The 125,257-nt window shown below is 29.4% G+C and overlaps 1 protein-coding gene across 3 annotated transcripts; it reads left to right on the forward strand.

Annotated features, from left to right (window-relative positions):
* The first annotated feature begins 28,035 nt into the window (after positions 1-28,035).
* LOC129973012 (tropomyosin-like) lies at positions 28,036-118,258 on the forward strand. Of its 3 annotated transcripts, none has more exons than XM_056087358.1 (10): positions 28,036-28,504; positions 72,458-72,583; positions 105,483-105,616; positions 107,006-107,123; positions 108,856-108,926; positions 110,435-110,510; positions 111,123-111,185; positions 111,855-111,924; positions 113,761-113,867; positions 117,398-118,258. In XM_056087358.1, the coding sequence occupies exons 1-9, from the start codon at positions 28,391-28,393 to the stop codon at positions 113,841-113,843; spliced, it is 855 nt and encodes a 284-aa protein (XP_055943333.1). In that variant the 5' UTR covers positions 28,036-28,390; the 3' UTR covers positions 113,844-113,867; positions 117,398-118,258. The 3 variants fall into 3 exon arrangements, with proteins under 3 accessions (XP_055943333.1, XP_055943332.1, XP_055943334.1); XM_056087357.1 differs by having other exon boundaries at positions 28,045-28,504; positions 113,761-113,839; XM_056087359.1 differs by lacking the exons at positions 28,036-28,504; positions 72,458-72,583 and adding an exon at positions 82,511-82,772.
* The last annotated feature ends 6,999 nt before the right edge of the window (positions 118,259-125,257 follow it).

Below are 125,257 nucleotides of genomic sequence, written 5' to 3' on the forward strand. Positions count from 1 at the left end.
TTAAAAATCGCTCCAGGGTGCACATTTCCGAACTCCAAGGTATATATATGCCAAATTTGATAACTGTTTGTCAAACGGTTTGGACTGTAGAGCGCCAACACACACACACAAACACACACGCGCGCGCGCACACACACACAAACATACATTGATCTGTATTTATAAGTATAGATTATCACATCGGGCTTTGGCCAAGGATGCCTGGCCACTTCGCGAAATGGCCAGCCAAAGTAGAAAATACAACATTAATTGCAAGTATTTCGGACTTTGGCCAAACCTCTTGGCCAGTTCGCGAACTGGCCGTATTTCGGGCTTTGGCCGTAACATATACAAAAACAACTTGTTCTCGTCTAGGTTAATAATACTTACAAAATTCACACAACAGTTGAAAGTTAATCATGAAACAGTTCCTAGATCAATCCGTAAAATAAACAAACAAACAAAAAAAAAAAAAAAACGCTAACAGGTTGTTAGCTTTAACTTTCTGGAGCTACTCCAGGGGTAGCTCCAGAATTCTCTCTATCTTTATTGGGTGGATCTTAACACAGAAACCCGAATCACACGGAGCTTTTCACAAAATCAGAAATACCTTCGAACACCCACGTCTCTCCGATTTTTCCTTAAACGGTTCTCGCTGTTCTTTTTTTCTCCAAAAACAAAAATCCCGCAGTTTATTTCCGCCAGTTTTCCGCCCTGGTTTTCTCATGGGTGAACTTGAGTTCCTTATCACCCAACAGCTGCTCAGCAATGCTTCCTCCATGGTCTCCAGTGGATCGTGGGAATGTTGTTAATGATTCATCTTTGTAGCTGACCCTTTCCGAACATTATTATATACAATATTAACAATGATAATCTATATACTTATAATAAAGCTCAATGTGTGTGTGTTGGCACACGTTGGCGCTCTACAGGCCAGACCGTTTGACCTACAGCTACCAAATTTGGTACATGTATACCTTGGAGGTTGGGAATGTGCACCTGGGGTTCCTTTTTTTGAATTTTTAATTACAATTTTAATTATTAATCAAAAACTAACTTTCGCGCCAAAAAATCTTTTCATTTTCCCTACCGCCAAATGAGTAAGGCTTCAGTTTTTTTTAAAACAGTAATCAGGCTAGGCTTAACACTTTTCGGCCGATTATTTCAAACGATTCTGTTTATTTTCTTAATGTTTAATGCATTTAAAATTAAACATTGTAAATTAATCGATCTTTCAGATTCATTCTGAAGTACTTTTGAATTAAAATAAAACAGAATGAAGGAAATTAAAAATTTCTAATCCGCATCGCGTTACCCCAACTGGCGCAGAAAAAAATCACGTATTTGCGTTACCGTAACTGGAGTTGAAAATTCACGCATGCGCATTGTGTTCTGAATTCCGTATTGTGTTGACAATTATTATCAACGGATGCGGACTGGATTTAAATTATTTTTAGGTTTGTTGTATGCTTTTGTCATTAAAATGTATTTATGTTAGTTATATATATTTTTGTATATGCTTATAGTTTTAAGTACATCGTTTTTTAAGTAGTTTTTTTAAAACCTGTTTTCAACCGTTTATTTTAAACGATTCGTTTTATTTTCTTAGTGTTTGATGCATTTAAAATTAAACATTGTTAATTAACCGATCTGCTCATGATGAATCTAACAAAATTTTGTTGACAAATTCTTGAGATATTACATAAATTAAAAAAGACATTCTTTAGTGCCCATAAAGTTTAAATGGTGAGTGACTCTATTTTCAGTAATCAGATTATAAAAAAAATGCTTTGTTTCAGTAAAAAATATTATTATATTAATTGCAGATTCATCCTTTCCACTTTAATTTAAAGTATAAATTCTACGGGAGCTAACAGAAAATTAGAGAGATACATATTACGTTATGCCTGAAGGCGTTTATAATATTATGAATGAATTGTATGCCTATCAAAATTTGAAGTTTTAAAATATTTTGATGAAGAAGCTATTAAAGTAGGAATTGCATAAAATATTTAATTATTAAAATTTTAACGAACATTAAGATTGGCGAACCGGCTGGTCGCCAAAGGCGGCTAGTTATATATAATTCACAGCTAACACCGGCTAAAGTCCACCTGACTTCGACACTTAATGACAACGGTTGCCGGTGATTGATCGTTCGTCGAGATGTGAGCAGTCCCTTCATAATGGGAAAAAAAAGTTTAACATCATTATGTTCTTCTTCCTTGAAGATATGTTGGATCTCTTTGAAACGACGAAATGCATCTATGATCCTAGATTCAACAAATGTCCAGACACAATGGCTACTAGAGAAGAGGATTCCCCCATCTGGTAGCCCGGAGGCACTTAACGATGCGTGGGGATAAACAGGTGACGTTACATCTGGCCGGAATGCCACTTGTCAGGTGTGAAAAACGGGGAACGTTACAAATACACAGTGAAACCCCTTTAAGAGCATAATTCGTTACAGAATCTTACTCGTAAAGCGAATCACTCATTAAATGAAACAATCCCCCCTCCCCCATTGAAGTCCATGTAAAATAGACCAATATCGGAAAAAAAACATTCAAATAAATTTATAATAATGTAATTTAAAATTTATTATGCAAGTTTTTTACAAAAACTGTCAAAATGCAATTTTGGAAAAAAAAAAAAAAGATTACAATACATTTACCAACTATGCAAAAAAAAAAAAAAAAATAAAGAAAAGAAAAGAAAAAACGCTTACAAAATTGTCTAAAACGTTACCAAAGACAAATATCTTCGGCTACATTCCGAAAATAGTAAAAAATAAAAAGGAGTTCCGAGAAGACATGGTGTAATGCTAGGATATGTTAGAGAAAGAAGGGATTACAGAATTTATGATATTAAAAATTGAAAAATAATTGAGGAAGCATCATCTAAGTTGAAAGAATCTTTAAAAAGTTGTGACTTTGTAGCAAAATGTAAGTGGACACTTGAGGTATTGATTCACTGCTAGAAACCTCTTCAAAAAGAAACAAGATCAACCAGAAAAAAAAAAATGAAGTGTTTCACTTGAAAATTCTTGACGAACCTGCAGCGAGTGAGTAATATATCAATACAATACAAGTCCTTACTCCCTATCAGTCAGTATGGGAGATCAACCAACTGCTAGATATTGAGTTGAAGAGTAATGATGTAAATCTGGTCCCACTTAGGCGTTTGAAAAGGCTGAAATCTAAACAAATGTCAGCAAATATGGCTCATAATGTTCCGAATACTTATATAGAAGCAATAAATAATGCTTGTTGGAAGAAGTGGGAAATGGCAAAGAAAAATGAAACGAATTCCTTAAGGTATCCGATTAAATTTAAAACATGAATTTGGATGAAAATTCCCATTTTTATTTATTTATTTTGCAGTTTGAAAAAATAGGCACGTTTCTGTTTCCAGCGATATCTTTGTTTTCTATCTCTGTCAATTAGAAGTCAAGTTACAGCAAATTATTGACAAGTACTAAGTGATACTTATTTATAAGCATTTTCTGAAGAACGAGTATTTTCATAATTCCTCTGTACGAGTATCGTCGTATCTCAAAAAATAATTAAGCTTTATTAATGAAATTTATAATTAGTGCTCATTATGTTATGCAGAACGTAATGAACTATGGATTTGATGTTGAATGTTCTAGAAGTGGATTTATGATTGTTTAATGTAAAAGTTGAAAAAATACCCAAAATTTCATAGGTAATTTCATATATTGTACACAAAAATTTTATTTTTGAATATAATTCTTAGATAATAGTTACACTCTAAGTTACGTTACACATGTAATGTTACAAAGAAAAATGAAAAACTAAATTTTTTTTCCAGGACAATCCTAGTTTTTGCTAATAAATGCTAAAATTTACATCAAAATATACTTTTTCTTCAAAACCTACATATATATTTGAATAATTTCACTTTTATTCATCCTTTGATCCTTAATAAAAAACAAACATCATATAAACATAAAAATGTTTTTTTTAATCGCCTTCGAAACTAGTCGGATACCTTAAGGGAAACGGCAACGAAGTTTGCGAAATAGAAAGCCTGTAAAAACAAAATTAATAAAAAGCAAATTAGTATATTTTTTAAAGAAAAATAAATTTAATTAATAATAGATAAAATATAAAACAAAGTTTGTAGCGCCTGGTTTTAATTAGATAAAATATAAGGATTATACAAAGTCATATTCTTCTGTAATTAATTTAGAATCCTTCAGAATTAAATTTTAAAATCTTTCAAAATTAAATTTGTTAAGTTCTTTGATGTAAAATCTCCACATTTGCATAGTAGCCTAGAAAAAATCGTTTATATGTTACCTCCACCTGGCTATGAAAAATTAATTGAAAAAAAAAGTTTGTAAATTGAAAAAGGGTATTTATGGCTTTCTTCAGTCAGGAATAAATTTGTATACGACAGTAAAAAGTGAATTAGAAAAGTCTGGATTAAAGCAATTGGTTTCAGACAAACGCATTTTCGTTAAGAATGATGGTCAAAATTATTTTATGTATTAAGTAGATGATTTAACTTTTTTTTTGGTTATAATAATGAAATGTGTCATGAAATTATAACCACGATTAAAAATGTGCTTGAAATGCATGAAAATAAAACTGGTATAGTTTTAGGTATGGAAATTGTTAAAACATGAAAATGATATCGGTTTATTGCAATCAATATATTGATTCATTATTGATTAAACATGTTCTAGAAAAATGTACACGTGTCAAAACTCCTGCTGTAAAAGATAAGAGTTTTCCTTCTACAAATGAAAAATTGATATTATGTATCAGGAATTAATTAGTAAACCTTTATATTTTGCTAATACAACATGCCCTGAAATATCATTTTTAAAAATTTATCTTTCACAGTTTAACTATAGACAAGAAAAAGGGCATTATAATTTAGTTAAAAGAGATTAAAATATTTGATGGGTACAAATATCTGAAACTGTTTTATGATAATTTGGTTTTCTGAATGCTTCTTCTGAAACTGGTTGGGGAAATACGGAAAATGGTAAATCATTTATTTCCTGGTGGCGTAATTTTCTTAAGGAATTGATTAATTTCCTGAAAATAAACAAAAGGGTGTCAGTCTCTCGACCTGTGAATCAGAGCTACATGCAATCTATGAAATTTGCAACGACAATCTATGAAATTTGCAATTTATTTGGCTTGTAAAATTATTCTCTGAGCAGAAGTGTAAACAATATATAAATGATGATGTAACCTTAAATTCAGATAATGAAGCGGCAATTCAGTGGATTAGGTCTTCGAATAAATCAAAGTATATGAATTTACCTTTTCTTTTAGTGAAGGTTTAGTGAAGACAATGTAAATAAGATTAGAATATGTTCAAACTGAAATATTAATTTCAGATTTTTTTTAAAAAGGCTATTAGAGATGAAAAGTTAAAATATTCCATGGGAAATATTTTACTAATTTCATAATTTTATAGATTTATATGCATTTACATTTTATGTGTTTAGTATTGAATTATTCAAAAATTGTATCACTCGTAGGGGTTGAGCAAACTAGTTTTTCTACGATAATTTAGTGCAGATGAATGTATATAAGATTACGTTCCCCTCTTCCTTTGTTCCAGTCACTCTTTCTCACTCTCTCTCTCCCTGTGAGCACTTGAAAGTGCAAATGTATGCTTATGATACTCAACTGAAAATACAGGGTGGTGTTTTTTAGTAGTTTTTACTTTCTCGTATACGTAGTATACAGAGAGTACAATAATCGTAAAAAAAATTCGAACTCGAGATTTTGCCGAGCCTCCTCGTTTTAGACCTCTCTCAGTTCGATAAACATATTTTTGGAAAATGTCCGTCTGTCTGCGTCTGTGACAAAGATTTTAAAAACGCTAGATAGATTTCCATCAAATTTGTATATTTCTATCAAATGTCGTTCAGGGGAAGTCTGTCTGTCCGGCTGTTCGAATATAAGTTAACACGATAATTACAAAACCAAGAGAGCTAGATGGATAAAATTCGGTACATACATTTACAATCTGTACTATAAACATCTATCAAATTTTGAGTCAAATCCTAAGAGGGGGTTACTGTATGTCGGTCTGTACTTTCAGAAATATATAAATACGACACTCATAAAAACGAAATGAGTTAAATATTTTAAATTTGGTATGGTATTTTGAGACTACAAATGTAACTTTTCAACATTTTTTGTTTTTGTTTCAATCGATTGAGAAAACGTACCTAAAATACAGATTCGATTTTCGGATGCTATTAACCGCATGCCAAGGCTTCATAGCCAAGTAACTCGCCAAAATTAATACATAGATTCAGGAATAATACCAAATTCAAGCTAAAGTTATTATTTCGTATTATTGCACGCCAATGTCATGCAAAACATTCTCTATTATTCCTTCCTTTTGGTACACCTTTAATAAAGAGTGCGCGAGAAAATTTTGGATATACCACTGCTGCTAGTTTCCTATATATGTGTGTTTGTGCACGTGTAATAAATGTGCTGTCTAAAAGAACCATGACTACAATTTATTGAAAGACCACAACACATTCTCTTGATAAAAATTATATCTTATTATAGTTTTTTCGCAATCATTGGCAGTCTCAGTTATACAGAAAACTCAGATCATGAAAAATTATAATTAAAATTTACGATTCCAGCTGAGAAATTCTGATTTTTAGTTAATGAACACTTATGGTAGAAGTAAATGAAACGGCGTAGTTAAAAAAAAAAAGAGCTTAAAACTATTGTCTAAAATATGCTAGAACCATTATTAATTTTGGTACTTCATGACGTATAATCCGAATAGGATGTGCCATCTGATTAGGAAGTCTAATTTATAGATCAAAAAAGAGAAGTTGTGTACCAAACAAGTTTATCAAATTGCAAAACCAAAATATTTTGGATGTCATAACTAATCAACAACACTGAATATTCCCATTTGTTTATATCAGTTTTGCGTTATGATTCATAATTCCTAATTAACCTTTTAATAGTCGGGCCATGAAATTCACCCGTGCTAGGCTCTGAATTATCACTTCTTTCAAAAACACATTTTTGGAAAATGTCTGTCTGTATGTATGTCTGACAAAGATAGCTCAGGAACTCGTTGAGCTAGATTGATGAAATTTGTATAGTTGTACCAACAAACTCCTACATATTTATCAAATAATTTTGAGCAAAATCCATTCAGAGGAAGTCTGTATGACAAGGTGTGAATGTAACACGATACTACAAAATTATGAGAGCTAAATGAATAAAATTTGGTACACAGATTTAATAATTAAAGCGTACCATCTATCAAATTCAGCAAGGGGTTGACCGTCCGTCGGTCTGTCTTTTCAGAAACATGCTATAGCTCCAAAATCCAAGGACTTAAACACGTGAAATTTCTTATAGATTTTACAACTACAAGTATAATTCTATATTAGATTCTTGCTTTCATCGAATGTGAAAAACGAGTATAAAGCACAAATTCGATTTTCAGATACTATTAAACGCATGCAAGGAATTAATTGCCACGAAACTCGCCAAAGATCACATGATAGATTCAATAAAAATACTAAATTCACGACAATGATTAATATTTTGTGACTGTTAAAGGCCAGTGCCATACAAGGCGTTCTCTGGATGTTAGAGAATACACGAGAAAGTTTTTGGAAGACTGCTCCAGCTGGTTAACACGTAGGGAAGCAACTCAAGCGTGGCCTATCTAATCAAATAACTTTCTTTACTACAGATAAGACAGGAAGGCTAAGTAAATTAGAAAGTTTAAATAACAGGCGCCAGCAAACTGAATGGAAAATGCAAACTTCTTAAATGCACGCACCAATGAGATTGATTTGATATGTTTAATTAACATCTCGTTAAATAAACATATCAAAACATATCTCGTTTGTTAAGTTAAACGAGTGCATTTTTGATAAGGTATAAATCTTGAGATATTATCAGATGACAATGATAGTACATGAGCCAATACCTTGCTCCCGCAATTTCTAAGCCTCAACAACCATTTTACACACGACAGAATATTTAACATGCGTAAAATTTATTAAAATTTCTTGTCGTTTTTATATATTTAAATGAATACGAAGCTTTATTTAAAAAGTAGATCTGCTAGTATATTGTGCGACTGAAGTAAACTTATCGCATTTTAAACCATTATCTGATAACACGTTTTGAGTTGTCTCTTGGACGACGTTTAAAGAAGTTTTACTAAACTAAATGTGACATCTTTAAAATTATCAAATCCTGTAAACCGATTAAATTTGTATTCACAAATTGTCTATTAGAATTTTGGTGACGCATTTACAAAAATTCAGCAATGGCATTTACAGTCTTATACAAAACTGTTGAACGTATTTTAATGACTTTTCATTTGAAGTCACAATAAATCTACTGATCAAAAAAGGTTTGTGTTTTGCATTTCAATATCTTTCGTATCTTTAATTTTTCTACAGAAAAAAAACTTAAATGAATTCCTCTTGGATTCAAAATTATCTATAAAATATACAGTTTAAAACTTAAAATTCAATTTCATTCGCTGCAATAAGATTTCGTTCCCATAGCCAGATTTCAGATTCGACAAATTTTGCTGAATACATTAATAAAAATTCTTAATAAAACAATATTAAAACAAAAAATTTTATATGATAATCTCTACATTTACTTAAAAGGATGTTTAAAATTAATTTCCATTCGTTTATTAAAAGGAATTGTAAAATAAATTATTTTGGCCATAAAAGTAAATAATTTTGTACCCAAGATATCTCGAATTTAAAATGCTGTACTATAGAATTTTTTGATTTAAAGAAATTTATTGCTGGCATTTTAAGATACGTGACTACATTTGGACTTAATGTTAAATATAATTATTTTAAGCGTATTTCTAATTGATTTTAAGATTGAAAAAGCATCTTTAAAATGCTCTTACCAGTTAAATGACACTTTTTTTTTGAAAAATAGATGGAAATTTTATTTATTTATTTATTTTTTTTGACTAAAAAGAGTTATAAAGCATTTTTTTTATTTAAAAGTTTATCAAATGATTTGCTTAAAATTTTGTAAATAGCTTAAGAAATATATTACCAAGTATCTCAATTAAAAAAGATAAGATATATTTCTCTCTATTCTTTAAAAATTAGGGTTCGAATAATAAGTAACATGAAATTTTTCAATTTACTCACATTCTAAAACAATAAAACAACTTTAGAATATTTTTAAATGAATAGATTACTTATGCTATAGTTCAGAAACTGTATACCATATTGAGAAATTGTTATGCCAAATTTGAGCACAAAATATTGCTTTAGATTTTAATTTGAGGTTTTTCGCAAAAAACTCTACCAAAGATTAATATTTGAGAAATAACTTTTAAGTATGTAAAATAGCAATAAAAACGTGTCTAAATGCAAATATAAAAATCTAATTCCCAAAAAACATAGACTTGGAAAAAATGCAAATGTTTTTTTTTAAAGAACACTGTTCAAACATTAAGGATATTTTTTTAAATTATATTTATGCAAAAAAAAAAAAAAAAAAAAAAATTAAAAAATCGACTTTTTAACGCAGTTACCTCCCTAAAGGAAAAAATGACTGCCATATTCAATGCATGAAAGTAAATTCAATAATAAAGGATATATCAAAAGTGGATTAATGCCAACAAACAAAATGCCTTACTTCGTCACGATTCGAAATCAAAAAGCAAAGTAATTTGATGTGTGAGCTGTGCACATATAGAAAGTTTGGTATGGCAAGGCACACAAAAAATTATAACATCGAAAGTGGACAAAACATTGATCAGTCTCCTTAAAGGAATTAACAAATTTAAGACATATTCAAGTCATACAATGTGTCTAATATGCGCAACTTTTTTTAAATCACCCCTTTCATACTAAGTACTACGAAATTAAAACCAATTACTAGATTGCCAAAAACAATAACTAATCTCACATTTCTCTTGGCGCAACCCAGCCAAATGTGACTCTTCCAGGATTAAAAAATCTAATCTAATCCACCTTTCTCTTCTTCCAAAGATTTATAAAAGGTGGTTGATCATTAATTAGAAAAGATGCAGCAATTTTAGCAATATTATAAACAATTGAATCAAGGAAGTCTACAAAAAGATATTGAAATATCTGGGATGATTTAATCCTTGAATTTTCTCCTCCAAAGAGTTGTACGAGATAGTAAGTCGCTCACAACGTTTTATAAAAAAAAATATCCATAAGGCTAGATATTTGAACTCGAACTCAAAAGAAGCATATGTAAATATATTTAGCGAATGGGTATGCTCGAATTCATCGAGAAATTGTTTTCAAATACTAGTACAAATATAATGTGTCAGAAAGCATGGGAATTAGCAATTTATTTTGATGATTAGAGATTTGAACCAAGAAAAGCATATGACCGAATTAAGATAACCCAATCCATTGATATTTTTTTTCAAAAGCTCGAAGAAAGGAATGGCAAACGCTCGTTAATAAGGATGGGAGGATTCCTTCCGAGTATACTTATATAACTAGGAAAGAATCCTCCTTATTATACGTATAACATGCAATAAGTATAATTTCATGTATTCTTATTACGCGTTAAATCTTATACCGGTGAACAGATCTCCATTCTTGATGTTGCATAAAGCTTGGAAATGGAACCGCGAATGCTGTGGTCAGTGCTTAGTGAGGAAGCAATCTGCGCTTACCATCATGCTTGAAGAGAAGGGCACTTCAGCACGCTTACAACTATCGTTGCGTGACCACCAGGGTCGTCACGAGATCGTTTGCTGCGCCTCGAGGGTGTGGACATGCTTCGCCTAGAACGTCTTCGCTTTCACAGAATTTTCGTTCGATAGATGAAACATGAAACCAAGCATGTTTCACTCAAATCCCAACAAGAATTTAAAAAAAAAAAAAAAAAGCTTGAAAGAATTGTGTTGCTCAAATACTTTGAGAAGGAGGAGGGGACAATAATTTACATAGAATGGTAGGTTTATTTCAAAATCCATCTACAACCACCAGCTTTTCAATTTGCTCGTATGTATACACAATGAGCCAAGATTTGTGAAAAAGATTCGTAATGCGGTTAATTTCTATTTTGCTGATTCAGTCCAATATTCGATAAAATTGGTTTGATTTTCAGGTGCAAAGTCCTCGAATAGGATAGGCTTTGCGATGAGCCTTCTATGCTACAATAAAATTGTAATGCCAAGAGCAAATACTAAATTTCATTTTTGCTACTAGTTGCATTTTTACTTTCTCGTATACGAAGTATTGTGAAAATATTGTAATCGTCAAAAAATTCTAACTCGAGATTTTGACGAATCTCCACGTTTTAAACCATCCTGAATTCCAAAAATACATTTTCGGCATATGTCTGTCTGTGACAGAGATAACTCAAAAACGCCTTAAGCCAGATGGTTGAAATCAGTTATATGGTCTTTACATTCAATGTATAGATTTCTATTAAATTTTCAGCAAAATCAGTTTAGAGGAAATCTGAACCCAGCTGTTTGAACATAATACGATAACTACAAAACAAAAATAGTAATATCGATAAAATTGGCAATAACAAAAATAGCTATATCGATAAAATTGGCATATGATTTAACATCTGTAGTGTAATCACCTATCAAATTTTAAGCCATGTCCAATAGGTATTTGATTGTCGGTCTACATGCATGTAAATGTAAATGCGATATTCCAAAAACGCAATGACTTAAGTAATTCGGTATTTGATTTTCTGACTACAATTGCAGATCTGTGTCAGATTTTGGAGGCTTAGAAAAACCTCGTGTAATACACACGGGTTTTCGGACATAATTATGCGAAATTGATAATTATTATTATTATGGATGCGAGTAATAATATCCCGATTTTCGGATATTATTTCCCACATGCCAATGATTAATTGTCAAGAAACACTCGATGATTCAGTAAAAATGATAAATTCGAGACAAATGTTAATATTTCTTAATTACTATACACCATGGAAGAAGTTCCCTGGCTTGCCCAAATCCAAGGTGCATAGTTTTTTTTCAGGGAGTAGAGGATTTTTGTAAGAGAGTATGCGAGAAAGTTTTGTTGAAACCACTCCCGCTAGTTTATCATCTCATTCAAAACCCACGACTAAACAAATGGACAGACAGTTCGGCGGCTTTCATCCAAATATTGATATATGACTTCAACAGTGATGATAAAATTATATACTAAATTTCACTCATGCAGAATTGTTATGGTTTTGTGATTCAGTTGATTATAACCATGTGGACAGACCGACAAACTTCATGCAACCAGATGTCGAATAAAATTTGATAGAATACAATTTTGGGCCAAGGACAATAACAAAATTTCATCAGCCCATTTCATTAAGCTCTAAAGTTATTAAAGTCACTGACCGAAGACAGATATAATTCTTAATATACTTTTTTTTAAATGGATGTCATAAGTTTATAGATGTCATAAGTTTTTACACTTTCAGAACTTCTGAAAATGTGAAACCTTATTGCTTGACTTGATTACAATTATTTGTAATCAAAGTATTGTAATCAATTCAATATTTTTAACGATTACGATACTTTGTGCCTGCCGATATCTAAATATTATAATTAATTTATTTTTTCGTCATATAGATGATAAATAAATAAAGATCATAACTAATAACCAGCGAGAGTGATTCACCAAGACTTTCGCGTGCACTCTGTGATAAAGCGGTTATCCTAGAGAACGACTTGTAAGGCATTGGCGAAAGATAGTTACAAAATATTAACTTTAGGAGAGAATTTAGCATTTTTACTGAATCTATCGTGTGATCCTTGGCGACATTTTAGCATTTAATATCTGGCATGTGGTTAATATTATGCAAAAATAGAATTGTGTTTTAAACGAATTATTTTTTTTCAATCAACAGAAACCATAATTTGGCACATATTTGCAATTGTAGTCACAAAATCACACACCAATATTGATATATTTAAGATTAATTTATTTGATATACTTAAGGTACAGCGTTTTTGAGTTACCACGTTTACATATTTTTGAAAATATAGACCGACATACGGTCAAACCCTTATTGGATTTGGCTCAAAATTTGATAGGTATCTTCACTATGAAGGTTAAATCTGCTTACCGAATTTAATCCATCTAACTCTCTTCTTTGTGTAATTATCGTATTAACTTATATTCGAACAGCCCTACAGACAGACTTCCTCTGAATGTATTTTACTCAAATTTTGAGAGAAAGCAACAAATTTGGTATAAGGACTATATACCAAGTTTCTTCCGACAATCACAAAATGTTTTTGAGTTGTCTTTGTCACCTATAGGGGGGCGTTTATTTTATGGCTTTTTCTGATCCAGGGAGGTCTAAAACGTAGAGATTCGTAAAAATCTCGAGTTTGAATATTTTTGACGATTGTATTATTTTCTCTATACTTCGTATGCGAGAAATTAAAAATTTTACTTCGAAGTTTGGTTGATTCACCACGTTTCACATTTCCTCAGTTCAGAAAAATAATATTCGATGTTATATTGCTCTCCTGTCTATGAAATTTCTTTAACTCCAAAAAGAAAGTTCTAAATAATTAAATTTTTGCTTGTGATCTTTACTTCAAAACTGTCGATTTCTTTTTTGAATTATATTTATCATTCAGTTGTCAGTCTGTCCTTCTGCTTATACTAGGATTTATCAACAGGGTAACTCAAGAACCACAATAAACTAGATAACTGAAATTGTTTCCCTCCCTCTGAATTATTTTAATACTTAACAGAGTGTATGAAAAGGGGCAGTGTAAAAACAGTCGTTTGTTAACATTTCTTCTTATTTATGACATTAATTTTGATGATCACCACTTTATTAAAACAAGAAATATGTTTTTAATCCCGACAAATTATCAATAAATTTAAAAAGGCTAACATTGGGCAGCACAATCCAATGTTATTTCTTGCCAACATGTTCTAGTACACAAAATTTGGTTATGAAACTAGCAACATTCTCTCTTTGAAGATTTTTACGTTTGTCACATGGTTATGAGCAGATAACATGTGAACAATGCCCCGGTTTTTAAACTTCTATGTGCACCTTCTGTGCATCGAAAGACTTAAAGCACACCAAGCCTAGTTTGTTTAGCGGATTTGCAGTAGAATCATGCATCGAATCCATGATCCAACTTCCAAGAAAAGAAGAACGCCATTGTCTGATTGAACACCACTTTATGATGTTGCTTACTATATTGCTCATATCCATCTGATAACTGTATTGTATTTGTATCGAAATTTAGCAGTTTTACACACTTAAATGCTTTATAGTTTGTAAAGATAAAATGTTGCAACCGACTTTTTTCTTAATTCTTGATGTATTAGAATTTTTTAAAGTTTTATTCACTTTAGTGTTATCGATGTTAAAAATCTTATTTTAATATTTTCAGAATTTAATTATCAATTAACAATTGAATTTTAATTAAATTTGTTTCCATAACAGTGGTCCCACATAATTAGGGAGAAAATTGATTTTTAACATTCTGTAATATTTATATTATTAAATGCATTTAAAGTTACGAAGAAAAAAATTATTTAAGTACATTTTTTTTAATATATCATGTTTTTAAAACAGAATAAAAGGTATAAAATAATTTTTCCTAGTCCCCTAGAGATTTACAACCTCATACAGATTATCTTGAAAATGTGTGATGGTGAATTTCAAAAATTGCAAATTACAAATTTTCAAAACAATTCATATTTCACAAAGTGCTTATTCTGACCAGTCTGAACATGCAGAATATCTTATGATCATTACGAATGACAGAATGCTCCTACAAAAGTCAATAAGTTCATACAATATAAATAATTCTATACCATTTTCTTTTATACAAAAATATAAATTCAAAATTTAAAAAATACAAAATTTTATACAGAAACAATATAAAACATTTATAATGTAAGGAATTTTGACAAAATTTTAATGAAAAACTAATGTAAATAGAAAAAAAATAAGGAAATGGTAAGAAAAAAGAAAATGTAAGAGGAAGGTATAAAAAATGCTTTGGAAAATATATCAAGAATAAAAAGTAAAAATGTTAACAGTAAGCTGCCGGTATGATGATTGATTCGCGTCACTCTAGTAGATAAAAAATGTTGTGGGATCAGCTCCTCCTACAGATAATGGAAGGAGTGTACAGCAAATGTACCTACGGGAGGAGTTGTACCATAGCCGGTCATGGCCCTCAGGACTCAACCTTCGATCCAATCTATGCTGTTACTGCGTCCGGTTTAGTTTAGTTTAGTTGTATTAACGTCCCATTTTAAAGCATCACTAAGCTATTTTGGGACGGACCTCGTAATTTTGAACTGCGATCAGATGACAAGGACGACATTTGAGCTGGCATCCTCTGTCCACAAAATTTCACACCAGCGCGCTGCTGCATTAGGTCATTCAGTGCTTTCGGGTCAGAGTAGCCGTTTATGGTTATATTGGCAGTGAGTCATCAAACATGTTATGATAAAAATATCCATTCTTGTTTGATCACTGTATTACATTCATAATACTTTCCGATTTATAAAAATGATTGTAATTACATGTGTGAGTAATCATGCTCCATTACGTAACATTGAAGGTGCAAGAGTTTTCTCATCTCTTCATTTTTCTTTCAACCTAAATTGGTATACAGTAGACTCCCGATTATCCGCGCCTGCCACACGAAGTTTTTTTTTTTTTTTTTTTTTTTTGACTGATTTTTTCAAAAAGGTGCAGTTTTACAGTTATGCTTTTGTAATTACATAATACATTACAGTATTAAAACAGTACATATGTATTAATTTTTCTGTGTATCCTTGACGCCTCTCGTAAGTACAAAGCACTTTTCTGTTTTCATTAACAAAATGCATTTTAGGTTAGTTTTGAGTGATATACTAAAATATTAAGCGTTAGTTAAACATTTCCTGCTGTTTATTTTACATTTTATTGTACATAAAACGATTTTTCAAAGTTGGAATGACTGTTTTCTCTTTTGCTATACCCTTTTTTAGCTTTTTTCGGATTATCCGCGATTTTTGTTATCCGCGGCGGCCGCGCCACCCAATTCCGCGGATAATCGGGAGTGTACTGTATTTTGTTGCTTGTCAGTTTCTGGGTGTTTTCGATTAGCACCCTTTCAACATTCTCCGCAAGTCTGGACTAAATAAAGCGACTATTAATTAAAATCAGTTAAAGGTAAAACTGATAAAAGCAGTTTTCACAAAATGAATACCCTTTTTATAAGGGAAAATAAGATGAATAATTTTCTGCTGAAGCTGATACACCATCGGCTTCATCTCCCACACATCATTTTTACTTTCTGATATATGATGTATGGAGGAAGTATTATAATCATCAAAAATTCGAACTCGATATTTTGGTGAATGACCATGTTTTAGACCTTCCTGTGTCAGAAGAACACATTTTTAGAAAGTGTCTGTTTTGTCCATCTGTCTGCTTCTGACAAAGATAACTCAGAAATGCTTTTAGCCAGACAGATGATTTTGGTATACGGTCTCTACACCAAATAATAGATTTCTGTCAAATTTTGTGCAAAATCCGTTCAAAGGATGTCTGTCTGTCTAACTGTTCAAATTTAAATTAATACGATCACTATAAAATGAACAGAACTAGATATATAAAATTCAGTACATAGATTTAACACTTATAAAATTTTGAATAAAATCCAATTGGGGATTAACCGTCTGTCTTTCTGAACTTTCAAAAAAATAAACGCGATAACTTAAAAATGCAACGATGTAAATATATCAAATTTTATTTGGGATTTTTTTGACTACAAGTGTAGTTCTGCGTCAAATTTTTGTTTCAACCGGCTGTGAATAAATAAATAAATAAAAAAAAAATACAAATCTGATTTTCACTTGCCAAGGATTTCAATTTTTGCTAACCGCAAGCCAGGGATAAATCGCCAAAAAATTCGCCAAGTATCCCACGATAGATTCAGTAAAAATGTTAAATTGTTTCGTAAGGTTAATATTTCATAACTATGATACGCCAATGTCATGAAAGACGTTTTCTGGGATAACACCTTCATTAGAGAATATGCGAGAATGATTTAGAGATAACACTCCTGCTGGTTACAAAACATAAAAATAAGAATGTTAGCGGAAATTTTGTCCAGAAAATATTTATGTATCGTAAAATATTATGTATGTTATGTAATATTATGTATATACATACATAAATATTATGTATATTTATGTATTCATTATTCAATATATTGATCGTTGTTGAGCAAATTTGTTTTCGCTCCATTTCGATTTTATCTTACCATTTCCATCATTTTTGCCCATCTATTTGTAAGTCGCTTCCTTTTCTAAGCAAGTTGTATCAAAAATGTTTTCATCTCTATATAAAAAAAGCACGACTTTAAAAAGAAAGCTGCTGCGACACACGTCACTGGGTGTCAATGGAAAAATGACGTCACAACCGCAAGCGTAGAACAGCTGTGTATGTAAGCATGTTTGCGACGGACGTCCAAGCAGACGAAATGTTTCGTTTTTGTTCCTCCTTCACATAATAATCCCATCACAAAATAACAAGAGTGTTGAAGGAACAAAAATAGCAGGTGAAATAGAACGGTTAAAAAACAACAACATATATCCGATTAAAAAGAATATAAACAGCATATGAAATGCTGGCGATAGTATACTCTCCTCACATTTTGCCCAAATTAATACAGTATATAAAATTTTAATAATTAAAAAAAATCTTGATATTTTTATAAAGGTAGCTAGGCTTTTTGCTAACTATCGCTCGCCAAGTCCGATTTTATTCTCGAATTACGCATGTCAATATCTAAATGTTGATTCAGTTTTTCACGTTTCGCCGCCAATGTATCAACTTCACGAATAATTTTTTTTTCAAACTGTCAAATTCTCTCGGGTTTTTTTTTCCGCATTTTTCTTCGTATGATATCAGTGAATGCCTTATTACTATTTTAAAAGAATAATAAAGGGCTAGCACGCATATTGTTTAGGTATTCAGACAATTGCTAGCCAAGAGATGAAAAATTTCCGTTATTCGAAAAAGGTAAACAAACCGAAAAATTATTCATTAGTGTTGCTAAAAACGATCTGTCTAAGTGTAGAATTAACAAATAATTTTGCTTTAAACTCATTTGGTGTTGATAAAAGCTTTATTTTTCCTTTTTTGTCATTATTTCACCGTCAAGTGCATAAATACTTACTACGACATGATAATAATTTTCATTAAATATTTCAAACAATATTCCAGAGAACGCCTTGCATAGCATTGGCATGTAATAGCTACGAAATATTAGCCTTTGGCGTGAATATATCATTTTTACTGAGTCTATCGTGTGATCCTTGGTGAATTTTTTGACGATTAATCTCTGGCATGCTGTTAATAGAATCTGAAAATCGAATTTGGGCTTTAGACGTGCTTTCCCCAATCGATTGCAAAAGAAAAGAAAAAGTGCACAGAACTACAGATGCAATCAAAAATCACATACGAAATTCGGTATATTTAAGACACTGCGTTTACATGCTTCTGAAAGTACAGACCGACAAACATTGAACCCTTTATTAGATTTAGCTCAAAATTCGATAGGTGTTTACACTACAGCTGTTAAATCTGTGTACCAAATGTCACTCATCTAGTTCGCTTCATTTTGTAGTTATCGTGTCCGTATATTCAAACAACCGGACAATCAGTCAGCCTTTGAATGGATTTTAGTCAAAATTTGATGGCAATCTTTAAATTTGGAATATATATCAAATTTCATCTATCTTACTCGAAGCATTTCTGAATTAACTTTGTTACAGACAGACAAAAATAATGCTAAATATAGGTTTTTAGAACTCAGGAAGATTTGAAACGTGGAGATTCTTCAAAATCTCGAGCTTGAATTTTTTAACGATTATGCACATTCTCTATATTTCGTACACGAGAAAGTAGAAAGGGACTGTTAAAGGTGTCCTGAAATTTAAACGATATTTATTTTAATTTGCAGGAGTTCGAGTACAAGTTATAGTAAATAAAATGAAAGCACAAATTTAAATTATTCCATTAATACTGCAAAAGAAAAAAAAATCTGTGGAATGCCTTCTCTCCTCTTCTTAATAGCAAGACTCAATTACATACTCGACTTATTTGATAATAAGGCCGTGAAAACATGGGATAGTTAACTTTTAACGACATGCATTGCTGTGTTTCTCATATGATTGTGATGTCATGGACACTGACATCATTCGAAGAAATGCGGATCAACTGGAATACAGACAAAAATTTAATGAATACTGTGTTTTATTTTCTTTTTCTGTTTTAAAATGACTGTTCAAAGAATAATTAGCGACGGACGATTGCTTTGTAATATCATCATGGATCGTTTATTGATTGTAATGGGGACAGAAAAGTCATTGCTATTCGTGATTTGCACTATTCGACTATATTTGGCTGAGTTTTAAAGACAGAGGAAAAGAAACAAAAGAAAAAATGAAAAAAAGTTCCACCATTCCACTAGTTCCACTTCCTCGAGCAGAACGATTCTTCTCAGGATGAAGTACCTGTTCTTCCTTTTGCTTTTCTTTGAAGAGTGTGTGTCTCGTTTTTTTCATGAATTGTTTGTACAAAAACTTAAACTCAAAAACATAAAACTAGGGCCAGATAGGAGATAGTTAAACGGTTTTTTTTTTTAAATTCCATTTACGATTTGAAAAGGATTTTATGGTTGTCAGATTAACGTCAAATCACTTGAGGAAGGATTATAATGCACTTTAGAGAAAACTAGTAAAACAATTTTTTTGTTGTTTGGAATACAGACAAATCTTCTCTGCATATGTTTCAATATCAACAAGATGTTAATTGTAATTTTTCTAAAATATTTTAAGTTTAAGTTAATATTTGGAATGACACTATAATTTGCGAAAAATCTTTAACATTTACAGTACACTCCCGAGTATCCGGCCTAATGTGGCTGAAAGTCAGGCCGGATAACAAAAAAGCCGGATAGGCCGGAGCTCTGTCTTTGTTGTTCTTTGCCCCCATTACCAGAAGGCAATTTTTTATACCAAAACCGACTGTTATATTACGTATTTTCTTACTGAGTACTGAGACTTCTACTTATTCTAAGGCATGTAGAATGTGAACGCGATCGCGGCCTGGTCAATCATAGAAGCTGTTGCCGGTAAAGTTAAAATAGAAGGTTCTATTTTAACTTTACCGGTGTAGAAATAGAATATAGAAACATGTGTACTGGTAGTTTACACATGTTTATATACTGCACAGCATATTTCAAGAATTTATTAGAGAAAAAGGATATAAACTGTTCACATTTTAACATAAATTCTGTAATGCTTAACTTAAATGCAGAAAACATAAACAAAACATTAACGTAAATTGTAGGCCTTATTCTTAAAAAAATTGACTCAAACTGATTTTATATTTTACTGATAAATGATTACACAGATATGAAAAGTTAACCCTAAGATATGAGTCAAAACTAACAGTTTTTAGTTTTTGAAAAAGTCCTTAATAGATGACTGTTTCTGCATTTTAGCTTTCTGCAGTTTAACTCGTAGCAGAGGCCCTCTTCAATGTTGCCATTGCAATGCCTCGTCTTCCTCATTTAATTACAGTAAAAGAAAACAAGGCCGGATAGTGGCAAACCGGTGACTCGGGAGTGTACTATATTATATATAAGAACTGGTTAGTAAAATTATTTTATATAAAAAAACGTATTCCATTAAAAAAATTAGAACAAGCATTAACATCGATTCATAAAACATTTGTCAATACATGAATTAATTTGGAAATAAAAATCATCAGTTGTTCATATTCAAGCGAAATATAGCATAACAATTCAATTTTGGAGAAGTAAGTAATTAATTCTTCATATAATAGCTGCGCATTTTGGGGGGGGGGAGATCATTTTTCAGCATCCTCCCTCATTCATTGAAGGAAGACTTGAGTATAATGTGGTTAAAAATATGAACGTCGCACTTTTTTTTAATAAAACTTTTTCTTGAAAAATGAACATTTTTGCGCTGAGAATTTTATATGTAGAAGTTTCTTATAAATGTCAACAATATCTCTATCAAAATTTTTATTAATATTGATTGCAGAAAGATCTTGATTTTTGATAGATTTTAATAAATTTCCAGTTTTGTCTTTCAAAAAGTTAGTTTTGCAATTATTTCTATCTGGCTGTGAAAGTGATAATTCAAAAAATCAATGATCGTTGGGCAGGCAGTTTCGAATGTGGTCATCTTATAAAAATTGTGCATTCCTCTCATATTTGACAGACATCCATCTGTAAGGATCTCTCATCTTTCCATGTCCGTGTGAACATGATATTTCAACCAGCGGCAGTGGTCTTCCGAAAACGTTCACGCATACTCTTTAAGAAAGGTGCCATCCTAGAGAACATCTTGCATGACACTGGCGTGCAATGGTTACGGAATATTAGCTTTTGGCGTGAATTTAGCATTTTTACTGAATCTATCGTGTGATCCTTGGCGAGTGTTATGTCGGTTAATAGTATTCGAAAATTAAATTTGTGCTTTAGACTCGTTTTTCTCAACCGATCAAAACGGAAATTAGACATAGAACTATACTTGTAAACGCAGAATCTCATATCAAATTTGATATATTTAAGTCATTGCGTTTGCACACTTCTGAAAATACAGGCTGGTAGATGACCGACTTTTTGTTGGATTTGACTCAAAGTTTGATAGGTGTCATCTATACTATGGATGTAAAACATATATGTCGAATTTTATCCATCTATCTCTCTTTGTTTTGTAGTTACTGTGTTAATTAACTTTGGAATAACTAGACAGACTTCCTCCGCACGGATTTTGCTAAAATTTGAGAAAAATCTACAGATTTTTTATAATACCAAATTTATATTTTTATATACCAAATTTTGGAAGTCTGGCTCAAAGCGATTTTGAATCATTTCTGCTATAGGGAGATAGACAAATGGAAAGACAGATATAATGCTAAAAATGTGTTTTTCGAATCATTATAATTGTAGTTATCTGTCAAATTTTGAATCCATCAAGAAGAACAAACCGATCATTATATTTTCGAGTATTTGAACACGATATTTCGAAAATGCCTTAATTTCGGCAAACCAAATTCCGTAGGTGGGTTTTCCATAAAGTTTTTCTTCTAACTTCGCTATGAAATATAAAACGGGCTTTATTGTATTATTATACGGGAAAATCGGGGAAAAAAGACTTTAGTTGGATTTTTAATTTCTCACACACGAAGTTCACAGAAAATATTGTAATAGTCAAAAAAAAAAAAAAATCGATCTCAAGATTTTGACTATACTCCACTATTTATACGTGTTCGGGAAAAAACAAACAAACAAACAAACAAACAAAAAACATTTTCGATATTACATCTGTGAGTCTGTGACAAAGATAACCCAAGAACACTTTTGAGGTAGACGGATAAAATTTGGTGTACGGTTCTTATACCAAATTTTAGTATATTTCTATCAAATTTTGCGCGAAATCTATTCAGAGAAAGTCTGCCTGACTGTTCGAATACAAATTAAGACGATAACTACAAAAGACGAAAACTAGATGGATGAAGTTCGATATACTGATTTAATATCTATATTCTAGATACTTGACAAATTTTGAGCCACACTCAAGAAGGGGTTGATCATCTCTCGGCCTGTACTTTCAAAAGCATGTATACAGGATAACTGAAAAATGCAATGACTTAAATATATCAAATTCGGTATATTTGTTTTTGTGTCTAAAATTGTAAATCCGTGTGAAATTTTTATCACCATCGATTGGAAGAAATTCATCTAAAGTGCGAATTCGATTTTTGAACACTATTAACTGTATGCCAGGGAATAATGGCAAAAACCCTCGTCAAGGATGATACCATAAATTCAGTAAAAATGCTAAATTCATGCCAAAGGTTAATATTCTGTAATTATGCCATGCAAGGCATTCTTTGAGATAACATCTTTACTACAGAGTTTGCGAGAAAATTTTTGGGGAACCATTCCCACTGGTTTAAAACTTGAACCACATCCCGCCCCTTAATAATTAGATATTTCGGTTCCTCCTGTCCATAAAAGGCATCCTTCCGACTCCGGACGCCCGTTCCGACGTTGCCCCATCTTTCTGCGGAAATACGCCCGATCATCGCCGAAAAGAGCCCGGCTGCAAATCACCCTCTGCACGTGGCCCCAATTAAGATGACCTTGTCGGAGAGAACGAGTGAAGGCGATCGCGTATCAATTCACGCTTGCCCTCAATGGACCTCTCCAGCAGCCGTTTCTTGACCTTAACACTCTCTCCCTTTGTCCATTTACAGGGATTCGATCGGTCATTGCAATGCTTACAAAGAAAACAATGGTAGTCCTATTATTTTAAAAGGCTTCTTCTGTAATTTTCCAATCACAAACCCTTTACAGAACGGACAAAAAAAAAAAAAAAAATAGACGGATATTATAAAAGACGATAAGTAGTGAAATAACGGTAATTAATGCAGAGTCAAGTTAATAAAATTAATCAATAAATTTTACAATAATTTTAAAATAGACTTATTATTTTACTTTTGAAATTATCTGATGTACTCGGCATTGTTTGTAACAAAAATAATTCCTTTTTTTTTTTTTTTATTGAATTAACAAAAAATATCGAGTTTTCATTGAAACTTTCCTTATACTTAAGCATTCTTTACTCTGGGGAGGGCTATCCACGAGTATGTGGAGGAAAAGTTGTTGCTTAAGGGGACAGTGGATTCTATTAGACACTTTGAGGAATTGTTCAGTCAGGATTATGAAATTTTTTATGCTTATGTATTAAAATAAAAATACGTCAAATTTCTTTAAAAAACATTTTTAAAACGAAATATATTATTTTTAAAAAATTTAAAAAATATATAATTTTTAAAAATTTCAAAAACATTCCAGGCATCTTAATTTTTAATTTAAATTTTTATTTTTTTCTTATTACCTAGTGTAAATTTATTTAGAACAAAACTACGTACGATTTTGTAATTGCAATTAAATGCGAATTTTTTAGAAATATTTTTATGCACACTTGCTGAATTTTCATACGGATTTTATGTTTTTCAGAACTAATATTGACTTTTAACTTTCTAAAAAAAACTCAGAAATATAAAATGCATACCCCATTTTCTTTTAATATTTGACCAAAATCTTTATTATCAATCTCATTTAATTTCTTGAAAAATTAAGACATGGAACAGTTTAAAGATATTTAAATCTAATTACAATATCATTTTGAGTAAAGTCATTAAGGTGAAATTTTTTTTCTCTTAACCTTTCAAATATTTATTTTATTGAACAATACATTTTGTAACACTATTTTAGTTAAATACAAACATACATTTTGGTGATGAAATGATAAAAATTAAATTGCACGTTTTCTTCTATTTTTGCTTATTTCAAATTCCACAGTCCATTGTAACTCCACAGTGAACAGGTATTCGCTTCTCTAAGGAGCTTAGTAATGGCGACTGAATTGTTTAGACCATATTTCCCATGATACTGTATAGCTCCTACAAGAAGTATAGGAGCCTGGGATGGCTATTGCATGTCGAAGCCCAGCCTTCATGTTACTCTCTCTTGATGACTCTGGAACAGTTGCAATAAAATGGGAGGGGGGGGAAGTAATTAACGATTATGTTTAAGCTTCAGTATGTGTGTGAAAAGTTTGTAATGTTTTTATTATGTAACAAAACTTGGTATTATATGATTATTACATAGCATATATAGACAAATATGGTTATCACATATCAAAATGGCAGTTGAGGACAAAGCGGTGATAAAAGAAAAAGTAAAAGATTGTTGAAAATTATCGAAGCGCACACGAATAAACACATTTAAAAGTAAATTTATAAATAATACCTTAAAAAAATACCTTTTTTTATAAAATATTCTAATACTCAAAATTATTTTGCTATCTACAACTATATTTTTAATTCTACTGAAAATATTATTTGCATTAAACGATTTTTTTTAAATTTTAACCTTGAAGAAAGTGCGGTAACGTTTTTTAAGAAGCGCGAAAAACTAATTTATACATGCTATTAAAAAATAATAATAATAATAAAAAAGAATAAAAATTTGAACTACGCGTTGGAGATCCTCGCAAGCATATAAAAGAGCTAAGTCTGTAATGTTTGTAACATTATAATGTTTACGATTATCACAAATCAAAACGGTTGTAAATGATAAAGCTGTTATATGCGAAAAAGTAAAAGTATGTGTAAAATTAGCACTCGACGGTATATCAAAATTCACACGAAAAACACATTTTAAAAATATATATATATTATCTAAATGTAAAATTATTTTTTAATAAAATATTCTAATTCTCAAAAGTATTTTTTCCTCTATAACTTTATTTATCATTCCAGCAAAAATATTATTTACACCAAATGATTTTTTTACTTTTAATTTTGTAGCTTCTCGAAAAAGTACGGATTGCACAAAATGAATTTTAACAAAAGCAGAAAGTTAATTTCTACATGGTATTAACAATTTTTAAAGATTAATAAAAGCTTGAAAACCTTGCATTGTAGATACTCTGAGGCAAGTGAATGGCCCTATATCCATTTTATTGTCTTTTCTTCCAATAAACGGTATGGTCCAATTAAAATACTTAAGATAAAATAATCCTTTCTATGCTTGGAAGCTTTTAATTGATGGAAAATAAACCTCTTGATTTGTTAAGAAACTTCCTTTTAGGATCTTTATGCTTTACAGTATTTGAAAGCAAAATTTAGAGGAAATTTAAATTTTTGGACTTTTATACTATGAGAAGGCATTTATGAATTTTGATTTTTATTGATATAGATTATTTTTATTAGAAAACATTAAAGAAACGTCACAGAGTTCAGGAGCAGATGAAAATGATTCATTTATATGACTTCAATTTTTTTCAATGAGATTCTAATTAAAAGACATAGCCTTCCAATAAAGCATCAATTGATTTATTTCACTAATTAGTCAGAAGTGTTGCCCTCTCATGTGTACTAGTTACTGGATTTTCCTGCGTTCTATTTATTGGCTGATTGTATAATTTTACACTGTAAAGAATACTCAATATACATTCAAATATAACTGGAGTGGTCTCTACAAAACTTTCTCGCATATTCTCTAATCAAAGTGTGTTTGTGCTTTAGATGCTTTTTTCCCACTATATTGAAACTGAAATTTGACGCAGAATTACAATTGTAATAAAAAAATCATATACCAAATTTGATACATTTAAGTCAATGTGTTTTTGAGTTATCATGATTTCATGTTTCTGAAATATAGACAGACAGAATGTCCAAATCTTTGTTAGAATTGGCTCAAAATTTGACAAGTGTTAAAAGTTAGTTATATATATATAAATAACTAAAAATAGCTATTAAATCTATGTACCGAATTTTATCCATCTAGTTCTCTTTGTTTTGTATCTATCGAGCTATATTCGAATAGCTGGACTGGAACAGAATAGATTTTGCTCACAATTTGATAAAAATCTACAAAATTGGTGTAAAAGACCGTATACCAAATTTCATGTGTGTAGCTCAAAGCATTTTTGAGTTATCTTTATCACAGAGAGATATGATGTCAAAAAATGCGTTTTTCGAACTCAAGGGGGTTTAAAACATTTAGATTCATCAAAATTTTGAGTTCGAATTTTTTGACGATTACAATAATATCACCATACTTCATATACAAGAAAGCAAAAATCAAAAGAACTTAAAATAAAATAATTTAATTTTCAGTGTCAATGATGTTAAGTCAATTCGTGAAATGATTATATAAAAACTTCAATAATATTTTTTATTAAAATTAATTAGTTTAATATATAATCTTAAATTATTTAGGAGTATTATTAGAATTAATTAAAATTACTCACATATTTCGTATAAGTAAATGTGAGAAAGTTGATAACGTTGATGTGCTGCATTAATCTTTATATCACCAAGAGCTGACTTTCTTAATACTTTCTGCGTCGGTGATACCGTTTCGTGCTTCCATAATTTGCTTTTAATAATTAACAGATGTCATCATTTTTTAATTATATTGAGTTTTCATACTCCTAGACGGCAATATGATTTGAATAAGAGTGAACAAAATATTTTATGCTTTTATATTTATTATTTATTTAAATTTACAGTAATTATTATTTATCAATTATTTGCTAAATTTTTTAACGCTAATGTAATTTAACTGTCAGAATTGAATATTAGATTGACTTCAGGTATAGCCTGTAGGATATATATATATAGCTGAAATTTAAATTTTCAAAGTACATTTTACATTAAAATTTTTCTTTATGTATATTTATTAGTAAAGTTAAATAAAGACATTTAAACTTGAAACTGGTCGAAAAAAATATTGGAAAAACTATATAAATGTAATATTTTTTTTTTCAATAAAAAGGGTTAATGACAGCTAATTTTCTGTTCCGCGTCATCAATGCCTAGGAAGAGCCTAAGATAAATCGGTATAAAAATGTTAATTTGCATGAATATATCGATACTACAATTAAAAAAAGATACAAAAGAAAATATATCTCTATTCCAAATACGTTAAGTAATTAGGCATAAAAAGCACTTTGGAAGAAACTAATAAATAAATAAATGAAAATAAGGCTTGTTTATCGATCTATTAAACTTATTAATGGCTTTTAATGATGTCCATGTCCGTAATTGTTTTCAATTATAACTAAGCAAATTCGCCTAACAGTAGCTGCTACCCAGAATTTATTTACTTTCGTTCAGAAGTTAGCAATGCGTCAAGTTCAACAGTCCTGAAAAGGCGAACAGCACTGCTTTGTTCCATTCCCCTTCTGCCCCCCACATGGGAAAACATTCCCCCTCACCTTTTTTCATCAGTTCACTGGACCACGGAAAAAAAAAGAAAAAAAAAAGAATACCAACGCATTCGTAGGAAAAACCTCAACAAATCAAATCTCTCTCTCTGCATTTGGCTAACCCACTTCTAAGAGTAGACAGTCCGGCTTTTTAGAAGAGTCCGGCGAGCGCGTTTTTATAAGGAATGCGACGCGGAGAGTTGAAATTTGACCCTGGCTTTTGAGTGTTTTCATTTTGCACATGTATGTGTGTGGAAGTATTCTGCCCAACCAATAGCAAACGCGAGTGCGGTTTTAAATGTTTCTCCCTTGTTTCTCAGCTGTTCTATCATTCCCACTGACATACATAACGTGGCTCTCGGCTTGAAGAGGCAGACGATATTTTTCGCCCTGTTTGAATATTTTGAATTGAGTTGATATCGAATAACTGGGACCGTGTCTAGCAGTGATTCTTGTTTCGAATTAAATTCTGCGTTTCGTTTTCGGATTTTGTTTCGATTTTTTTTCCGGTTTTGATTATTTTTGTATCGTAGTTGAATTTGTTTTACAAAAATGGAGGCAATTAAAAAGAAAATGCAAGCTATGAAGTTAGAGAAAGAAAATGCCGTGGATAGAGCTGAAGAAGCTGAACAAGCAGCTAGGGAAGCAAATCTCCGAGCAGAAAAGGTAAGAATATTGGATTTATTCTTTTAAAATATTACAGTATTCTTGACAAATTCTCTATTGGTTTGAAGTATTCGTATTCTGCGCAGAAATATTTTTTCTGTTTCCCGAATAAAATCTAGAAGTTCTTTTGATTTCAAATAATAGTTTATTTTGATTTTTTTTTTGTTCGTATCTAAAACTTACAAGTAGTATTTGAAGAAAGTGAAGAAGTTATATTACTGCAATATGAGTATCAGATTTATTCGTTTGAATATTTGTAATTTTCTTGTTCGTTTGTTTAAGTTTATATTTATCTGAGAAAATATTTTCCTATTCTAATTGAATTCAAAAATCCTTTTTAATATGAAGGAACAGATTAGTTTGATGTATCGAAAACCAAACTTCAGAAATAGCGTTTGAAAGAAATAAAGTAATATTATTGAAGTACAGTTGCTAATTATGTGTTGGGATTTTTTTTAAGCTTGTTTCATGAATATTGATTTGATTCTCATGTTCAAAATTGTCATACAAAAATCTAGGAATACATAGAGATTTCGTTAATGTTTTGTCTTTCACAGTTTTAAAAGCCGTTTTTGACGCAGAATTCTCAGAATTGTTGCTGTATGAAAATTCGGAATGGTTCTAGAATTTTCTTTCCTCTCTCTTAAAGATGCTAATTATCTTTCTAATATTTACATTTTTAAAAATTAGTTTTTTATCAAACAAAATTCAATTTAAACAATTTTATCTTATTGAGCTATAAGTGATTAAAATGATTTTTGACTTTAGGAACTATGATAATTCGTGTTGTTTGCTTCCAACCTTTATTTATTCAATAAGTTATACATTTTCCCCTCATTAGTACTTTTTATATTTTAGATTCTTTTTTGAATTAATCTTCTTAAAAATTTTATGGTGGTAGGAAAAAATCTTAATTGTGTTTCCGTGTGACGGCAAGAATATAATATCCTAGTTTAGTTTGGTACTGTATTGGCGCCGAGTATATTTATACAGTAAAAATGGAAGAGTTCAATTGAAAGTTGTATTTTTATATTTGCGACATAAATGAAAGGAAATTTTGCTCGTAATTTCTTATTTTTCGCATTTTTGCTTGTAATTTCTTAATTAAATATATTGTTTTTCAGTTTAAACAAAATTGGACGTTTGTAGTTTGAACTTTGGTAACTGAAAATTCTTTTAAATGAAAATACTTTTATTAATAAATTTAGTTCATGTTTTCTATATTGTTTGAGATAAATTTATTAGAAAGACATTTGTTATAAATTTAGTGTTGGCTGTGAGTTGCTACGAAAACAAATATATATATTTTTTTAGTTTACGAATTAGAATCAGTCTTTTGCTAAACATAACTGTTATCAAAATTTCTTTCTATAAGAAAGGTTTAAAAAATAGTGAATTTAATTAGTTATTTTAAATTTCTGTGTTTTTTTTAATTATTGATTTATTATGAAATTAGAGCAACCTAATTCACCTAATTTAGTCATTTTAAATCCATTGTCATATTTCAATAAAAATGATAATATTTCTTTCAATAATTCACTTTTACAAACATTAGCAATATTCTGTCAGTTTGAAATATATTTTTGAAATTTCATGTTACAAAAATGTTATTAATAATACGTAGAAGTATATTCTGATTTTTTTTTATCTGATCTATTTAAAAAAATATAAATATAATGACTTTTTGCTAATATATAATGATAATATAATGTTGCTAATTGTGATATATAGTTTCTTTATAGTTAATAATTTTATATCATTTTAATAATGAAAAATTATTATATAATTTTATTATTGCAATATTTGTCATTTTAATTTGAATAGTATTTAAAAAAAACAGTAAACATATTTTAAAAACACTTTTTTTTAGTGCGCTAAAACGTAGAAATTTTTTATTTAAATTTTTTTTACTTTTTAATTTTTAATTTACACTTCATTAATATAAGTGTTTAGAAGTTTTGAAATATTTTTATCCTCACTGTTTTGTTTCCTCAGTGTTGGAAATTTTGAAATATTTTTTTCCTCACTGTTTCCATACAAAGGGCACCTGATTGTGCCCTTTGTATGGAAACGAAATTTAATTATTAATTAAACTAAAAATTTTGTTTTCTAAAAATAGTAAAATAATGTATTGCCATTCAGATTAAGGTTTATTTTGATTTGGATGCACATGTATATTACGAATTATATAAAATTATCGAATCTGATGTTTAAAAATTAAATTAGCAATTTCTCTTGAAATTCTAACATTCCTCTTATTGTCTTTATAAAATTTAGAATTAATTAAAAATTTCAAATTTCTAGCGCATCAAAAAAAAATGAAATATCGATTCTAAATATTTTCTTTACAATCATAGAATAAGTCGAGCTAAGGGAAAGTTACAAAAAAGGAAATTAAAAAGATGGCTTGAAATCTTAAAATTTAAATTTGAGAATAGATCATTGACATTTATAGACAGAAGAATCTAAGATTTTCTTTCTTTCTTAATTTTTTTTTGTTTTTGTTTTGTTTTGCGGCCAGACTATGCGGAATTTGTTGTAAGGCAATCGTACCTGATAAAAGTTTTCGGTCTCAATTAGTTGCAATAAAAAAAAGGAAATTATTTTTCTCCTACTTTTTCATTCAAGATGTTAATAGAAATTGCTAATAATTATTCTCTCTCTCTTTTTTTTAAATATTGTATCGATGATTAAAAATTTCTATGCATTTCACAGCCACCGAATAATGAAATTAAATTTTAGTTCCTCAGGCTTTTTTTTTCAACGCAATTATTATTCGACACACTTTTATACTTTTAATTTATGCATTAACTTACAAGTTCTGAATAGCAGATATTTTTAAATTTCAATATCTCAATCATTTTTCTTTCTGTAAGCCATTAGTTCCTTTCATATTATAGATTTTGGAGGCTATTTCATTTTGTCCTTGCTTCCATTCGATGACTTTTCGGGGCGTCCGTCCAGTTTAGGAAGTGCCCCCCAAATGCACCTGCACCGGCCTTGCCCGCATCGACCTTGATCCCTTTTATAGGATGCGTGACTCAACGCCTCAGTCTCCGATAGCACTCCCTGAGTTATCTCTGCTCGGTCGTCTGCATGACAGTTTTATTCCTGCCTTGAGAGAGATTTATTTCAAATGGACCCAAAGTCATGACTGAACTCAGTCGTGAAAGATGGAGGGAGGGAAAAAGTTATGAATTTATGTTTAGTGTTGTGTGAAGTATGATTGAAACCATCTTGAAGCATCACTGATGCGGCAGCTTATGCTGCCGTATGTACTATCAGTACGTCACTCATATTTTCCGTCAGAGTAAGGCCGGTTTATACCATTAGATGGTCTTCAATTGGCGTCACTACTAGAAGCAGGAATCCACGTTTTCCAGCTTTTTTATCAAAACTAAACCATAAAAAAATCTGCAATGTATCACACGGTAAAAATTTTTTACCGCAGGGAGAAGGTAGAAGTTCTTTCTTGCTTGCTATACGCCTCTCCACACCCTGTCTTGCAAAGCTGTCAAGTTGTAGATAAATATTCATCAGATAAAATGAGGTCCCTGGTGTCAAAAATTTCTTCCCTCATTTGAATCCTGTTTACAAAATAAAATTGCTTGTAGTAAGTACCAATGTGACTAATGCTCAAAAGCAAACTATGAAACGTCAGCTGATTTATGCCAATGATAGATCTGTGAAATACGAAAACAAAAAAAAGCCAGTAATGTGTCCGAGATATGCCACAATGTCGTTTGATCTCTAAATTTAGTTTTAAAAAAACCAGCGAGTTAATAATATGTTAAAATATACTTGTGAGTATATTTACAATAAAATATTGAATTTCATGTCATATTTTTTCTCCGATATACATACATTTAAATTTTTCCTGACAGTATACTTCTTAAAATATCTTTGAGAAAATCATGTGCTGTTGATTTCTTACTTTTATAAATATTTTTTCTGTACAATGATTGTACAGAAAAAATATATATATGATTCTGTACAATAAATTTATTGTACAGAATCATATATAAATATATATATGATTCTGTACAATAAATTTTTTTTCTGTACAATGATTGTTTAATTCATATTTTTTTTTAAATATTTTCCTTCCTGTTTTGTATCGCGTCTTATTTATGGATTTCCTCGTTTTTGCTTTTCCTTCAATCACATCTCTATAAGAGAGACACTCACCAAAACTTAACAAAAATGATTGGAGTTTTTTTTTTTTGCCATATTTAAATGTTTCAGCTATTAAAAAAATGATTCTAAATATATTTACATTCGGCTTTGGTTTTGGCTATTTTTGTATATATGTAGATACGTGTTTGTAAAGGACGCCAAGTATTCTTACAGCAGCTTTCTGTCATAGATGCTCTTAATTCTTTTGTTAATAAATAGATTTGTTTTGCGAGAATGACACAGGGATCCCCCCCCCATAATTGCTTTCATAAGTATAATAATTCCAATGAGTTGCTGCTGAGAAATTCAAAATCAAACAAAGTAATTCCTCGAATAATTGTTTTATTTATTTATTTATACTTCATCTGTTAATGCATATTTTCTAATAGAGCGGTATTACCTGATGCTTATACTTTATTTTTACTTCGATTAATTTATGTATATCTATGCACTCTGTACGCAATAAATGTTACATGTACCTTGTAAATTGATTTCGGAATTCAATGCAAATTCTAATAGTAAAGAAAAAGAAGAAGACGAGAGAGAAAAAAAAGATGCGACGTCTAAGTTAAAGACCGCCTAAAGTTGAATGTTAGAAAGCACCCATAGTAATCCCTACCACATAACTGTAATCTGATTTTCAGTTAATATCCGATCAGTTAAAACCATTATTTACCGCTACCCGCCTTTTTAAAAATAATTTAAATGATGAATATGTTCATAATGCTTATGAGTAATTATTAAATATGCATTTATTCCCTTTTAATCTACCTACGTTAATTATAAAAAAGAAAGACAGTTGTAGTTTTATCATGAATAATTTAAAATAAAATTTGAAAAAATATATTGGGAAAAATTTGAGTTAAACCGCATCTTATAGTAAAATCTCTGGCCCGTAAATCTTCATTGTGGTTACTTTTCTCTGATGTGTCATTCGGTGCAATGACACATCAGACACATTCCTTTTCTGGTTATGATATTGAGCAGCAGCTATGCAATGCAAATTTGCATCGGATCTGAAATTTAGAGCAACTAACTTATTAAGATAGGCCTTCCTCTGTTTACCAGATAAAATTTTAAATTGTATTTTAATTCTCTTAACATACGTTGGAAGGACGGTTCTTGCTAATCACAGGTATAGATATATGTCATAGGTACAGACATATTGGTGCCCAGGATAAACATCAAAATTAGGCCCCGCCTTTTCTAACTTTCTTTTTGAGAGGTGTATATATGTAAACGTATTTTAGCAGTTGCGTGGCCGAATAGAAGAAACTTTTGAAATTTTATAACTTCGATTTATTTCACCACGGGAGGCATAATTTACGTTCAAAGAATAAGTGGTAAGAAATTCATCAGTCAGCATCGCGACACAAGAGCAGAAGAGACCAAAATTTTTCCCTTCAGTGGTTTTACTATGAAATTTCGACAGGGGTTTCTTTGATATGTTTAGACTTGGAAAGAACATTAAGGAAGGAAGTGGTAAAAGCATTGGAAATTTCTATTCCTTTTCTCTGAGTATAGGAACCTGTTGAATTCAGCAGTTTTATAGAATTAATTAAATTGTAAAAAATGGGAATTGGATCAGAAAATAAGAAACCATTTTAGAATGAAGTTAATATGGGCGAAATTGAGATAAAAACGCTCGAAATGGGTTTAAAAAGATTTGCTAAACGCATGATTCTTAAAAAAAAAAAAAAAAAAACAGATAGATAGATTTTTGTTTGGAAATTACTTTTTTTCCCTTTTTTTCTTGTTTGGTTATCAACTGTAAAACAAGATTACGTAATTTCAAAGAAAGTTCTCATTAAATGATGTTTTCGTTTTATTGATTAAATTTTGGATCGCATGATCTGATGTATATTTTTTGTGGGAAATAAACTACATAGGATTTCTTTTAAATTCAGTGGAATCATGAATTAAGTTTCTCTTACAGAAGAGGATTTTTAATTTTTCCAACTTCGCAATCTCATTTATATTCGCAAAGAAATTTGCCGCTAATTCAAAATTGTAATCTGATCTGGAAAATAATTTATTATTAAAAGGAAATGCAGTCTAACATAGATATTTGATTAAAAATTAATTTAAATTAGTATGCTTTATATCTATTAACATATTTGTATTAATTTAAGTTGGTCACTGTAAGTTAAGTTACTGTAATTATTCTTTGTATTTATTTATAAATATTGATGAATCAATCTTAGAAGAATGAAACTCTGAAATTTTGTGCAATTCAAGTTTTATTCCACGTGACTTCAGACCGGGGCTCACAATTCATTGAGCCTTTTTTTTAGATCAATTACTCTGCAACATACTGATCTTATCTCCGAAACAAATTGGAAATTGGATTTTTTTCTGTTATAGTCTTTTCGTTTTATTTTTATTGGAATGCCAGATTTCACTAATAGTATATGTTTGTATGAAAAGATTTAAAATTTACATAGATAATATATGATATATTCTTCGATGAAAATCTGTTTTACATCTTCAAATACATATATTCAAAAATTTTGAATTTACATACATAATAAAACATGAAATTTATTATATTTACTAACATTTCTGGAAAGTTGTCATAAATAAAAACGGGGGGCAAATTAGTGATATTTGGTTATCACTAATTAAATTGTAAATATTTCAAAATAAATAATTAAAGAGAAATTTGATTCATTGGAGAACTTTTTGTAGTAGTTGTTTATTCTTTAATTTAAATAAAAAGGCTTTTAGAAAAATTTTAAATGTTCTAAGATGTATATTCCCCACAAATTACTTTTGCTGTAACGATAAATGCATCTGTTTAATATAATTAGAATAGAGTATGATAATGAAACTACAAAGAGAAATTGTCGTTTGTTTATAGAAACCCATCTAATAAATTTTTTCTGTTAAGCAGAATTTTAGTGGAAGTCATTCAGAAAATATATATAGAAAATTTTTAAATATCTGTTGCTATTTCAGTCTGTATAGAAAATCCCAAATACTTAGGTACAAGATTTATTGTACTCAAGATTCTGGTTTAGAGTGCCTCAAATTACAATTTACAGGAAGTTTTTCGATGTTTTCTTTCTCACCAAAAGTACAAAAAAATAACTATGATTTTCAAAAACAAATGTCTGCTGATCTATATACTTGCATGCATGTCAGACAGACTTCTTTGCTTGTATAGGATTAATATGAGACGTTGTAGAATTTTGTTTTATTCATTCAGTATCCAGCTCAGTACTTTTGACCCACATCAAACTGAAGAACAGTCACTGATTCCAGTTTCTGTGATCCTTAGTCACTCCAGTCAAAAGATAAAAAACCAGTCCGTCATTGTTTCCAAGATCGTATTGGAAGATCTCTTCATCTCCTTGTTTGTGAGCAGGATCATTTCTGGTACATTCCATAGATAGGAGTTTCCCACACATCCACTGATAATAACCTTTGATAGCTAGTGAAGTGTCAATAAGTAATGTGCTCATTGACTGATTAGTTGATTAGCTGGATAATGAGTTGCTACATGTTGCTGCTGAATGAATGAATGTAGACATAGAGTATAGTAACGTGTTCATTGCTGATTGATAAAAGGATATCAGCCGAAAGGTCAGGAGGACATTTTTGATCCTCTGCGTTATCTGTGATTCCTCCATGAGTAAATCTTGACAGGTTCGACCTGATGACGTGTGAAGGTCTCCTTCGTATTATTTGTCTACAATGTAACGAAACTAGTTAAGAAAGTGATTGGCAAATCAGAGGATCTTTTCCTGATAAAATTAAATTGTTCTGGAACACGGTTCCTGTAACTTTTCTGCATATCGTGTTTATTTCAACTAACTCACTGTTGTTCTTTCCTTATTGTGCAAATAAAGATTTAGCTGTGCAAAAAAAAAAAAAAAAAAAATTATTATTATTTTATTTTTTTAATTCATCTCCAACATTTTTCGAACGTAAATACAAATGAATCATCTATAATTTTCGCCATTTTGTAACTTATTGATTCCATTTTTAGATTCATGAGCTTGTACTGAATAAATGAATGCACACCTCGCCTACAATGCCATAATTAGCTCACACGTAGCAAACAATTAGGCGATTATAAAGATCAAATTTTAATTATTAAAGAGTCTTTTTGAAATTTACAGAAACTAACAAATTTATTTTTAATTGCTTTATCTTTTTGTGTATTAATTTGATTCCCATATTCAGTTTAATGTTGTGTCTTGTAGACAAATCAGCGATTTTCTTTTCGTTGTATTAACTATTCACTGGCATTCTCAGCCTTAGAACCAGGGTTTCCAAATGGACCTTGCGGATTTTCAGTAGTTAACCTTTTATTTTATATCTTGCCATAAAGCAAAAACAATGGCAGAATGATCTGCTATGCTTCCTTCAATGCAGACATGTGCCAAGTAGCTGAGGTACACTCTGTTTTGATTGAATTCATTTGGATATTTTCCCATCAATAATAACGAAAATGTACATTAGGTGTATACAAAATTTTTGCGCAGTGTATGAAGAAGAACTAACTGAAGGGGATGAAATATGAGGTGTAGCTTCATTTAGTGAGGTAAACGTTACAGGATGTGCTCATTGTTCTGTTCGATTATTGCACCATTTCAAATTGCAATGTCCTATGGCTTATCTAGGAAGCTGCCTTCTTCTTTTATATGATCAGCATGATGTTATGTAATATCGAAATTAGGGAAATATCTTACAATGTAGTTCCTGGAGTGTCGGAATTACAATAATAATTATAACAACAAACAGACAAACAAACAAAAAAATGGACGTGAGTTTTTTTTAAAAACTTTTTTTATATTCTGACGTTATATGACGTGTTTGGTACTTTGCAATAGAGTGAAGAAAGGTGATTTTTCCCCCCTTTCTGATATGCATTTGGAGCTCTATCATTCGACCAACTCAAAGCTAGATTTGATTTTAAAAATTACCATTTTAACACTTATAAAATTTCCATTTTCTGTGAAACTGCATTTTTTATTTATCATGTTGATACACGCGAATATATAAACCAACAGACATTTGTATTTTGCAATGCACAGTGATTGATTTGTAATTTTGGATAGAAAGACAACAACATCGAAAAATGATCAAGATCGATTATTTTTTAATCGAAGAAATATCCCCTGAAAAGGGAAATATCATCAAATGCATAATAGCTTTCGTCAAACGGCATACATAGCGTTAGCCAACACCTATAATGTCAATTTTTTCCCCCCGTAAATCATGGAAATGAGGTTGAATGCAAAATCGTTGTTGAAAGTCAATGCAGGGGATGTGATGCAACGCGGTAGGATTGTCACGATCTTCCACTGCAAAGTAGAGTGGCTGCGCGTTTCCCAATTGGGCTTCTACATGTATGGGATAGGCGTAGGCGATTCGTAGGTGAAAAAGATACATTAATCGAATCAGAAATATATCTGAAGGCATTTCAACGTCCGTCCTATTCTATACTCGTCTGATTATATCTAAAAATTTCTAACTTCTAAGGTCTTTATGAAATATAGAAGGTCTTGTAAGGTCTCGTATGTGAAATATATAGAAAATGAATTGTAATTGTCAAAAATTCGAACTCGAGATTTTGACGGATCTCTACGTTTTAGACCTCCTGGAGTTCGAAAAACAGATTTTTAGAATTTTGTGTACCTGTAACAAAGCTTACTGAAAACTGCTTTGAGATAGACGAATGAAATTTAGTATATAATATCTACATCAAATTTATTGATCTCAATCAGATTTTGAGAAAAATCTATTTAGAGGAAGTCTGTCTGTCCGGCTGTTCGAATATAAGTTAACACGATGACTACAAAACAAAGAGAGTTAGATGAATAAAATTCCTATTATACTAATGTATCCTATTATATTTTGAGCCAAAACCAATAAGTGGTTGATTGTCTGTCGGTTTGTACTTTCGGAAGCATGTAAACGCAATAAATCAAAAATGTAGTGACTTAAATATATCATATTTCGTAATTGTAGTTTTGTGACTACAATTGTAATATCGTGTCAAATTTTGGATTCAATCAGTTGAAAAAAATGCGTTTAAAACAAAAATTCGATTTTAGGATACTGATAACTGCTTGCCAGAGATTAAATGCCCAAAAAACTCACCAAGTTCTCACACGATAGATTTAGTAACAATGCTGAATTCACACCAAAGGTTAATATTTCGTAACTATTGTACGCGAATGCCAAGACATTCTCCGGGATAACACTTTATTACAGAGTAGGTGAGAAAGTATTGGGGAGACAATTGTCACTGGTTCTGTCGAAAAAGAAGTGACAAAATATAATAAATTTTAAATAAGTGCTTTTTAGCACTGAAAGACCTTTGTTACTTACATCAACGCGTACAAAACGATCCTTGTTAACGTATTGAAGCTTTGGCCTGTTAGATTTGTTGAGAATGAATTCTATCCGGAAAAACCCCTTAGTTTTATTTTTTTTAAACTATTTTTAATTATGAGAAAAACAAATTTGTTCCTGTGTTTAAATTTTCTTTCGAGACAAAATTTAACAAAACGAGAAACGCCCAAACTAGTTATGAACAGGTTTCATTGTTGATGCATCTATCAAGAAATCTCTTCTTTTCATTCACAGACCAAAATAACTTTCGAAAAAAAAAAAAAGTTTTTACACAACCTAGATTCTGCAAACATGAAAATAAAATTTGGATTTAAGCGATATCTGATTTTCCAGGTACATGCTTCTCATATTATTTTGCTGAAAAAGTTTTTTAGAAAGGCATTCGGGATACAATAGGTCTATAAATATTGGGACTTTCGAAGCTCGTTCGGTTTGTCTCTTATGAAAGTGTGCGCAAAGCACTAGGAATGAGGTCAGTCTTTTTACTTTTTGTCCAACTTGATTGGCAAGCTGATAGAGGGAAATCGAAGTTGTGTAAATTTAGACTTTAGATAAGATTGACTCTTCAAATTCTTGGAATTGTTTAAAAAAGTCGACTCTCAAAGTAACAATGAAAATTTTCTGTGCGAATAATGTATATTTTGGAAAAGGCATAATTTACGCATGACTTGTTCATTGCAAAACCTCGTTCAGAATAATTAATAAATAATGAACAAAATAAAAACGATGTCACTAATTCATTAGGAAAAAAACATTTGTAAAAAACAAATAATGTTTTCTAGGACAAAAGATAGAGAATTGTGATTATCATTGTATAAAAAAATTGCGTGGCAAATATATAAAACTGTTTTTATAACTGTGCTTTTGCAGTGTAGCGTATTTATAAAGTATTAAAGTATTATATATATATATATTAGGGAAAACAAAACATATTAATATGTTGATAGGAGTTTTTTATTTTGATGTGTTGATTATTGATTAAAGTGCTCTTTCATTGAAAATTTAATCACATTTAATGTATGTTTTTAGTTTTTAACAATTGTTAAAAACTTATTTCTCTCATGATATTCCTTACTGTTTACTTTTCTGACAACATTAATATTTTGGCTTTCATATTTTTAATAAAATCGTCTTTCATTCCATTTTATTATGCATTAATAAAAATGTATGTCTATCAAAAATATTAAATTTTTTTTTTGTTTTCGAATTTTGTTTTTAAAATTTTTGTTACTATTTATAAGTGTTATAGAAACTTTTTATTGATTGATTTCTCAGTGTCCCTACCAAGTGACGTTCATCATATGGAATAAAAATTTAATTAAATTTTATGGATTTTCAGAGATATAAACTCTCGTAAAATACTTTGAAAAGAACTTACTTAAAATAGTGTTTTACTAACGAGAATTCTTTAGTGTGTAGAATTCTAGAACTTTAGTGCATCAAAAAAGTGTGAAAAATCGATTACAAAATTCTGTTTTTACAATTATAAAACAAATCGGAATAAAAAAAGTGTTAATAAAAAGCAAAGGCTTTATAATAACGAATACTCATTATATAAATGAAATATGTTGTAAACAAATTTTTATAAAAAGTAAAATATTATTGATTATTCATTATACTAATGTAAAAAAAGTGTAATAATTAGAAATGCACACAATTAGTCTACTATAATATTTATTAAAATTCATACATTGATATTTCAAGAATAAACTATAAAGTTTCTGATAACCCACCCAATGTTTGAATGAAAACTTTACAGGGCATATGGTTTTTATATAATTTTTTTTTACTATTATACTGTATTTTTGTGCTATGATGAAGCAAGTTACAAGCCTGCGGAGTTCATTTCTGAATCTCATATTCATAATTCTGAAAACCGAATCTTGAATTCTTGCCGTGACATTATTGATTTAGGAAAGATATTCAATTTCCTTCTTTTGTTCTTTTTAAATCTTAAAACTTATTCAGAAATAAAACCAGTCTAAATTCCTGTGGTTGGGGAAGAACGTCATCTTTCCATGGGAACAATGTCCTTATGGTCAGATGGAGGAACAAAAGCGGACCGTAACGGTCACTGAAATGAAATTCTTTAAAACTGTTTTCATTCAGACAAAAGAACGACTTTGGAACTTCGTGTTCTGAAACAATAACTCAGTCCGCCAGTCGTTGACCTGGGAGTTGGAATTATTTTAATGCAATGAATTTTTTCAATTAAAAATTTTTAAGCAATTTCTTTATTATGTATTATTATAATCAAATGAGGGAATAAATTTATAACAATTTTAAACAGTATTATTTGAAAGCGTTTCAGAGGTATTTCGCTATTGGAGTATTTCCGATAGAAAAAAAAAATACTGAAATAGGAACAACTTTTGAAATTTGTTTGGATTTGTGACGGATTATATGAAATTTGTTTGGATTTATTCACCCTGTTTATAATTTTGTGCATTATCGGATTCGGAAACCCTACGCGCTTTTGCACATGCGTCAGAACGCTTTTATTTCTTAAAAAAAGGGGGGGAGGAGAGGAAAAATGAAAAGGATATTTAGATTTAGTAATAGGTCTGAATTCAGATTATTCGCATAATCAGGACGTAATAACCGCTCATCTTTCTGCATATCACCCCTTATCGTACTATCGTCGAAAAGTGCTAGTCTCGGGATCTTGAAACGAACAATATTTCCATTTAGTTGAATTGCTTTATGTTTGTGAAGATGTAAAGTTGCAATAGATTTTTGTGTGGGATAGATTCAGTTAAAATATTTTGTACATTTTTGTATCCTCGATGACAATACTCTCATAATACATAATATTTGCCGAGCTAAATACACAATATTTTCAGAACAATACACAATATTTGCAGAACTACATTACCAGCTAATCTGATGATTTAGTGAAATTTTGATTTGATGTGAATGGTGCGATTTTTTCTTACAATAAAGATATATGTGTGATGCGTGCGCGTACATTGGCTAAACCATGTGAGCAAGAGCTACTAAACTTGTCTCATGCATTCTTTGGAGCGTGTGGATGAACACCTCAGAACGTGTTTGAATTTTTAGTTAGTTAAAAGTTAAGCGACATTTTGTTGTTTTCCTTCGAAAGCATCCAAAAATGTTGCATTACAAAAGTAATTTTTATATATGGTCGCCAAAGGCTGCTAGTTAAGTGAGATATTCTTGAGATATTAGCATTTTAAATAAAAAAATGTGCACGGATTTGAGACAAAAACTAAACAAATTATACACGATTTTAGACCACTCCATTAACCATTTTGAAGAAGCTATGTCAGTCAGCGAACGGAAATTCCCTAAGGCTGGTTGGCATCATTAGGACAATAAATAATTAAATTGTTTATGGTTCTAAACTAGTGGTATTCAAAGTTTCATAACACTGTCAGATTTGACCTCAGAAGATTGAAAAGTTTTTTTTTAATTAATTTATTTAAAACGTTTAGAATATCAAGAATATTTTGAATATATTTTTGAATCTGAATATAATTTTCTAGAAGGAAATGTTTATATAAAATTAAGACATCGTAATTTTTTTTTTAAATTTATTGACTGAAACAAAACAAAATATTCTTATTTACATTATTTAAATTCTTTTGAAAATCAAACTGAATTTTATTATGAATGAAAGCATTTTTTATTGAATAATTCTCTTAAGATATTTCATAAATTATAAAAAAATATTCTGTACTACACGTAAGATTTAAGTGCTGAATGATTCAATTTTCTTTTCCCAGTTTTTTTTTAAAAACATGTTTGTTTTCAACATTAAGAACAGTTTTGGTATTATATGAAGTTTCATTATTACCACCTCATATTAAAGTTCAAATTTTAGGGGAGTTGTACTTAGGGAAGATATTTTAGGGTGTGACACCTTTTTTTTAATACACTTAGGTATTTTTTGAAAATAGAGTTTAAAAAAAACAGATTTTGGTATTTTCTTGTATTTTATAAAGCATGAAATTTTAACATTTGTGTGATTCTTTAGATTCTCGAATGTAGGATTTTTGTTCTGCCGACCTCATTGCTGTATCTAAGGGATATCTTAGAAAGCTCGTATTACGCACTATTTATGGGAATCTTGAACCAATCCAGCAAATAGCAATGAACGGTTCTTAGAATATCTTTATTTTTTAATCGCACTAAAACGCCTTCATATCATCTGGTGGATTTCGTTCAGGCCCAGCTGTTTCTGCCTGCGGTAGATCGGAATGGATGCCTCATACTTCAAATTTTCACTGCCTTCCGTCTTTTATTATTTTATTTTTTTACGCGTGATTTATAGACTTTTGCAGATGGCTGTGCGAAAGAAATGATCCCAGAAGAAGAAAACGAGTGCACATAACTGAATGCTCGAAACTGAACTCACCAGATGGTTTTCTTTTAATGGCAATGTTCTGTGAAAAGTTGCTTACTCAGATTCAATCCCGAACTTTTTATTTTCTGGTATAGGAAGTTATAGAGAAAGCATTGTTATCATTAAAAATATCGAATTTGAGATTTGACGAATCCCCATGAATGAGACCTCCCTGTAACAAAAACACATTTTTGGCATTATGTCTCTATGTCTACGCTGAAAATAATTCGAAAACGCTTTCATTAGACGAATGAAATGTGGTAGACGGTCTTTACACCAAATTCGTTATCAACTTTTGAGCAAAATACATTTAGAGGCTGTCGTCCCGTCTTTTCGAGTGTAAACTAATACGGTAATTACAAAATGGAGAGGTCTATATGAATAAAATTTTCATGCAGATTTAACATTTATAGCGTTGACACCTATCAAATTTTGAGCCAAATCCAACAAAGAGTTGACCGTCCATCGATGTGTACTTTCAGAAGCATATAAACGCGATAATTCAAAAATGCAATTTCTTAAATATGTAAAATTTGCTATATTATTTTTTGACAACGGTAGCTCAGGGTCAAATTTTTGTTTCAGTCGGTTTGTGAAAACGGGCATAAAACGCAAATTCAATTTTAGAATACTATTAAACGAGGATAGTAACATAGTAGCATGCTAGGGATTAATAACCTAAAAACTGGCCCATTAAAATAACAATACAGTTAAGTAATTCAATAAAAATGCCGAATTAATACGAACTATTTATATTTCGTGACTATTGTACGCCAGTGCCATGTAAGGCTTTGTCTGCCTTACCCAGTATCTACAGTTTTTTGCGGAGGGGTGGAGGTTAATATCTTCATTAGAGAAAATGCAAGAAAATTTCGAGAAGACCACATCCATCTCTCCCCCCCCTTATAGATGAAATAGAGTCTCGATAATCTAAATGAGACTATAATGATCTGGAATTTGACCCCCCCCCCCATCGGCAAGGCTTTCTTAAATTATTCTTTTGAAATTATGAAAAGAAACCTTTAAATATTTTCAAACATTAGCTATTCTTTCTTAGAATAATGAGAAGAGAAGAAAACACTCAAAGTTCTTTATTTCTCTTTGTCGTTTTCGTAAGATTCTATGTCCCTGTCTGCATCATTTTCGATAATTGTAGTAAAACATATTGCTTGATTTAATGACCGTTAAAAAATCTACATATATTACTCATTTTTATTGGTTAATTTCGTAAAAAAAGAAAAAAATACGGGAGTTACTGTCAACTGTGGTAAGCTCAATCGTGAAAGCAAAATCATCAAAGCATAATCGTAAGTATGAGGTTCTGGGTGAAAAATTTCCAGCTAAGTGGTATAATAATCAAATGAATGAATAGCTGAATTAATTAAGATTGAAGATTTTTTTCTCGTGGTGTTCGGCGCCTAATTTTTTATAGCATTCTTTTCAGCATCTCTTAATTTTACGATTTTGTTTGGCCATCCATATTTTCATAAAAAATTTGTTCTAAAAATAACTATCATTTAACAAATTTAAGAAAATATTTGCAACTGTTTTTATTTTTGTAATATTATACTTCTTTTGTATCGTTAAAAAGTTTCTCAATCCATTATTCTGAACTTTTTTTATTTAATATTACTATTAATTTTCTTTACATTTACAATAATATGGTATACGTTATTTATAGGGAATCAAACTTTATTTTGAAAATATAGAAACGTGTTTTCATCCGTAACACACAAAGAATCCTGCCTTTACTTATTCGAAGCAAATCAAGTAAAATAAAAGCGTCTAAATTTTTAACTTTTCCATGGTTGGATATCTTTAATTGGAGAGTCTATTTCAGATGTTATTCGATAGACGGAAACGAATCGTTATTTGAAATTCTTGACTGTTTTTATTACTTTTGAATTACGAGATGGGCCTTTACTTAACAATAATTGATTCAAAAACAATTTTTTGTTTTTTAAAACATACTTTATAATGATGCTCATTTGTGCTATTATTGGTATAATTTTTTTCTTTTTATAATTTTAGGAATTTTTACTTTTTTTTATGGAAAGAATAATGAATAATTTAAAAGTTTTAGTCATCTTGAATAATCAGCCTTTTCCTTTTACATTCAATCACTGTAAATTTTTTCATTATAAATCTTAGAAGAGCAGTTTTGAACTAAAACTGGATTGACATAAAAGAGGTAAAAATGTTATATTATGTGTACTCCTAGGTTTTTCTTTTTTTTCTTTTCTCCCGCACAAAAAAAAAAAAAAAAAAAAAATAATCAAACCAATATAACTTGAGAAATTTAATGCTATTATTATATATATATATTAACAAAAATTGTTTTTTTTATCACTTCATAGAATTGATGAATATGTTTTGGAAATGTTTTTTACTTTCTCTGATCGGAAATATGCTAAGAGAAAGTATTTTTATAATCAGAAATTTGGATTTCGAAGTTTTGATAACCCGTCACGTTTCAGAACTTACTGAGTTAATTGAAAAAATTGTTAGCAATATGTATGTGTGTTGATCTACGAACAAGATAACTTAAAGCGCGGCTAGCTAGACGGATGAAATTTGGTAAGTGGTCTTTGGAAATTTCCTTTAAATATTAGGCGGAATCTATTTATTAGAAGTCTAAAAAATTGAAAGAAAAAAAAGGAAGAAAGTAGAAAGCTAAATGATTGAAATTTTACATACAGTTTTATCACAAGAATTATAGATTTGCATTAAAAATTAGATTCGTATCCTCAAATGGTTGATCGCCTATTCTCTTGTCTTTACTTGTGAGTATAAGCGCAGTAATGTCATAACTCAGCTGTGCAAAGGAATAAAAACCATGGCATGATCTTGTCACCCAAATGATAGATATGTATCAAAGTTATATCCCAATAGGTCAAAATTAAAGTCATGCCATATTGAGTAAGTTTAAGACAAAGATTCGAAAAAAAAAAAAAAAAAAATTCTTTGTAATTTTTCATAGAGGAAAGGGGGGGGGCTATAATTCTTTCGGAACTCAGCGGGAGTGGTTTCCCAAAACTTTCTCGCATACATTCTAATAAAGGTGTCATACAAGAGAACACCTTATGTGGTTTTGGCGTACAATAGTCACGAAATATTAACCTTTGACTTGAATTTAACATTTTTACTGAATCTATCATGTGATCCTTGGCGAATTTTTCGATGATTAATTCCTGGCATGCGATTATTAGTATCCGAAAATCGAATTTTGGTTTTTGATAGGTTTTACCCAAAAAATTGAAACCAGAATTTGACACAGAATTATAGTTGCAGTTAGGAAATAACATACCAAATTTGATTAATTTAAGTCATTGTGATTTTGAGTTACAGACTGACAGACATTCAACCCGTTGTTGGATTTGACTCAAAATTTGTAGGTGTCTACACTACAGATATTAAATTTATTTACCAAACTTTATACGCTTAATTCTCTTCGTTTTGTAGTTAATGCGTTAATTTTTATTCGAACAGACACACTTTATTTGAATGGATTTCGCTTAAGATTTGATAGAATTCTACAAATTTTGTGTATAGACCGTAGACTAAATTTCATCTGTCTAGCTCCAAAGATTGTTGACTCATCTTTGTCACAAATAGCCAAACAGACAAACATAATTCCAAAAATGTATTTTTCGAACTCTATCTGAAATATGGAGATTCGTCAAAATCTCGAGTTCTCTGTGCTACACATACTAGAAAATAAGAAATAATAAGTAATATAAAAAACATTTTTTTAAAGTCAATTCCTACTTAGGTTAACAAAGAAAAATTTTATTTCAGTTACTTTTTATTAAATAATTACAATTAATATAAATATGTATATACAATATATACAATATATATATGTATATAACACAATATTAAGTGGCAAAAGAGAAAGCGAATTTCCTTGCATTTGTCCATTTTCCTTTCTACATATGGTGTTGACTATTATTTTTGTTTGTCACACCTAATAATAAATACACATCTAATAATAAGAAATAAATGTTTAGGTTTATTACGTATTTATTCCTAAATTTATATCCTGCTAAATATCATAAGAGAAGTTTTTTTTCTCCCATATAAAACTAAAATTAATTAATTAAATTTAGCTAGTGAATTAATATTTAAAAAAACAGTATTAACATCAAGTGTCACCCACTACAAGTTTAAAAAAATGTATTTGAACTTGAGTGGATGAATAAAAAGTATTTTATTAACGATTGAAAATTTGAACAAAATATATAAATATATACAGGGAGAATGTGAACTAATAGTAGGAATTGAAAAAACGGTTGTTAGCAATGGCAGATATATTAATTTTCATTATTAGATTACTGGATTAGCAATTTCATTTTATTTTCCTCCATTATATGATTGCTTTTTCTATAATATTGATATTTCTTACATTTTGTAACAAAACTCTAATTTAAGAGCAGTTCTAGTTAATCAGTGCAAGTATTCTGAATCTGTGTAATGTATTGGCAAAAAGACTTACGGTATTTTAATAAAACAGTGAAGATTTCCAGTAGATTGTAGATAAAATTTCTGTTATTACTGTCACTAAAAAAATAAGTGCGATAGTAATTTCTAAATCTGACCCAGATGCACATGCAATCGTGATAAAGTTAACTGAGGAAATTCCGTGTAAGACTCGGAATTAAACCGTATCGTAATCGCTTGCCAACTAATCAAACATTGTTAGCAACTCTTGGAAAGGTGCAGCTACGAGGAGAGGCCTATGAGTCATCGTCCTCAAGACCTCGTGAAAAAGCTCGTTGCAGAATAATAAACTCTTGGCTGTACATTCTAATGTCGTAATAAAGAGTTTGGTGTTATGAACTTTAAGGAATCAAAATTGAATCTTCATTTTTAATGTCTTATCTGTCGATCGATTATATTCAAAATCTCAATATGCATGTAAATTGTTGAGGTACGTGGCACTGAATGGGTCTTATTACTTATTGACGAATGACAACAGTGAAATGTAAGCGGATTATTGCACGAACGCTTCAGACTGTTTTATTGGACGCTTTTACAGATGCACTTAATTCAAAATTTAGCTTACCTGATTAATGGCGCTGTAAAATGTTATTAGAAATGTTGGGAAAACTTCTCACCGAAACATTCACTCAATAGGATGATATAAAAAAAATGAAGGTGATAGAAATAGATATTAAACAGAATATTTAATCGATTTCGAAAACAGGTTTAATCGTCTCCAGATAGGTAAGCGCTATGGCATGCGTATAGGATTTGATTAAATACACAATCTAGATTTTTTTTTTTTTTGCTTAAATGAATTTGAATTTTTTTGTTGTTGTACTTTGAGTTATTGCAATCATACACGCGAATAAACATGCCGATAGAACGGCCAACCTATTGACTGATTTATTATTAAATTTGATGTAAATGCTGTGTTTGGTGATAAAGCGACAGTAGTCTTTCTGTATCCTGCAATTATCTGAACAAAGGACTGTCGAGTTAATAAAGCTTCAAATAAAGGGCGGTTCATTTCAAAAGATCGCGTTTTATTTGTACCATTTAAGTTTATTGTACAGAACGAGAAAAAATGGTGCAAGAAAATTTTTATATGTTATAGCAGTCTATTGTTTACATTGCACGAAGGTCACTGACAAGCTGTGATTTATTTGCTATGCTTCCCGCTCAATTTTCTAACCGGCGAGAGTGTTTAGAAAAACGGAAAAGTTAGAGACAGATAGGCTTCTGAATAGATTTCGTACGAATTTCGATAGAAATCTAAACATTTGGTGTAAAGACTATATGCCTAATCCATGTAGCTGAAATATATATGGTTTTAGAGATATCTTTGTCTCAAATAGCGAGACATAATGCCAAAAATGTGCTTTATGAATTCAGGGAAATCTAAAGCAGGGAGATTCCTCAAAACCTGGATTTCGAAATTTTTGATTTCATACAATATTTTATTTATATTTCGTATACGAGAAATTAAAATTATCATTCATATAGATGAGCATATAGATAAAATTTATGATGAAGTGTTTTATTTAAGACTGCTGATATAACTTAAACTAAAGAAAAAAATAATGGATTAATTTAAGCATCGTTGTTAATAAAAGCATCCTGATCTCTGATGATTAAGTCATTTAAACACATTTTAAATCTATCACGTTCAGAAAGTTCTGGAGCTTTTTAAACATTTTTGAGATATAAACGAACTGTGCCATCGCCTGTAGAACAAACGGAGTGTATCGTGTGCCCGGCTTGTCAGTATCAGTTCCAAGTAAGCAATTCGGAATTGGTTGGTTACAAGCACTCAAAGCTTTCCGTCATGGTAGAGAATAAAATCATTGATACTCACTCCATCACTAAAATGTGCCGAATCGCTAATTCATTCTAAGTCAAATTATCAATCAAAACGTCACATGCCAGTACTTTCACAGCTATCTGAGTATCCTGATTTGATCCAATGTGACTTCCATCGTATGAAGAAGTTTCTTCCTGTCGTTGGTTATTCTCACTTTCTGAAGAAATTTCTGGAGGTGATGGGAAAATGTGGCTGATAATCTGTATTCACTCTTCCTAAATAAAACATTTTCAATAGCTTTTTGAACGTAAGAGCATAAACAGATAGAAAAATACCCAGTGCCTATCACTTTTAGTCTGAATAAATTTGTTAAAAACATTTTTTGAAAATACACTTTTAATGACTAAAAAGTAGTTTTGTTTAGTTTAACTCATTTCTATTTTTTATTCTATACTTTATTATTCATTATTATGAATATTTTGTAATACTCAAATTATTTTTTTAATTCACTAACGGGTAGCATTATATGAAGGGAATCAAAATTCAATTATATTAATTGATAATTAAAGTATGAAAAATTTAAATATTCTACTACTGTGGAGAGCACAATTATTGAAAATTCTCACGAGGAAGTAAACTACAAATGGACAGTCGAGTGACAAAATTCCATTTTTATACAAACATGACACAAGCCAAATTAAATAAAGGAGTCCGATTTTCATAAGGGAAGTCATACAACATTAAAAACAGAATAATTAATCATGCAAAAACGTAGTCATGAACAATCCAAGGTGAAGACATCGGCATTTTATTACAACACAACTCTGTTCAGTCGAAGTTCAACGGTCACAGTGAGAAAGGCAAGGTGTCTCTCCTCATTCGGAAACGGATCTGAACGGAAGAGGGGAGGGAGGAAGAGAGAGAAGGGTTGAAAATCGTCTGTTGCCTTTTAAGGGCGTCGACTTCGAGAGAGAAAACCGGAGAAAATGGCGAAATCGAACGCCGTGTCCGTCATACTATTTAGTAAACGCCGCTTCACCTTCACACAGTTTTCGGCGAAGTCAAAGTTGGTCAGCGGCTTCTTTCTTCTAGTCATTTTGTCGTCTGCGGTTTTTTCCATAATCGTCTGCGAGTTGAAAGCATGGCCATTTCTTTGAAAAAATTCCGCCTTTTCGGCGCTGATGAATATTAGTGGGACTACAATGAATCAAATCGAGATAAAGGAATACTTATTTGTATAAATACACACACACAGACACACACACACATAAGCTACCTCGCTTTTTTAAACAAAACAGTATTTTAAAAAAATTAAACTACAGAGAATATTATCAGGAAGGAAACTTCTAAATTAAAATTATATTATAAAAGAGATTAAAGTTCCAATGTGTTTGAAATATTTATTTACAGCATCAATTAGATTATGTTTTGACTACCATAATTTTTTAAGTAAAACGAATTTTCAAGAATTCAAATTTTTGATACACGGAATGAAAGGGTATTTTTAAAAATTTTGTATCCGCTTTCAAATATTAACGCGAATATACACTTTTTGTTCCTGTAAAATCACAAATTTGATCCGGAAAAGAATGCTGCTATTTTTTCTCTTAAATTTCAAAACCTTATATATGGAAATCGGCAGAATAAGGCGGCAGAATCAAAGAAATTGATAAATTTCTTTAGCAGGAATTTTTCAAACGTTGTAGAAAATATTTGTTCCTCACTCATATGCATTTTAACGAGCCACTTAAGACGCCAATTGGAGCTACTGAATATACCTAGGCGGAGGCTAATTCTTCGCCAGCGTCCTGCCAATCCTATCAGCATTTAAATCCTATCAGCATTGGCGGCGCCCACTCACGCATTCCTGCACATCAAGCGGTAGGGCGCCGGGGCGACGGCCTGTGCCCGTCCATCCGATATCGATTTCATGACCGAACTGAAATCAACTAGTTGCGCACACATTAAGAGAAAATTTATTTTCATGTTGGTAGCGGAATTTTAGATATAATCTGTTTCTACTTTCTGAAAAAAAAAAAAATGTTGAATTTTAATTAAATTGTTTTCAAGACAAAACGTGTATTACTAATTTCACGTTGATAAAAAGAAAGTATAGTAAAAACTACTAAATTGTAATTCAAAATTCCTCGTGTTTTATATCGTTCTGAAGTTAAAAAGAAAAATTATTTTTGGAATAACGGTTGTCTTTGAACAAGACAACAACGTGATAAAATAGACGGATGTTATTTAGTATTTTGTCTGCACATCCAAAGTAAAGATATCTGTCAGATTTTGGGTGATGCCTGCCATTGGATGTCTACTGTTTATCCATGCATTTGCTTTTAGGTACGATAGTTCAAAATTTTAACTATATGCTAAAATGTATGGTACTTCTGTATATACTAAAAGAATTTCAGCATATATAGAAATTTCTCTATAATTACATCGTCGTCTTTCTGGTCTCTCTAGCCGTGCGACATTTTTTTACTTTCCTGTATACGAATCATAAAGAAGATGTTGTAATCGTCAAAAAGTTTGAACTCAAGATTTTGACGAATCTACAGGTTTCAGAACACCCCGAGTTTGAAAAACACATTTAAAAAGAAAAGATTCACTGCGATAGAGATAACTCAAAAACGTTCTGAGCTAGTCTTTACACCAAATCTGTAGATTTCTATCGAATTTCGAATAAAATCTATTCAGAGGAAGTCTGTTTGTTCGGCTGTTCGAGTATCATTTAATACAATATTACAAAATGAAGAGAACTAAATGAATCAAGTTTTGTACCCAGATTTAACATTTGTATTGTTGACATCTATAAAATTTTGAACTAAATCCGTCAAATTATTGGCCGTTTGTCGGTCTGAATTTTCATATGCATGTAACTAAAAAGCGCAATGACTTAAATATATGAAATTTGAAATAGAATTTTGTGATTACAATTGTAGTTTTATGTCATATTTTGATTTCAGTTGGTTGACAAAATAACAATAATAATAATCAAACTATATACTCGTTTTTCTGATACTTATGCATTAACACAACTCAGCGATTAATCAACAACAACAACAAAAAAAAGCTAATAAGTTCTTTTGTAACAATTGTTATTCTTTGGCATGCGACTAATAATACAGAATTACATTTATCTGAGAATATGTAAGAAGGTAATGGGCGATCACTTGCCCTAGTTTGACATATCGGTCTCGCATATATTTCAATAGGCAGACTAGCAATGTACAACCCTTTGATAGACAAAATTTGATCCGGACCTACATTTTTGATCTTTAATTTCATGCATCTAACTCGTTTTTCTTTTGAGTTCATTAGATAGATTTCGATTTTGATAGAAATATGCAATTTTGGTGTGAATATGCTTATATTAAGGACAATATACTTAAATAAACCATCTATGCCATTGTGTTTTTGAACTGTCATGTGCAGCGACAGACTTAATTTCAAAGTTGTTTTTTTATCGGACTTAGCGGTGGCCTGAAACGTGCAGATTCAACATTTTAAAGTCGGAATTTTTTGGCAATTGCAATATTTTTTTTTTCTGTTTGAGTATTTCATATACGAGAAAGTAAACATCTGACAGCTAAGAGGCGTTTTCCACTTTTCGCATAACAGCTGCTAATACCTACACAAGTGTCTTGATCACGTCTGAGATCCATTTCATTTATAGTGGCTGTAGGGGAAAAAAATAGTTATTTTTACCACCACTAAAAACATGTTGAAATAGAAACTGAAGCCGTCGCAATCGAGAAGTAAAAGCAAATAAATCCCACTAGTTTTGAAAGCATCTGATATGTCGATATTTTTATTTCCAGTTTCGCATCATTCTGTTGTGGTGAAACCCAAATGATTTAAGATTCCGTGTTCCAGATATGACTTAATGATCTGTTTGAAGAGCTGTGACGTGGTCGGCGTCAATGCGATCAAAATTCTCCGCCCCCCCCCCATCTGCTGACCCATTAAAACAGAGTATTTATTGTTTCCATCCATAAACGAATCCTTTTACAGAACGTGTCCTCTCCCCTTCCCTATCCCGGCGGATGCTGGCACTTGGAAAGCTAGTGAGTGTCGTCTCAAAGAAAACAGAATAAAATAGACTGTAAAACAAAAATCGCTTGGCATGAATCTTATGGGCAATATATTCAAACTGCCTTCTTCTTAACTTACGTTAATTTGCGAGTTTGGCGCAGGACATCTCGAAAGAGGTCAGTGGGACTAGTCGCTCTTGTTGCAGAGTTATGTCTTTGTTTTTTTTTCTTGTCGTAATTTAATTTAACGATGAAGTTTATGAATGGTGTTATCAATTCATTTAACTGTATAATTAATTCAGACGTGGTTTATTCTTTAACTCCTATTGATAATAAACGCAACGTCTCCAGTTTGTATTTTCATATGCAGAGATATTTGACATGATTTTGAACTTTTAACATAGATTGTGTTCTAATGATGGGTCATCTGGTTGAAGCATTATAGAAAAACCAGCACTTAGATGCTATCTCCACGTGTGAAGCGAATGAGATCTTGAATGTTTGTTGACACTCAACAGGAAAAACCGTTTAACTTGGACGACATTTTAGCATATTTTAGAATAATTTTCGAATATATAATATAAGGACTTTTTCACTATATCTATGTATTTATCTATACACAGATATATAACAATAACTAAATCACTCTTATGACTTAATTGTTGAATGGCAACAGTCAACCATCGCGCAAATTTCAAACTGCTTCATTGAACGTTTTTACAGCTGCATTAAAGTCAACACTTCGCTTGCGAAATGTTATTAGAAATGTTCTGAAGAGGTTCCGCCATGTAACTAAAAAGTCTATTCAATCAAAGGAAATCAAGAAATACATTTCAAAGTAAGCAATACCCTTCAAATTCGTTTAATCAAGCAAAAAAATAGACTTAACCATCGTCAGATCGATAATAGTTATGTAGCTGATTAATTATAGCACAGATAATTATGTTACAAAAAAGTCTTTGTATTACCTTAATACTCAAAAAAAGCATTTTTAATGACATTTTTCATTAATATCATTAAAAGCTTGTTCATTTTAATTTTATTAATATTTTTAATTCAATTTGATACACAGTATTTTTAAACGTTATGATGGAATTCATGGATGGAGCTCATCCATGTAATTTCGTTCTTTTGCCAACAGTATTTTCTCTTCACATTGTTTAATTTGTTGTAAACTAATTCAATTTATTTCATATTTTTCATTGATATAGAATATTAAGATGAATTTTAAAAAATGTATTTGTATTAACCATTCAGTATTAACTTAAAACGTCAGTAAACGCGAACAATCTGGTCGCCAAGGGCAGCTAGTCTAATTTCATTTTTCAGTGTGACGACTTCGACCTCATTCCCTAAATACTATCATGTTTGCACATGATGATCAATAAAACAAACATTTCGCCTCTTAGTAGGCTCAAGATACACCTAGTCTGTAATCCGCCTCAACTTCAAGATTTGATATAATTCCTTGAGGAATCGCTCTGCTTGAAATAAAAGAAATAGGAAGAAGGCGTGCGTGCCCAGCCTTTCTTTGTTTACTGTTCGCAGAATTCCTTCCTTCCATCTGCCAGTGCAACACACGCAGACCTGATAAGTGTGCTGTGAATCATGGAATCAGAATGCGACAAATGAGAGAGCTTTCAAGAGGCGAATTTTTCCTCTTCCCGCTTATGATAACACATCGCTTTTTTTTTTTTCCTGTTTGTATTTAAAACGATTTTATTTAACTATTATTCTTTTCCGATTTTTTTTCTTTCTCGTTTATGCAGTATATAGTATAGTAAAATTGTAATAGTAAAAAAAAAAAAAAAAAAAAAAAAAAATAGAACTCTAGATTTTAGGAATCTCCACTTTTTAAGACCTTCCTGAGTTAGAAAAAACACATTTTCAGCATTATATCCATCAATGACAAAGATAACTCCAATTCATATTGTAGACGAATGAAATTTGGTATACAGTTTATATATTTAATTTCGAACGATTTGATTTGAGAGTTTTATCAAGTTTTGAGTGTAATCCGTTTAGGAGAAATATATCTGTCCTATTGTTCGAATATAACATGATAACTATGAAACAAAGAGAGTCATATCAATAAATTTTGGTATACAGATTTAACATCTATCATATAGACACCTATCAAATTTCCGTTCAGATAGAATGAGGGGTTGACCTTCAATCGGTCAGTTTCTGAAAGGCCAAAAGCATGTAAAAGCTGTAATTCTAAAATGCAATAATTTAAATTTATGAAATTTTCTATGGGATTTGATAGCTACAAGTGTCGTTTTTTGCCAAATTTTTTGTTTCAGTCGGTTGGATAAAAGGTGCCTGAAACATAAATTTGACTTTTGAATACTATTAACTGCATGTTTGGGATTGATTGCCTAAAAACTCGCCATAAATCACACGATAGATTTAGTAGAAATGGTAAATTCACGTCAAAGGCTAATATTTTGTATCTATTGTAAGTCAATTACATGACTTACAATAGATACAAAATACTGTTATCTGCTTTCCCAAGGTTCACATTCTTTTGCGGAGAATAACACTTTTATCAGAGAGTATGTGAGAAAGTTTTTGGGAAACTGCTCCGTCTAATTATTAACTGCATATTATATTTCTTTGTTCAGGCTGACAATATTGTGAACAAACCGACGAGAGAGGAAGAAATAAATAAATTAGAAAAGAAATAATAATAAAAAAAAAATTCGTAAATATCTCCATTTCAATTGCGCAATGTATATGTTATCATCAAGTTGGCCTGCGACATCTTGAAATTAAGTAACAAAATACCAAATAACCATTATTTATCACCATATTTGTTTATGTAATCGTCCAGTCTTAGAATTATCTGCCACGGCAGAAAAAAAAAAAAAATCTGTTTGTGTGTCGTTGAAAAGAAGGAACAACCTTGAAATACAGTTTCACTTTTCACCATTTTTGATTTCGCCAGTATGTATGAGATAGTTTATGATCTGCGCTTCATTCTAGACTAATTCTTGCTCTAAATTCGTCGCGGAATAAGAGTTAATTAGGTCTTCTGAATCCAGACTCGTCTGGCTTTCTACGTTTCATTGTTTATTTTCTGCATTTTCGCAAAAGTTTGCGCAAAATTCTAAAAAAGAAAATAGAATGTTTTACATGATGCGAAATAAGGTCAAGGTGCCACTATTCTTTTTTGAATTCTGGAAGCTAACCATTGTATTGAAGAACTGCTTTTGCGTTTCTCGAAATGTTTATTCAACTTATTTTCGTTTGTGTTTTTAATATTAAATCATAACATGTTTGTTTATACGGCAGATTTAATTGAAGATAACGTCAATTAATTTACTGATTGTGAATGATGCTTTCATAAAAAGTTTAAAAACATATTTAGATTTTTCGGATCGAACAAAAGCTGTTATCAGTTCAGTTATTTTTTAAAGAATTTTGGTATTCGTTGTTGACATATTCTTTCAGAGTGGTGTTATTTTTTTTATATTATAAGTAACATCTGTGTTAACTTTCATTTATCTCTTTATTATTTTTTTAAACTGACGTAGAATTAAAAAAAGAAACAAAAAAAAAAAACCTCCCTGTATTTTTATGTTTCATTTTAAATCCTTCCATGAAAAGGATTATAAAATGAAATATGGAAATTTTCTTGATTGTCCCCTGCATTTTTACTTTCTCGTATATGAAATACATTGAAAATATTTTATTCGTCAAATAATCGGAATTCGTAATTCTGACGAATCTCCACGTCTCGGACCTCCATGAGTTCGAAGAGATAGACGGAAGAAATGTGGTATATGAAGTTTAACACCACATTTGTAGATATTCTATCAAATTTTGAGCCAAATATTTTCAGTCTGTCTACCTGGATGTTCTAAAATAAGTTAATAGGATAGTTACAAAATGAAGAGAGATAAATCGATTAACTTCGGTATACAGATTTAACATTTATAGTGTAGACACCTGTCAAATTTTGAGCCAAGTCAAAGGAACGCTCACAAAAACAAAGATTTTGATTCACTCGATTGAGAAAAAAACGTGTAAAACACAAATTCACCTTTATTAGAGTGAACGCTAGAAAATTTTGGAAAGACTACTCCCCCATTGATTTATTTTAATCATTCTTTCATGAGATGAGCAGGTAGGAGTCTTGGAGCACAAAAATCAACAACCAAAATGTGCACCGTTTCTTTTTTCTTGTTTTTCGTAAATATAGTGTTCTAATCATCAAAAAATTCGACATATTTTAGACGTCCTTAAGCACATTTTTGGAATTGTGCTACTTAATAATGCTAATCTTGACTGTCGAAATTTAGAATGCGGTCTTTGACGCCAAATTTGTAAATTACTATAAGATTTTGAGCGAAATACTTCTTAAGAAAATCTCTGTGTCCGTTTGCTTGCTTGTGAACATGATAATAAAACGGAGAGAGTTAGTTGGACATAATTTGGTATACAATTTTATCATTGTATTGCATATTATTATTAGATTTGTTAACGTCTTGATTATCTGTTGGTTGACCTGTCTGACTATAATTGAACTATACCGTGATTGCGAAAATTCTATAACAAATGTAATAAAGCTTATAAGAAAAATGGTTTTATCAGTATATTATTTTTTTTTAATAAAAAAGATTTGGAGTTCGAAACAAGGATCCTAAAAGGTTTAGGTGCATATAGAAATACTCTCAGTAAATTAAAAATGTAATCAGATTTATTTTATCTGTTTTTAATGACGAAAATTCAGTTATTTTGTTACTTATAATATATATTTTGGCTTTATATCTTTCTTCCATTATTAAAATCATTATTTATTTATGATTTTATTCGTTTTTAGTCGCCCTTTCTAATTATATTCATTGTGATTTCAAAAAAGATGAAAAAAACTTAAGCCGCAAACCATAATATCAAATTTGTCCGTTTTGTTTAAGGTTACATAACAGCTATATAAAATTTCATTTCGTGAATAAAATTGCCATTTATTAATATTTTAAATTGATAAAAAATAAATATTCCGGTTTGCTCATAATCTATATATTAAATATTTCAAAAAACAGTACATATTCTAATTCTCGATAAGAATATTATTATTTGAAGAATGATTTTTTAATAGTTATATATTTGTATTATTTTTAATTTCTTATTGTAATTAATTTTGTTTTCAAAAAATATAAATGTCAGAACGAAACCGTAACAGAACGCGATTCTGACAGAAGTTTTTAAAATAAATTGGTATTTTAATCGCATTGATAATACAGTTAGTTGACTTTCTTGAATTGCAACTTTCAATGAATATCCAACATTTTCTGTCGCAGAATTACATTCTATCTTAACTTCTTTATAATATTGCTTGATTTTCTATTATTTTATTTGTAATATAAGTGAAATGGCTTTTGAAGGTTTCATTATTTTCTGTCTTTAATCTTTAACTTACTATCTATTTTCAGACATTGAAACACTTGCTTTGCACATGCTTTGCACGTGCTTTTGCACATGGACAAAAATTCTTTGATTTCATTAAAATAGATACAGTAAACCTCGTTTATCAACGGAATTATGTATCGTACTAAACCCGGATTAGCCTGAAAGAACAGCTAATCGTACGAGAAATAAATACGCAAGTGTTTGATTATTATAAAATAATCCGATTCAGTATGATAAACGGGAAAAAGAGCAAGAAAACGCGTATAATTTTAATAACTATCACTATTATACTAAACATAGTCCTTTTTTTCTATTTTCCTTTTTCTAATATGTCAATATATATTTCCAAAACGACACATTAATCAGAATGGAATTCAATGTCATCATTTTGATTTTTCCTCTTTTCTTTATTTTAGGGAAGTTTAAATATTTTAGAGATATTAATTTTAATACCAATCTAAGATCTCTGGAAATGCACCCATTTCAGTCACTGCGTATCGTCACTTTTGGAGGAAATTTATTCAAAGAACTGTTCAGAAGAAAAATTACTCAAAATTGATAGCCTCCAGTTCCTGAGACGAACAGTATATCATAATTCAAATTATTAAAGATTACAATGTGTTTACAAATATGTGAATTCTAAAAACTAATATTTCTCAAATTAATTTCTTGATGGTGCTACATCTCCGAAATTAATTTTTTTATTAATATTACATTATTTAAGGGTTCTAAAATCATTCAAATATTCTCTTCCATCAGGATCAATAATAATATAACGTTTCAGAATACGGTGCGTGAGAGAGTAAGTGCAAAATCGATTACAAAATTTCATCCACACAAATATGAGATAAAGCATTTTTAAAGAACGACTTAAAAGATAAGGTTTAGAGAAATTAAATACGTATTCTTATCATCAAAATCGTAGTTGCGTAAGGTTTTAATCGGCCGAGTAGAAGGCGCCCAAAATGTCTATTAGTTTCCTTCTGTATTTTACGAATTACAAAGCACACCACATTTTTTCATTAATCACGAAATTAGGAGGCGGGGGAGGGGGGAAGGCACAATTCCGCTGAGTGAGACCGCACTTCCGCCTTAGCCTGGTCTCTGATTCCATGGTCTTCAAAAATCTGAACACTCGTATCTTGCACAAATGTGCAAGCTTCGATGATATCTTTATTAGGCAATATATGAAAAAGTCTAGAGGAGACATTTCCGCTGGTTATTAGACACGGTTTCCGCAATGAATACAGTGAGTCCGTTTTTCAACGTTAATAAGTTGACTGCCGTGCCACCCATATATGGGTGACAGCAAAAGTTTTCATTCACCGTGAAATTTGATACAAGTAAAGAACGACTATGCTTAGTTTATAACTCCCTGTTTTAATTCGTAGTCATTTGTGTGAATCACCTGTGATTCATGCCTACTGTCTAATTACATATTCTCTTCTTTACTATAATTAAAGTTTAGATTGGTTTAATTCAGTTATATTAACGCCCCGTTTTAAAGAAACGCTCGGGCTAGTTTGGGGCTGACCTCGAAGCTTTGAATTGCTGTCAGATGATGCCCACACCACACCAACGGGAGGACGTTTGGCCTTGACAGATTTAACATGTATCAGGTCCGATTATACGACGGTTCTTCAGTCTAATCGGGTCTCGAACTTGAAACCCTCCAGTTCTTAAGCCGGGACCTTACCACCAGGCCACTTCGGCCCTTCAACTTTACTGCAAAGATAGCAACGAAGTAAGCATCTTATTAAATAGTGCTTTGAATCACAAGCATGAATCATGTCGGGAACTTGTTAAAGAAAAAGAAAAAAAAAGAGGCAAAAATAAAAACAAAATTTTTTTTGTGGAAGTTTTCTGATGTTGAGATGATTTCAAGATAGACATGGAAGGGGGGAGAGGGAATTGAATTAAAAAAAAAACTTTAAAAGAATGTCATTTTGAAACAGACTTTTGTTTTGAACAAACATTCAACATTTATTTAGTATTTCGTTGTTCAAGTAGAATTCCATTAATACTTAGTTGAAAATGACACCACTTCTTAGTCGGAGGTAGTTTAAATGGGCTTTTAAAGGCGCCTGGTCAAGGTTTGGTTTGAATGTGACCTTGATGATAAATTTAATATTTTTCATCCTAGATTGTGTTGTTGTTTTTAATTATTTTACAGCTCGGCGAGTCAATTCTCTTTATTTAAACCTCAAGTTTATTTAACTAAAACACTTCTATTCTACTTTACATCTTAGCCTAACCAATAATTGTGAATTTTTGAGTGTTATAATTCGTTTTGTGAAAACGATAATCAATTAAAATGTTAATTTCTTCATATTTTCTATTTGATTGTGTAATAGGTCTATGTTATTAATAAATAGAAATACTGCCATTTATGAATATAATAAAATGTGGGTCTTGACGGATAACATTACATTTAAGAATTTTTTCCCGGTACCTTGGATGCATTTCACAATTACTTTTTTTTTTCTCTGTTTGTTTGATATATGTATGATAACATATTTATCTTGCACGAGTGATATTATGTCTTTTGCAAAAAAGATGTTTCATATAAAGGTGAAATTTGCGAAAGCGGCACTCACGAATTCATTTATTGACGGCTCATCAGTTCAGAAACAAGCAGAGCTGAAACAGACATTAACAAAAATAGAAAATATTCACCAGGGGTGATCTCAGAACTTTTTCGCATTCATTTGCACAAGTGGTTGAATGAATGAAGTGTTTTGGGAAATGAATGCTGTCAGACTCCTTATGACATTAAATTCTGATGTTAAATTAGGCTCTACAGTTTTAAAGATAAATTTTTATTTAAATGAGATTTTAGCAATAAAAAAAGTTTTTAACAATTTTTTTTAATAATTTTTTTCCTATGCGAAGTACAGGAAAAATAGTGTAACTGGGGGGGGGGACTCGCGATTTTGACGAAGCTCGACGTTTTTGACCTTCGGAAAACGCATTTTTGGTATTATGTTTGTGTGCCTGTCTGTGACAACGATAATTTTAAAACGCTCTGAGTTCAACGGATGAAATTTGGTATTAGTTCTTCACAACAAATTTGTAAATTTCTATTAAATTTTTAGCGAAATCCGCTCAGAGGAAATCTCTATCTGGCTGGCTGTTCGAATAGAAATGAATACTATAATCATAAAATGAAGAGAGCTGAATGAAATAGAATTTGGTTTACAGACTTATAACAATTTGTCTGGTTCAATTAATCTCTCACTTTAATTAAAAGCATGCAATATAAAACAATAAAAATTTTATATGCTAAAAATATTTTGTATATTATAATATTTATACAAAACTAGTTTCATTTTTCTTTAAAAATATTTCTTAGTGAAAGATTTTAATTTCAATGAATGCTGTGTATATCAAGGAGTTAAAAATAAATAAATATTATTGTGCCGGATATGCGCTTGAAATTAATTAATATAAAACCTCACATAATCGAAATTGATTACAGTAAAATAAGAACAGTCTTCTAATTTATTTTCACCAAAAATAATAAATCATAATATTTGCTATTATGTATTATTACCAAATATTATGTTTATATTTTTAATGTCTTTGTCAAGTTCCGTTTGTCATGTACATAAATTTTTCTAATGTTCAGTCCCAATGCGCTATTTAAAACATAATTTTCTAATTAATAGGTTTTCTAAATTTCGCGACATTGTAACTTCACTTTTTTTTATATTTGTCTTGTAAACTACACAGGTATTAAATAAAATCTTTTTTTTTTTTTTTTTTTTTTTTTTTTTTTTTTTTAAGCTTTTAACAGTGGAAGAAAATTACCCGAATAAATATTTAATGAAATAATGGATACGATTTAAACTTCAACAATGTAATTTATTGTTACAAATTAAGCAAAAAAAAACAAAAAAACCCAGATTGTCAAAATAAAAAAAATCGCCAAATTCAGCAAAAATTTTCACGATTGTTAAATTGGTATAATTTTTAACTTTTGAAACAGCGTAAAATTTGTTTTACTGGGATAATAAGTTCGAGTTATCGGGAAAAAACACCAAAATTCAATTTAATTTTTAATTAATTAAAATTTAAACAAAAATCTTTTAAAAAAATCGCCCTGAGGTACACATTTTTCGACTCTTCGAGGTATATATGTCCCATGATTGGTAGCTGTAGGTCAAACAGTCTGACCTATAGAATGCCAACGTACACATTCATCTTTATTATCAGTATAGATTATGAGAAAAGGTTTCTTTTTATGAATTATAATATTATGAATTATTAAATTAAATGCTATATTTTATGATTCTGAACACTCCATTTGGCGTGCACTGCTCTTTGTTTGGATATTGTTCTGTGATAATACGTGTGATCTTTTTTACGCGATATAAAATTTTTAAAATGTTGGGAAATATGCTCTAAATTTTGCTATTGTAAACGCTCATAAATACTTGAAGCACTTAGAGAGAACTACTTTAAAAAAATGCATGGCTACTTTCATCTTAAACAGGAGGTACAATTAAAAAAATTATTGATTGAAAAAATATATAGAAGAAAAGCCTCCGTTCATAAAAAAGATAATCAAAACTTCATGGGTTCGACCGTGATGAAATAAAATCGGCTCGATTTTTCGGATATCAAAAATCAATAACAAAAATGAAAATTTGAAGTGGCATATTTCAGTTTCTTTAACATTGTTTTCAATGTAATCTTCGAATTTGTGAACTTTACAAGTTTAATTCGCGATCTGTGAACGCATGGGTGAAATTCCGGTTCCGGTCTGTCTGTCTGGTTTTTCGATAAGAGTCGTCTCTTCTTCCCGTTTGCCTGGGAAGCGGACGGATTACTCGGAAGATTTCTTTTGCTGGATGTTCTGACCTTATTTAGAGCGACGAGACAGAATTCTCTCTCTCTGATGCGGCATACACTCACTTAATTTCGAGTGGAATTTCCGGAAATACGCGTTTTTTCTTATAGTGTTAGTTTTGGTTTCTTAACCTAATGTTTATAGAAAAAATTTTGCTTCAAAGATTAAAAAACTAACTTTTAAAATTTTTTTGGAGTTGATTAGTTAATTGTGAAAAAAAAAAATTCGTTATGTTAAGCCATAATTTTCTAAAAGTTAAGCTACGTGGTATTTTTTATCTATTACAAATGCTGAAAAATTATAGAGTATTTAAAAAATATCGAAATTGCGTTTCATGCTATTAACTTTCACAAAATATTTCTTAGGACCAGTAAAATCCATTGATGAAAATGAGATGCGTTTTCCCCCAAGAGACTGAAATTAAACTTTGACACAGAGCTATACTTGTAGTCAGAAAACTTCCATACCCAATTTGATGCACTTAAATCATTGCATTTTTGAGTTATCATGTTTATAAGTATCTGAAAATACAGACTGACAATCGTTCAATCCCACGATGGATTTGGTCCAAAATTTGGAATGTGTTTACATTGTAGATTGTGCAATCTGTGTGCCGAATTTTATTACTCTTGCTCTTTTCGTTTTGTAAGTATTGTGTTAACTAATATTCGAACAGCCTGACAGACAGACTTTTTCTTTGAGTGAATTTCCCTCAGAATTTGATAGAAAGCTAGAAATATGGTGTAAAGATTGTACACCAAATTTCATCCCTCTAGCTCAAAGAGTTTTTGAACGTTCTTTCTCACGGACACAAATGAGCTGACAGTCAGATATTTTTTTAAAAATGTGTTTTCGAATTCTGGGAAGTCTGAAACGTGGAAATACGTCAAAATCTCGAGTTCGAATCTTGTTACATTTACAATATTATTATTTTTTTTTATCTTTCGTATTTAAGAAAGTAAAAAGGAATCTCACCAATTATATGTGAAAAATTGTTAATATTATATTATTAATTTTTAGTTTAGAGAATTTGTATTTGTTTAAATTTATTTATTTAGAAATTATGCTAACAATATTTTTACAAGATCATCTGCCTGCAAGTTTTTTTTGTCTTAATGCCTGCTTATTCAAAAATCCGCCACTGAAATATTTTTTCAAAACATAGAAAGAAACTATCAACTTCACATTAATTCTATTACGCAAATTACACGCACACACGCGCGTGCACACACACACACACACACACACGCGCGCGCACACACACACACATACATATGTGTGTGTGTGTGTATGCGTGTATGTGCACGCGTGCGTATGTGTGTATGTGAGAGAAAGATGGAAATGTAAAGGATTTTTTCCAAAATTTCAACTCGTGTCCCCCTCCCCCAAAATCCATTACTTACAAGGAAGGATGTGATTTTCAGAATGTGAATCACAGAAAAGAACGTAAAAATACTCGTTCTCATCTACTCTACTGTACTTTTTCAAAATCTGAAAAAGTAGAATATTGTAATCATATCTCCAGTTCCTTATCTTCATATCTTCCAGTTCTTTCAGTAAAATATCTCCAGTTCCTTATCTTCATATCTTCCAGTTCTTTCAGTAAAATATCTCCAGTTCCTTATCTTCATATCTTCCAGTTCTTTCAGTAAAATATCTCCAGTTTTTGATAAATATCCATGTTTTGCAACTTCGTCAGTCCAGAATTTTTTTTTAAAGAATTATATCTATCTGTTAGTGAACATCGCTGACCAATAAAAATAATGATTAAAGTGTGAAATTTGGTATTTAGCGTTTTTTACCGAATTTATAGATATTTCCAACAATTTTAGATGAGTTTTATCCCTTAAAAATGGACCTGTCTGTGGGCTCATGCACATATAAATACGAAGTTCAAAACCATTACGAATTAAATTCATTAAATTTGATACTATGTTTTTTTATCACCAGAATTTTATTTTTATTTAGTATGCAATAAAAATGAAACTTAAATATCGGTGTTAATTGTTTGTTCAAGTTTATAATAACCGTCATGTTTGACTTATTTTTTTAATTAGTTTTATTATCAAAGCTATTATCAATTTTATCATGTTGATAACGAGGCAGATGTGGGGAGTAATTAAGTAGAATTAGTAGAATGTGAGGAGTAGTAAGTAAGATCATTTGCCATTAGTGGTTAATAGGAATTAACAAAATTAAAAAAATTTTTTCTTTGCACTTCCTTTTAGAGTCTGAAGTATTAATGTTGAGAATGTTTGTAGCGACTTACAATATTATTGGAATATACGATGAGAGAGAAACTTTCTCTTCCCTTGAAAGATTACTTTTTGAGGTTGTCGAACCTTTTCAATTTATAATAAAAATGTCAAATTGCAATTTTATTTTATGGCTCTTCTCTTTGTTTTATGTGGGAAGATATCTTTGAATTGAAATTAAATGTATCTCTGCAGAAGGATTTTTTTCCCTCTGTTGAAGTAATATAAAAATATTTACTAACCATTACTTGCATGTCTTTGTTTGCATTTTGTTTCACAGTTATATGCATTGAAAAAACTTTAAATATTTTCCATCTTCTATAACTGATTCTTAGTACAAACGTTTTTTAAAAACATTTTTTGCATACAAGAATATCTAGGAAATTAATTTTAAGAATAAAAGATTTCTAAAAAAAAAATGCGATTTCGATATTTTGATGAATTTTTACATTTTAGAAATAAATTAAGAGTGAAAAAACGCGTTGTTTGCAATTATCTCTGTGTAGACTCGATAAATCTAAAATCCAGCAAGCCAAGTGAATGAAACTTGATATGTAGCCTTTCACCGAAATTTTAGATTTCCGTCAATTTTCAGACGGAATTCTTAGAGGAAATCTATCCATATGTATTCGTATAAACATGATAAATCAGATAACGTATTGAACGTTTGTGCTGTGTGCCTGCTTTGTTATTGAGCCTTATCATTCATAAACGGTACGATTTAGATAAATAAAATTTGATATTTGTTCTTTCCTCTAAATTTGCATATGTACATTAAATTTTGGATGCATTTGGTCAAAAGAAAGTCGAAAACAAAACGAGATAATCGAGAAAGAACACTACCTTCAGTTTTACCGTTGCTGCATAAGTGAAATTAGTAAATAAGTACAATATTTAGTCAAGGTTTTAGTAAATAAATAGAAAAATTAGCAAGTTGAACTTCATTCCTTAATTATATTTCCATATTTTGGAGTGTACAACCCAAGTGCAACTGAAGTAAAGCAGCATAATACACAATATTATGCGATATTATATTATTCAGTATTCAACAGTATTATACAATATTCTGAATATTGTTTAGTATCATACAATATTATACAATATATGTGTGCTACTGGAGATTTTAAATGGATGGAACAAGAAATTGCGCTGGACAGAAAATCGCCTACTGTTCTTTCAGATGGTAAGGTAATGTCATTAGAGATAAGCGAGACAGTTACCGTGTTTTCTTGGTATTATTCTCAATGAATGGAAACATTGATGCTAATATAAAAACCAGAACTAAAAAGCACTAAAAAAAAAAAAGGAGGAATCGGTTGAAGACCCAATAATAGTATTTTGCTTTTAGTAAAATCTAAAGAATTTTAATTCTTGAATATTTTTTAATCGAACCAGATTTGCTGTCACTTAGCTTATTTTTTCTATCGAATTGTAAGTTTTTCCTGTACATTTTTAACATTTATTTTACTGTCTGAGTGTTTCATATTGTAATAATCTTGACAATATAGTTCAAAGTTTAACTCGAAGTATCTCTAGTTCACTTGACGTAAAAAGCTATTGGTGATTTATGTAATGAATGATTGCGCGCATCTAAAGGATATTGAAAGATCTACATAATTGTTTTAAAAAACTCATTTAAATATTATAAATTTTAAAGATTTATAAAATTTTTAAACGCACGTACACAAGCATACAAGGTTTCCGTTTGATCAACAAGATTGTTAAGCAGAGATTGCGCATATACTTTACATTTTTGAGGATAGGAGAAGTATTTGATTTTTTAATGCAGGGATGGAAACGTTTATTCATGATGATTCTGTTCCCCACTTCAAACTCGTCACTGCAGCGAAAAGGGGGGAAAAACGACTCGTACTAACTATGCAATTTGGACTTAGCGCAATCGGTATACAATTCAGCATATTATTTTTTGTTCATTACGAGTTAAGTTGAACCAAAGAGAGAGATTCTGCTCTTCAAGAATTGTCGCTAAACTTTTTATTAACAAATTAAATGCTAAACGGAGAAATTAAATGGAAATGGGACATTTCACTGTTTGCTTAGTTTTTAAACACATAAAATACTGCATTATTTTCAAATTGACAAACTGTTGCCACATTTCCACTGATGGATGATCATCCAAGGTTAAGGCTTTCTATCCTGGATTAAAGTTTTCTTTTTGTTCCTTTCTAAAGAAAGGAATTAAAAATCTTAATAAGCTTTTGTGTTTTTAAAGTTAACAACGAAACATCTAATCCTTTGCAGAGTGGCTTTTATAAATACTTTGAATATTAACATCTACCAAATGATAACAATACTGAATAACTGTTTATCATTAATTCGTTTTCTCTGTTCTCAAAAAGCAGAAATAATTCTCTTAGTGCATTAAGTTAACGAAACACTTAAAATGGAAGAGTTCTGGATTAGCACTGAAAGCAGATTGAGTTAATTGAGTAGAATTGAAAATTATAGCTGGCTAAATTGTATGATTTATTTACCTTTATGCATTAATATGAATGGTGCTAGTGGTTTGTTCATCAGCACATTTAAAGCCTCGTATTTTAGTAATTTGCGAAATAGTAATGTCATTTAAAAAATAAATAAAGTGAGGTTATAGAAAATATTATAGAGTGAATTGAAGAGAAAAAACAATTTTGTAAGAATATTAAGTAATTTATATAGCAATAAATAAAAAATAAATTGAAATTAATTAAATTAATAAAAATTATTAAAATTAATAAAAATTTTGAAATCTATATAAATAAAACCGATGTGTGTCTGTTTGAATTCTATGCAATTACATGTTCAATGACGAATTCGATAGAAATCTGAAGAAGATATTCCGTTGTACCTGAAAAGATTAACTGTGCTATTAAGAAGTTATTACATCCTCGTTAAAGGGTTAAAATAGGGATTAAGTAATTTTATGTTTTTCTGCTGTAACTTCGAAGCATATTATTTACAAAAACTATTTTTATACCATTTTAGCATTAAAATAATTAGATTTCCAGCGATAGTTTTCATTTCCGAATGACTGTTTCTTCGATTTTAATGTATTTTTCAAAATTAATTTAAACGCAATTTTTTTTCGCACTTTTCAATTTTTTGAGTGCATTATCCTGCATGGTCATTATTGTTATAGCATCAGAAAATCAGAATTATGTCATTCTCCTGGCCTAGGCTAGCGCGTCTTCCCCGTGATCTTGGCGTTCCGGGTTCGAATCCTGGTTCGGGCACGGTTGTACTGTACCCGATGTTTTATCTGTGAGGTGTGTGAAAGAGTCCCTCCCCCCTGTAAAAAGGGGTTTTGCAAGCGACTGTGAGAGTATCATCTTCATATGAGTAAAGTCAGATTTCTGACATCGGTGCTCAGGGGTCCTTACTCTTAGAAGCTATTGTGCCCTTCTTTCCCCGATCTTTCTTGATTTGAATTGGTTGCCTTTCCAAGTGGAATATGCAACGGTAACGAATCTAAATACTATATTTTCAATATTTGATTAAAGATAAAAGAAAATTTAAATATCTTAGGTCTTAAAATAGTATGACCTTGAATAAATACTGACTACAAAATCAGCACAGAACCAAAAATATTATTAAAAATTATGGTAATTTTCATTGGTTTTGACATTCCGTTGATTGCACATTACATGTTGCTGGTTGGAAATTTCTTTGAGCTTTATGTGAATTTTGTAATCATTTGAATTCTGTTTTTAGTAGTAAATAATATTAAGACGTTTATAAATGTTATTACGTCAATTATTAATTTTAGGAAATATTAAGTATTATGAGCAAAAACTATTTTAGATTTCTGCAACATTTTAAATAAAAATAAATTGCCAGTATCAATCTATAAATTTCATATTTTGCTCATGGTCAAATATATGTTGTCAAATTCTAGAGTGAATATTGCACGCAATTTTTATATTTATATGTATATTCAAATTGTGAAGCTAATAACGTCGTTTATCCGAAAGTTTTGTAACATTAATTGATTAATTATTATTAATTAAGAGTTCAAGATCCGGAAATCTTGTAACGGTTTGAATACAAGAATCGAAAAAATGTACAACTTAATAGTATACGTTTTTTGTTTATTTTTATTTACAGAGCAGATATATTCAGGTGCAGTAGTTAGTTGAAAAAATATATTATAAATACGATTAAGATTCCAATTTTACTTAAAATATTTCTATTAGTGTCTTGTACTTTACAATTTTTTTAACCTTTATAATTTCGATATTAAAAAAGTCTTTCCACTTTTCAGCACATTAATAAAAAAACTTTTTATTACTTTCTCGTTTACGAAGTATAGAGAAACTATTGTAATGGTCAAAAAATTCAGGCGCGAGATATTGATGCATCTTCCACATTTCAAACCTCCTTGAATTGGAAAAACTCGTTTTTAGAATATATTTGTCCGCCTGTCTTTCGCTCTGTGACAAAGATAACTCAAAAGTTCATTGAACTAGACGAACGGAATTTGGTATACGGTCTTTAAACCAAATTTGTACATTTCTATCTAATTTTGAGCAAAATCTATTCAGAGGAAGTCTGTCTGTCTCGCTGTTCGAATATAAGTTAACACGATAGTTACAAAACAAAGTGAACTAGATGGATAAAATTCGTTTCACATCTGTAGTGTTATATATTATCTTGAAAGACCGAAATCTGGAAAATATGGACACTCACTGGTGAATGTCAACATTATATCAAATACCTCGGTGAAAGACGGAATATTTTATATACCAAATATTTCGGTGAAAGACCGAATATTTTATTATATTCTTATATATTCGGACTATCACCGGGGTCTGTCGACAATCACCATATACTAATAGCGAATGTCGAAAAAATTATTTTTTTTTTTACGTTTTTAAATCGTACTTTATTATTAAAACATATTATGAATGATATATGTCAAAATAAGAGAAAGCTATAGTAATTAACTTAAAAAACTATAGCAATTAAACTATTAAACTTAAAGCTATAGTATTAAATTTAATTATGTGATTGACGTTATACTGTCTTATTTGTTACAACAATTTAAACTGTTAGGGCACTTTAAATTGCACAAGAGTCCCTTTCTTTTACGATTGCATCTAGTAGTGAAACATCTCTTTTTGCAATGGCAGCGTATATAGCCTTGCCCTCCAATTCTCGAATTAGCTGCAATGGCTTCTCTCAGCGATATTTCTTGAGAAGAAATCTCATCTATGGAAAGTAACTTTTCTTTACAAATTACAGACTGATTACGGGTATAAAGCTGCTTGAGGGTACCATTTTTGTTCCTAATTTATAAAAGTCGGAGTCTTCTATTCCAACAATAACCATCAACAAACACATTTCATGCATCTGTGCGACCACGGTCAACATCAGGGACTTGTATTCGCACACTGGTGTCGTCTCTCCATGGACATCGGCGTCTCGTTTCGACCTCCACCAGAGCATGTTGGTGATTGTCTACAGATACCGGTGATAGTCCGAATATATAAGAATATAGTAAAATATTCGGTCTTTCATTGAGGTATTTAGTATATATTGACATTCACCGGTGAGTGTCGACATTCTCCAATTTCGGACATTCACGATAATATCTACATTTATCAAATTTTAAACCAAATCCAATAAAGGGTAACGTCTGTCAGTCTATAATTTCAGAAGTATGTAAAAGCAAGAACTGAAAAAAACCCAGTGATTTAAATTTATCAAAAGGTATTTAGTATGTGATTTTGTGATTAAAATTGTAATGTCAAATTTTCATGTCAATCTGTTGGGAAGAAGCACATCTAAAACACAAATTCGATTTTCGAATATTATTAACGACATGCCTGGGATTCATCGCCAAAAAACTCGCCAAGGATCACACAATAGCTTCAGTAAAAATGTTAAATTCACTAAAGTTTAGTATTTCGTAATTAATGGCATCAGCGCCTTGCAAAGTGTGCTTTGACTTCCTCAAGATCCAAAATTTTTTTGCGGGGATTGGAGGAATAACACTTTTATTAGAAAGTATGCTAGAAGGTTTAAGGGAGACCACTCCTACTGGTTTCCCATGTATAGAAATTTTATTTTAAATCATCAATAAGAGTGTTAACGATGCTTTTGATTTTTACTTTCTACAATATATTTCTTTCTTTCTTAATCCATAAATAGTTGCTGAAACAGGCCAATTATATTTGTGTTTTTCTTGCTTACAGGCAGAGGATGAGATTCGACAGTTGCAGAAGATGATACAGAGCCTCGAAAATGACCTGGACCGAGTACAAGCTGATCTGACGCAGTCCAACGTAATTCTGGAGGAAAAGGACAAAATGTTACATGCTGTAAGTGATTTTCTTTAATTTTTCTAGGGTGCACATCCCAGTACGAAAACAGTTTTATTTTATTTTTCTAAAATTAGATGTAATTGTTAGTATTTTTAAAAAATGCCATTGTAAGTGTTCACTAAACTAATTCTTCAAAGAAAATGCAAGCTAATAAAATAATTTAATCTCTGTTTTGTGAAATAGTGAACTTTTACATGTAAAAAAGTATGTTTTATGTGAACAAGTAAAGTATGAGCAAAGATGCCAAAATTGTATGCATCTCATTTTTTTTATTGTCTTTACTTCGATCCATTTGAGTTCAGTTAAACCAAAGCAATTTCTTTTAATACCAAAATGTCTCTGAATTTTGTGGGAGAGGACTTACAAAAATTGGAGGGAAAAAAATTTCTTTAAAAAAATAGCCTCACAAATGCTATTGGGAGAAATATGGACTATTGACACATAACGTTTTTGAAACTTGACAATGCAAGTTCATGATTACATAATTATATAATCGATAGCAGCTCTAATAATTCAGACCATATAAAAAAGGAAAAAATTACTGGAATTTTTCGTACCTTCCTGGAATGAAGATATTCCAAGTTTTTGTTAAGATCAACATGCGTCTAATTTAAACCTCAACGCTTGTTTTTCCTGGATATAAGATCTTTCTCCTTAGGGATTATTTAACCCTTTGCACTTGAATGTCTGTTTTCAAGCACCATTCAAGAAGAGGCATAATTTTGACGTTTTATCTATTTATTTGTTTAATTTTGATTATTAAAAATACCTACAGAGTGGTAAGATGATGCACTGTTCATTCTCGGATTGTGGAACCGTCAGCACTTTTGAACATGCGTCTGGGGACAATTTTTTCTTCAAAAAAAAAAAAAAAAAGGAGTTGAAGGGAAATTGAAAGGAGTATAAAATAAAAGGATAGGATAGTAATAGGATAAAAGATTTGTCGTGAAATTAAAAGGGATAATTACCACTCATCTGTTTGTGTACTACCCCTTAGCGCAGTGCAAGCATCGAAAGTATCGAAAAGTATATATATATATATATATATATATATATATATATATATATATATATATTGGAGCAATAAACAAGTCCTTGCATTAGGTAATAATTATACATCAAATTACTTTTTCGAGTTCAAAGGGTTAAAGTCCATCTTGTTGATATCCCTATCTAGCAGATTTTAACGAACAATAGATCGAGAATGATGAAGACTTTTAGTGGTATGCTACATATGGCAAAGGAGAATGTTATGATTATGATCTGTTAACCACGAGAACGGTGGTTATAATGAAAGAAATAGATTTAATCGTTAACAAAGTGAATTCCTTGGGAAGAACCCTTTGAGAAAGAAATTTTATGCAAAAAGCTGTATTATATTGAATTTCATTTTATGATTTATCTATTTACTCATTGACATTTATGATGCGCCCATGAATTTACGTTTTTGAATATTACTTTAAATGCCACTTTCAAATCCTATCTATGACTTTTGGAACTTTTTAAAAAAGAATTTGGTGGTGGTGGTGGGGGAAGAGGATCTATTATTTTGTTTACAAAATTTCGAAACTTTTCAGTCGGTAGATCGAATTGTAGATAAATCTGAGCAGTGGCGAATTTAAATATTTTGCAGCCCTAAACAGTGCTCTGTATTGGATCCTTTTTAAAGTAATTTATGTTTAATTTCCCATTTCAGTGTATTTTATTATGTTTTAGATTAATCAATTTTTATTTTAATTAACTTGGTGAAAATTCATTTGTTTTAATTTTTCCATAATGATTCCAGACCATAATGATTCCATAATGATTGTATACTATGGTATTGAAACAGACTTTCAGTGTTCATTCGATTATTGAAATTTATAATAACTGAATGAGCGGAAGAGCATTAATGAAATATTTCATGATGAAATGTTGCAATTATCATAATATTTAGTAATTCACAAAATTTGTACTTTAAACTAATATATTTATTTGGCAATTTGGGAACTACATGTTGCGGCTCATACTCAACTTAGTTTCTCTATGTTGCAACTTTGTCGGAAATTCACCTTTAATTCTGAGTACCGATTTTTTAAAAAACTTTTTTGCATGTAAGTTTGGAGAACAGTATTGTAATTGTCCAAATCTGAGATTTTGACAATTTTTCTGAGTTCGGCATAAATTTTTAGCATTATGTCTGCCCATCGTTCGTATGTGGCAAGGATAACTTAAACACGCTTTGAACAAGAATGAAATTTGGTATGCGACTTTATACAAATATGTCGATTTCAATTTTTCAAGTTCTTTTTTCAAATTTTGCGCAAAATTCATTCAGAAGAAGTCTGTCTGTACGACTGTTCAGAAAAAAAAAGTTAAAGCAATAACTACAAAACGATAAGATCAAGATATATAAAATTTGGTACTCATATTTAATATCTATAGTGTAGAAACCTTCCAATTCATAGAAGGGTTGAATGTTTGTCGGTCTGTACTTTCAGAAACATGTAAATGCAATAGCTAAAAAACGCATTGACTTAATTATATCAAATTTAGTATGTGATTTGACCGCTTCAATTGTTGTACTATATCAAATGTTGGTTTCAAACGATCTGGAAAAACAGACATCAGATTTTTCGCCTACTTTTAATTTTAAGCCGGGAATTAATAGTATGTTAGAAGGGGAAAAAAAAACCCCACCTCGCCAAAGATTACATGATTGACTTAGTAAAAATTTTAAATTCACGCCAAAGGTTAATATTTCGTAACTCTTGTACACCAATGCCATCAGGACGTTCTTTGGGATATCACCTTAATTAGGAAGTATGCGAGAAAAGTTTGGGGAGACCACTCACGCTGATTTTTGAGACTGTCATGTGTGAGGTTTCGTTTTCAGCGGTGCCCGTAAAATCTAGAATAACAATAAATTATTTACACCTAGACTTTATATAACTTAAAAAAATAATTTAATTTTTAATTGCCATTAATTAGAAATTGCTTGTTTTGAATGGAAAATTTGATACTTATCTCCAAATTTGTTATAAAGACCAAATACTAAATTCCATCCGTCCAGCTCAAACCATTTTTAAGTTATCTTTGTCACAGCCATAATGCAAAAATATATTTTTCGAACTCAAGTAGATCTTGAATGGAGATTTGTCAAAATTTCAAGTTCGAATATTTTAACGATTACAATATTTTCACTATATTTTGTATACTAGAAAGTAAAAAGTTTTCCACTCACGTGTACACACACACACTTACTAGTATATCTGTATTTAGCAATGTTGATATACATAGTACATAGAGTCTTTTTTTACGGCTGTTGTGTCTTTTTGTGTAAACTCCATAAATAACTAAAAGTAATTAATTGCTACTGACCGCTTGTGATAAGGTAAATAATAATAAATGAATGTAAATAAAAGCTTGCAGTCCATTGAAAGTTCTTTTATTAGAAACTGCCTTGAAAAGTTAAAGAGAAGAATACTTTTTCGTTGTCTCTGATAACCATCAAGACACTTTCCTTTTCCAAATCGTCTGTCTTTTACTCAGATTGCGATGAACATTTATTGCAGTTACTAGACCAAGAAATCTCGCAAGGGCACTGTCGCGTGTCTTCTTAATCTCGACCATCTGCAATTATGTGAACATTTCAAGGTCAAAAGTGGCGTGTTTTTTTTAGTTTTAATTAATTTCATCTGTTAGTATCAAATATGCCGCTGGTTCAACTTATCAGCAGCAGTCTGATTTTCTTAAAACAATGTTTAAATCTTTGTCAACTTAAGTATTGAATCAATGTATATTAAATGAAGTAGAAGTTATGTATAATAATATATATCCAAAACTGCATCAACAATTTTACTTTTATCTTATGCGGATTTTAAAATTTCGTAACTAAGCTGAGAAATCTTTTCTAACCTCCAATTAAAACGACACATTTTATATATAAAATAATCATGAAAACTTTTTTTTATGTTTATGTCCCCTTTGTTTTTCTGCTTATTTAGTTTCCTGATTTACGAAATAATATGCAAAGAGGAAGTATGTCTTTGTATCAAAAATATAAGTATCTTAAATATCAGAAAAATTCAACTTCACACTTTAATGTATCTCCACATCTTAGAGATTCCTGGAACCAAAAAACTATTTTTTGAAATACGTATGTCTTTGAATGTTATAGTTAAAAAAAGCAACTACCTAGACGAATGAAATTTGATAGATTTTTATGTTAAAATTGTAAATAAATTGTAGTATCTAAACTTTGGATGATTATCATCGAATGGAAGTCTATGTATATGTTAATGTAGTAACTCAAGAACACAGCTAGCTAAATGAATGAAATTTGGAAAATTTGTTTCATATCATATATACGTATGACTGGAACTTTTCACCAAGTCCATGGAAAGGTTGATTGCTTGCCTGTTTATGGTTTTATGGGCGAGTTAACCAAGAAATAAATCAAGGCAGATAATTAAAGTTTCGTATGTGGTCATGCAATCAAAATTGCAGTGTGGGTGTGAAAGGATTTGTGGTTATATTGCATTCTAGATATATCCAGACAAAGAGTAAGATTTTTTAGGGTCAATTGAACAACCCATTTGTCAATAACATGTTTATAATATGTTATTTCATACATTGTAGTTGAATAGATTGTATTATATTTTTCTACAAAATTGAAAGTAGCTCTGTAGAACTCATAATTATAATTTTAACAACAAATTTTGCCGCTTTCCAAAGAAGAGAACTATCTTTCAGATGGAATCAAATTTTCTTTTTAACATCATTCAAATCTAAAAGTTGGAAAGATTTTTGCATTTAGAATAAAATGAGACGATAGATTTGAAAGAATTTAAGTGATCTCTCCACATTTTCATCTTGCCAGGGAGAGGGGATGGTCCGTTTTCTAATAATGAACTGACATTTCTTGCTAAAATTATTTTCTTATGAGCCGTGCAATAGTGATTTTGGCCATTACCATTTAATTTTAAAAAAAGTAATATGTTTGCTTAACTTCAGTGTAATGAAACAGTTATCAGCGTGTTCAATCATTCGCTTGTGTGTTTACTACTCAGTTAACCGCAAAAGGAATTTTCAATTTCAAAATGTATGCTCATTTAATACCGATTAATTTAACTGTCTCATATATATCTGCAATTTGTCACTATTTTACGTAGCTGTGGCCAGTATCGCCTTTGAACGACTCTTGGAAATATTGCAGCTCATATTTTATTCGGGTTCGATTAAATTTCCGTAGTATATAAAGAAACTTTATTCTAAAACAATTTTTACATTCAGTTTTAAGGATGTTACAATCACTTTATTTATGAGTGTTCTACATTATATTGGTCCGATTTAAAATTTCATCATAAAAAATTTCGCCAATTCCGAAAAACCGTGTTATAGGTTAAGTGTAGGAATTACATATAAAGCTGTTACTGACTATTATTGCTAGTGAAGCCTACATCTCTTATTAATGATACAAAAATCTTGAAAAAAATTACTTTTTAACACGCGCAACGTCTGTTAGCATATGCCCGAATATATTTGATGCAGTTTTTGCTTGTATTATAGATATACTTCTTAATTTCTTGCATTGCGTATCATGTTCTTATATTATAGGTATGCGTGTTAATTTTTTGCATCGCATATTGCCAGACTTCTTGAAAATCAAAATTTCTAACACATCAAATCATTAGCAAAGTTAAAAAAAAAAAAAAATCTAGAAAAAAGTTCAGTGGAATATTGATATTGAGAGGCAATTTTTGCGCACTGAATGATGTGTTTCTTCTTCCCATTCTAATATATAAGCTATTTTAATTTATATTTTATACTATTTTTTTCAGAATAAGTGGTCGTTTCTATTCTTTTTTTAATGCATGATCCAGAACTTTAAACTAATCGTTATCCATCTCCTTTTATTTCTCGCATATCCCATACAGAATATTCCATTTTCTAGTATATTCCCTTTTTGCTTTCAAAAGACTGTGTTTACCTTTTGTTACCTTAAGGATAATGTTTGTTCACCATTTGCAACAAATAAACCAGTGGTCTCTCTTAAACTTTTTTTCATAGTCTCTACTAAAGCCTTCGAAAAAAATTGTGGACCTTAGGTCAGGCAGAGAATGCTTTACATGTCATTGGCGTACAATGATTACGAAGGATTAACTTCCTACATGATTATAACATTTTTAGCGAATTTTACTCACATATCCGCTTTACTCACATATTCGTCAGCCTTCTCTTCATACGATTTTTACGGAATTTTAGCGACCGTGTTCACAAATGGGCAGGGTTGTAGCCAGCATCTCTTGTGGAAAGGGTGTATCGAGTGAGACAGTAAAATAAATTACACTGCGCACAAAGTCTGTTGATGTAATCATAGGAATGACAGACCCAGTGGTGTAGGTCTACAATATTTATTACAACTTAATAATAAATACGAAATATATACTTGCCTACGTAACAACGAATATAATAATAATTTTATAAAACAACAATATCAAATGATGCATTTAATATCAAAAAATTCAAACTACATTAAAAAATAAATAATTTTCATTTAAAGTTTGTTCTCATAGATATAATTAGTAGAAAACTTCGGCTACATACTGTCCGTCAATATCTCGGTATATAATTACTAACTGCTAATCTTGCACTAGATTCTAAGTGGTCGTCTGTGAAATAGGTACGATATGTTGTCTTAAATATATTCATCGTTTAAAATGCAGATTCACACAGGTAGGTAGAACCAAAGAGCGATGTTAAATGATATATTTTTAAAAAAATTAGGATACGTCCATTAGATTCCAAAAGTTATTCTTAGGTTCTGAACAACGTGCTTTTAAAATCAATTCAGTTTGAAAGAGAAAAACTTCGTTTTCCTCATGGAATAAAGAGAATACATTGTTCCATAAATACGTTACTTTAGTATGTGGATCTTAAGTCTTAGCAAAGGCGGTCACTCCAAGATGTCTTGGTGGTCCACCAATCGATTGCGATCGATTTAATGCCTACCCCTGATGTATCATATGCATAAAAGAGCTTGTAATGTGTTGAGACAACAGAGGAGGAAATATCTTGAAAGATATTAAAAAAATTTAATAATATGAAAAAAAAATCAAGATTAGTATTAGACACAAAACATTCTGTCAGCTTATTTGTATGAATAACTAATTATTATATCCGCGGTTGTTCCACGATTATTCTATTCTGTATCAGTGGAAAAAATGGAAAAAATACAAATATTTTTTTCGCCGTATATTTAACTCCTTCAGATGTTTCATGACTTTAAATTTTTATTAATGATTCCTAATTGATTATTAATATAAACTTTTCGTAGAAACAGTTTTGAAAAATCTATTATTATTATATATATATATATATAAAACACCTGTGTAGAAATGACATTGATGTTGCTGAAAAGCTTTTTCTAAAAAAGATGTGGTAAAAAAAATAAATGATGCTACGTTTCGAAGTTATGGCGAAAAAAACTAAAATCCTTTAATCCCGGTTTCATTCTTTTTCGAGAAATGTAAAAGCTTTGTAATAGCAAAGATTATCTTTCCAGATGCTAAGAAACGTGTGTGTCTAATTTCATTCGAATCCGCAAAAGGACTTGAAATTATCTAAGGTTCAAGTGAACATTCAATTTAATATATATAGTTATAGATCTTATGAATTTCTTTAAAACAAATTTTGGTCTGTAACTTTATAGAACTATTTGTTTATAACATTATCTTTGCACAAAATTATCTTTGGCAAGATTCTAAAGATAAAGTTGTTATTAGAATGATAAATCAATTTTGAAAGTTAAAGGTGGAACATTTTGTAATTTAAATGCTATTTTAAAAATATTTACAAATTGTAAAAATTTTTTTAAAACTGAATTTAGAAGCATTTGTGTGAATTTGTCATTTTAAATCTTAATAAGACTGCGAGACGACATTTTAGTTGGTATATTCCTTCTCCAATCTTCCAAACTGTACCAGCAGCTGAAAAAATCCTTGACAAATTTGAGACAGACAGGTTCGTAGACACGTTTTGTGGAATTCTGTCCCAATCCTAACTCTTTTTTTTTGGCGGGGGGTAGGGGAGGGGGAAGAAGAAGGAAAAGCCCTTTAGGTTTGAAAAAAATAGTCTCTTATCACACACACACACACACAAAGTAAGAAAAGGAGCTTTCGACTATTGTAATTCATAACAACGAATTTCTTAGATTTTAGGCAATTATTTCAAAAGTAATGTAGAAAGTTGGCATACATACTGTTTAGATCTTATTAAGGTATGGCACATAAGTTATTGATTTATGGGAGCTGTATTCATTGCCAATTACTAAACTTATTATTTATATATGTTTTATTCCAAAATTGAGATTTGTGCTATTTTCTTCGATTTTGTTGGGAATACAAATTGTATTAGAATACTTCGATCGTTATTCTTGATGCAGGTTCTATAAGCTATATTATTGTATAATTATTTTCTTCAAAGTACAATTTAAAAAGAAATAGTAACTATCATTGCTTATAAAAACTAGCAATTAATCAATTTTATTTTACATTTTTAAATTTAATGTTTTTACAAAATTTATAATAATGATAAAAGAATTAATTCTCTCGTCATTTGATTCAAAAATGCTATGCACTTTCAGCTTTTTATTTTTCACTAAAAAGCATAGATATGTTTCAGTAATTATTCATTCGATCAGTTTTTTATAATTATCCTGACTTCCGACAGCATAAGATTTTCTAATAAATTATTAAACCTCATTAATTTTCTAAATAAAGAATTATTTTTTAAAATAAATTCTAATATTTTAAGTATAATCATAAATATATTTTGAAATTTTTTCTTCTTAATGTATTTGAAAATATTCTTTTGAAAATTTATATTAAAAAAGATGCTTGTAGATATTTTTTATTCTTTGAAAATGTTTATTGGCAGCATTTTTTTTTTTACATGCTATTTTTATGCAGCTTTATTTATTGGTATTCATTATAGTATATATAATCTTCACTAGATGGCGCCTTCGTTTTTGAGAAATTTCTCTTGAATATGATATTGAAATCTTTTATCAATTTCTTCAAAAACATGAATGATTACAAAAAGTAATAGAAGATAATTGTTTAAAAAGAAACAAAAAAAATTATATAACAGAATTTTTTGTATGCCGTATTAGATGGATATTTCTGAAACGAAGCTTATAAGTTATCTTATTAACAAGAAACATATCGATCCTGTTTTAAAAAATAAAATAAAGAAAGAAACAAAAACGAATGGGAATTTATGATGTTGAATTAAACTCTTTTTTTATTATGAATTAAAAAGTGTCACTGCGGCAGACCTTGTTTGTGCTTAAATTTTGCTTTTGAGTTTTAAAATCATAGTTTTAGTTTATTGTGCAACGATGTGACCTCTTCTTCATCTTTAATATTTTTTAGAAATTTTTTCAATTATTTTTGTGCTGAAATTTTATTATCATTTGTGAAATGATAATTGATCCGAAATTCTTTGATGTTCCAAAAATTGAATTAATTAATTAATTTTGTAAGATAATCAGAAAAAGTTTCGCTTAATATATTCAATTTTAGTCAGATAGATATACTTAAACGTATTATTTTGAAGAGACAAAATTATTTTATGAGAAAAAATTTATATATTCATAGATAAAAAAAAAACCTCCCCACTAAACATGAACATGCACTTTCATCTTTTAACGATATGTGTTTTATATTGATAACAGAAACTTCAATATCGAACGAATATTTATTTTCTTTAAAGAATGCATTCGTCTTTTTCTTTTGGACATTTCAACGCACAACATTTCAGATCTGCACAAACATTTTAAATATGATATCGTGAGGCTTCATCATTCGTTTGGATTTTACACGTAACCGCGAGCCGGCGTCAACACCGCGATTCCAGAAATTACGCTTCCTCAATTGGCAACAGCGAAACACGCCCATTTTAGCTTTTGCTTATCGTGTCAGTCGCGTTCACTGTCATCTTGCAGCTCTCTGTTTGAAAAAAATTCCTCGATTCTTCGCAAAGTGCACGAACTTTTTCCAAAATGACCACCCTACAACAAAGCACCCTCTTGGAGGTACTTAAGAAAAAAATGCGAAGTATGAAAGAGGAATTAGAGGTGGCTAAAGAAGCAGCCGAGGACGCGCAGGCACGCCTTCAGGAGGAAATCAGACGTAGGGAGGAGGTCAGTAAATAAATTTATATACTCTCTAGATAGCTCAATTATACCATGTCCCTCAATTAAATCGTCCATGAATGTATGGAGATATTTCGAATTTACAAAAGTCACCCTGGTTGACCCTTGGTTCTTCTATTGATGTTTTAACTGCCGTGGTTGAATTGATAGTTTCGGTGTCGGTTGCCGATTTTCTCTAATTATTTTGCTAAATATATTTATTTATTTATTTGCCCCATGATTGTGTTTCTCTAAATGTACAATAAGCTGATGATATGTTTTAATTTTTTCTCATTATGTGGCGTATTTTTATTATAAAATATATATTTTTTATTTCAATGTTAAAAGTTTTCTTATATTGCTTTTGATGTTATTGTTTGTTTTTGTCTATTAATTACTGAATCGGATCCAACTGAACACATAAAAGCTATATGTTTATTATTTGAATTTTTTAATAGTTTTCAACTTTGCAAATATCCATTCTTCCAATTATTTCCTCTGAGATACTGATTTGCTTACACTTGATAGGTTTTATTACATTCATCAAATTACATTAATTTTTATTTTATATCATGAAACACATGATCGCTTTATTTATTTATGAAAAAAAGAGGAAACTTGATTGATAGCAATCACACTTTATTGAACTTAAATTATTAGCCCTGAGTTATGTTTAAATAAATTTTGATAATCAAAGAAATTATGGTCATTCATTTGATCATAATATTTTCTTCTTTGATTTTTATTTTCTGGAAAAGAGCTAAAATGCCAAACGTTTTGATAATTCTTATGCGCTATTTAAAAATTCTCTTTACCTATATGCATAAATTTTTTGTTACAAGTTTGCAAGTATTCCAGAAAATTTATGGTAATTATTGATTCTTGACAAATTTTTGTAGTTTTACAGAAATTCGCAGAATAAATTACTTATGTGGTGCAAATTAGTTTTTTAAACTCGCATAGTACATTCTTTAAAAAAAGTATGCATTGAAAGCTAAATAATATTGTACTTAAAGGACTGTGAGGGCATAAAAAAAATGAATCTGCTTACTTTACCAACAATTGAATAATTATTTCTTCTTAAGTAACTGGCTTATTATGTAAGCGTGGTTTTTTCATACATGCTTCATTTTGCGCAGTTTACAAGCTGCAGATTTTTAACATTCATATTAGTATTATGTGATTTTGGTCTTACCTTAACTTTCTTACTTAATAATTTATATATGACTAATACTGAATGTATTAAAATAATTATCTGATATAACTCGTGTTATTTTTGAAGCCTTACATTGTTTTTTTTGTAGTATTATGTATTTTCCTAATTTTCTGTGTATACTTTTATGAATCGAATCGTGGTTAAAGAGCAGTAGTGTTTAGCTTAGTCACTTTAAAAAAAAAAAAAAAAAAAAAAAAAAATTCACCATTGCTCGAATCTGAAGTTAAACATTAATTGTATCTATAGCAAAATTTCAATTCTATTAAAAGTATGCTGTATACTGACACCTATTCAGCATGGAAAAGATAACCAAAATTATCATATCTTAATTGCCAGTAATAGGGGGAAATATTAGTTGTAATAATGAAAACAATTTTAGTTTCACTTCAACAATGAAGTATATAGTTGTGAAATATGCTTAAGATATTTTAAAATTATCTAAAAATAGAAAAACAAAATGTATGTTAAAAAATTATTGTTGAAAAAGTAATTTTATAAAAAACTTAAGCTGATGTAAAAGTCATTTTACTCTTTGAACTCGGTGTTTGTAAAGTTTAGTAGCTCTTGGTTGAATGGTTTGGCCTTTAAAGCACCAATAACATTGAACTTTATTATTTGTTGAAATAAACTGTGGTTGGCATGAATTTGGTCTTTAAAGCACCAACAACATTCAACTTTATTATTTGTTAAAATAAACTGCGGTTGGCATGAAATATAAAGTTTGATGACTTTAAAAATATGTAATGGATTTGAGCTGTAAAATTATTTGCAAGCCTTAATTTAATATTGGTACACAGACTAAATGTGCATGTTACATTTATTAAGGTAAATTTAATTTTAGCATAACATATTGATTATTTAAGTTATTTTCTGTTTGATTTGCTTATTATTGTTTTATATTTTTTATAATTAGTGGAACAAAAAAACATACAGCACCATCATCTAATTTGAATTTCTTCATATAGAAGTTAAGATTTCTTATCAGATTTAAGGTAATTGTAATGGTGACTATCTTAAGTTAACTGATATCTATCATCATAACGAAAGAGTTGCCTATTTTCTGATGATGCAGTGCAAGTTTTTCGAGTTGTATCTTTGTTACTGTTATGTATAAAATGTAGGGCTTCCTTTGCTTATGAATATAAGTTTTTTTTTGTTTCTTCTTTAATCTCTTTAATATATTGCATTATTATAGTGTATTTCACTGCAGACTCGTGTACAGCAGGCATTATTATATACTTTTACATGACCTTTATTACCATGCTTTAGCGACATATTGAGAGAACCATAAAAGTCAGCTTCCCACATTCAGTGTGTTAAAGATTGGATCTTAAATTGTTAATTTTTTCACTGTTTACCAATTTCAGTTATATTCTTGAATTATAAGACTTTTTTAGAATTTGTGTGGTTAAATCGTTTGTCTTTTTTATAATCTCATTCATTGAAATTGTTGATGAATTTCAATGTTTGCATTAAATATCATTATTCTGTAAGCACAACTTTACTAAAATATTGTATTTTTTGTCAGCTTATTTATTTAGTGGTCATTTTGATGATTGTGAAGCTATACAGAAAATGGTCAGCTTTATAGAACATTTTTTCCGATAGATCCTGCCCCCCTTCTATAATTAGAATTGCGATTTCAGTTTTGTATTGGAGAATCATATTCACATGTATTAATAATCTTTTTTTATTTTAAAGTATAATCTCAAAGGATATCAAAGAGTCTCTAAAAGGTAATTGAATGTAATGTCTATCCATCTGCTTGAATTGTGATTATAATTTATGGAATACTGCTGCGTTTTGTATCATATTATATAATTTTTCAACTTCACTGAAGAATGTTGTACAATGTACTCTTATGCATTTTTTGGAGATTGCCTTTCTTTTGAAATACTTGTATTTCATGTTAACGTTTATGTTAGGTGACAAATGACCCCTTAACATTTCCATAAGAATGTCGCATGATGATACTGAAGCAGGCATATTAATGCCATTTGACATTGTTTTTATTTACAATTTGATACACTTTGTATAAAACTTCAAATTACCTCTTACTAGGACTTTAAATTAATAATTCTCTTGTTTGTATTATCATTTGTATCCAGTATTAAGAGTTACGGTCAATTTTATGTCTTGGAGAATATTCTCTTATTTGAATCTGATGTTAAAGCATATGATTTCATATTGAAATCATATGCTTTATAATTCATCTTTCTACTACAAGGAGTTATTATATTGGCATGTATTTTCTTTAACTGTGTTCTAAGAGTTTGAATGGACTTGTACAAAAAATATTGGCTGTTAATACTTGTAATGGTTCTAATATTTATTTTGCCTTTTGGTCTGATACAATTCAGTATTTTTTGAATTTTAGGTTTTCTTGCTCTAACCTTTTGCCATGCAATATTTTAGAAGAAAAGAAAATTAATGGTTGGTTAAGTTAATCAAGTTAATTTGCTAAAGAATTGGTTTTATGAGAATTCCTTTTTAATCACGATTTTAGAAAAAAAAATTACTAGCATTTTTCAAAATTGGACAAATAGGACAAAAGTCTTCTTTGAAAATGTTACTAATAGAAAAAATTATGAATCTCTGTTAAATCATCGTTTTTATAATTATAAAATGAAATTTTTTTTTTACTTCCTAACTTCTAATATATAAAATGTGTAGTTAAAAATTTGAATTAAATATTTTTAATTTTTAAAGATGTAGAAAAGAAGGTTTGACCTATTTAATAATCGTAGCTGTTGTATCTTCAAAATTTATTCACTTTTATTATGTGGCTTATTTTCTGTAGGTATGAGATGTTCCAAAGCTCTATCATTTTAAAAGCAAAAAGTTATCAGTATTGTAGTCTTAAGATAAAAAGAAACATAATTTACTTAATGATTGAAATATTTTTTGTGTTTGTGGGAAAACAAAAAATGTGTATGAAATTTGTAATTTCATTTTTTAGTCGAGAGATATTGTGCATTAGTTAGCCTCTACATATTGTAGAGAATGATTATGATAATAGTGGCTCATGTGATTTTGCTTGTTTTCATGTGAATAAATTGGATTAATAGAAGCTAATTACTGTTCCAGTTAATAAAATATTATAATGAATAGTCATAAGCAATCAAATGAATCATGAAATCGGAAGTCCATGAAATTTTTATTTTGCTATCCAATTTTGTTAGCTTTATTGTAAAATTATGATACAAATGTTGGTATTTATTTACAAATACCATCTTATTTTTTTCATACCATCACTTTTTTTTTTTCCCATACTGCTTTTTTATGCCATTACTGTTTCTTATTGTTTAAAAATACCATCGTCTAGTTTTATTGTGTAGTTCTTACAAAAATTTTGTAGTTTTTTTTCATAAGGATGAAATAAGCAAAGCTATCATGCAGTCTCAAAATACCCCTGTGAAGAAAAAACTGCTTTGAAGAGAAGATTTTGGCATTTTTGCAGAGTTCTCAGTTAACTTGCTATAAAGAAATTTTTAGTAAAACAGTAATAATAAATGATAAGTTTTATTTTAAAGTTCTATGAATGACTTTCAACAGAATAATGGAATATTATATATATGCTGTAGGGAATATTTCAAATTTTACCTGTGTAATGCCGCTATTTGAATTTAAAAAAAAAATTTTGGCGGCTAATTGTGACTTAAGAGAACTTTCTCATTTAATTCAATATATTAAAAAAAATCGTAATATTATGAAGAATACTTTTTTTTTGAAAAGTTTTATCGGAAATTGTTAATGGACAGTGCATAGTATCTTTTTATCCAGTTTAGCTACTTAATGGTCATAACAGTCCAAATGTTATTGATTTTAGAATTCTTTCCATTTGGGTGCTAACTCAATTTTTTTAAACTAATATTAAATTTCATAAATTAATTTCCTTAAATACCCATGCTGTACTTGAAAGCATATATATATAATTTAGCTAAAAGAAATTGTATCCCTTTCTTTTATCCATTATTGTTTTTAAATATAACATTTTCTACAATTGCTTTTAAAATTCCAGAGGCGTTTTTTTTTTAAATGTTGAAAGTAAAGCCTAATATAACCAGTTAATATCAAGAGTTGAGAAAAACCTGTTCTGTCATAAAATTCGAGACAACTTAAATTTCTTATACACATTTTTTTGATATTTTTATTTGCTAAGAAAACAATAATATCATAATTTATTGTTATTTAATTTAGACAAGGATATATTTTTTTGAAAAGCATATTTAAAAGTTTTTTAAAACTTTGTCTTTAATGGCACATTAAAAAACAAACTCGTCTCGCAGAGAGTTGCTTGGCCTAATTTAGAATCGTCTCGTTAAGATCGTTACAGGTCCGAATGGTTTATTTAAGGTGGTTAACCTTCATAAAGTTACTTTATCAACTATCATCTCCTCTTTCTACAAGTCCAAATTAATGGAGATCGTTTTATATGTTCTTCCTGTAACAACTGTGACAGTATAATTTTCTTGCTCCTTTCATATTTGATTTTTGTATTCATTTGCATTTTATAGGTTAAAATGCGAATTCTATTCTAGTCTGATTTGAGAATCATGTTAGTAAAATGTTTTTTAGTTGGCGGTAAACTTAAAGATAAAATTTTTCTAGATATTTGAAGCCTATTTCTCTCAACTTTCGAGTATACTTAAACAATATGACACTTTAAGCTTCGTAACATATTCTAGAAAATCGAGTACAACTTTTGTATCTTTTTTTTTCTGCGACTGATGGTGCCCAAAATTTGACACGGAAGTGCATTTGTGGTGTGTAAACCACTTAACAATTTTACTTATGTACCTTCAGGAACTTTTTATTGTTGTTCCATTTAGGCACAAATAGTTATACCAATTGATAGTCAACTCTTTAACCCATGAACTCGAGCATCCTGTGGTACGCGTAACGTTGATAATTACGTAACGAAATTGTTAAACAGAAAATAGAATGGTTTAAGATAAAATAAGAGCTACAGTTCTTAGCTTTCTCAAAATGTGAAAAGAATCAATTTTGATAGTCCGAAATCCTAATGAATAGCAATAGATGAAGGGTACCAAGAATTCAGTCAATGTTAGAGCAATAAGATACTTAATGCCTTTAATGAATTCAGAACTTATTGAAATATTCTATTCTTCATAAGTATAATAACAAATATCACTGTAAGCTTTGTACAATTCATAGCATAAGATGATATCATCTTCATTTGAACCTTTTTTTTAAAAATAAAATTCACTCGTTTATCTTGAAATTGCCCTTCATTTGATCACGAAAAATAGTTGGGAGACTTCATAATGTTAATATGAAATTAATTTAATTCTGTTCTGTTTTGTTGGAACTAACATCATTATTTAAAAAAATGGAATAATAAGGGGAAAAAAATTCAACAGACGTTGTTAAGTTCAAACAAATCCTTTCAGCCTTTTGATAGCTCGGAAGATTATTACCGAAAACTTCTCGAAGGAATGATTGAGAGTGGGTATGTCAATAGGCGATAGATACTTCCTGACCCTCTTGATTAATGTTTTATTTTAGAAATAAGAACATTCATCAAAGGGTACAGGAGGAAATTAAATTTAGAAGCCTCTCTCTTCTGTAATAGATTATTGCCGAAATTCCGGAGAAACAGCCTGTAACCTTCTTTCATCCTAAATTATAATTAATATTTAAAAAAAAAATAAAGCGACATTTTCGGCATACTCATCAAATTTTGCTTTTAAATGAATGCGTATTAAAAGCTTAACGACGTTGTTTTGTAAAGTTTTTTTAATAAAATGTCATGATAAAAATCACCTCAGTTAATTTAAATTTGAAATATTTTTTTTTTTACTTAATACCGATTCGGTCTAAACGGATCCCTCACAATCGACCGGTTCGGAAATCAAATGCAAAAATTGTATCACGCATGCGTCGCCCAGAATAGAGGTGGGAATTAATTACATCAAATTATAAAAAATTCAATAATATATCATTCAAAATGCAATTTTTCGATATAAATTTTTATTAATTTTTGAAAGTATGATACCACTTAAGAGTGATTAAATAGTTTTTTAACTTAAATATGGATTTACAATATGCAATATAGAAGCAGCCATTTTCAACATCAATAAAGTTTGAATCTCCATTGAGTGTGAAAGCTAAGTACTTAAATTTTGAATCATTTTTTTAAATTAAAGAAGCATTATTCATTAAAATAAAATAAATCTTTTTTCAATATTTCGCTTTCCAATGTTTTCGGCTGTTTAAAGTTGTTTACTAAACGAATCGCAGCACTGCCCTTGCGCGAAGAAAAAAAAAACTTTTTTTCAATAAATTTAAAATTAATAATTTAACTGTTGCGTCACTTTCATTAAAATCTGTCTTGTGTGCTATAGTATTTTTTAGCAAAATTTGAAGATCTATTAGTTGTTTATTTTGGAGGTGAGGTGGATAGCATTTGTTTTATTTAAATTGATAAAATAATACACAATCTTCATAGCGTTTCAATTGTGTTTTAAATTAAAATTTGAATATCAGTTGCAACAAATTTTTTTCTCAAAGCTAACTTTTAGAAAAGTTATAAATTTTAATTTATGAAAAATATAATATTGTCAAACATTGCAAATAAATCAGTAAAGATAAATAAGATTATCCTTAATATTTTACTCAATAAATGTAATAGATCTTATATTATTAATGAAAGATTAATTTTTTAAAGAATTGCTAGGAGATATTCAATGAAACATATGTTTTAAAGTATTTATCGTTAGGTACCTTTATATTTGGATTTTACAATTTGAGTGGAAACCCTAAGGCTGCGTACCTACCAATGTTTTTATTGCCAGATTAAGAATATCTTTTGGAGATCGTTGACCGTATTGCAAACGATCTTTTTTCAATATTGGAATTTATATAAATAATTTAAAATAAAAAGAAAACTCCTACTAAATATCGCCTGTCGCTCGATTCATGTTAGATATGAATTTCAAAGTAAAACCGAATTTCTAATAGTTGGTTCTCATAAAGCGATTTGTGAGGGGCAACCTGACTCGGAGAAGTTGCTTCCCGTTTCTGGTGGTCGGAAGAGAGGCCACAAACGATATTTTAACCTGCCTCCTCTTTCGGGCCGATGCACTGTCGGGGTGGAAAGCGGGGTGGGTGGGAAGACTCGGACCTTTCCACAAACAGGTTCTCGTGAATGCATTCCGAAATTTTTGAATCATCTCTAACCAGCTGGTGTTACCGGTGTTGCGCCTCTCTTCTTGTTTGATTCGAATAGTTTGTGGTCCGGAATCTGGCTGCTGAGGTCGTTGTGTGGACTAACGGTGCGACACGTGGTTGAATGGATTTGGGATACCCAATTGTACTGAAAGATCTCTGCGTTCGCCCGATTTCGAGTCTCTCGTATATATTTATAATTATATAAAATTGATAATTTCCAGTTCAGCTTTTGGCACTGTATTTATTGCCTTGTCATCTTTTTTATAAATTCAATCCATATTGCTGTAAAAAATAATAAACAGATAGGAAGATTTAAAATCAATCGGTTGTTAAAAAAATTGGTTGCTATATAAATTGGAATTCTTTGTTGATCTAGTTAAATTTTGAAATTTCGGAGTTCTTCACATTTGTAATACAGGATTTAATTTTTTTAAAATATAATTTTATATTTTCTGACTTTTTATATTCTCTTATCAGTTTTTCTGTATTTTCTACAGAAAAATAGCATTTCGTAAAGTTTCTTCTTGGTGTCGTTATGCTGCTTATTAGTGCATATATATAGTCGGGTACCATATATCTCGAATTTAAGGGACGTGCATCTTATTCGTGTTCCATTGCATTTTGAATGTTTTATTTTTTCCCTCGGCTGATCTACCATTTGATACAAACATACTATTTTAGAAAAAGGAGAAAGAAACTCCTTCTCCGCCGCACACCAAATTTCACCTATCTAGATTGTATTGCTAGAGTTTTAGCGTTTATAGGCATGGAAATATGCAGACCTATAGATGATTTAACTCCTTAAAAGATTGGATTCAAAATCTGATATATATCTACAACTCTGATATAATTATGCCACATTTTATTCTTCTTGCTATTTACGTTTTGAAGTTTGCCATGTGCAAAGGGACAGACAGTCTTTCCGTTTATTGCCTCCGTCCAGATTTGGCAGAAATCTACAATTATATCATCCGTCAGTCTCGATCTGTTTTCCGGTTATCCTAACACATAATTCCAAAAATGTGTTTTCATGTCTTGTTTAAGTCGAAGTTTTGACGATTTCTCTTAAAGAGAAAGTAATGTAATCTACAAAGAAGAAAGTAATCGTTAAAGAGAAAGTAAAAAGCGTTTTATTGTTGATATACGAGCAAATCGAGGGCAGGTTTATCCAAGAATTGATAATAAAGTGACTTATCGATTACTCCTTTTTTTTTTTTTTTTTGCTTATCCCAGGTTGATACTGTACTAGCTCTTACCTTGATCAGATCTTAACTTTTATATCCTGTGAAAAACGAAAGCTCTTCTTTCATTTTATTCCAGCCTGTGATGAACCGTCTGTGACGTCGAGAGGCTCTTGCCTCATTTGAATCGTCCGTTCCCGTCGAGAGCGGGAGATAGTGACTGAAGAGAGCCGATCCTTAAATGGTCCGATGCTCGAGATAAGTAAAAGGGCCCTTGCACAAAGATGTCTTTGATCCGACTGTCGATTCCTTTTGCGAGCAGGCGTTGGCGAAACCATCGTCTTTCTTGAGCTCGAGGGGGGAAATTTTACACGTGCAGATACGCAGTGAACATGCTGTCAGGTGGACAGATAGTATGTTTGTGTTGCGTGTGGATGCGAGAAGTGGAGATGAAGAGCGGTTACTGTGTCACGTTGAGTATGTAAACTGTTAGGATCGTTCCTATAATCATGTTTTCTTTTTAAAAGACATGCTGTTTGTTTTTTTGATGGCGTCGTCTTAAAAATGGTTGGTGAATGATTAGTGCTTCAGGTATTCATTTAAAAGATAAAAGTGTGTAACCGACTTGGGGGCTTAAATCACTTAAATCGGAAATTTTATTCCTGACTTTTGCGTATAGCTTGTTTTGTATTACATAGGGTATACATTTTGAACCTTATAATTTTATCCGATTTGAACCCAAAAAGTAGCAGAATTAGGCAACTTCGGCATAACGAACAAATTTATTTAAGCCATCACGGTTTTGAGTTATCGTGTTCATAACTCATAACTGTGCTGTGTGGGATGTATAAGCAGAATTCCCGTGGAAAAGAATTTATCCAAAATTTGATAATTTACAATTTTGGTGTGAAGACTACATGCCAAATTTCGTCTATCTAGCTTGTTGCATCCTTGAGTTTCTGTTTTAATGGATAAATTACCAAAAAGATTTTCTAAAATTTGATTCAAGGTCAAAAGGTCTAAAAATGGAATCATCGTAACCTCAGTACCATATTTTTTACGGTACTTGGCGTATGATTTGTATATAGGAAATTCAGAAAATATTTTCAAGGGGTCTTCACGCATTTCTTCACCTATTAAAAAATTGATATATTTGCTTAAAAAAGTAATTTTCAAAATGGTATGAATTTGAAATTATATATTTTAAATGTTTCCTGTCTGGAAATTCAGTGGTGAAAAGATGAATAATTCGTGTCATATAACGTCTGCTTTTGATGATTCATTACTTTCTTGTATAGGAAGTAAAGATAAAGTATTGTAATCGTTAAAAAATAAACTAAAAAAGAATCGAACTCGGAAATTTTGTTGAATTTCCACGTTTTAGATCTCCCTGATTTAGGAAAATCAACTTTTGACATTTGTCTGTGACAAAAATAACTTTTAAAAAAACCCGTTGAGCTAGACGGATGAAATTTGGTACCAATTTTTTAAAATTTCAATCAAATTTTGAGCAAAATTTGTTCAGAGAAAATCTATGTGTGCGACTGTTCGAATATAAGTTAATTGGATAACTATAAAGCGAAGAGAGCTAGATGTATAAGATTCGGTACTCAAATTTAATATCTATAGTCGATATACCTGTTAAATTTTGAGCCAAATCCTACAAGGGGTTGATTGCCTATCGGTCCGTACTTTCAGAAATATATAAACGCGGTGGCACTCCCTCAAAAAACAGACAAACGATGACTTAAATATATCAGATTTGGTGTACGATTTTGTAACTGCAGTTGTAGCTCCGTGTCTTATTTAGGTTTCAATCGGTTGCGAAAAATGCGTTTAAACACAATTCAACTTTATTCAAAGTATGCTTTGGAGAGACCATTCCCGCCGATTTCATTTTTCAGGAGCTTTGGTTTCTCTTCTTTCTCCAATAGCTTTGACTTCGATGACGTGATTCTGTTTCTTCACCATTTAACAACCTATATTGCATTTAGTATCTGTTTTTCGAAACAAACTGTTCATAAATATATTACCTTTGGCAGTATGATTTTCTTTCTAATCTTATTTTATTTATAGTGTTTTCTTTATGCGTAAAAATTAAATACTTGAGGAGTGATAACATATTAAAATATGACGGAAGTGGAATAAAAATAAGACCACCAGCATAGATTTTCTGCAGAAGAAAATGATTCGACAATTTCGTGTACTCTACTGGCCAATTTGTTACATTTACCTCGTTAAGAAACACACGAAGTGCTACAAGTTTACTCTGGGCACTGATCTGATAAAATTTTGTTTAATTTTCCCGTATCGAACCGAAATTGGTCTTTGTTAAGTTATTATTGCCGTGAAGACCGTTTTATGAATCTTCTCTGTCATTAAATTGAATTGCATTTGTTTGTTGTGAGCACACGTCTCACTGGAGCAGGCGAGCTTGTCAGTCACGGCGAGTGATTTTTGGCAGTCTGGAAAACCAATAAATGCACCACCTTCCCATTTGGAGCGGATGGGTGGTAATTATTTTGGCGTGCTCTTACGTGCGTTCTTAACTTTGTTATGAATCAGGGCAGGGCCTTTCCGATTCTCGAAGCATCCTGAATATTATTTTTGTCTGAGACGGTCCAGCTCGTTCCGATGTGCTCATGCTCTGTCAAGACTTTCCACCTTTTTATTATTTTGATTATTAATGATAATTTTTGTATACAAAGTATGTAAAAAAGTATTGTAATTTTCAAAAGAATTCGAACTCAAGATATTAACGAATCTTCGCGTTTTAGACCTCCATGAGTTCGAAAAACTTATTTTTGGTATTATGTCTGTCTGTCTATTTGTGATAAGTGTAACTTAAAAACGTTTTCAGCTAGACGAATGTAATTTGATATATGGTCTTTACACCAATTTGTAGATTTCTATCAAATTTTGAACAAAATCTATCTATCCGACTGTGTGAATGTACGTTAATTTGATAATTATAAAACGAAGAGAGCTAGATGGATGAAATTTGGATCCAATAAAGAGCCCGATCTTCACTTTCAGCTGCAATGTTAACGCGATAACTCAAAAATGCACTGACATAAATATATATCAAATTTGTTATGTAATTTTATAACTGCAATTATAGTTCTAGATGAGATTTTGGTTTAAATCGGTCGAGAAAAACGCGTCTAAAAAACATTCACTTTTATTTGAGATTATGCAAGGAAGTTTTGGAGAGCACCACTACCCTTTTTTTATGTACTCTTATCAGTGCATCAGTGGCTTATTTAATGGTGCCCAAATTATAATATGCATAGATTTGTTTGTTTTGTTAATATTCTTATTGTTCTCTCCTATCAAAGAGAATTCCATTTATCTCTGTCTATTAGGACTGGAATCACTTCGGATAAATTAGACTAAATGTTAAATCACGAGTTCTTTTGATAAATGTTTCTAAAATTATTTATTCGACGTCATATGTGTAAATACTTGCCGTCTTATAAACATTTTAACTTTTTTTTTTATTGATTATCAAATCTTTTTAAAAAGCTTTCATTAATGTTAGATCTCTGCAATTTCCTTTATATTTTCTCTGTAATTCTGTATAAATATTCTCAAAACAAACAAACAAAAAAGCTTCTTAAGAACGCGGAATTCCCTCCCCCCTTTACAGTATAGTGTCTTCCACCCCTTTTTTTTTCTGTTGTAATATATAGAATTCGTTCGCATCAGTATTGAAGTACTGTCACCTGTACGAACACCTGTCAGATTTGGAAAGGCTGAAGTGGAAGGTTGGATATCTTACTCGACCTAATTTCTATCGCACTATATGAAATCAGCGCTCAATAAACGGAGGGGTTGGAGGTGGACATATGCGGCATAGCGCTTAATAGTCCAGCGAAGAACAAATATTTTTTCCGTTTTCTTTTTCTGATGAAAATTAGCATATATATAGGATTTATATTCACATCGAATCTGTCAAAAGAGGAAGCATTGTTTTGCTAGTGTCGTATAAAAGAAAAGTTTGGAGAGGATATGTCGTCACAATTTTCAACCTCTTCATGTGATTCGCAATGGCTGTGCCCTAAAACGATAGCCCTCACATATCTTTAAAAATAAACACTAATCTTAACTATTTAAATTGTGAAATATGAGTCGCCAACTTTGAAAACAATATTGTTCGTTAATATTTAATAGCACATGTCTAAAAAATCAATAATTTGTATTTATTTCAAAAATGAAATCCGCCTCCTCCCTTCCACCTTCTATCGCATAATTCTTTTGTTAAAAAAAGTCATATTTTAAGGGGGAATGATTTTTTTAAAAAAAGGCAAGATATTTTGATATATTTTTATCTCCTTATAATTATTTTACTTTTATATCCTAGCTCTTTTGTGATTTAAATGTTAAATCGGTTTATGAATAAGATAATTCCTTATAGTTAACATTTTCTTTTTTTTAAAACTTTTTCACTTTCCTTCTGGCGAATTTACTTCGAACCTCTTATTAATATCCAGCAATAGTCGATATTCCACCTCCCTTTATATTTGAAAAAATTCTTCATTTTTTTCCCCCCTCTGATTTTTTAGAATAATACTCCATTGCATGTCCATCCTGTTTATTTGTGGAGGCCGCGATGGCCTGCTGGTAATGTCTCGGCTTCGGAACCGGAAGGTTTCAGATTCGAGGCTCGATTTTACCGAAGAATCGTCGTGTAAGGTACACGTTAAATCCGTTGGGGCAGATGTCCTCCCGATGGTTTGGTGTGGAAGTTTGGAGAGGGGAGAGGGTGACAGCTCAGGTATCGTCTTCATCATCTGGCCACGGTTCAAAAGTACGAGGTCCGTCCCGAAATAACCCTAGTGTTGCTTTAAAACGGGACGTTAATATAACAATATTAAACCTCCTTATTTCTTTTGGTTTAAACATTTTATTTTGTAAAAATTAATTTTGGATATTTAGAATGAGATATCACATGCCTGTAGCACATTTTGAGGATAATGTCTTTTGAAATAGACACAAAAAAGTAATAGTTTCTACTTGGAGATCGTATTAGTTAATTTTTATTTGCAATTTGTTATTTTGCATGATTGATTCAAATCTTAAACCGTGACATAGTTTTGAGACGGATTTAGTTGCAGTCAATCAGTAGAGATAAGGACCTTAAAGTGATTAAAAATAGCAATTGTTTTATTCTAATGTTATTAGTTTTTACAAGCAGCGTCGTTGTTTGCTTAGCATAAATTGTAGCTCCTGAGGAAGATTTAGGATTCTGAGAGGAGGAAGAAGGGGGTTGGGAATTCTTATGCTGGAGTGAAAATGTACGTCACATTCAAATGTTAAACAAATATAGATTGTTCAGTTTCTTCCACGAAACATTCCTACATTTAATAGAATTTTTTCCCGTTAATTATCAATTTTTCTTCTTTGATTTTTGGTTTAAAAATTTTGAGCCAAACCATAAACCATTGATTTACGATTTATAAGTTGGATGAATGACTTTTTTGAAAAGCAATTATATTCTAACCACAGAATAATTTCTGTGTGGATCTGTTGTATGTAAATGAATACAAAAGTTAAGCAATATGACAATTATTTGGGAGGGATATGTGTATGAAAGCCGCTCACGTATTCTGATGCTATTTTCGATTTAATAAGTAGTTTTATTATAATATTTTTAAAACCGTTTAAGCAGGTAATCTGTTAACTCAAATAATGTAATGTGATATAAATGTAATATTATCCCTAATATAAAAAAAATCAATTTATATAACGAGCAAATTTTTATTGTATTATAGCGTTTTTTCAAATTATTTTTCGCGTGTAGTTTTCAACAATACTTTTTATTGTTGTAGGGAAAATAAAAACCGTTTTCCTAGTTTTTACAATATTTGATCGCATGTTTTTCTTCCATTGTAGAAAGTTAAAAGATAGATTATTTTGTATGCAATTTGACAGTGTCGAATTCTTTCTTTTATCAAACTGTTTTGTATAATCTATTAGGAAAAACTCGACGCTTGTAAATTATATATCCGGTATGCAGAAAGATTATATTGTATTAAATTTTTTTATCAACATGTTTATATTCAGCTAGCATGCTGTTTGGCGAATAAATTTTGTTACAATCAACTGCGCATTTTACGTCAGAAGTGAGAAAGTGAAGCAACAGCAGATGACATGCGGTTAGATGATGCGAATTATGTTTATGTTGATGTGATATCACATGGCTTGACTAATAAGATTCTTGTACACAATAAATTAACTGGTTATAAGGCTTTTAATGTATTATGTCTTTCACATTTTGAAGTTTATTGAGGGAGCTGTGAATATCAAATTATGAATGCTGTAGAAATCTGAATAATATTCAACATAACCGTTTATTGAAAATTTGCTGGTCGAAAATGGTGGATAGTACGTAAATAAATTGGGGGGGGGGGATGGAAGACTGTGATAAATTTAGGGCATTAAAAAAAATCAGTGAAATATGTTTGTAAAAATTTAATGGAGTGTTTTTCAATGAAGATTATAATCTGGTGTATATCCGCGATTTCTAATTTTGAAATTGCGGATACATTTCAGAATAGGCTTCACGTTAAATTAACGTACGTGATCTGTTATTGGATCGTTACCATTTAAGAATCCGAACAACAGTTCATCGCAGGTCACTCGGGGAAAGATTTTGCTTTTTCTTTTTATTGCGAAATTTACTTCGCTGTCGATATGATATCCTGAAATTATTAAATGAATTCCATAAAAGCAGAACAATTGCATTATTTTTCCACAATTGTAAGAACTTATAATTAATTTAGAATTACTTTTTACTTCCTAGTATGCAAAGTATGAAATATTGTATTTGCCAAAAAGAATTCGAACTTCAGATTTTGTCGAATCTCCCAAAACAATTTTGTCGTTATGTACTTTGTCTCTCTATACGTAACAAAGGTAACTCAAAGCTTTAAGCTCGATGGTGAAATTTGTTATGGTGTTTTTATACTAAATTTGTAGATTTCTAATCAAATTTTGAGGAAGTCTAGGTTGTTCGATTCTGGGTTCGAAGTTACAACAGTAACTACAAAAATGAAGAGAGTTAGATGGATAAAATTCGGTACACAGATTCATCGGTTGTGTAGACTCCGATTAAGTTTTGAGCCGAATCCAACAAAAAGTTGATCATCTGTCGATCTATATTTGCAGAAACATATTAAACACAACACAAAAACGCAATGACGGAAGTATATGAGATTTGGTATGTGATTTTGGGACTTCAACTGTACTTCTGTGCTAAATTTTTCTTTCAATCGGTTGAGAAAAACGCGTCTAAAACACAAATTTGGTATTCGAATACTATTAACTTCAAACAGGGATTAATCGCCAAAATGATAATAATATAACTCACTAAGGTTTAGTTAGGATGCTAAATTCGCGCCAAAGGTTAAAATCTCGAAACTACTATATGCCACTGCCATATTAGGCGTTCCTCAGTATAACTTTTTATAGGGTGTGTGGGAAACTTTCGGGGAGAATACCCCACTGATTAATCTTTCTCTTAATATTATGAAAACATTTCTTAACGAAACGTTAACTTTTGTTTTTTCGACATAAATTCGAAAGACTTGAGGACGCTCTGCGTATGATTTTTATTTATCAGCTTACGTAATTTCCGCGTTTCATTTCGCAAACTTTTTTTAGACCTCGGAATCCTTCCGTTGCGTATTTGTAGGGTATCTGCTCGCTGTGTAAAGGATCGGCCGATAGTTCTCGCTGGATGACCTCTGCAGCTGCTTGCCTGCATGGAAGGGAAAAGTTATCTAATGGAATTTTGTATTCAGAACCGTGGGTGTGGGTTTTAAGTTACGCACGAGAGGACTCCTGGAAGCATTCGTTTTGTACGTGAACAAAATGAATCAAAAGTGATTTTTCATTTCTTCGGAAACCATTTGAAGAGTAAATTTCATCATTAACTAGTTTATTGTACTTTATAGTGCTGTAAATGGGCAAAATTCTTTTATTAGCGATTTGTGGACTTAGCTTATATACCCATTTCTACGGACACACGTCAAACTGACGGATAAAGGAAACCATACATTTTCTTTATATATTGTCAAACCTGTTTTTGTGCGGTACTTTTTTATGCGATTTTTTAATGCGTTATATGTATTCCAAGGGTGTCGTTGTAATGTATCAGTGTGTTTATGTACACTAATACAATGCGTAATCTTACGTACACTAATACGTATTCATGGTATATAATGAATTTACGTATCACAACTAATTTCAATATTCCAATATAAAATATATAATATATTCCAAAAATAAATCATATCTTCTAGTGATGAAAGTGATTTGATACGGGCATCATTACAAGAAGATGCGCGTATTGGATTGTAACGAGTAGTATAGAATCATGTTTTCACACACAATCATACGATTTATGATTTTTTTTTAAATTCTTCGACACTATTAAATTAAGACTTGAAATTTTTGTAGATATTTTATAATTGGCGCATTCTTTGTACAATATACATTTTTGAGTGCTAAATCTGAAATATTATGAAACAGTTAAAAAGAGAATACTTTAAATATCCTGTTTTCGTACAGTATTTGCTCGTTATTTGTTCGAATGTATATATTCCTAAGTTTGTCTTTCGTAAAATCAATGCCAGTTTTACTATTCTGTGATCACTTAGGGGTGTTAGAACAATGGTGTGCTTGTCCATTAAACGATGATCATCTTTGATCGGATTTCTGTCTACCATTATATTTATTGAATTGCAAAATGTATTTAAATGTATTATTATATTTAAATTAAAGGCTTGCCGAAAAATATATATATATTTCTTTTCGTACAGTTTAAATACTTCGTTAAATATGCAATTAAAATATATATATATATTTTATACTTTTAGCTGTGGGTATGTTTTGCTGTAAATATAAATATATATTGGCCAAGGGTGTATGAGATTTTGCTTTGCCAAGAGATGTCATGCAGTTAGCTGCCCATCGTAAAATCCCTTTACTTCTTCGTATATGAGAAGTATCAAAAAAGTAAAAAAAAAAAAAAAATTATGAATTTCCGAATTTTAAATATCTCTAAATTCGAAAAGCACGTTTTTGGAAAATGTATGTCTGTGACAATGATAACTCAAAAACGCTTTGAACTATAGATGGATTAAATTACCAAATTTGTAGATTTTTTATCAAATTTTGTCTCTCTCTCAGAAGAAGATTGTCTGTTCGAATGTAAGTTAAAAGATAACTACAAAACAGAGTGCTAGATGGATAAAATTCAATACACTGATTTAACATTTATTTTGTATAACACCTTTTAAATTTTGAGCCAAATCTAGTAAACTTGAATGTCTGTTGGTCTGTACTTTAAAAAAAAAAGGATATAAGTGTGATAATTCAAATTTAATGACTTAATTATATCAAAATTGGAATGTGATTTTGTGATTGCAATTCTGTGTTTAATTTTGGTATCAATCAGTTGGGAAAAATGCGTCTAAAATACAAATTTACCTTTATTAGGGAGGATACGAGAAATGTTTTGGGTGATAATTTCCTCAGGTTTAATTTTTTTTATTCGTGTTGTTATTCTAATGAGGTCAGTATAATTAATTCTTATCTAATTTCTGCTGTGTTATTTTGGAAATCATTTATTTATATTGAACATCTTGAGAGAGTAATTTATAAACTTAGCTGCCAAAGACTGCTACATTTTTATTACAGAAGTATTAAAGAAAATTGTGTTGTTTAGGTATTGGAGGAAAAAAAAAAAAAAAAGCATTTCTGTTCTCTTTTTAGCTGCTTGATTTAAATTATTTGCTTCCTGATGCGAGCTTTGAAGGTCGCTGTTAAACACTTGTGTTGCCAGGAAGTTCTTAACAGTTCCCGCTGTGTATTTTATTTCTGGCGCGCCATTTACCATAATAAGCTATATTGCGTTTAGTTGCTGTTGTTTTTCATATCGCCGTAGTAAAATTTTCAAGTGGCAGTGAAATGATTTAATTAATTTTTTTAAATGCATTTATATAATTTATTTTAAAAAAATGCTCTTCGTATGCATCTAATATTCAAAAAGGCAGTAGTTTGGGCGAGTAAACGGATCACCAAAGGCGGCTTATAATTGAAATTGTCTGCCGGCATGTGAATACGATGACTCACTCAACGAAATGAGTGGGTAATTATGAAAGCTTGTTTGTTTCTATTATATCAAAATTGCAGACTACAATAATATTTTGAAGAAATCCGTGTATGGTAAGTCTTGTCTGCTCGTCTTACTTGCCCTCTTCAGTGCATCATTTTATGCTAATATGATTTTTTTTCTTTCAAAAATTTGAAAAATTGGTTGCAAATTGCTACCATAGATAATGACTCATTGATTTTCAGTGTTGCGTTTTGATTATACAACTGTCTTCAAAAAATACCTTGATAGGATATATTGCGATATAGATAAAACACTTAATCAAGGTCACGTTGTACAAGAATCGAATTTGGCATCTCTCCCAAAGCAGTCACGCTGCTGTTTATATACACCCTACTCAGCCGTGATCACATTGTAAATAAATCAATGTTGCACTTTGGCCCGATGATTACGTTTCGGAACGAATGCGAAAGCAGATGTTCCTAGACTTTTTTCATTAAAAAGTAGCTGCTGTGTTTTGGATGATATTGCACGTTTCTCTTAGCAAATCTGGAATCACGAAGTAGCTGACCACGCAACAAAACTTTTGCACTTGATTACTCCCGCCTCTCCTTTACTTAGATGGTTATGCCCCAGCAGCATATGCCGACGGTGTTCTGAGCTAGCGAGAATGGTCTCCCCAAAACTTTCTCGCACACTCTCTGTGAGAGGTGTTAACCTCCAATCCCCGCTAGAAATTGCGGATCTTGGGTAGGGTAGATAACACTTTCCATGGTACTGATGTACAACAGTTACGAAATATTAATCTTCGGCTTGAATTTACCATATATACTGAATCTATCATGTGTTCGTTGGGAAATTCTTTTGCGATTAATCTCAAATATGCGGATAATAGTATCCGAAAATCGAATTTATGTTTTATACTTGTTTCTCTCAATCAATTGAAACGACGATTTGATACAAAACTGGACTTGTAGTTCCAAAATCCCATATCGAATTTGATATATTTAAATCATTGCCTCTTTGAATTAGCGCGTTTACATGGTTCTGAAAATACTGACCGATAGACTGTCAACCCGTTATTGGTTTTGGCTCAAAATTTGATAGGTGTCTACAATATAGATATTAAATATGTGTATTGAATTTTATCTATCTAGTTCTCTTCAGTTGTAATTATCATGTTAACTTATATTCGAATATCCAACTTATATTCGAATATCCAACTTATATTCGAATAGCCAACTTATATTCGAATAGCCAGACAGACCTTCTCTGAAAAGATTTTACTAAAATTTTGATAAAAATCTGCAAGTACACAAAATCCACAATTTTACACTTTTTACTTCTTTTATACTTCATGAGAAAATAAAAAGTGTAAATTTACTTTGCCATTTATGCATGTAATTTAATATTCGGAATCGGGAATTTTAATCATGTCTCCATGTTTGAAATTTTTTTCTAAAGATTATTTTTTATTTTAAGAATACATTGATTGTGTGTTTTTAATCAAAATAATTTTAAAATCTCAATATAAATGAAATACAAATTGCAGAAATGTTTCTATAAACTTATTGATTGATGATAATGTAATACAAATATCATTTATATTAATGTTTCTTGTGTATTCCATTCGTGTTGATGAAATTTATGAAATGTACCAGTTGCAAATATTTGTATGGATTAGACATTACTAATTTTATTCGTATTCATCCTTAGAAGTAAGGAGTGTGGGAAGGGCCTGTTCTATTAAAAATTTTGTTTCTTTCAGCCCAATAATTTTGAATGCATTAAAAAACTGTTCACTTCTGCATTAAGGTGAAAGAATATTGATTATTGTATATAATGTCTAAAAAGTCTGTCGTAAAAATTGGGACAATTATTTCAATAAAACATATTCATACTTACTAAGTTAATTTAACTAAATATGTAAATTTAATACATTATAAGTAATTCTTTTTAAATATTAAGATGATGGGAAGGGATCTATCGATTCAAAGGAGTTGTAGTGACACAGTGATAAAGATTCAGAATCAGAGGACTATAGACTCAAAACAAAATCCTCTTAAGAATAAGTATATAAGTGATGCCTGTCAAATATATTTCAAAGCTCGAAGTCATTTGACTACTACTGTAGCACAAAAAATTTGGTCATTAGGCTAAGGAACAACTTTTAAAAATTTTTGAAGGTAGAATAGAAAGACTTCAGCTTTCTTCCGTACTTTTACTATTTTTCTTCTTCTTTTTGTACATTTTTCATCCAATTAGAATACTAGCTGCATTCAAAACCCAGTTAGTTCATTTATACTTTAAAATTTTGTGAATATGTATTTAAATAAGATCCTTTTTGATGGAGTGTGTCCCATGACATTATAATACCATTAAAAACATGTGTTTCGATAATCTATTTCACATTTTTTTAAAAAAAAAATTCCCTTTCTTTCTTACTATTGTAATTTCGCTCTCTGATTCTGCACATAAACTACGCAGCTAGTTGGAGTCTTCCTTCCATATCTTCCAGCAATGAAGGAAAATCGTATAATTAAATATACAGTGAAATAGTTTGAATTCCACTGTGTAAATTTATGGAAAAAAAAATAATGAAAATTATTGAAATTCCGAGATTTTTTTTTGATTAAGTAGATATTAAAATCAGTTTTATTCTTTTTTTAAATTATGGTAGTAAAAACATAAATTTTGCTTGATTAAAAATTAAAATAAAATTGCTTTGATGTCTATATTACTAACCTCCAAAGTATTTAAGTGCAAAATTTAGTAACTGAAAGAAATTTTTTTCTATTTTACTGAGTGCAAATTCTCTCTCAAATGCAGTGTTTTTTAAAAATTTGATTATTCTGTTTAGTTGTTTTAAGGCATTTTAAGAACATAAATTTGAAAGAGTGCATTTTGTATTGCATATGAAAGCTTGATATTTTAAGTGTTAAAAATTTGATGGAATCCTTGTGGCAAATTTCTAGAATGTACTTAATTGGTAATTTGTTCTTTTGCAGTCTGAAAGTGAAGTAGCTGCTCTCAATAGGCGAATTCAATTGTTGGAAGAAGATTTAGAACGTTCTGAAGAAAGATTAAAAATTGCCACTCAGAAATTAGAAGAAGCTTCCCAAGCTGCCGATGAAAGTGAACGGTAAGAAACAACTTTGATTTTATATATTATATAATATTAACCACAAATCCTATATGATATTTAAAAAAGGAATATTTAAAGATTTAAAAGAGGGAGGAGGGTAACTTAAAATCATGCAAGCCACTAAATTTTAACTCATTTTCGCATCAGTAAAGATGCTATGCTGTTTCTAATAGCCATTCACTGAATTAGATTAAATCCTAAAAAACAGCATGCATATATATATATAATATAATATAATAATATAAGGTGGTTTCATTATTGAATCACTAATATATTTTCCACTGAATGTTATGAATTATTTTCAATTACTTTTTAATTTCTTTATTCATATATCTTGTTTGAGTATTATATTCATAATGTATTTACATTAATTTTGAATTAATAATTTAAAGTAACTGTCTGCTAAGCAGTATTGAATATGTTAAAGAATTTTCATTAGAATATAAAAAATTCCCATTTGTATTATTCTGTTATTAATTTGTCTTCCAAATTGCTTGGCTGAACAATTCTGGGTTTTGTTAACTTCTAAAGATAAACAGAAAACTTTATATTGTGAAAGAAAGGGGGGAAAAAAAAAGTTGTTTCTGTTTGTGAATTCAGTATAAATAAAATATCACTTTAAAAAGTTCAAAGTGCTTCTTTTATTGATATCTCTTATATTTAGAGATTGCTTGGAGTAATTAAAATTTGATTTGATGTATAGGAACTGATGAAAAAAAATTATATTTCCTTTTGTCATTGTTGAATTAGCTTTAATTACAAAATTAATGATATATATTTAACCTTCTAACTACAGATAAAACTATACATCTACAATGCCAAACATTAAAAAAAAAAAAAAAAAATCAATTTATACATTTGTATTTTTTTTTGTAGTGAATATTTGTACAATTATTGGCTACTACAATACAGAATAATTAAACATGAGTTGTCTTTGATGATTGCCAGAATGTAAGGCACGTTGACTTAATTGCACTTTGACAATCAGAATTAGATTAGATTATGATTCTCTTCAATGGCTCTAATCCTTTAGGTATTCATTTATTTGAAAAAAAAAAAAATGCATTTAAAGCACATTTATTTATTTTTGACATTTAAAAGCAGTTGAATCCATTTATTTAATATTATTCATGTTATATGCTTCTACATGATATTGAGTTAATTTAAGGCAATTTGTATTGCAGAAAAATTAAAATCAAACAATTGCATAACATTGTGATATGCAAATGCACCCAAATCATTAATCCTATTATATATATAAAAAGGATTTTATATTGTTGTATTCTTTTAAGTAATCAATGAGAATACATAGTATTATTTTATTCATTTGTTTAATAATTTGTTTGTGTTGTCACAAATCATTTATATACTCCTTTTCAATTTTAGTATTCGTAAAGCATTGGAAAATCGTACAAATATGGAAGACGATAGAATATCTCTCCTTGAAACTCAATTAGGTCAAGCCAGATTAATTGCCGAGGAATCTGACAAAAAATATGAGGAGGTAAGGTCTCCTATTTGACACATTAATATTGATATTATATTACTTAAGAATGCTCAATAATTATTTTATTTTGCTTTAAGAAAAATCTAGAATCTTTTTAATGTTGCTTTTATTAGTTTACTTCAGAATGATTAATTTGTTTAAAAATATTGAAAGTGATTGTTCTTTGACATGCATTCATTAAGTAATGCATTTATCATTCATTCATTTTTTGGTTAATATTTTTCTTTATGTATAAATTATTATTTATTTTATTTGCATTTTATGTTCATTGAATTTTTTTCTAATTTTTTTTTTTTTCATGCAGTTCATGTATTTGAAGTTATCTTAAATAAAGTAATCTTATTTCAGCCATTTCTGCTTCTCCAGTGTGTATAATTGGATTCAAGTGAGGTTAATGTGTTTGCTTTGTTATAAGCATCCATCATGACTAACACTAACACAAATTTTTTTTGCAGAAATAATTCTGCATGATATATTTATTTATGTTAGTAATTTGTTTGGATATTTTTTTATTGCTTTCATTTTTAAAACTATTTAAAAATTGACTTTTATGAATTTTTATTTCTCTTGAAGGCTCTTTTATACATAATAAAAAGTTGCTAATATTCTCTTTAAATTTCTAATGTCTGGAACCCAGAAAAACTTTCTCTTTAAAATCTGTTCTTTATTATCATTATATAAATTTTTGTGCAAGATTTAAATTTTTCATATTTTTAAAATGAAATTAAGATTAATTCTTAACTTATGTTTTAAAAAATAATTTCCAGAAGTATGTTTTAAAAAATAATTTCCAGAAGTACTAAAATACAATGAAGATAAAGCAAATATTATATAGAAAAACTGTTTAAAATTTCAATTATATAAACAAATATTAAAAAAATTTGATAGTTAACTGATAGTGCATGTTTTTTTTTTTTTTTACTTAAATTTTTCATTATGCATGCATTTAATTGAGGGAGCACTTGGAAATTTTGTATTTATCACTAATGTATAGTTTGCAAACATAAAGGGAGCTGACAATGTAGTTTTATTTCATTAGTTTGCATTGCTTTTGTTATCATTGTTTTTAAATGTATATATAAAAATTCTATTTGTTTCATTTTACTTAAGATGTGAAAACAAATTTTCAATTTAATCATTTTACAGTGTATTATCTATTTTATTACCACTACAACACCACTTTTCTTTTTATTTGGCTAATGATTATTTTATATTTTTTTATTCTGTTTATTAATGATAATTTTCCCATACAAAATTATAGGAAATATATTTTGAAAATTTGAAAAATAAATTAAGTCTTCAATATCAACAATTAATGCAATAACTCTTTATAAATTTAATTTTATAATGTATCAGATATAAATGATTATAAGAATCAAGATTTTCTTTTATAAACAATGACTTATTTTTACCTTTTATTATGACCCTAGTATTATCAACTCATGTATAAATTGCATCTGTTTGATTGCATGTTTTTTTATGAATGTTTCTTAGATGTCATTTTACTTGTAGTGTTTGAACAATCTTTCATTTAGATAGTTATGCTTTTAGTAGCAATTTACTTTGGCTTTATGATAATGATTTGAGAAATGTTACATATTCTAACTATACATTAGATTCTGTAGGAAATTAAATTGCAATCAGCATGATTTCTTTTGTATCTGAAATATTTATTGCATGTGCATGTTTATCTGTGTTGTGCATAATGAGTGCTGATTTTGTCTCTCAGATGGCTCGTCGAATTGCAATGCTAGAAGCAGATTTGGAACGTGCAGAAGAAAGGGCATCTTTAGGTGAAAGGTAACCTTTGGTTTTCTTTGTACTATCAGTGTTATAAATTAAATTCAATCTATGAGTAAATAGAAGTAGTACTTAGATTTCAAATCATTACAGATATTGTGTAATTGCTAGAATGTAAATTACCTTTCAGCCACAAGAAAATACTTCTTTACAGTGGCTAATTATCATTTTTATTGCATCATGTAGTAATTAGTTAATAAAAATATAAGTTTCTGAAAAAACATCCAAATTGACCGGATTCAGAGCGGAAGCTTACTTATGTTAGATCTAAGACTAGAATTTAGAATATTTAAATTGTCAGTCAAAAATATTTGTGTAGTAAGATAACATTAACAAATTTTGGTGACATTTCCATAAAATAAATAGTTGATCATCATTTATTAAAAATTTCTTTATATTCTTATTCTTTTTACAATAAAGCACAAAATTTGATAAATATATTACTCTACTTATGAAAGATTTTGTAGTTAAGAAGGCTGTCTTAGACATGCTGTTCTTGTTCTATAGCTAGGACTGATTGTGATTATATATATTCTTGGCTTGTGAAATATATTCATTATCTTTTTTAAAAATCTGTTGTTTAAATCATATATGTCATTTAAATAATAGAATGGATAATGATATGAGAGAACATAAAATATTAAATGATATTCGGGATATGAAATAATTATTAGGTAAAAATAACAATTCAAGTTTTTTTCAAAACATTATCCATAGATATTTAATTTATTGCAGACATTTATTATAATTCTCTGTATAGCTTGACCAAATTCTCTACAGTGTATGATCTAATATTCTTCTTTCTAGTATTTTTCTTTCATATATTGTTCAGTAGCACATCTGATTTTCAAAAACTGTCTGAATCAAAATGTTTTAATAATCATGCTAAATTTTCTAAAGTTAAAACCTTTTAAGAGAATGTATAGAAACCAAAAAGTTAAAACAATCGTTTGAGATGTAATAAAACAGAAATTAATTTTTAAAATCAACTATATGCTTCATTTAATTAAATTAGATTTTTTTTTGCATGTATGCATGCATGCATGTATATGTATCATGTTTTCGTCTTGAATTATTTGAAAGTATTTTGAATTTGTTGTAGTTTACTAGGTTTTTGAAATAGAGGCATAATAATCTTTTTATACTGTATTATATCATTCTGTTCAGATTTGTATTTTTTAAATTCTAATGAGAAGTTGGAAATTTAATGATTATTTTTATATAAAACTAAAGCACTATTTAAAAGAAAATGTATCACTTCAAGTATATAATTATGTACAATGGTGCTCTTTTCTCATTTTTCATTCTTTTTTTCATTGCCCTGTTCTTCATTATTTTCATTTTATATATAGAAATTCTTGTAAAATATGCTTTAAAATGTCAAGCAAATAAGATTGATTTTTAAGTGGATGTTTTTATTCCAATTAATAATAATTTCTTGAATTGAATGCTGTATGCTTAATATATCTTAAAATTTTTAATATTTTAATTTTTTCCCTTCACTGTAGCAAAATAGTGGACTTAGAAGAAGAATTGCGTGTTGTGGGCAATAATATGAAATCCCTTGAAGTATGCGAAGAGAAGGTAAGGATGCTGCCATGCAGGCTTCTATAATGTTCATTCAAAGTATAAAACACTGATGTATATTTCAGCTGCTTATTCATGCATCAAAATCGTAATTTATATGAAAAATCAGGAAGCTGGGAAAAATATAAAATTTACAATTATAAAAATGCAGTAATGAATTATGATAATGATAGGAGTCAGGGAATCCAGATTAGAGAGGAATTATTGAGCATGCTGATACAAAATAATTTTAAAAAAAATTCTTATTAATGTAAAAATTTTTTCATTATTCAGTATCTGTGGAAAAAATAGGTATGCTCATCTTTCTGTTTTTAATTGCATTCACTTAAAAAAAACTGTCATCTTAATAAATGTACAGATATTTTAAAAAGAGAATTATTCAAGAATGTATTCTTTAATAAGAATTCCATCTTAAAATCAGTGATTCCATATGCTACTGTCTATTCAAATAATTTTCATATCTAAAAGTTTTTACTGTAGTGAAGTTGCATGTTTTTTGGCATTATTATGCACAATCTTTGGTTCACTCGAAATTTATATATTATTTATTTTAAAGTTTTTTTTTCTCTCTAAATAATTTCTGTACTTAATAATAATTTATTTTACTAGGCTTTACAGAAAGAAGAAGCATATGATTCAACTATTCGTCAACTGACACAAAGGCTGCAAGAGGTAGGAAATAATTTGCTTTTGTTTTAGGTTTATTTCAATATTTTGATTATGAACCTATGGGTTTTTCCATATATCTATTGTAAGTTTAAAACACGGTTAAAAATTTTTTTGAGAATTCTATGAAAAATAATATCTTATATATGTCATTTAATTTAATTCTATAAAAACTGATTATTGTGAAGAAATTAAACAACTCAGTCATCATTTTTGAATTGCAGTCCGTTTTCTTGAAAGAAATTTGATTTCTGTGGATTGTTTAGTCACTAGAGTATGATTGTTCTTGATAAGATTAATCAAAACAGTCTTAAGATTTAAAAGAAATTTGTGAACATGCCGTGTTCCAATCCATAGTTTTAATCAAAAGTTATAGCATCTGACAACTATTCCATTTAATACTTCAGCATTCTTTATAAATATTTGTTTAATTATATTAAAATTGTTTTGTGTAATATCCCCCCTCTTTATATATCAGTAATTTGTCAAATTTTAACTTGCAATTTTCATTATGAGAGGTAGTTAAAATATTGGTATTAATAAAATAAATATTGGTAATATTAGTATGAATTTAATATTTTAAAATTATATTTTGAAAAAATCTTTGAATTATGATTTGTAGTATCTTCATGATTATATGACAAAGATTTTATGCACTTTTTTTATCTTTCAAAGGCTGAAGCTAGAGCTGAATATGCTGAAAGATCAGTACAAAAACTTCAAAAAGAAGTGGATAGACTTGAAGGTATGTTTCTTTTCTTAATTTTTCTATCCATCTGTACCTTTAAGCTTATCAGTAACTCATTTATATAGACGGTGGTATCTGTAAATAATATTGTTTATTTTTGAAAGTATTTATCAGAATCGGTTTTCTACGTTTTATTTTTAAATTTGTCATATATTTTATAAATTACAGCAAAATTTCCTAAATAAGTTGCTATTGACATTTTCAAGATAGTTTGTATCAGAAAATGGTGGCACTCAAGTTTAGATAATCAAATAAAATCAATTGTTCAAAACTGAATGCATTATCAGTATTCAAAATTAACTGCTGTCCTCCATTATTCAGTATTTATTTTTCTGTTTGTACTAAAAGTTGTAGTTACTGCATATTACGATTCTTTGTGTGTGTTTTTATCCTTGCTATTGAAAAAATATATTCTTGTTTAGAATCAATTAGAAACATTTAAAAAGTGCAAGATTTTTTTTTTTTTTTTTTTTTCTTTTTCATTGCTATAACTGGTTGGAAAGTAAGAGAGATTCTACATTTTTACCAGTTCTCTACTCATTTCTTGCAAAAATTTCTTTTAATATTGTCCTTTGCATAATAATGAAAAACATTGTTCAGAACAATTGGTTTACAGTGTTGGTAATTGAATATGAAGTATTTATAAATATTTTAAGATACTTTAGATGTACGTTCTAATCAACAGATTTTCAATATTTTCCTTACAAAATAGTAAGAAATAGTATAGATTTTAAAAAGGAAAAACAAAATAATAATAATAAAGCATAATTTTTTCTTAAAAAAAGTTTTATTTAAACTTTAAATGCCTTCAGTAATATCTTTATGAAATATAAAGCTGTCATCATACTCTTCTATGGAAGATTTATTAATTTTAATTTGAAATGATAACTTTGTATTATATATTTATTTGATAAAATGTTAATATTTTCTTTCTTAGATAAATCATTTGTTAGGAAATTTGAGTATGTTAAAGAAAAAGTGCTAAATAAAATTCATTTATGAATTTTGATGATTTTTTTTCATAATTTTTAAAAATTAATGGATAATTGCTGATCTTAAAACTAGAAATATTTCTGGTTATTTTGTATTGTGTAATGCAAACCAATCATCTCTATAATGTTAAATTTGCCAAAACATTTTATTGATGTAAAGCACTTGTATAAATAAGTTAGCAATCTTCATTCTCAAATTTTTGTGTATGATATGTGATTGCTATTCATTACCAAATAGTGTCTCATATCGTTAGTAATTCATGTTATATCAAAATTTCAAGCATTTTTCTGTGACTAATATTTTTTTTTTATAACAGTAACATAAGACATCATAAGCTTGGATACAATACAGTTTGTGCTTCCTCCATATTTTTACACACTTTTAATTAACTTGAATTGTTTCATGATTGTATCAGTGTTTTTATTGATTTCACTCACTTCCTGATTAGTAGTCTGCTGAATTTTGAAATTTTGAATACTTATTTGTCCTTTATAATATATTGCTCAATATTTTAGAGTATAATTATTAGTTAATCAAAACAGTTCTGTTTAAATTCTGACTCCTTTCATTTTTCTTATCAAATAATATAACTTAGAATGAATTTTTTTTTAAAAAAAAGTTAATTCTGTAATTCCATAATATTTATAACAATTTAGAATGTTTTGTTGATTAAAATCTGCATAATAATTAATCTAAAAATTTTAATGCATTAATAATCATTTGTAAAATTACCTTTCATATGAATTGAATGCAATAATAGAGTTTTTAGAAAAAGGTTATCTCTGCTTTGTTATTATGAGATAAATTTTAAATTGAACAAGATATATTGATTTATTTCAGATGAAATTTTGATGGAGCGTGAGAAGAATCATCTTTTGCAGGAAGAGGTTGAAAGTACACTCAAGGACATCCAATCGATGTGAGCTTTCATTTGTACATGGTGCTAGGTGCGTCTGATAGACTGAGGGAGACATTTATTGCACTTAAAACCACACTTTTCTTTAAGCCTAAAGAAATGATAACAGCTAGATTCCAAGAAAGTTTGTTTATCTCTTGGCAATAATTTAGCTTGACAGAAAATTGCCTACCTTTTTGAAGCAATGAAATTTTCATATTATACAATATTTGATGCAATTACTGGTGATGAAAAGCTCTTTTATGTTTTAAGTATCTAATTCGTTATTATCATTGTTGTACATTAAGAAAGTCAGTCTTGTGAGACAATTGGAACATGCAATTGTTTTTTCTTACTAAACACAGGATTAAAGTAGAACTAATTTGATTTTTTAAAATCATTCATAATTGTAAAGATAATTTTTATATGCCATTGAGAATATATTATTTAGTTTTTACTTACATTAAACAGGATTTTAAATAGTTCTGAAGATTTAATTTTTTTAAATTGAAATCTTTAAAATCTTCAGGTTTTTTTTATTGATTTTTTTTTTTTTTTTAAAGATTTAGAGCTATACATCAGAGTTTAATAATTTCGTATTGAAGTGTGGTTTTATAGTGCTAAGCATGTGAATGAATGGTTAGATTAAAGCCAATTTTACTGCAACTGCTTTTGGCCTGTCTTTCATTAATATTTATTTTTGTGTATAATTTGATTGCTATTTTTTTTCTTGCATACTGCATGATTTTGTTTCTGTAACAATAATTTGTTTTTATGCATCTTGTGTTTATTCTGCTGAATGAGATGTTTTTATGAATTTGTAATTTGTATTAAATACTGATTTTATTAAAAAAGAAAAAAAGCGATTTTCTGTTTCATTTCTGCCAATTTTTTTTGCTGATGCTGTAAGTTTGAAATAGTTTGCTCTTTGCTTAGAATGTCAGTGAGACAGTTTGAATAGTGTGTGAATGCTAGTTTGCATGTCATATTCTATTTATATTTTCAGTGATTAATCATATTAATTTATTTGAGTTATATTTAACTTCAGTAATTTTTAATTATATAAAATTTATGTAAAAAAAAATTCCCTATATGCTATATCTGATCTGAACTTACGTAAAAGATTATGGCATTGAAATGGTAGCGATATTAAAAAGAATTATAACTTACTGCTTTCTTTATTAAAGGGAATTTTATTTATAATATCTAAATATTTTTTGAAACGTCACTGATTTATTTAATAAATTTGGTAAATTTTCTTTTTGTGAAAATGATTGTAAAATTTCTGTTAAAATTACATATATAGTAATTAATGTTATATATATATTTTTTATTCTTGCCTTGTTTATTTTGATAGTCAATTTTTTATAACATTTGAAATCTTTACTATTTGGATAAAAAGAGCACTGAGCTTGCAACAGTATTCTCATGTACATAAATCATAATTCAACTTTATATTTTGAACACAGTTTTTAATTCATATATCTTAAGAAAAAGTGAATCTCCCCACTTTTAGTTCTTTTTTGTTCAACATGATGCAAATAAAAAGAAGCAAACTGGTATTTTTTAAAATTCCATATCTTAATGGAATTATATGCATCTTTTAATTGTAATAATTATGTTCAGATAATTATTTAGGTTAAGAGGCTAAATGTTGTGAAATGAATTTTCAATATTAATGCAAAACTTTTTTAAAAACCAAGTTCTAGTTTTATTTACCAAAAAAGCATACAAAATTATTTTTAAGGAAAATAATTTAAAAAAAATTAAATCATTCCTGTAGACTTGTTAATCTGATTATTACATACCATTATCGACAGTTTCAAGAAAGCTTTTTCTAGCTGCATCTAAAAATCATCGAAATAATTTAAATTTTAATGTCTTTTGAACTTGTCTCTAGAAAACATTATGGATATATGTGCATCTCTAATATTTTTCATTTTATATTTGAAGTCTTTTTTTTTTTTTTTGAATAAAAATTGAAAATGAACAAACAAGTTATTTATGAAATGCCATTTCCTTTTTGTTTAGACATCATAAGCTCAAATTATAAATCCCTCTCCTCCCTCTTATTTTTGTCTAGTAAAACTTCCCATGAATTTTTGGTGCATTGCTTAGTCTGAAAATGGATAAGTATGGGAAAATGGAACTGTTGAGTAGTTTATTTACAAATATCAACTTGGGCTTCATTTTAAGATAGAACAAATTGTTGACAATTTTGAACATATATGAAAAGTAAAGAATCTTGTTTTTCATCCCCCCCCCTTTAGGTAGCATTGATTTCACTTCATGCATAAAATTTGCTGTAACATATTTTTAAAACTTCTGTCATCTTTTAATATTTTACCAAGTGGGTGCAGATTGTCTTTTTAAATTAAAATCCTGCATTTTGATATTAGTTCAGTTTGTTTTGAATATAGTTCTGTAAACTTTGAATATTAAACTTACTAGCTTATTGTTGATAACATGGTGGGGGAGGGGGAGCATAAAAATGTACAGAAATAAAAATGCATTTGACAGATATAATCTGATTAGTTTGATACAATTACTTATTTTGGAAGAAAATTTCATAATTTGTTACTATGTTTACAAAGTTTTGGTGATTTACATTTTAATTAACTGTGTACCACACCCATTATTTTGTGTCATCTTTAGAAATCGTAAAGTATTAGGAAAGGAAGGTGGATCAATGCTTAAGATTGACTTTCTCTGAAAATATATTCCATATTTGAAGTTGGTACTTGTTAAATCTGACATTGAAGATTAAATGTATTTCCAACGTTTGATTATTGTCCTTCGTTCTATGATCTTGATTCAGTATTATGAGGTTTAGCTCTAAGATAGATATTTTAGTGTTTCAAAAAAGGTAATTAATTGAATGAAGTAGAATGGGGTGGGAAAGAGATTTGAGTAATCTTATAAAATTCTGAAACATACAATATGTTTGCCAGTAAGGAAAACATGCACACAAGCCCATTTTTATTCCTATCTTTGATAATTCACTTTTTATTGTTCTTTTGGGTGAATATGCCACATTCTAACTAAGTTTTAAAATTTAATGTGTAGTTGAATAAATTTCTATTATTTATTGATTATATATGCTTTAGAAAAGTTAAATAATTTATTACTGATTTTATTTCTTTTGTTTATAACTTGTATTTTAGGGTTAAAACTGTTTCAAGAGTAAGTATTGCACGAGCAGTAGAAATTATAGTTTGTTTACATTTATTTGCACCAGATCAAAATATTTTATTGATAGTTATTGATCTGATAAAGCCATTGAAATTTTGTTTAAAAGCTTCTTAATTTTTCTTCAAATAAACTTTTAAGGCAGAGGAATTCTTCTTAAGGATTTGGTGAATTTCATCAAGAATGATCTCTGTATAGAATAAGCTTCCTGCAATATTAAGAGGAATGAAAATGGGACATTTTCTTTTCACTAAATTTATATATTTCTTCGACAAAACTAAATTCAAGTAAAAACATTTTGTATCAAGATATTTATTTTAGAAGATTGAGTAAATTTCTTTATGAAGAAATTTGTAAATGTTTCATCCATGTTTTTTTTCTTACCCTTTCCAGATGATCCTGATTGTGCGTCAAATCTTGTAAGCTGCCTCCCTTCTCTGGTGACCAGTTTTGTGGAGCTTACTGGATGTTCAATTGCCAACAAATGTTTCTGCCTTTCTTTCTACAAAAAAAACAATAAAATGTTACTCCTCTTCCTTTTCCTTCTCTTCTTTTTCTTAAGATTTTAAAAATCCCCCCCACAGATTCATCGCTTAGTTTTTGTGATATTTTACTCTTTTCTCTCCTATGTATGTTTTGTAACCATCTTTTCAATTGCTATTAACCCTCATGTTTTGTATTGTGAAATGGATTGACAACCATTTTTTAATATTTTATATATATAGTTGCTTTTTTTATTATATCACTGATTGATTGAAGCGAAGTGGAGTTGCAGAGCCTTTTTTGTAATTTTGTTGCATTCTGTGGCCAGAGGTGGTCGATAAAAAAAAAACTTAATGTAAGTAAAAAAAAAAAAAGTTATCTGTGTTGGTGATGGAATTATGTTTTTGTTTTTCCTCTTTGCTGTGAGGGAAAAAAGAAGAGCCTTTCTTTTCTCCCTTTTATCACTTGTGTCTTGTATTTATGTGGTTCAGGCTTCTGCTTCATTTGAGAAGAACTGTGAAAAGCCGTTAGCTCTGTGCACATTTTTAAAGTTTAACTGTTAAAAATCTGAAAATGAACTCTTTGACATCACCTTTTGAAGGATGTTTCTATATTTGCATTATTAGGATTCTGTTTCAAATGCACAGAAGTTGTGCAGTGTTATACTTTTTTATTCAGCAACAATCACTGCTAATTCATGAAAAAGTGCTGAAAATGTTTTATTGTATTCAATTTTTGTCTGCCAATAAAATTCATGTAGATTATTAAAAATTGTGTAGAATTGAATTTCTTTGACTGTCCAGTGTAAATGTCTAGCATTTTCCAACAATTTGGATTTTGTTTTTGACAAACATAATAAACTACTGAATAAGAACAATTAAAAATATTTGAAAAATATCTACAATATTTGCACAGTCAATTGTTTTAGTCAATTGTTTAAAATGCAACTTCTTCAAGGAAATTAGATATAAAAAAAATAGATATGGGTAATATCAAAACAATTCGTAATGATCTGATGTATATTTGACAAAGATTTAAAAAAAATAAGTATAATAATAAAATATAGTAAATATAGTAATAATAATAATAAAAAATATAGTAATAATAATAATAAAAATAAAATAATTACATGTTTTGATTTATTTATCTGGATATAATCTACATTTGCATTTAAGCTTTAAAAAGAAAAATCATACTTTATTAAAAGCTACAATTGTGAATATCTTTAGGAAACAAAGCAGATTATGTTTATATAAAATATTTCTATTCTTTATTGCGAAAATAATTCTATTACTGGGATTTTTTTATATTTATATTATACTATTATTATTTTAATGTCAAAAATCGAATATAATTTATTTTTGATGTTGTAGAACTACGAGATAAACACTTTATCCCTTTGTAACTGTAAGTTTTAACCATCGTTACATTCCTTCTGAAAACATAGGGTTGGTTGTTTTGTTTGAAATGTTTTATTTTCAGAACTTAAAAGTAATACTGATTTAAAATTAAGGAAATGAATTGCATCACATAGAAGTTGAAAACAAACTTATTGATAAATAAATTTATTTTAGGGATCTAAATTTATAACATTATTGAAAAACTGAAGTTCTTAAATCTATACCTCGATATTAACATGTTGATAATATCCATTTTAAGTAGGGAGATTAAAGCTAGTAGTTAAATGTTTTGAAGATTTTTTTAAAAGAATATTATTATTACTTTTATGTAAATACTCACTAAAACTTCAAGTATTGAAAATCCTTAACATACTTTAAAAAAAAAAAATTCTTTCAATTTTTGTTTCACTGTTTCACTCATCTCCTGCAATACTTTGTTGGTTATAGGTGATCAGCCATGGCTGATGGCAAGAAGGCTTCATCACCAAAATTGTCCTATTTAAATTGTTAATATGCCAGTTGCGAGTAAATCTATAATAACTTTCTTCAGCATTACCAGATTTGGAAGTAGCAATTTCATTATAGAAGCATTGTCATATGTTGCCATAGCCTTTCAAGGGCTGTTCCTCATTCATGGGTGTATGGTATTAGTGAATTTTTTGAAAGGTCTAAACACAAACCAGTTTAATGGTTGAAATTTATTGTGTGGAGTAGAAAAGACAAAAGAATTATTTTGCGTTTTTCAACATTGGTAAATCTAGATGACATAGATGGTTGTTCAGAAAAAGTAAGAATGTGTGTTTTTAATGCCTCATGATGCTTTAAATATCTTGCCCTTCTTCTATACAAATTTATCCCACGAGATGTCTGCACTTCTTTCGGGTGCTTTTGAAAGGAAGTAATATTTAAAAATTTTCCTAGTGTGTGTGTGGGGGGGGGGCAGATTGAATTGTCATTAGCATTGACAGCAAGAACCATTTTTAGAGAAGTATCTCCCTTTGCTTATGTTATAACCTATTTGTAGCTTTTCTAGCATTACCTTTCTTGGCATTTGAACCTTTTGTCACCTCAGTCTCTTCAATGTTATCTTGTCATTGGAATTTGAATAGTTTTGTTGATCTTTTTAAATTTTGTAGTTCTGTTGAAGTTTGCAAAGTGATTAAGAAGACCAAGTTTTACCATTTGAAAAGCTGACAGTCACTGGAACAACTTCCACACTCATTCCAGGCTACTGGATTTTTAAAATTATTTTTAATTGAGTAATGATATGCCGATGTTTATATTTATTTCTTTAGTAAATAGCCATAACATTTTTAAAGCATTGCTATCTGAGAAAATCTGTTTATTTTAGTAGACTAATCTGTTAATTTTTTTATAGTCATTGGGCACAAATGCTTCTGGTTCTGAGATAAAAACGATTCATTATTGTAATTTATAAGTAGTATTTCAGAGAAATATCTTTAAAAATTAATAAACTTTTGTCTATTTTGTTTTATTCAATTCAGTAAATATAATTATCCTTAAAGTAGTTAAATTAGAAAGTATTATTGCTAAACGTTACTAGCAGTATTATTTTTTCTGCAGAATCTCTAGAATGTTATGAAATTCCATATTAGCTAGCCACCTTTTATACTAAACAACCTGTCATCACTTCTTTTGCCTCCAGAAATGTTCCTTATGTGAAAGTGCCTCTATGCCTATTTCTTTTATAGTTTCTCATCTCAGCTTTAAAAAAGTAAATATATATTATGAAATTAAAACTGGCTTGGAATAAGTTGCTAATAAGTTTTGTATTTAGATACACGAGAGTGGTATAATACCGTTGTACATTGATATCTAAGGGTTCTGACGAAAATGAAAATTGCAAGTAACTACTCGATTAATATTTTTCCAAGTGCTCTTTATGCTAATATTCATGGTTATATATATATATATATATATATATATATATATATATATAAATAATATAAGACACCTAAAAATATAAATTTTAACATTAGATTTAGATTTGAAAATGATGTGCATTTATATTCAAGTCAAAATATTTTAAAATTTGTTTAAATTGTATAATAAAGTGATAAGTTAAATTTGACTTTAAATAGTATAATAAAGTTCCAGTGCATTCAGCAAAAGAATTTTAAGCTAAGCTCAATCTTGATATATAATATTAATAATAGATTTTCAACATATTTCTGTGAAAATTTATTTTATAAGTATTGATTACCTGAGAGGTTTAAATTGCCAATTTTTGTGTCATTTAAGGATGTCTTTGCTAGTTTATCATGAATAGCGAGTTAAATTTAGTGCTTCTATGATTAAATTCCTTCTTGAGACGATCTTGTGTCATTTAAATTTTTTATTTTTAATATTCGGAATTAGATTTAATTGTATTTTAAGTAAAATAATATTTTATAACTACCCCCCCCTCTCCAAACACACACACAAAATTGAGATTTATTTTAAAGTGTTTCTGAAATTAAAAAATTTTAAACCTTTTTTAGAATGCAAATGTATTTTTTACAAAAAAAAAAAAAAAAGTACTTTATAATATGTTTGCTACATATAACTGGTTATAGGTTTCTTTTGCTTCTGTAATTTAATTTTATCTCTAATCAAAAAATTACCAAAGTTTTTCAAAAAATGTATTACTTTTAAATTCTTTATTCTTCCAATAGCACGATATAAAATTCATAGAATAGTCTTTTTCAAAATGTTTTTAAAAAATTCACTAACTGACTATAAAGAAATTGCATAAATTTAGTATAGTAAAATATATTTCCATAATGAATGTATTTTAAAAATTAAAAATATTTCATAAAATTATTTGTAAAAAAAAAAATGTAGAACCACGGAGCTTATTCCATGCACATATTTATCATTAATATAATTCTTAACATGTGCACAATTATTTACTTTTTTCCATTACTTTAAAAGTGAATAATATCTGATTTAAAACTCAATTTTATAAAGAAAAAAATGGGTCATATGTAAAATATGTTCATATTGAAAAGTTGTATTTAGAATTTTGTTTAAATCAATACTTTAAAAGATATCAATTATGATGTTGGAACCTGATAAATTCAATATTTATTAGACTATTCTCTGGCAGAGTATCTGAACAGCAGACATGATATCGTCTACAATCAAGCATCAAAAATTGTTTGTTAAATAAAAATAAAAAAAAAACATATAATTCTGAAATTGTATAGGAATATAAATGTATTTGAGTTTATCAAATGCATCAATAAAAAAAATTAATTATTTGATGAAATTTTGGGTATTTTATCACCTTAAATTATAAAAAAATGCAGCTAAAAATGTACACATTATTATAATTTCCAGCTGTCCTCTGATGTTAAAAGTTTTATCTTTTTAAAACAATATTTGCAACAAGATTCTTGTTATATTAGTTTAGGCTTTTTTAAAAAGTGAACTTTTATATTTATAATTTTTTTTTCTTTCTTTTTAGATTTTATGATAAGCAACAAAAAAGAAAATTTTATTTACTTATTGTACATATTATACTGTTTGATTTATCAAAATTCAACAAAAAATAGAGAATTTAGTTTTGCTTGAGATTTCTGTTACATCTTATGTAGAAATTTTTTTTACTAAAATTTTATGATGATAATATTTAAGAATTCATAGCATTAAAAAAAATATGCTAATAAAATTTTGTTCGTAAGCAATATAATTGATTGTAGAAAAGAATTGCTTAAGTAAATAATGTTAACTGCATAAGGAATGTGTTGATTCAAACTTTAAATAAAAAAAAAAGGCTTTAAACTTGTTAAAATAATGTATGTTACATTTGATAAAATATGAGATTATGGATGCCCTAGCATTGGAATAATTTAATTATAACTTGAAATTTTTATATTGAATTAAAGATCAGTATACTCTTGACATAAATAGAAAGCCATTATCTATGACTGTGAAATTAGATTTCAATTTGTACATGTTATGTTAGATTTGTAATTTTAGGCATTGGTAGAAAGAAATCCCTATCAAGAAACATGAAAGTTCAATTTTTTTTATTAATTACAAATGTGTAGAAGTAAAAACATTAAATTGAATTTTTTTGTTTTCTAATGAGACAGTGAAAGATTTTCTCTTTAGGGGATTTAAATAAAATGTGAAAATACAAATGCTTCCTCCATACAAGTTACCTCACAGTCTTTAAAAGCTGAATTGTAGTTCTAACTCACAACAAATTCAGCTTTAATGTTGTATTTCAATTGAATATTGATTGGAATCATTATGGGTATTTAATATATCTAGTCAAGATATAAATGTTGTATAAACTACTGTTAAAAAAACGGAACTTTGTTAATATCTCTGAAATTTTACTACATGTGTTTTTAGATAATCCATTAACAAAAATCTAGATTCAATATTAATTGTTAATCAGTAAACTATTAAAAATTTGTTGTAAGCTGCATGCAAGACATACCATATAAAAAATAGATATTGGTGGGCATTTGGATAGTAATATAATGCTCCATAAATTTATCGAGATATCAAATGGAATCCGGATTAAATTATTTGTAATTATCTTCATATTTATGATTATAATACACTTAATATATTACAGTGTAATGTATTAAGTGATTATTTAAAAAAATGAAATTTTGTAAGAAGTAAATTTATAGAACATCCTTACATGGAAGAAATTTAATTCAAAAATTAAAATTTTAAAATAATTAAAAAAAAATTTTTTTAAAGTAAAATGTTATTTACATAAAATTATTCTTTATTGATGTCAAAGCAAAATTCATAGCAATACAAAAATTAGAAATAAAACTTATCAAATTCTTTATAATGAATGAATTGAATATGGGAATTATAATTGTATCAGCAATTAACATATACCTTTTTTTTTATTTTAAGGATAAAACAGGGGAATTAGATATTCAACTTGATTATTTTGAGAAAGGGAAGGGGGGGGAGTCATATTTATATGTAATGTATTCATTTGGATGTTTATAAGAAAACTATTTACTGGACCTCCAGCATTAATCATTACAAGTTTAAAATATTAGGGCAAATATTTAAGTGCTATATAAAGCTGAGCAAGTTAATCTGACAGACAGAAATATTCATGTGTAACTTGTTCATGATTAAATAAAATTTGTTTCATTTATATAAAACTTATTAGGTAAATATTTACACAATTTTAAAATTTATTTTTATATATAAAATAACAATGAGACAATACAGCACAAAAGAAAATTTTATATTATGGCAATTTTTCAAATAATGATCAATACCATTGATACATTTATTTTAAAGCACAATTGGAAGAAACTTAGATAAAAAAAAAATGAAAAAAATTCAACTGCTAAATTGTCAACATTTTAGAATACGTATATGTCTACATTTCTAGAAATTCTTGTTTATAGGACTGATAAAAGAAACTAAACTTTATTTCTCACTAAATATTTATATTAATAAATAAATATATTAAATGTTTGCGAGATTAAACAATTGGTGGTATCTTTGATTTGTGTTGTAAAAATTTAAATAATACATTTTGAATATTCAGTATAAAAGCAGTTTTTATTTACAATATTAAACTAATTAACTATGCATTATTAAAATATAAAAAAAATCTTATTAAAATTTCATTTCAAAGGAAAAGAAAAGTATTAACAGAAAAGAATAAAAATTATTAATTTTTTGTCTCAAATGCCAGTCTTCTGAGGTTTCATGTAATTTACCTTTCTGCTTAAGATGCAAGTCAAGTATATATGTACTGCTGTGAAGATACATGGAACAAAGCTTGGTTCAAACCATTATTTTAAAGCAGAATATTTTTTCTTTATCTTATACATTTCTAAAATGGTAAATATTATTGTGTTACCTTTTTATGAAATGTTTTACTAGGAAATGATCGAATAAAACTATATTATTACATTTTTTTTTACGAGTAGCATATTTCTTAAACAAAAATGTTCTACATATATTACAAAAAAATTTCACCAGACGATTTAGTATTTTTTTTAATCTTGCAGTTTGTGAATGAAAATTTTATAAGAGGTTTTTAATTTGATAGTTATAAAAATGAGAAGAAACTTCAAAATTTCTTTGGTTAATTTTAAATTTACAATTAGTTTATTTCCCGTATATTCTTCATTGAAAAGAACATGATTGTTTAATCTTGTGTTGAAAATGATGTTTTAATTGATTTTACCTATTATATAAGTAATTTGTGGGAATATTAGCTATATTGAAACTTCATTCAAAAATTTATAAATGATCTAGCAGGTAAAAAATGTTAGCTCTGTTAATTTGAAGACTTAAGAAGAATAATTATGATGAAAGAATATTCTGTACTTACAATCTAATTAAATCACTAATTCTCTACATC

The sequence above is a fragment of the Argiope bruennichi genome, chromosome 6 (genome assembly GCF_947563725.1).
Source record: "Argiope bruennichi chromosome 6, qqArgBrue1.1, whole genome shotgun sequence".
Lineage (NCBI taxonomy): Eukaryota > Metazoa > Arthropoda > Arachnida > Araneae > Araneidae > Argiope > Argiope bruennichi.

Bases quoted from the DNA above. Each gene is read 5' to 3' on its own strand.
- LOC129973012 (XM_056087358.1), top strand. From the start codon at position 28,391: ATGGAGGCAATTAAAAAGAAAATGCAAGCTATGAAGTTAGAGAAAGAA. The intron at 110,511-111,122 runs GTAAGGATGCTG...TTATTTTACTAG, and splicing joins TTGAAGTATGCGAAGAGAAG to GCTTTACAGAAAGAAGAAGC. The intron at 111,925-113,760 runs GTATGTTTCTTT...GATTTATTTCAG, and splicing joins AGAAGTGGATAGACTTGAAG to ATGAAATTTTGATGGAGCGT.